At 39.2% G+C, this 144,179-nt stretch overlaps 1 pseudogene across 1 annotated transcript; it reads left to right on the plus strand.

Moving 5' to 3' along the window:
- Positions 1-3,188: 3,188 nt before the first annotated feature.
- LOC144251375 (methylglutaconyl-CoA hydratase, mitochondrial-like) lies at positions 3,189-119,090 on the plus strand (annotated as a pseudogene). The gene is made up of 9 exons (XR_013342676.1): positions 3,189-3,252; positions 3,364-3,448; positions 31,669-31,755; positions 54,931-55,023; positions 56,605-56,661; positions 111,140-111,327; positions 114,012-114,062; positions 115,378-115,425; positions 118,910-119,090. The product of XR_013342676.1 is annotated as a methylglutaconyl-CoA hydratase, mitochondrial-like (transcript).
- Positions 119,091-144,179: the final 25,089 nt, after the last annotated feature.

Below are 144,179 nucleotides of genomic sequence, written 5' to 3' on the forward strand. Positions count from 1 at the left end.
GAACATTTAACTTAGTTAACTCAACTTTAGTTCAGAAAATTGGTGAAACTTATTATAAAAGGACATTATTTTCCCATATATTGTCAGAGATATGATATTCAGTATTGAATGATAGTCCAGGGATTCTCAGTTAACGTATTTTTAGGAGGCTCCCTTTATTGTCCTGCTATAAAGTATATAGATAATGCAAGCTCCTTAAAACATACTTTTAAAAAAATTTCTAAATATAGTATGGAACAAAGGGGACATAAATTATGGTAAAAACATCAATTTCATAATGTAAGTTCAAAAACTGCTGGAATTAACTATGGTAGAAGCATTTTGATAGAATTTTTAATAATGATATCAGCAGTATCTAGCAAAGTTTATGATAAAACATTAGTAACTTAATGCACCAAAAATGTTTGTGCTAGAAGGAGAGATAGTAATTAGGTACTTGTGCTGTAAGTTTTAAGTGTGTCATATCATTTGGTCCTTGCACCATGTCTCTCCATGGCATTTGGAATTATTTGTATCTTAATGAAGAAACTGAGGGTCAAAGTGGTTAAGTAACTTGCCCAAAGTCAGATAGCTAGTAAGTGATAGACTGGGATCTGAGCCCCAGCTCAGAGTCTGCATTCTTAACTTCTGCCCCTGGAGTTCGTACCTCAAAAGACATTTCAGCTTCCCTTTAATTCAAAACCGAACTCAGGAGTTTTACCCCCCTCCAGATCTCACATTGGTCATTTTTAATTGATTTGTTTTATTAAATGTCATTTCCTTCTGTCCATTTGCTGAAGCCAGGAATCCCAACACTTCTCTTCAGTTCAGTTAATCCTTAGTCCAGTCATCAGTGACTCATTTTAAATTGTACCTTGAATAGCTCATGAATCCTTTCAGTTCCCTTTATTTCTACCACTGTCAGCCTCAGCCAAACCTGACATCTCCTGACTGGACTACAGAGTGTGCCTTGAGCTTCTATCCTGTGCACTTCTGGCTGATCCCCTTTCTCGTTTTGTGTGTGTGTAGGTGTGTGTATATATGCTCCAGAGGTTACTCCTTGTTCTTAGGATAAAGGCCAGATTTTTAGCAGGACTTGAAGGGACATTGAGTCCCTCATTGAAGACATTGAGTCTTGTACTCTCTTCTCCATTCTCCTCTCTGTGGACTGTTACTGGTTTGTGCTTTTTCCTGTGGGGAAAAATGGGACCAGGACTGATTTATGCCTTCTCCTGTGTTTCCTCTGCCTGGAATTCAGCCGTCTTCCGGCCTTCCCAACTTAATGCATTCTTCTCAGCTCACCTCAAATAGTGGGTAAGCTTTTCTTAGCCATCTCCCTTTGTCCCCAGATCATATCAGTTCTGGCTATAAGTTACTATATAGCATATCTATAGTAACACTTGTATACAACATTTTGATTAAATAGTCTGCTGATTATTAATATTTATCTTTCCCTCCTAGACTCTAGTTCCTTGAGGACTGAGTACCAAAATGCATACTCAATATAGTTTAACGAACACATCTCCTTCACAGTTAGCTACTAAACTGAAGCTTGAATGGTGAACCATACTCATTGAAGTGTGGAGTTTGATTGCTCCTTACTGGCTAAAGGTTCTTAACCTCTTCAAGTCTTTCCTTATCTGTTAACTGAGAATAAAAGTAGTGCCTACCTTTTGGATTGTGAGGATTATGTGAATTAGCAGGGATAAGGCACTGGAGCAGTGCATACTAATGTGCTCAGTTAGTGGAGCCGTTGTCATTCCTGTTGAGACCTATTCAGGGTCACGCAGTGTTTAACGTACAGCCTGTTGTAGATATCAGTTCTCATGTTTTTCTCCATCAACTGAGATCATTTGGAATTCTTAAAACAATGGCTTTGCAGTTTCTTGAACAGACATGTGTACATTTCATTGTCTTCATTTTACTCAGTTAAAACTAAGGACCGTATTCAGCCCAGTAGAAGGGCTGACATATAGTGCAAGTTTGTGCTTACCCAAGAGACAAGAAGGCTGAGTACAGGTTGCATAGAATTTTGATTATCCATTTATGGTCTTTGAATTCATGTAGTTTGAAATAAATTATTAAAAAATTTTAAGGAGAGATGAATTCTATGCGTAAGAATTGCTTTTAGAAAATTGATCTGCTGCAGTTGGAGTGGGGGACTGTATTTAGGTGATAGTCTTTGATAGAATTAGGAGAGTTAGGAGGGAGATATCCATTTTTATAAGATGATGATCTTTGTTTTATATAGATTGAATTGAATTGCTCATAGTTTTTTAAAATAGAAATACCCTCAGGTTTAGTGTGTGGGACAGAAGTCATGAGAAAAGCCTGGGGTTGAAATAAAGAGAATTATAACAAAAAACATTAGTGAGCTGTTAACTGGTATATCAGCAGAAAAAAACAGATCAGGTAATTTTTATATGTGACAAGGTTTTGTTAGCTGTTATTTCTGTGTACTGTATGCTTGAAATGATGAAGCCACATTTTAAGTACTGTCTTATAATCCAATTGTTCACTAATAAGTGACCTTCTCTAGTGTGTCTGATTTAGTGATTTAAAATTTAGTAAAATGTTACATTTTATTTTGATGATGCTTACAGAGATAAATTGAAGGGTCATGAAGTTCTTCCCTAAAAGTAATGAACATTAAGCTCTAGTTTGATTTTATAAGTTCTTTAACTATCATAGTTTTTAAAAAAACTGTTTATCTTATATAATGATGAGATACAAGATAAACAGTTTTTTTAAAACTATGGTAGTTATACAAAATACATGTATGAACATGTGAATTTGGTATCAACATATATAATCAGAGATATGATAAATTATGGTATAATGGTGTATTAAGAATTGTAATGTAAAAATAAATTTTAAAAGGCATAATTTGATGACTATGCTAATTAGCTTAACAAGGGCAAGCATTTCACCATGTATACACATATCAAAACATCTGGTTGTATATTTTAAATATATATCACTTTATTTGTAAATTATACCTCAATAAATCCAGAAAATAAAAAAAAACCTGTTTATATTATAAAGGAAACTAAATATGAAAATAAAGATGAATAAAGTCTTGCAGGAACCTTAAGGAGATGGTAGGTTTGTTAAGTCCCAAGGTAGCTAGGTGTACTAGAGTCTGTGTTCTCTGAAAATCTCACTAACTCAAGTGTTATGCTTTCCCCCCCCTTCCCTTAACCAGGAATTGTGGTGCTTGGAATAAACAGAGCTTATGGCAAAAATTCACTTAGTAAAAATCTTATAAAAATGGTGAGTGTAAAGATTAAACTGTTTGCTTCTAATTTTAAGATATAGTATTGATATCAATCTGAAAATGATCTTTTTTTCTTTTTCTTTCCTGTTCTTCCTATTTTGGTTTAGTTATCAAAAGCTGTGGATGCCTTAAAATCTGATAAGAAAGTTTGGACTATAATCAGGAGTGAAGTTCCAGGGATATTCTGTGCTGGTATGTAAATGACTTTTATTGTGAAATTATATTTAAGGATTAGTGTGTCCTCAGTAGTGGCCCATTTTTCATTCAAATGTTCTGTGGTTTGGTTTAAACTTCTTTACTGGCAGCAACTCAGTCTGTTTTTCATGAGAAAAATAACATGTTTACTCTGTCAGCATTAGAATCTTTTGCAACATGTGGGTTTGGTAAATTCTGTATTTACCAAAAAAATATTTTGAGTCATTAAAATTTGCTTGTGGTGCATACATAAATCATATTTATGAAACATCAATTGGGAAGGAAAAATTAGGTGTCCAACAAAACATTATGCCCTGTATGTTAGTTGTTCAGAAGATGCGCAAATTGACTGGCAGTTGCTGCCTCATCTCAGAGTGCCAAGTATAGATAATTTGCTTTGAAAATGGGTGTTTATGGTAGTATCCAGGTGGGGGCTGGACATGTCTGTGCTATCTGCGGTAGCAAAAGATAACTAATTCACATATACATTTTTGTGTTTGTGTTGCATTTCTCAAAGCTAAACATCAAGTTATTTTGCATTTTCCCTATGTCCTAGTATTTCTAAGCCAAGATATTAAATGAATCTGTTTCAACAAGTGAAAAATGTGTGTGATCAAAATAAAAAGCTCATAACATGCAGCATCATTATTATTAATTTATTTATTTACTAATAATCAAATAGAGACAGAAGTTGATTGAAGCATAAAACTATTTTATTTCAACAAAAATATAAATAGGGTAATTTCCTTGAAGTAATCATACATTAAGTCATTGCAGTGTTTTATTCATTGAACAAATTTTTATTGAGTGCTTAGAATTCTATATTTGGAACAGTTCTTATAACATGAGGGTATATTTGTAGACAGATGTTTTTAGAGGTGCCTAATTATGGCCTGTATTCTTTAGTTACTCAGTCTTTTTAGGTTTTAATCTATGGCTTCCACTGTAAAACATAGAATTTTAAAGTATTAAGAAATATTCATTCCAAAAGTTTTGGCTGTGGTAAGGTTTTATTGTTTTCTTATAATGTAATGTAGCATACCTAAAAAAGGATTGCTTTAACTCCATTTGGGTCATTGAAGAACATAGAATCACTGTCCTCAGATGCTTGGGTGATGATGTTAGGCATTCAGGCTTCTGTTTTCACATTTGTCAAAGTTAGTGCTATCTGCCTAGTAGGGTTGGTGGAGACTATGATGTGACAGTGTAGAGAAAGCACAGTGCACTATATTTGTCCCTTCCTACCCTTAGGGGATTGGTTTCAGGACTCCCTGAACCTTCGCCCTCAATTCCCTTCATGCTCCCAATTTCCATGAGTACACAGATCAGCAGGTGCTCAAGTCCCTTATGTAAAATGGTGTGGTGTTTGCATAACCTACCCACATCTTTCCATATACTTTAAATCATCTCTGTATTACTTATGTTACCCTGCTGCAACCAGTGTGGCCAAACTAGCAGTTCCGGCAAGGGGCAATGGGAGATTAGAAAAATAAAGACTCAAATACGCAGATTTTTGAAGATAACAGCTGGGATTGGGTGGAGCACTGCTCTCTGAAGGAGAAGCAGGTCTAAAGAATCATGCTAGCAATCTTTATTATATATGGCTCATTCAGATTCAAGATATTCTTTGCAAACATTATTCTTTGTATTCATGAAAGTTAGCAACATTATGCATCTTATTCCTCAGTTACATTCTACATTTGCAATGTGCAACTTTAGGAGGTTTGTGTGTCCCTCAAGAAAGTACATTGTCTAAAGTTACTGTTAATGCAGGCAGGTTCAGGAGCAGCAGAGCTGGTGAAACATTGTGGTTGTCCCAGGAACTGGATGCCTGTGATCAAGGTCTAGACTGATAAGAATCTTGCACAGAGCTTCCTCATGGAATGCATTACCATAGCAACTAGGCATCTTGCACCTTTGCAGATTAACTTTCCTAGGCACTAAGCATGCCACAGCCATGAAGACATCAGGGACCCCAATTTCAGACACTGCTCTCCCATCTACTTGTCACTGCTCTTCACAATGCCGAATACAATGTAAATGCTATGTAAATAGTTGTAATACTATATTGCTTAAGGAATAATAACAAGGATACAAGTCTGTACATGTTCAGTACTTATGAATCCCCCCGCCCCCCCCCCCCGTGCAAGTATTTTCTGTCTGTGATTGGTTGAATCTGAGGATGAAATTAATGGATACAGAGAGCCAACTGTATCCAATAAGTGATAGCTGTATGTTTCTTATAAAGGTTTTACATTTATTTTCAATTCTTTTTCTTGAGCAGTGTGAGGAATTTAGACCAAGAGAATTAGGATTCTTATATGTGTAACTTTTAGGACAGGGTTAACATGGTTTTGAGGTAAAAGGCTCTCATACCATGACTGGTGGCTGTGAGGTTCTTTTGGGGCTGCAGGGTAGCTTATTAGAAAGTTGTAGTGTTAGGATTTTTAATGCGGCCTCAAATAAAAGGTATAGTGTTAAGTTTTAAGGCAGGCTCAAATATATGAATATACATGAATCTCTGAGGAGTAATGGTGATACTGTGAGGGAAGAACAGCACCTAAAAAAATAAAAATAAGTGTTGTTGGATATAGTGGTGCACCCCTGTAATCCTAGCATCTTGGGAGGCTGAGGCAGTGGATGCATGTTCAAAGCCAGCCTCACCAATTTATTGAGACCCTGTCTCAAAGTAAAACATAAAAAAAGGATGGGGATCTAGCTTAGTGGTTAAATGCCCCTGGGTTCAACCCCTGGTACCAAAAGGAAGAAGAAGAAAAAAAAATAGAAGTGTTAACATTCATCTAACTGTTCTCTTTCTGTTGGTAATAGATTTGTAATTATCACACTGTAATTACTGGTAGAATTTAAAAATTTTTTAAATCTATTTCTTGGTCTTGGTAACTCATTTGTTCTTCATGTCTACATTAGTAATATTGCTTGAAAAAGGCTTAATACTTCAGTACAGTTTGAAACTGTTAGAGGTTGCCCTTTCCCCCCAAAGGGCACATTAAATAATGTACCAGATGCTGTTTATCAGTTGAGTAAGAGCTTTTGAGTACCATCCCATCTACTATCTTTGCTTTATGTACTTTTAAATTTTTACATGATCAGGGTCATCTTTCATATTTTAACTTATGACATTTGTTACTATATTCTGCCCCAAATCAGTGTTTGATTTGTAGAAAAATTGGGCCAAGTCATTTATTTTAGTTAGTGTATCTAATTGGACCATTCGATCAGATTTCTCTGAAAGGTTTTCTTCTCTTACATGTACTTTAAATAGGTAGGCCACTGGGGTCTGTCTGTATATATTTGGGTGCATGAAATATAATTCCTGTTAAATAAAGTCTCTTTACCATTAAAAGAGTATTTAAACTCATCATAGCCTATATTTGTCATAAATATCTTAATTTTAATCAGGCTGCATTTATTTGTTATTGTTGAAGAATTCAATCTTTCACGTCATAAAATCTGTAATTTCTTTTCTGAAGTAGCAGTAATAGTCTCTTGACTGCAACATCCTCAGAAACTGTATATTCATTTATTGGTTATTCTTGTGGAAGAAGAATAACCTTCCCTGTCCCCACAAAGTCACTCATTTTCCCTCTTCCCTCTTGGCTTTCACAAAGATTTCTGTATACATCAGCATTCCAGTGGTACCTTGTTCATTTCTAAAAACCTAAAGTGTGTGAAGTAGTTGTGCCTCACATTTCTTTTTTTAGTATTGGGGATTGAACTCAGGGGGTGCTTAGCCACTGAGCCACACTGCTAGCCCTTTCTTGTATTTTATTTAGAGACAGGGTCTCACTGAGTTGCTTAGGGCCTCGGTAAGTTTCTGAGGCTGGCTTTGAACTTGGCATCCTCCCATCTCAGCCTCCTGAGCCTCTGGGATTACAGGTGTGCGCCACTGCACCCGGGTTGCCTCACATTTCTTGAGCATATGAGCTGCTCTCATTCTTTGAGAATCATCTTTTGTCTCCTCAGAACCTAACACCTAATCCTTTAAATAAAGAATTGATTTGCTGATGCTGTTGTAGTGTTGTTGGGATGAGTTTTAAGTAGCTTCTTTCAGTAGTCACAGACCACTTTTCTTTTCACTGATAGTGTTTTGATTTCTGACTAGATTCATTTCCCTATATCCTTTTCCTAAAATGGTAGGAAAATAGATAAGATTCCTGCATTGTATTGGAGGTTGGATCACATGATTTCTAATTTCCATTTAATTTAATTCTAATTTCCATTTATTTATAATTGATAACTATATTTCACTTACATTTTTAATTTTTAATCAAATTTTACATTAAAAACCATTAGATCAAAATGTATAGAAAATTATATTGAGAAATCTCCATTATTTCCCTAAGAATAATAATTTAATAATTTTTATCCTTTAGTATTTTATTGTGTTAATATATATGTCTATGGATGAATATAGACATGCACTTATCAGAATGTTAAGCAACTCTTTAAAGCAATACATATAAAGGCTATGTATGATGGTGTGGAAAACACCTAAGAGTAGACAGTTGTATACAGAATGTTATGCCCATTGTTACTCTAATTGTGTGAAATGTCTATAAATAAAATCATGATTTAGGGTGGTATTTCATTTTCTTGAAACGTTTCTGAAATGATAAATTATATTAACAAATTATGTTAGGCAACTACATATAAAGTAATAACTTCAAAAAAATTATAAAGTATGTTCATCTATTTTTCTGTTTTGGTAACTTAAATTGTAACATCAGCTGAGTTCCAGAATTATTATTAAAAATTTGAGAGGCAGAATTTTAGACTGAAAAGAGATGTCAAAGAACAATTCTGATCCTTTCAAGTTGTAGAATTTCAGTTTGTAGAATCTCTGTGAGGTGAAGGCCCTGATTAAAGACCCTTAGCTTAGTTACTTCTCTTGATTCCAAAGGCAGGGCAAGCACTCTGCTGCAGAGTCATCCCCCTTGGCCCTGCCTGTCAGTTTCCTTTATGTGTTTTCAATCTAAAATAAAAGAAGTATGAAGTCTTCTTTTTAAAGAAATTTTTGCAATTAAAATTTTACGCACTTACCTATCTTAGTGGCCCTGTGGCTTGGGAATCACTTTTGTATACCTTCTTGCAGATTAGAAGACTGCTTCTGGGTTCATGGCCTGCCTTTACTTCTCTCAGATATTGAGAAATAGCATTTTGATAGTCAACCTTGAAGCATTGGCTACATAATGATGAGAGATTGACTTGAATGTGTGCTGCTGCCCCTGTATGTTGTAGAGATTATTTATTTCTTCACTTTAAAAAAGTTTACTTTATTTTTTATGTACACAAAAGATAAAATAATTGTCACTTTGAAATGTTTAGACGCTCAAAATTTTAATGCATTTTACCTATAATGAAATTAGAGGAGAATTCTTTTGCTTATGCTATTGCCTTAGATGGAAACTGTAATCACAGTCATCTGTTTATTTTTGTTCAACTCTTCTAATACTTCCTATCAGAGTGCATGTGCATTGTTTTTACCATAACATTTAAAATGAAATTTTATGAGAAATTACTGAGATTGAGAGTTTTTTTGTTTGCAATTCCTCAAATAGCTGATAAATAATTCTTGGTAATTGATTACTGTATTTAGAACTCTAAATTGAGTGTTTCACTGAATTATATCAGTGTGGGCTTTTTTTTTCCCCTTTCAAATAAAGTAAAGGTCGTTTTGCTTCTGCTTTTGAATTCTAGTAAATTGTGTTATGACTAAAGACTTCTCACTAAAATTGTCAACATGTATTATTGAATACTTGTGCATTGTTTAAATGAATACAGATGTCATGACAGGAATAGTTATGTAGGAGCCTGTGATCTGTTAAATATTGTTTCAGGTTCTTAATTATTATATATTTGCCTAGTAGTCACTTTGAGAGCAAGTAATGTAAAAGGGACATACACCATGAATATATGTTAGTTCAGTATGTCAGCATAGAGTTTTTATTGTTGTATATGATTAAAAATTATTGAGATATAACTTACTTGCAATGAAATTTACCATTTTTAAGGGTATTAATGAGTCTTGACCAATGTTTGAACCAAGATTACACTCATTATAAAGATCATGTTCATAACTTTAAAAGCTTTCAGTCCCTTTCCCTTACTCTGAACTCTTATTAAAATCTAGGTCTTTGTGCTGCTGCTGTACTTTCGTCTTTTCTAGAATTTCTTATAAATGAATTCATATTCTAGGTGGTCTTTTGTGTTTGGCCTCTTTCACTTAGTGTAATAATGCTTTGAACTTCACCCATGTTTTATGTTTCAGCAGTTTCATTTATTTGCTGAGTGTGCTTTTTATTTCCTTGCTGAATATTTATTTTATATGCTGAGTAGTCCATTGTATGAGGTGCTTTTTTTTTTCTTCTGTTCACCAGTTGATAGTTGTTGATAGTTTCCATTTTTTTTTGGCTTTTGTCTTCATTACTTCTGTGTTAGCTTTTATTTACTATAACAAAATACTTGAGTTATCTTAAAAAGAGGAAAAAAGGTTATTTTGACCCATAGTTTTGCAGGTTCCAGTCCATGATCTATTAGCCCCATTGATTTGGGTAGCATATCATGGAGAGAGTGTGTGGAGGAGCAAAACCACGCATATCAGGAGCCAGAGAGCCAAGGAAAAGGAGAGAAAGGTCCAAGGTTCCTTTCTAGAGCAGGCCTCAGTTGGATTAGGGACCTCCCAAAGCCTCTACCTCTCAAACTTTGTCCTACCATCTACCAATATTGCTACCCTGGGGACCATTCTTTAACACATGGACCTTGGGGGAGCTTTCAGTATTCAAACTGTTCCAGCTTCCGTGACCATTCGTGTACAAATCTTTTTGTGATTGTGTGTTTTTATTTCTCTTGGGTAAATAGGAGTGGACTGACTCAGTTTTATCTTAACTGTGTGTTTAATTTTGTAGGAAAGTGGCAACTGTGAACAATGCCCTGGGTTTGATCCCTAACACCAAAAACCCAAACAAAACCCAAGAAACTTCTAGCTCTTTTCTATATAATTTTGCATTTTCATCAGCAGTGTATTAGAGGTCTAGGAGTTCCACATGTATTCCCACACTTTATATTATCAGTCTTTTTAATTGTGAGCCTCCTAATAGATATGTAGTCAGATGTCACTGTGGATCCAATTTGCATTTATCTAATGATGTGAATTTTGAGCATCTTTTCTTGTACCTGTTTGTCATCTGCATATATTTTTTTGTGATTTGTGTGTTCAGGTCTTTATTGCATCTTCTAGAATTGTAAGGGTTATTTATATTATTCTTGGCACAGGTCTTTTATAGAATGTGTGCAGATTTTTCTTCCTGCTGATTGGCTTGCCCTTTTCTTTATAGTTTAAGAACAAAGATTTTTCATTTGGAGACTTTCTTATCAATTCTTTTTCTTTATGATTGATAACTTTCTTATGAATTAAGTAATGTTAGTCTATCTCAAACTCAGAAAAATTTTCTCTGTGTTCTCTTCTAGTACTTCCGTAGGTTTTGTATTTTACATTGAAAATGTGATGTATTATAAGTTGATTTTTGCATATATCATGAGATAGAGATTGAGATATGATAGTATGATTAAAAAATGTATTAGGGACCTTCCAAAGCCTCTACCTCTCAAACTTTGTCCTAGCATCATAGCAAAGAGTCCTAAAAGCCCTGAAAATTTTCTGAATGGTGAGAAGGCCTTCTCTTTGATAGAGATGATATAAGGTATGGCCGCCAGCTGGCTTCAGGATGGAAATTTCTAGTTAGGAAAACAATTGTGGGATCAGAGGGTTAGAAATTCTAGCATCCTTGCTCTCAACCACTGGGTTATAACGAGGGGCCAGAGATTTGAGTTCAGTCACCAGTGACCAATGATCTAATTAGTCAGGCCTGTGTAAGAAACCTATGTTAAAAACAGTGGGATTCAGAGAGCTTCCAAGTCGGGAAACACATTGATGTGCTGGAGAAGTCGGGGGAGTGCTGCATCCCTTGCCCTATGAATCTGTTTCTTTATAATACAGCTATAAAAGCAAGAAAAGGGTTTTCCTGAATTCTAAGAGTTATAGTGAATTAATGAATCTGAGGAGGGGCTTATGGAAACCCCCAATTGATTTCCATAAGTTAGTCAGAAGTATCAGTTGCCCTTGGGATTTGTGGTTGTTATCTGAAGTGAGGACAGTTTGGTACACCTGAGCCCTTAGCTTCTGGGGTTTGTACTAACTTTGGGAGTTAGTATTAGAATTTAATTGGATTGTTGTATACCCAGTTGGTATTGGAGATTTGGGATAGACGACCCCCCCCAAATTTGGTATTAGAAATTAGTATTAGAAAAAATAATATTGTTGGTGAAAGCTCAGTCCTTGTCCCTGATGCCAATCCAAAAACATGGACACAGTTTTGAAAAAAAAGGAGAAAGAAGGTTTATTGCTTTGTTATCAGAGGAGAAACACAAGGTACTCCTGTCCCAAAGGCTGCAGTTCTCCCCATCAGCAGGAACAGGGGGCGTTTAAAGAGGTGACTCAAAGGCTACATTCCACAGGTTCTGTCTAGATGTCTAGAGTCGTAATTCACTTGTTAATTTGGGAGGTAGTCATTTCTGGGATCTTTTGGTGCCATCCCCAAAGCCTGGATGACTTTGTTCCTATGGTGGGTGTCTACTGCGGATAGATAACTCTGCCCAGGATGGGAAGAAAGGTAATCCTGTTTCCCTTGATTTTAGGGATGGAGAGAGAGATTAGGAAGGAGCAGGGAGAGAGGAAGAGAAAGAAACATGTCCATTTAAAAAATAAATTGTAGTATTAGAGCAGCAAGGTGTATATTCAAAGCATAAAGTGGACACTGTTGCAGTATCATGATTGGTGTCTGGCATGGAGTTTGCTAGATGGACTCACAGAAGTCAGAAGAGTGCCCTACTTAGCTTGTTACCATTTCTAGTTTATCCACTGGCTAAAAGTAAGGAAGAACTAAATATTGTCTGTAAAAAAGTAAATAATAATGGATCACCTCATTGTCCTATTCAGTCCCCAGGAATACAGTGTACAGGAGGCAGAATCCAAGGCTCCCAGAGCTGCTGTGTCTGAATCCAGGAGCTTGTGAACATGTGACCTTACATGCTAAAGGGGACTTGGCAGAGAGGAGTTTTCTTGATTTACCCAAAGGGCCCAGTGTAAAATCAAGGGTCCACATGAGAGGAGACAGAAGGAATCTGAGGAGAAATGATGGGAGAAGCAGAAATTATAGGGAGGCAAAGAAAGGGCTCTGGGCCAAGGAATACAGACAGCCTGGAGAAGCCCAAGAGGCAGAGACGCGAGTCCGGAGCTTCTGGGAGGAAGGCAGCCACGCCAGCCCATTTCAGACTTCTGCCTAGAGCTGCCAAGTCGCCCCTCTGAGTCTGTGGTTGTGGTCCAGCAGCGGGGGAAAATGATGCCAAGTGTGCGAGGTGTCTTCTACTGCGGCTGTCACCTTCTTCCCAGGCTCCCGCTGCTTGCTGTCTCCTCCTGTCCACTTCCCTTATTACTCTGTTCCAACCAGAGCTCATTCTCCTCCTGGGCTCATTGCTCTGTGTTCCCTCTGCTTGGAAAAGCCTCTGCTCAAATGTCATAGAAAGTGGTTCTCATCACTTTTGCTGAAGCAGACCTCCCTGCTTCCCCCACTTCTGTCGTGTTTTTCTGTATTTAGAACTTCATCTTTGAACTTTTCAGTTCCTCAATTTATTTTTCACGGTTTATTATCACTATTATTTTCACTACTTATTTATAACCTTCACCCATAGTTAGGCTTCTTCCCTGCCTTCAGGGGAAGGCCTATTGCCAGAACAGTGCGTGGACCATAGAAGGTAGTTTAGCAAGTAGTTCACAGGACGGCTGTGTTAACAGTTTTGAATGGTGAGGAGTAACATTGGCAAAGTGTCATGATTAAATAAAATGAGCTTTGTTACACAGGACATGTGTAGGTGGCTTGTGTGGTTAAGAAGAATGACTTGTTCTTGAAATAGTGTCAGAGTCTCACAGATGGGAGATTATAACCAGGGTACCAGTAAAAGCTGACCCCTCTCTTCCCCTCATGAATTTGAAGTGGGGGACTGGTGTGGATTAAAGTATCAGTTTAATTACTTACTGTTAAAACGATTTGGAAATGTGATTTAGACACAGGTCCAAATGGATTCTCAGTTCTTTCACTGCCTCCAATAACAGAGATGCTTTGGAAGAGCAGAGTTGCTTGGGGGTGAGCAGAGAATAGGCTGCTCTAGAAGGTGGACAGGTGATCAGAAGACCTGAGCTATTTTCCCTTAGTCCCCTCACTCCAAGGAGGGTCTTGGGGCAACGAGGAGCAAGAGGGTCTTCCGAGAAGCAGGCTGAGCCAGCTCTTGAGCTGGGTCAGGATTGGGAGAGCTCCAGCTAGAAAAGCAGAGTTAAACAACTTAGAAAAAAGTGAGCTTTTTATTAGTCGATTCTTGGCAGTTGATCTTGAGCAGCGGCATTTGCTTTCTTAGGGGTTTCTCTGGGAAGTGGCATTATTCTGGCTATCAGCAAACATTTTTCAGTCATAGGCCAGATATTTTAGGCTTTTGGCCACCTTACAAACTTCATCACATATTCCTTATTTTACTTTTAAAACCCTTTAGAAAAGTGAAGACCATTCTTGAGGGCTGTATTAGTAGTCCATTTTGTGTTATTGTAACAAAACACTTGGGTCAGGATACTTTATAAAGAAAAGATTTATTTTGGCTAACAGTTCCGGAGGTGCAGGGTCTAGGAGCCTCTTTCGATGATGGTCTTCTTGCTAACAGCGTGCTGAGGTAGTGCAGAGCATCTCATGGCAAGAGGCAGGGAGTATGTGTGTGTATGTATCTTCTGGTCTTTCTCCATCTTCATGTAAAATTATCGGATTCATTAATTGGCTGCACCCTGATGACCTTATCTAATCCTATTCACATCCCAGAGGTCCAGTCTCTGAACCTTAAGTTAGATTAAATTTTCACTCTTTTCATACCTCACGCTTGGGTAAGACTGGACTGTCTCGGCTGCTGTTTACTGACCCATGGTCCTGACTCATTTTCTCTCCTCTTTGCTTAAACCAGTCCATTCCCTGGAACCTGGCCCCTCTGCAGCTGCAGGAGCCAGGGTGAGAGACATTGGGCAGAGGGAAGAAGCCAGAGAGGCCTGGCTGTGGAGGTGTTATGTCTTGGCCTGTAGTAAAAGTGTTCACTGATCTGCAAACAGCTGGACTACTCATAGTTCAAGAAATATTTTGTTGAGTGACAGCTCATGTGGATGAATGTTAGATTGGAAAGTGAGTACCAATTAGAATGATCTTGAGGTTTATGGTTTCCAAAACCGCCCTGAGGAGAATTTCCATGTGAGTAACTTTGGACTTTTGGGGACAAAATAAGATTGAGATAGATGAAGGTAGTCAGTATTTTTATATTCTCCGTAAAAGTAAAGGCAACATGGTTATTAAATGCCAATCTAGAACTGGGGTTGTGGCTCAGTGGTAGAGTGCTCGCCTCACACACATGAGATCCTGGGTACAATCCTCAGCACCACATAAAAATAAATAAAGAAAATAAAGATATTCTGCCCATGTATAACTGAAAAATATATTTTTTAAAAATGCCAATCTAATTTACTCACGTTAAAAGCAATCCTTTTATGTGTTTGGAGGAGATGGTCCAGTGCCATTACTCCATCTCAGTTCAAGTTGCAGGTGTCTGGTTTTGTTTAGTGGGGAATGGGGTTTGAGGAATCAAGGTCTAGGTGCTCCATGTGCTCATTATTGTTTCATTGTCTTTGCTACTAGGCCCTTTCCTGAGACAGAGCTAAGAAATAGATAAATTCTATATTATATACATACACATGTATTTAAATCAATTCTTTATTTATACATTGAAAACCATGAGTTCATATGACACCTGTGTTTCTAGTTCAACACCGCAGAGTTCGCATCTTCTCTTCTCCCGTTCCTTATTTGTATTGCGAGCTCAGTCCTGTCATACTCAGAAGTAGTTTCAGAATTGCTGATCCAAACCACTCTGACAAACAAATTGCTGATCCAAAACCCTCTAACCAGAGCTTATTATTTATTTATTTAGACTGAGAGTATATGATCTGTAATCATAGGTGATACTAGCAGTATTGTTTTGAAAGTTACTTATGTTATTTCTCCTTCATTGTAGTTGTTTTATTTATTGAAATTAAAGTTAGGTGTATGTACTCTTGTTAATTTTATTTTCAATACATAAAATATTAACTTTTGTTTCAAAAGTCAAAACTAGTTAGAGATAAGAGAAGTATCTTGCTCTTTCCAATCCCTTTCCTCTAGTTCTCATCCTTAAGGGAGTTAATGGATGTCATTAGTTTCTAGATTATACTTCATATGCTTCCTTTTGCAAAATTAAGGATATATCCACTTCTTAACCTACTTACATTCTTTCTTACATAAGTTGCAGTGTGTGTGTATATGTGTTTTGTAGTTAGCAGTACCTCCTGGGCATCATTTCATATTCATAGAAATGTGATGATACCTAGGTGTGTATGAGTGGTTATTGAGGCATTTTCAAGATGGAGAGGTTACCACAGTTTGCATGTGTATGGAATTGATCCTGTCCTTGTGGAGAGGGAGAACTGATGTCACTTTTAGTAGAGAAGCTTTGCAGTATGCCAGTGAGGCTGGGGTGCTGGACAGAGTGGGAGGTTTTGGTTTGGTTGGTAAAAGGATACTTTATTTTAAGGAAAAAAAATGAAGTCCTGTTTATTAGAGTCTTAAATTCTGATAGAATTCGATGACAGTGTTCTTTTACCAACTGTGGAGGTACTATAAAAAATTTACTTGATAATTTTTAAAGATTCAAGTTTTATATTGAATGGGAGTTAAATGTGACTTCGGATCCTAGATGAGGAGGTGTGTGTTAATTTAGTGCTCGAGAAGCTGTGAGGGTAGTCATGTCTTACCAAGAAGGCAATGCTCTTTGACATCACTTGGTTCCTCCTAGTCCAAATTTTATCCCGAAATTTCCTGTAATAATTGAGACTAATAACAGTCTCTACCAATCAAGACCCGTTTATTGAGAAGAGATAAGAATTGAAGCAGAACCAATTTATCATTCATAAATCATCATCTAGGAGATGGTGAGTTCTCATTGTCATAACAGAAAAAATGATCAAAATTGACTTAAACTGTAAGGCTGTTAGGATTGCCTGAATCCAGAGAGTCTGATTTTTTCTGTAATTCCTTTGTCTTTCCTCTGTATTTGAGCTTTATCCTCAGCTTGATAGCCTGAAGCTTCTGCAGTTCTGGGCTTTACATCCACATATGACCTTGTTGATGGGAAGAGAATACTTCCAATCTGAAACCTGTAGCTCTCAGGCAGATCTTGGTCTGACTGCTTAGGAGAATGGACTATCCTGATTAGCTCAAGTCAACTGGGGCCCACCCCTAGGGGTGGGGGGTAGGTTAATTTTTCCAATATGTGGATGAGGAAATAATGAGGGCAGACGCCAGAACAAAAATAAGGCAACATTAGGAAACATAATAAGAGGCATAGATGCTAAGTTGAAGGTCATATTCAATAGATGGTTAGTATTTACGGATTTTAAAAATTTCTGCTCTCACCTGTTTTCATTGGGGCCCAATTAACAAGAAAACATGTATTTCATTCATTTTTTATTTTTTTTGAAGTGCCTTCTACATGTCAGGTACAGTTCTAGGATCTGGGGATGTAGCCATAAATAAGTCAGAAATAACCTCTGCTTTTGTGGAGCCTCCAAAGGCAATGGGAAGGACCTCATGGTTTTGCTAAGAGGATGTGTACAATAGTATTCCTAAATCTTCTGTGGTGTCTGCATGAACATTTACATTATGTAGCTTGTAACTTACATATAGGAAGGCAAATGTGTGTACAAAGGGGATGGGAAAGAAATAGATGGCACAGAAATAAAAACTAATCATTGGCTTGATTATTCTGACTTTATAAATCTAACAGTGAAAATATTTTGAAGTCAGGGATCAAAGTCTTCCACTTTCTTCTCAACAAAATTGAGCCATCATCATTTCAAAAGCACTGCATTTCTACATTGCAAGTGCAAGATAAACCAAGAGTAAATATATATCTATTAGAGATACATTTGAAATATATATATTGAAATATTTATAAAGTCAGTCTTTATAAACCTGTGTATTCCAGGTTCATGCATGAGTTAAACAGTTTGATTCAAATGACTCATCCCTTTATGTGTGTTTGGGTATATTTGTGAGCATATACGCGTATATTTGCATATGTGTATGTATATGTAGGGTGTATGAATATATATTTACATGCATATACCAGGAAGATGTATAATAAAATACAGTTTTGCTGTGTTTAATTTTTTGTTATGTTTACTAATAATTTTCACCTTCTTTTTACTTTTCCTTACATTATTTGTAAAATGAGTAAATATTAAACAAAATCAAGAGTCCATTGGCCCCTTCTTCTAGAGTGTTGGCTATTTTGCCTAGTCTGCTGAGGGTTAATGTTAGGCACGTATATGGTTCATTTTTCGTAGTGGTTGATGACAAGGAATTCTTTTCAAGTACACATGGAATATTTATGAAATTAACTGTCTGCTAGGCCATGAAACAAACATCCACAGATTTCAAAGAACTGCAATCATTGGAGCACATTCTGTCACCCTAGGCAGTTATAGTATAACTCATTTAAAAAAAGATAATTAAGTACAGTCTCTTACATTGGGAAATTTTAAGATAACTTGGAAATAACTTGCAGCTCGGCAAAGGAATCTAAATGGAAATTAGAAAATATTTAGAACCAGTTGCCTACAGAAACACTTTAAAAGTTGTGGAATACAGTTACAGGTGTGATACACTGTGTTTTAGGAAAGAAGAAAGGCTTACATGAATAAACTAAGCATCCAATTTCAGTGACAGAAATAACTACAGAATAAACTCAAAATAGTGTAGAAGGAAGTGAAGTGAGTCTAAACTAATGACATGGAAAACACAAATTCAGTAATCAGGAGAATAAAGTCTATCTGATTCTTTGAAAAGACAAATAGACATTTGGCAAGATTAATCATGGGTGAGGGAACAAATACAAAATAGGTAAGATAATATTGAGAACAAAATTATTCTAGTAAATATTCAGGATTTTAGGTGGGATGTATAAATTACTAGAAAATAAAACTTGCCCCAAACTGACTTACTAGAAAATTTTAGTAATCCCAGAACAGTATGCTGTGGTTAAACATCTTTCCACACAAAAAGCACCTGGCTTTGAGAACTGTTTTAGTCAGCTTTTCATTGGTCTGATCAAAAGACCTGATAAGAACAACTTAGAGGAGGTGAAGTTTCTTTTGGCTCACGGTTTCAGAGCTTATGTCCATGGTTGACCGACTCCATGTCTCTGAGCCTCAAGTGAAGCAGAATATGGTGGAAGCACGTGGCAGAGGAAAGCAGTTCTGAGCTGAGCTTGGCATCGAGGAAGTGCGGAGAGAGAACTCAACTCACCGGGGACAAACTATAAATCCCAGTTTGTGCTCCCAGTAGCCTACTTCCTTCAGCTGCAACCTATCTGTCTACCGTTGCCACAGTGAATTCATATCAGTGTATTAATACAACTCATAGTCTAATTATTTCACTTCTGAACGTTCTCACACATGAACTTTTGGGGGACATCTCATTTCTAAACCATAACGGTGTTACCCAAATGTTCACGGAAGAGATTGCACTTTTTTATACATAGAGAAGAAGAGGATACTTTCCCAGCTCATTTTATGAGACCAGGAAAGCCCTGATACAATCACCTCTTAGGAGCAGCACAGGAAAGGAAAACAACATACTACTTTCCTGATCTTAGGTGGGCTCATCCTGGGATACACAGAGCATATGCTCTATCTAGTGCTCTATCTAGTTGGAAATTTAGCTGTGTGAAAGTCATTGGTCATCTTATCTTGATCTTTGGTTTGAATGGAGGGAATAAAAACCCTTGTGGAGTGGGCTCAGGAAAGACCAGGGTGCTCGAATTAGTACCAGATGTATACAAACACTGGAATGATTGAGAAGTGATTACTTCACTCACAGCACCATAAGGCTCACAAACTTGGGAGCAGTTTCATCTTTTGCTACTGTGGAAAATGTAGCTAATTTCTCATCCACTAGGTTGGCCCAGTTTAATAAGTCAGGATTCAAGAGAAACAGAACCAATAGGATATAAAATGAGATTTATTATGAGGAATTGCTCATCCAATTATGCAGATGGAGAAGTTCCAAAATCTACACCTGCAAGCTGGAGACCTTGGAAAGCCAGGGGTATAGTTAGTCCAAGTCTAAATGCCTGAGAACCAGGGGAGCCAACAATGTAAATTCCAGTCCAAAGGCAGAAAAAGATGAAATGAGTTCAAGCAATAAAGCAGGGGGAAAGAGGGCTGAATTCCTTCTTCCTCTTCCTTTTCAGGCCCTCAATAGATTAGATGATGTTCAACCACATTGGGAGCACGGTTTTTCAAACCCCAAATTGAAATGCTCATCTCATCCTGAAATGCCCTCCTAGATGCACCCTTTGATCTGCTTAATCATGTTAACACATGAAGGTAACCATCACAGTAAGTATGGCAGGGCCACGTACTGGAGATCAGGTGGAGCAGTGCACTGCTGGTGGCAGTGTGCAGAGAAGACCACTTTGGAAAACAATTTGGTATTAGTGGCATCATTATCCATGGGTATATGAAGTAATGGGAAGAGAGGAGATGGTAATTAATTCCAATGCATTATTGGTAGATGTTTACACTCAGCATTTAATAGCAGTTTCACAATATATTTATGCTTTAGTCAACTCTGTGCTAATAATGCTTGTAATGAAAGTTGAGTCTGGAAAAAACTGCCACTTTATAGTTACAGGAAATTGAATAAAAACTAATTCAGTTATATACATATGTGGATGCAAGAAACTGACAAGGCTAACAAACGATTTTAAGATATCGACACTGGTTATATGAGGAAAAAAGTTACAGGAAAGTTGCTGTGGTTTGAATATGATTTATTCTAAACATAACATTGAAATTTGATTGTGGTGATTTTGGGATTTGGTCTTTAAGAAATGATTAAGTCAATAAGAGATTATACTATTTTGTTTTTTTCAGTATTGGGGCTTGGACCCAGGGTGCTGAGAGAGTCTCTCTAAGTTGTCCATGCAGCCTTGAACTTGGTACCCTTCTACTTAAGCCTTGAGAGTAACAGTGTCCACCCTGTGCTTGGTTAAATTATGCCTTTCTTTTAGGACTGGGTTAATTCTTGTGGTAGTAACCCAGGGCTCAGTTAACTGCCTTGAGAGTAGGTTTTTATACACTGAAGCTTCTCCTCTTGTGTTCTCTTCCCTGACTCTCCCCTTGCTTTTCCCCTTCCCTACATGAGTTGAAATAGCATGAAGCCCTTGATAGTGCCATGGTCTTGGACTTCCTAGTTTTCTCTATTTCTTTCTTCCCTATTTTTTATTTCTTAATATTTGATAAGGATATTTGCCTGCTTGTTTTGTCAATTACTAAGAGAGTCTGTTAGAAATCTACTGTGATAGTGATTTGTCACTTTTTATTTCAGGTTCTATAAGTCTTTGATTTATGTATATTGGGGGCTGTCTTTTGTCTATTGCTAATTTAGAATTTTTATGACTTTTAGTAGATAATCTTACTTATTACTATATAGTGACCCTCTAGCTTGAGTTATGTTTCTAACCTTAGATTTACTTTTTCAAAATTAGGATATCTTTACAGGTTTCCATTTGGTTAGTGTTTGCATATTTTTTTTTATCCCTTTACCTTAGCCATTATGCACCCTTGCATTTTAAGCTACAGCTCTTAAAAATAGTGGACCTATGGTGAAAAATTATGTGTGTGTGTGTAAATGTCTTTATTTCATTATCATTTTTTTCTTTTTAAAAATTCTAATTAGTTATACATGACAGAATCCATTTTGACACATCATATATAAATGAAGTATCACTTCTCGTTCTTCTGGTTGTACATGATGTCAAGTTATACAGGTCGTGTAATCAACTCTGCACATAGGGTGATAATGTCCAATTCATTCATTCCCCTCGGCCTAATCCAAAGTACCTCTCTTCTTCCCTACCCCAACCCCTTATTGTGGATTAGCATCTGCATATCAGAGAAAACATTTAGCCTTTGGTTCTTTGGGATTGGCTTATTTTGCTTCACATGATATTCTCCAACTCCACCCATTTACCTGAAAATGCCATAATTTCATTCTTATTTAAGGCTGAGTAATATATCACTGTATGTGTATGTATGTGTGTGTATATATATATATATATATATATATATATATATATATATATCACAATTTTTTATTCCATTCATCTGTTGAAGGGCACCTAGGTTGGTTCTTTAGTTTAGCTAATGTAAATTGAGCTGGTAGAAACGTCAGTGTGGTTGTGTCACTGTCGTATGCTGATTTTAAGTCCTTTGTGTATAACAAGGAGTGGGATAACTGGGTAAAGTGGTGGTGGTTCCACTCCCAGTTTCCCAAGGATTCTTCATACTGCTTTCTAGATTGGCTGCACCAATTTGCAGTCCCTCTAGCAATGTTCCAGAGTGTGCCTCCCCCTCCCCGATCCTAGCCAACACTTACTGTTGCTTGTATTCCTGATAATTACCATTCTGACTGGAGATGAAACCTTAGAGCAGTTTTGATTTTCATTTCTATAATTACTAGAGATTGATTTTTTAAAAATATATTTGTCCATCAATTGTGTATCTTCTGTGAAGGGTCTGTTCACTTCATTAGCCCATTTATTGATTGGGTTGTTTGCTTTTTTGGTGTTGAGTTTTTTGAATTATTTTCTCTTAAACATTTTTTTTAGATGTTAATGGACCTTTATTTTATTCATTTATTTGTATGCTGTGCTGAGAATTGAATCCATTGCCTCAAACATGCTAAGCAAGTGCTCTACCACTGAGCCACAATTCCAGCCTGCAAGCTCTTTATATATGCTGGAGATTGGTAAAGATTTTCTCCTATTATGTAGGCTATCTCTTCACGTTATGTTTCCTTTGCTGTGAAGAAGCTGTTTAGTTTGATTCCATCCTGTTTATTGATTCTTGATTTTACTTCTTGTGCTTTAGGAGTCCTGTTAAGGAACCTGGTTCCTAAGCCGACATGGTAGAGATTTGGGCCTTTTCTTCTGTTAGACACAGGGTCTGTGTTTTAGTGTCTAAGTCTTTGATAAACTTTGAGTTGCTTTTGTGCAGGGTGAGAGATAGGGGTTTAATTTATTTTGCTACATGTGAATTTCCAGTTTTTCCAGCACCATTTGTTGAAAAAGCTATCTTTTCTACCATGTCTGTTTTTTGGTGCCTTTCACTATTGGTATTTTGTTTTGGTACTAGGGATTGAACTTGGGCACTGAGCCACATCCCCAGCCTTATTTTTGTGTTTTATTTAGAGACGGGGTCTCACTGAGTTGCTTAGCACCTTGCTTTTGCTGAGGTTGGCTTTGAACTCACAGTCCTCCTGTCTCAGCCTCCAGAGCTGCTGGGATTACAGGTTTGCTACCACCATGCTGGCAAACTATCATTTTTGAAGGATGTTTGCTTAGTTGAGAAGCCTAATTTTAATATTTCTTCTTATCCAAAGAAGAATCATTTCCAGATCCTCACTGGAGGCCTGAAGCTGTGGATAGTATTGAACCCTGTGTATACTGTTTTTTTCCATATTGAAACCTCTCACTTTTTTCACTTAAATGTAGCCCTCATAGCTTACACCTTCTCTTTGGAACATTTCAGTTGCTAGCATCACAACTTTTATACTTTGGGACCATTATGAAGTAAAATAAGGGTTATTTAAACACAAGCACTGCGATACCAAGACAGTTGATCTGATGATGGAGATGGCTACTGAGTGACTAACAGGCATACAGTGTGGATATGATGGACAAAGGGATGATTCACATTCTGGGTGAGGTGAAGTAGGATGATGTGAGATTTCGTCTTGGTACTCAAAATAGTGTGCAATTTAAAATGGAGAAAGTATTTTCTTTTTTCTCTGATTTTGTTCAAGTTGGATTGAGGCCAACTGCATGTAACTAAAAGTATAGAAAGCAGTTGTGGGAAAGAGAAACTACTATATTCTCTTTACCCATGTTAAAAATGCCATCCATTTTCCATTAAGAAGTCAGCAGTCTTATTCTTTTTAAAGATATTTGTCTTTTTTTCTTTGTAAGCTTCTGCGATTTTCTTTTTTCTTTGTCTTTCGGCATTTATTCTTGGTGTGCTTTCTTCCCCCATTTCCCATTCTTTATCGATGTGTTATAATTATATCTAATAGTGTCATTTGTTGTTACATATTTGCAAATGTACATGATATAAAACGTAGTTTGGTCAGTATCCTTCTCCAGTATTTCCTCTTTCCCTGTCCTTCTCCCTCCCCAGTCCCTTTCATATACTTTACTGATCTCTTATTTTCATGAGACTGGCACCCTCCTTCTTTTTCCTTCTTTTTTTTTTTATTGTGTCTAAGTTCCATATATGATCTCCATATGACTTTTGCCTTTCTGAGTTTGGCTTATTTCACTTAACATAATATTTTTAAGTTACATCTGTTTTCCTGTAAATGATATAATTTCATTCTTTATGGATGAATAGAACTCTGTTGTGATGTATATGCCACATTTATTTTGTCCATTCAAACATTGATGGACATTAGGCTGGTTCGATTATTTGGCTATTGTGAATTGTGCTTCTATCAACATTGGTATGCATGCATTATTATAGTATGATGACTTTAGTTGTTTGGGACAGATACCAAGGACTGTTATAGCTGGGTCATGTGGTAGTTCCATTTTTAGTCTTCTCAAGAACCTCCATACTGATTTCCATAGTGATTGTACTAATTTACAGTCCCATTTATAATGTAAAAATGTTCCTTTCTTGCCCAAATCCTTTCCAGCATTTATTATTGCTTATGTTCTGGATGGCTGACATTCTAACTGGAGTGAGATGAAATCTCAGTGTAGTTTTGATTTGCATATCCCTAATTGCCAAAGATGTTGAACATTTTCTCATTTATTTGTTGGCCATTTGTATTTCCTCTTTTTGAGAAGTATCTGTTTAGTTCATTTGCCCAATAATTGATTGGGTTACTTCTTTTTCTGGTGGTAAAGTTTTTGAGTTCTTTACACATTTTGGATGTTAATCTTTTAGCAGAATAGCTGGCAAAGATTTCCTCCTGTTCTGTAGCCTCCCAGTTCATGCTCTGAATTATTTCCTTTGCTATGCAGAAGCTTTTTAATTTGATTCTATCTCATTATTAATCCTTGGAATTATTTCCTGAGCTGTAGGAATCCTGTTGAGGAAGTCATTGCTTGTACCTGTATGTAGGGACTGTTGATCTTATGTCTTATTCTAGGAATTGTGAAGTTATCTGTTTTAACATCTATGTCTTTGATCCATTTTAAGTTGACTTTTGTGCAGGATTAGAGATAGGGATCTAGTCTTATTCTTCCTAGTATGGATAACCAGTTTCCACATCAACATTTGTTAAAACTGCTGTCTTTTCTCCAACATATTTTTTCATGCCTTTGTCAATAATTGGTTGAATAATTGGTTGACTGTATCTATATGGATTTTTCTCTGTGTCTTCTACTTTGTCCCATTGGTCAGCGTGTCTGTTTTTATGCCAGTACCATGCATATACCTCTGTAGTGTAATTTGATGTCAGGTATTGTGATGCTTCCAGTATAGTTTTCTTAGAATTACTTTGGCTATTTTGTCTTTCAATAAATTTTAGTAGTTTTTGTCCCTAGTTCTGTAAAGAAAGTCACTGGTGTTTTGATGGGGATTGCATTGAATCTCTATATTGCTTTGGGTAATATGGCCTTTTATCAATATTAATCTGCCTACCCACAAACATGGGAGTTCTTTTCATGGTTTACTATCTTCTTCAATTTCTTTCTTCAGTATTCTAAAATTTTCAGTGTAGAGGTCTTTCTCCTTCTTGCTTAGATTATTCCTAGATATTTATTTATTTTTTTTAGGTTATTGTGAATGGAATTGTTTTCCTAATTTCTTTTTTAGCTAATTGTTGTATAGGAAAGCTGTTACTTGTTTTTCTGTGTTGATTTTGTATCCTGCTACTTTGCTGCATTTGTTTATTAATCTGGAAGTCTTCTGGTGGAACCTTTCAGATCTCCTAAGATTAGGATCATATTATGTGTAAACAGTGATAATTTGACTTATTTCTTTCTCATTTGTATTTCTTTTATTTCTGTCTCTTGTCTCATTGCTTTGGCTAGAACTTCTGGTACTATATTGAATAAGAATGGTAAGAGTGGAGATCCTTGTCTCATTCTAGATTTTAGAGGAAGAAGAGCTTTCAGTTTTAACCTGTTCACTGTGGTGCTGGATTTGAGATTATTGTATGTAGTCTTATGATGTTGAGGTAAGTTCCTTCTATCCTGAGTTTTTTTTTTTCAGTGTTTTCATCATGAATGGGTGCTGAATTTTGTCAAAGGCTTTTTTTACATCTTTTGAAAATGACTGTGATTTTTGTCCTTAATTTTATTCATGTGGTAAATTATATCTATTCATTTGCATATGTTAAGCCTTACATCTCTGGAATGAAACCATCTTGGTTATGATGTGTAATCTTCTTAATGTGTTGTTAAATATGATTTGCTAATACATTTTTAATGATTTTTACATCTGTGCTCATAAGGGATATTAGTCTATAGTTTTCCTTGCTTGATTTGTTCTTATCTGGTTTTGATACAAAAACTGGCTTCTTTGAATGAAATTGGAAATGTTTCACTCTGTTTCATGGAATAATTTGAGGACCATTATCATTAGTTCTCTGAAGGTCTGGTAGAATATAGTGGAGATCCATTTGGCTCTGGGCTTTTTATCTATTGGAAATCTTTTAATTTCTGCTTCTGTTTCATTGATTGTTTTTGGTCTGTTTAGGTTTTCTATATCTTCCTGGTTCCATTTAGGCAGGTCATTTGTGTCTAGAAATGTATCCATTTCTTTTAGGTTTTCCAATTTATTGGCATATAAGTTTTCAAAGTAGTCTTTTATGATTCTTTAGATTTCTCTGATACCCGTGGTGATTTCTCCTTTTTCATCTCTAATTTTATTAATTTGTCTCTTCTCACTTTTTCTTTGGATCAGTTTGGCTAAGAGTTTATCTATTTTGCTTGTCTCTTTAAATAACTCTATTGATCCCATGCTTTTTAAGAAATTCAGCATATCATTGATTCTTTCTTGATTTTAATTATTTCCATTCTTCCACTGATTTTGGAATTCTTTTGTTCTTTTTTTCCCCCCTGTGGTCTTGAGGAACATCATTAGGTTGTCTATTTAAGGATCTTTTGGATTCTCTCATGCAGGTACTCACGGGAATAAACTTTCCTCTTAGACTTGCCTTTGTAGTGTCCCAGAGGTTTTGGTATGTTCTATCACTGATCTCATTTCTTTCTAACAATTTTTAATAGTCTCCCCTGACTTTTATCACCTATTCATCATTTAGAAGTGTATTGTTCAATCTCTGTGCATGTGTTTAAATAGTTTCGGTGCCTTGTGTGTGTGTGTGTGTGTGTGTGTGTGTGTGTGTGTGTTGATTTCTAACTTTATTCCATTATGATCAGATGAGATGCAAGGAATTATATATATATATATATATATATATATATATATATATATATAGAGAGAGAGAGAGAGAGAGAGAGAGAGAGAGTATTTATTTGCTTAGAGTTGCTTTGTAACCTAAAATGTGATCTGTTTTGGAGATTTCATGAGTAGCTGAGAAGAAGTGAATACTGCCATTATTGGATGCATTATTCTATATATGTCTATTCATTTGATTTATAATTTTTAGTCTGATGAGTCTTTACTGAGCTTGTCTGGATGACCTATCTGTTGGTGGGAGAAGTGTGTTGAAATTACCTGGTATTATTGTAGTGGAGTCTCTGAATCCTTGAGTTGTATCTGTTTTATGTAATTATGTGCATAAATATTTACTATCATTAGACTTTGTTGGATTGTTCCCTTTACCAGTATGAAGTGACCTTATTTGTCTCTTCTGATTAATTTTGGCTTGGAGTCTGCTTTGTCAGATATAAAAGTAGCTATTCCTGCTTGTTTTCAGGCTTCATTCGTAATATATGTATGTCTGCCTATAAGGTGAGTCTTGCAAAGAACATGTAATTGGATCTTGTTGTTTCAGCCATTCTGCCACCCTATGCCTCCTAATTGAAAAGTTGAGACCATTTATCTTCATTGTTATTATATAGAAAGGTTTATTAATTCCTGCCATTTTGATTTATTTTTGATGTTTAATTTGGTCATGTTTCTAATTTGCTTAGATTTTTTCAAGTGAGATTTGACTATTTGAGTGCTTTGGGGTCTGTTTTTTATTTCTTTTGTTTGTAGTATGTAAGAATTTTCTGTAGTGGTGGCTTAGTAGTCATGGATTCTTTTAATTTTGCTTAACTACTTCATCTTCAACTCTGAAGGATAGCTCTGCAGGATGTAGTAATCATGGTTGATGGTTATTTTATTTCACATTCATTCCACACTCTCCTTGATTTTAGAATTTGCTGAAAAATTAGAATAACTATGATTGACTTTCCTCTAAATGTGACATTTTCCTCTGAGGCTTTCAATATATTTTTTTATAGTTTTTTATTCGTAGATGAACACAATACCTTTATTTTATTTGTTTTTATTTTTTGATGTGGTGCCAGAGATTGAACCCAGTGCCTCACACATGCTAGGCAACCACTGTACCACTGAGCCCCAGCCCCAGCCCCAGCCCCAAGGCTTTCAATATTTTATTTTTGCTCAGTATGTTAGTCATTTTAATTATAATGTGTCTTGGAGAAATTATTTTTGTGTGGGGCTGTACTGGTGATTGACCTCAGGGCACTTGACCACTAAGCCAAATCCCTAGCTCTATTTTTTTGTGTTTTATTTAGAGACAGGGTCTCTCTGAGTTGCTTAGCACCTCACCATTGCAGAGACTGGCTTTGAACTCACAATCTTTTTGCCTCAGCCTACTGTATCCTCCTTGGGCTGCATAATAAATTTTTGGTTAGCAGGCATCAGCATCATTGTACATTTCCATCAGAGCTCTTGGGTGACCATGTACATTGTCAGTGAGTAGGAATCTTTTTTGTTTTTAATCCTGAGCAATAGTTCTTAACAGTAGACTGGGTTTAATGATGTTGTAGACAGATGTGTTGTCATTCAGACTTTGTTGTTCTATTTATAAAGCACAGGCAGAGATTTAATATAATTCTTCAAGGGCCCTAGGAGTTTTGAAGTGATCAAAAGTGAGCATTGGATTCGACCACCAATTGCATTATTCCCTAACAAGAGAGTCAGCCTGTCCTTTGAATCTTTGAAATCAGAAAATGACTTTACTTTTCTATGAAAATCCTAGATGGCCTCTTCTTCCAGGAGAAGGGTGTTTCATCTGTGTTTGCAGACCTGCTGGCAGTGTAGCCACCTTTCTGAGGGGTCAGAGCTGGATCTTCTGGGTAACTTGCAGCAGCTTCTCCATCAACACTGGCTGCCTCACCTTCATGCTGTGGAGATGTCTTCTTTCCTTAAACCTTATGAACCATTCTGGGCTAGTTTCAGACTTTTCTTCCAGAGCTTCCTCACCCCTCAGCTTTCAGTGGATTGAAGAGAGATAGGGCCTTGCTCTGGATTAGGATTAAGGATTGTTGTAGCTGGCTTGATTTTTTTTTTCCCCATCCAGACAACTAGAACTTTATCTATGTCAGTAATGAGGCTCTTTGACTTTCATATCGTTTGTTTATTCATTGGAGTAGTACTGTGACTTTCCTTTAAGAATTTTCTCTTTGCATCCACAACTTTTGTCCAAGAGACCTAACTTCTGTTTTTTCTTAGTTTTCAACATACCTTCCTAAGCTGTGCTTCAATGTAATCAATGTGTGTATGATTCGTATTTTCATTTGAATGCTCAGAGGGCATGTTGTGTCCCAGTTAAGTTGCTTGTCTTATAAAAGCTTGTTTTGTGGTGACCCAATAATAACATCAGAAATCACTGATCACAGATCAGCTTAACAGATATAAGTACTGAGAAGGTTCAAAATGTGATAATTACCAAAAGGTGGCACAGAGACACATAGTGAGCATATGCATTTGAGAAAATGGCACTGATAAGACTTTTTGGCACAAGTTGTTACAAACCTTCAGTTTGGAAAAAGTGTGTTGTTTATTAAATAAAACAGTGAAACAATTAAATAAGACTGTATGTAAATATATATGAATACGTAAAAACAAATACATGTATATTTTTTCCTATTTATTCATACTGTGGATCTTAGGAACCTCAGTATATGATTTTTTTTAATTGAGAACTTTCACCTTTCACTTAAAGGGAGTACTTTATGGCTTTTCTGTGGCATATCTGAATTGTCAGCATCACTTCTCTTATAGTTTGTGGCCATTGTTAAGTAAAATAGGGGCTACTTGAACATTAACAGCTTGTCTGTAACAGTTAATCTCAAAACTGAGCCCCTAAGTGACTAATATTGTGTTGTGTATACAGTGAGGTTACTCTGCGAAAAGGGAATGTGTTAGAACCAGAGTTAGGTCTTCATGTCTGGGGTGAGATGGAACAGGACAAAGCAAGGTTTCATCATACAACTCAAGTAGTGCATAATTTAAAACTTAGGAATTCTTGTTTATTTCTGGAATTTTCTACTTAATATTTTTGGACTGTCATGACTGTGGGTAACAAACAGTGCAAAATGAAAGTGTGGATTAGGAGCTATGCACCTGCCCAGTACTGGGATTGCTGGGCCTTGATACTTGTTTTGAGGAACCTCCCTGTACTTCTCCATGATGTCTGTACTAATTTGCATTCTTATTCATAGAGCTCAAGAATTCCCTTTTCTTCATTTGCTATCATTTATTTTTGATAATAGCCATTTTAACTGGTGTGAGGTGATACAAAATTATAATTTTGTATTTTCCCTGATGATTAGTGATACTGAAAATTTTTTCATATACTTGTTGACATTTTATACATCTTTTCATGAGAAGTTTTTGTTAACATCCTTTGCCATTTTTTTAGTCAGATTATTTATTCTTTCGCTATTGTTTGCGTCTCTATATATTTTGCACATTAACCCCTTACCGGTTATATAGTTTACACATATTTTTGCCCATTTTGCAGGTTGTCTCTTTACTCTTTTGATTATTTTCTTTGTTATGTAGAAGCTGTTGGTCTGAAGTAATTCCATTTGTCTATTTTTCCTTTAGGTAATATTCTTGTTTTAAAAACTTAGTAAGTGGTTATTATCCTGTGTATCTTTCTGTAAATACATGTTTTATTTAGTGGATTTATCTGTATTTATACTCTTAATTCTTTTCTTTCTTGTGTGTGTGTGTGTGTGTGTGTGTGTGTGTGACTTTGTTGAATAACTGTTGCCTAATTTTATTTTTTCTTTTTGATGTATATTTAGAATACTTACAGTTCTTTGCTGTTCTGCATATGCTCTGTTGAATGCTATCTTGAGTATTTTTTGTTACATGATAGAGATTTTCTGTACACCTGAGAACTGATGGACTGTATGATATGTGATTTGTTAGCCCCAGTTCTCACTCCCCTGGGAAGTGGGTGAGTTCACGTGCCCCAGCTCTAGCCATACTTGATATCATGTGTGGTCATAATTAATTTATTATGGATTAAAAAGAGAGTAGATAGCCACATGTATGCCTTGTATACTCCCTCATTTATGAGTCTAAGGTGGTGGTGGGAAGGTAGAATGAATGTGAGAACAAAGATGCTGGCACCACTCTGTAGTCATTTATGCTTATATGACTGTGTTTATTTGTGTTTTTAGTGAATAATTACGTTCAAATTTCTTAGTTTTCCTTTCTACTAGAATAACTGCTGGTATCATCCAAACACGGTCTCTTACTTTAAGAAAGTGAAGGGGTCCTGAAGCTAGAAAGCTTGAAAAGTGTTGCTTTAAACATGTAATAGCTGTACAAAAAACCAATATTTTATTCTTGTAGAGAGTGGTCATCGGGAAGGAAAACAAAGGTAATTTAGTTCCTTTAATAGATGAAAAAATTAGTTGACTTTTAAAGTTTTGTATTAATTTTAAATAAATTTTCAATTCTTTGCCTTAAAATTTGTTTAAAACAAGATTATATTTGTAAATAAAATACTTTGCAGGTGCTGATCTTAAAGAAAGAGCCAAAATGCATGCCAGTGAAGTTGGACCTTTTGTCTCCAAAATAAGAGCGGTGATTAATGACATAGGTAAGCATAATTAAATTCTCCTTTTAGCATGCCAAAGATGATCTTCAATGTCAGACATAAATAGTTGCATATTGTCTTTATGTATAAACTTTGGTCATATATTATTACTCATGGCTAATAACTGGCTAATTTATTTGTTATATTCATAATTGCCAAAAATTGGAAATAAATGATTGAACAGACACACAAACTATATATCCATACTAACACAGCATCCTTAGCAGTTGAAACGAACAAACTGATATGCGCAACAACATGGATGACTGTCAGACATTATGTTGAGCAAAATGAGCTAGATACAAAAGATTGCATACAATATGACTATATGCATAAGAAATTCAAAGGCTTGTGAAACATTTTACTGTTAAATCAAAATGCTGGTTATATCTAAGGGAATTGGTTACTGACTGAGAAAGAAATGAGCAAAATCAGTTCTAAAAAAATCTGATTAGTGCATTATAGTTATGCATAATGGTGAGGTTCATTTTGACATATTCATATATGTCATGTTTAATTTAAAAAATTATGTGAAATATTTTATAATTACAGATACCTCGTATGTATATCTTTTAAATAACTGCCTACACAAAAAATTTATGGATTTGTATTTTTTGTTTTTTATATAAATATGGTCATACTATTTCCTTAGAATTATAGTACATGTAGCAGTGTACTTTATTGTTATCAATTTTTAATTTTACTATTACATATTAATGTAGTCTTAGCTAAGATTTTAAATCATTTCTTCATTTAATGAACATTGTAGGTTTTAAAATTTTTTTCACTGTTTTTGTTATTTATACTCAATCAGTGAATGACCTTTAATGTGGGGACAAGTGCATCAAGTACTCCATACATGGCATATTTTAAGGGCATTGGAGTGGCAGGCCACTCTTCTCGTGCTGGGCATGTGAGTGGCAGACCGCTTAGTCACTACGTGCATCTCTGGGTGTGAAACTGTGTTTCGGTCCCTATGCTTGTTCCACAGCCTGCTCTTCAATTGGTTGCTGCAAGGACAGTTAGCAAAAATTGTATTGGTGGCTGCCTGTCATCTGCTTAGCTACTGTCTGAGTATATATGCATGGTAACTGCGCAAGAAAATCAGACCTGCTTCCTGCTTGGTCTCTGGAGGTCTTGATCAGGGACTTCGTAGCCACTCTCTCCTCTACCCTGTTCTGTGTACCTCCTCGCTAGACAAGAGAGAGCTTTTACATAAGAGACATTTTTGCATAGACATAGAGTCTTAAACATGAAGTTGCTATTCCAAGTATCATTTGTTCATTTTTTATTTTGTAAGTCCTATCAAATTGTATCCCACAAATATAATAATTTATTTATTACAAATTTATTGGTACATAATTATATATAATAGTAGGATTCATTATGCCATATTCTTACATATGCATGATTTGATCAGTCTCATCCTCCCTAATCTTCCCTTCTGTTCCACTCCTCCCGCTCCCTTCTCTTTGTCAAGAGAAAAGGTCAGCTAAACATATTAACTTGAAATTTTTCAACTAAGACATGCTTTCCCCCTCTGTAAGTTGTCTTTTCACATCCTTCATCCTTTTGTAGGATTATTAATAAATATTTATTTTAAAGACTTTTCAGGACATGTTGCTGGGGATCAAACTGGGTCCTCTGGTGTGACAGGCAAGTGTGCTACCACTGAGTTATAACTCAAGCCCTAAAAGAATTTTGTCTGTTAATCTTTTGTTCAGTGTGTTACAGATAATGTCTTTTAATGCACCACCCTAATTTGAGTTTATTAGCTTTAAATTTAAAACTTTTAGTATGTTGACAATACAAGGTTCCCATCTTTATTCTTTTTCCTTCAAGATTTTCTTTGTTGATTCTCATACTTTAGTTCTTCCAGATGTATTTAGTACTTAATTTTTTTTAAAGCAAAGCAAAGAGGGAAAAAATACTCCGTTGGGTCTTTGATTGGAATGCCACAAAACTTGGACATTTTTATGATACTAAAACCTTTTCAAACATGGTATGCATGGCTCCTGTTTTGGAGCTTCATTCATTTGGGGTGGTGCTCTCATTCATTTTTAAATGACTTCAAGGAAGTTTAATGGTTTTTTTCACATTGGTCTTGTTCTTCTCCCCCCCACCCCTAGTATTTATTTCTAGTTATTTTTTTAAGCATTTATGCCTTTAAATGTGATCTTCCTCCTACTTTTATAGCAATCTTATTATCATAGGTCCGTCCATAGGACAGTTACTGAATTTTTATGTAGTTATTTTATATCAGTCCAGCTTAGTAATAACTTGCATTATTGTTCTTCCTTAATTTGTATTTTCCACATGAAGTGTTCATTGCCTTATCAATCATTATCAATGAATAAAGCATTTTTATCTTTTATTTTCCCACATTTTTATTAGTGCCTTATAATTATACGTAATAGTGAGAGTCATTGTTACATATTTGTACATGCACATGATCCCAATAATTAAATCTTACATATTTTAATACATATATATTTTCACATTGGCTAAGACCCTTTAAAATATTCATTTGTTGCAACCTTATCTGTTTTAATTTTGGTGAGATTGTTAATGTTTTTTAGTTGAGGAAAAAATGTCAAAATTTGCTAAATGCTTTTAAAATGTCAGTTAGTATTTATTAGAATATAGCTCAATTAGCCTGTAATATACAGAGTAAAATCTTAATAATTGACTTACCAGGGCTACGCTGTCCTGGTATGACTAGAATAAGCCCTACCTGATCATTGTGATTAGGGGTGGAAGTGGTTTTTAATATGGATTCAATTTTGAATATTTCTGGTGTAATTACAAATGAGATTGTTTTAATTTTGTTTTTTTGGTTACTCTTTTCTGGTTTGTTAAAGTTTATTTTGTTCATAGAGCATGGTAAAGCTTTCCATCTTTTCCTGTGTGGTGTAGAGAAGTACTTTCTTACTTAACTGGCTGGTGGAATTTGTTTCCTCTTGGGGCCCAATGTGGTTTTGTTAGTGTCGTTACTCTCTACCCCTTTTTTTTGGCTAAAATTTAAAGTTTTTTGTGTTGATTTGCATAGTGGTCATGGACTTAATTGCCTCTTCCTCCTGATCTGTGTCCTGTGCTGGTTTGGTCTTAGGCCCCTGCTTCTCTTTCCAGCTTAAACCTCAGGTTCAGATTCTCCTGAGACAGATAATGAATTTAGTTTAATGTCAATCAGAGAGCTCAGTCTTGGAAGTAAAATTTCATGTTCCCTGTAACTTTTTAAGTATTGGGTTTTAAATTAAGACTGGTCTCATTGTTTGTTTAAGTCACCCTAATGTTTTTTCCAGAATCTCCATTTATGGTTTCTGAACTTGGAACTCATCTTTGCAGCAGCATTTTTCTTTTCTGTGATATAATATAGCTTTTTTCCTCTACATCTTGATCTAGTCTCCTTTTATTCTCCAAGAGCTCCTCAGTATTTCTTAATAATAATTCATTATTGCCACATTTTGGTAGATTTAAAAATTTTAAGGCATCTGTTGTGATGTTCAGTGAGATTTTGAAAGGCATGTAGAAACTTAAGTATCTTGCTCTAACCTACTTTTTTGATACTGGGAATTGAATCTAGGGGCTCTTAACTACTGAGACATATCCCTAGGGATGCCCCCCTACCTTTTTTCCCCCTAGCCCCTTTTATATTTTATTTAGAGTCTCACTAAGTTTCTTAGGGCCTTACTAAGTTGCTGAGTCTGGCTTTGAACTTGTGATCCTTCTGCCCCAGCCTCTTGAGCCACTGGGATTACAGGAAAGTGGCCACTGTGCCCAGCCTAATATGTGAAAACTAGAGGCAGGTGAACTTTCTTAAAAGAAGTAATACGATAGGCTCTGCAGGCAATGTGATCTCTGTTGCAGCTACTCAACTTTGACATTACAGTGTAAAAGGAGACTCAGACCATCTTTGAACATTTGTATAAGCAAATGTACATGGCTCTTTTTGCAGTAAAGTTTTATGCATACTGAAGTTTTAATTTCATAAAATTTTCATGTGTCATGAAATAGTATTTAAATTTTTTGTTAGCTATTTAAAATATAAAAAGCATTTTTAGCTCATAGTGTGTACTAAAATGAAATTAAGCACTGACCACCCTCCCTTTTTAAATCTCAGTTTTCTTCTTTTTTTTTTTTTTAAGGGAGAGGGAGAGGGAGGGAGGGAGGGAGGGAGAGAGAGAGAGAGAGAGAGAGAGAGAGAGAGAGAGAGAGAACTGTTTAATATTTATTTTTTAGTTTTTGGTGGATACAACATCTTTATTTTATTTTTATGTGGTGCTGAGGATGGAACCCAGTGCCCTGCACATGCCAGGCGAGCGCGCTACCGCTTAAGCCACATCCCCAGCCCAAATCTCAGTTTTCTTCTAATTTCTTTATTTTTCCTCATTTGAAATTAATTCTACCTTCCATTATTTTAATTTGTTTAGTTTTAAAATTGACCGGTTTCCAGTTCTAACTTGGACAGCTTGCTTCATGGTTAGCTCAGGAAATTTTCATTGTTATTTGGAGACTTAAGGGTTTTAAGTCCTTTATATTCTGTGGTAGGGAGCTTAAGATATTACACTTAGGGATTTGCATTCTTGGTAAGATTTAGGAACCAGAATGGAGCATAAAACTTGCTAATGAGTAGAGGGATAGAAGGAGTAGGAAGAAAAAACAAAACCACAAGTTCCTATAGTCTTAAAAAATGGAAGGACAGGGCTGGGGATATAGTTCAGTTGGTAGAATGTTTGCCTACCATGACAAGGACCTGGGTTCAATCCCCAGTGAAACCAAAAAACAAAAACAAAAAAATAGAGAAGAAAGAAGCATACAAATTAAGAACAAACTAAGTAAGATGCTGTTGAAATATGGCTAATGGTTAATGGTTACCATTAATATCAGTCAGTTAAACTTGCTATTAAAGTTAAAATCCCCAGTTATGTGTTGTTAATAATGGCAACATCTTGTGTAGCTATTTTTTTAATTAATATTTATTTTTTAGTATTTGGTGGACACAACATCTTTGTATGTGGTGCTGAGGATCGAACCCGGGACACACGCATGCCAGGCGATCGCGCTACAGCTTGAGCCACATCCCCAGCCCCAGTGTGTAGCTATTTTTGTACCAGAAGATTGCTAACCAAAAGAAAGGGATAGGTTAAAAAAAAAAAAAAAAAAAAAAAAAAAAAAAAAAAAAACAAGTCATTATTAATGAGTTACTATATATGATAAAAGGTTATTTTTCAGGAAGCATAACCCTAAGCCTGTGTATATACAGATAAAATGATATGGAAAAATTGACTAATTTATTATCATCAGTGAAATTATAATCATTGTGGATAATTTTAACTCATCTCCTTCAATTTATCATGAGGTTAAAACCACAAAGTTAATAAAGATAATGATTTAAACATGGTTGCCAAGTTTGGTTTAATGAACTCTTAACCCCAGATCAGAGAAAGCTATTGTTCTCATGAATACAAAAAATGTGTTATCCGGCCCCCAAAGTTTGTTAAATTTCAGAAAATTGATACACAGAGACCACATTTGCTGTTCACAATATAGGTAAGTTAGAAACAAAATATGCCAACATAGAAAACCAAATATTTGTCAATTTAAAAGAAACTATTAATTAGCTCATGAGCCAGAGGAGGAACTGTAGAGGGGGAAAAAGAATTCTAAGCATAAATCATTAGGCCGAGCATGGTGATGCATCCTGTAATCCCATTGACTCTGGAGGCAGAGGCAAGAGGGATGCAAGTTTGAGGATAGCTGTAGCATCTTAGTGATACTGTGTCTCAAAATAAAAATAAAAAAGAACTGCGGTATAGTTCAGTGGCAAAGGATTCTGGGTTAAATCCCCACTACTGAGAGAAAAAAAGAAGGGGAAGAAGAGGATTGATTGTTGTATATTCAATACATGAGATTTGGCCAAAGAGTTACTTGAGGGGAAATTCACAATCTTGAATTCATATGTTAGTAAGAGAAAAATCAGTGACAATAAATAATTAAGCTTTACCTTAAAAAGTTATTTTTGAAAAGTTGTAAACCCAAGAAAGTTCAGGGAACTTTCAGAGGCAAGAAGACAGATAAAATAGAGAAGAACAAATTCTCAGCCAAGCCCTTTCAAGGGAGTACAGTGCATTTAATAATACATACAGTGCAAATGAAAAAAGACAAGATTATAGACACTGTAGAGACTGTGAAGATAAAAAGAAAATGTCTTGAGAAAATTGTGCCAGTAAACATGAAATTTTGGTTTCAGTGGGTTGGGAATATAGCTCAGTTGGCAGAGTGTTTACCTAGCATGCACAAGTCTCTGGGTTCAACCAGCACCAGAAAACCAAACCAAAACAGAACAAAAGCAAACAACAACAACAACAACAACAACAACAACAACAAAAGAAGAAATCTTGGGCTAGAATAGTTTTAAATGTTGAAGATGTACATTTCAGGCATTTTGCTGAACTTGCAAATAACAGATCATTACAATCTTATATAAATGATTCTACAGTCAAGTCTAGTGAGAATTTACTTCTAAACTCATCTTTTCACATCCGTATCATCATTTTATACCTGTGTACCCTTTATACCTAAGTATAAAATAAACAGTGGGAGAAAGGAATATGAGGAACTCATCTATATGAGTATAGATGAAATCTAGCTGGTTGTCAAAAAAGACCAAGGAATGTAAGGGTGGTTTCTATTTGAAAGAATTAATTTTTATTTATGATATTTAGCAATTAAGATAAAGCATAGATTGAGAAAAAGCATTTGAGAAATATCAACAGGTATTCATGAAAAAAAGCTCACAGTTAATTAGAAATAGAAGGAAACTCATTAGCCCTGTGAAAAGCATCTGTGAAATGTTAGAGGCCATTTTCTAAAATCAGTAATGAGGTAGCAGACCACTCCCATCACCATCTCTGTCCAGTTCTGTTCTGAAGTCCTGTCTGTATAGAAAGGTAAGTAAAGACTGAAAAAGAAGAAGTGACACTGTCCTGAGTCCTCTACATCAAAAAGCTAAAAGGATCAACTGGATACAGTGGGACACACCTGCATTCTCCTTACTCAGGAAGCTTTGGCAGGAGGATTGTAAGTTTGAGGCCAGCCTAGGAGACTTAGTGAGACCCTGCCTCAAAATTTAGTTTTAAAAAAAGAACTAGAAATGTGAGGTTCTGGGTTCAATCTTTGACTTCGCAAAAACAAAAAAACCCTGCAAATTCTCAGCATTGATTTAGTGAGGAACATGAGCAAAAAGCAACCCCAAATAGCCAACTACTTCTGCTAAAGTAGGAGGAAATGAGGAGGTCTTATCTTATTAGTACTCAAGACTTATTTTAATGACATAGAAATAAAGGTGACACATTATTTGCATTGTGATAGACAGGTGGCCCACTGGGGTGGAACACTGTCTGATTGAAGCTGAGGCCCTGGGGAACAAATTTGGGATCTGTGCAGGTAAAAGAAGATGAGAGGCACAGTTGGGGAACAAATTTGGGATCTGTGCAGGTAAAAGAAGATGAGAGGCACAGTTGGGATTATTCAGAGGCAGCGGCCACCCCCAGCCTGAGTCTTTGCATAGGCCTTTATTATATGCAGGCCAAACAAAGAAGACACAGCGCCAGCAGGTTACATCTGCATGCTCATGAGCAGATGTTTGTGACCTTGGGTCCATATTGCTGAATGGAGGTGTTATGACCTGGACTGTATACTAAAACATAGCTGGTCAGAAATCTCAGTAAAGAAGCCTAACTGTGTAGCCATCTTGGATCTGACCCACAAATATAGAACTCCAAAACAGATCCACCCAAGTAGGGAAACTTAGATATGACAGAGGTAGCGATGTGGATTGCTAGGGAATGGCAGACTTATTAAGTAATTAATGGCAAAGTTATTAAATAAATAATTAATTATGAAAAAACCACATAAAAGGAAACATTGATAAATTCTACCAAATTAAACTTAAGAAACCTGTTCTTCAAAAATTACTGTACATAAAATAGAGTCACAAACTGGGAGAAAATACTTAAAGCAGGTGCTAAAGGATTTGTGCATATACATTTGCACAGAGGAATGGACACTCAATGAGACCACAGCCTTTTGGTCAGTACGAGGGCACCACAGAAAAGGACTTCACACTAGAGCAGGAGAAGGAGGTGAACCTGGAACGATGGTTAGCCTCATTAGTAATTGTGGAAATGCAAAGAAAGACCACAGTGGAAGGCTGTTCTGTCCGTAGCATTATCCAGAAATGTTTAAACTTGGTACTGCTAAGAGCTCGTGAGGAAGCAGATCACCAGGAAGAACATTTGACACACTTCCAAAGGGAGATAAATTGGTCAAGTTGCTTAGGGAACCAGGTTGATATTGCCTTACATATTAGAATGTCCACATTTCATGAAACTTTGTAGTTTACTTTTTAGGGGGCATTTACCTAGAGGGGTGACTTTAAGCCTTTTTGCTAACACCACAGTGAGAAAGAAATCTACAGTTTGGCCCCTTGAACACATAGTGCTGGGTGAGTATCAAAACTCATGTTCTTTTCTTTGTGTACTACAGTTGATGCTACCCTATGCTATTTTTTTAAAGCCTAATTTTGATCTACTAATGAAGGCTTGGTATTTGGATTTGAAAATACATTGGTCTATAGACATTTTTGTATATGTGTCCTAGGGACGCTTACATTGTTAAAAGCAGAAAGATGACACCATCCAAATCTCGATGACTGGAGAATGGGTGAATGTTTTTTGTATATTTATACAATTAGATACTAGTCAGCATTGCATATAAATGACTAATATACCCTGTAAGAGTATGGATGAATATTTGAAGCAATATGATTTTTTTTATAAACAGCATGGAAAATTAAACAGTTTATAGTTTGTGGATGTGTAAATGAAATCACACTTGTACATAAGAAAAATTCGGAAAAGATGAACACGGGTTTGGCAAGTGTTGGTTTCCTTTGGGTTTGGGAAGGCAGGTGAAGAGAGCAAATGGACAAAAAAGTATTAGCTCTGACCTTGATGTACTTGGAGTATTAATTATATGGGAGTTGTTGTTGTTATGCTTCATTATGTGTATGTGAATATATTCTTCATATGTGCCAAGTTAGATCAAACAATTTTTTAAGATTCATATATATTGAGTCCTGAAGACATTTCTTATTTATTGAATAGTTTTATTTTTCTTTTTTCTTATATTTTTCTTATTTTCAAGGAAAGCCAAAATTCCACATTTTCAAAAATATTTTCTAGTTTTAAGGCTTTTCAAGGGAGAGAAAAAAATGCATTTTCAAGCTTAATAAAGCAGACTAACAGACCAGACATTGCAGGAAGAACATTTGATACACTTCTTATTTCTTTGTCCTTATTTCACTAATTCTTCTCATATTATTTGTTCATTTTCTGAGAGAAGAGCTTGCTAGATTAATTTTTTCCTTGAAGAAAAGGTGGCTTGGCTGGTGGATGGTCATGAATTTGGTGGCAGAAGATCCTGCCTATTCTTATGGGGCTCCTTCATATTCAGACCCAGTGGTTAAGTACCCTGAGTATGTGTTGCTGGGGCCTGCCCACTCTGCCTCAAGGTGGGTGTTAAAATTTCAGGCTGTGAAGCTATAATTTTATTTTGCAATTGTAGTATTAGTTATGGGACAAGTCAGGGTTTATCCTGCCTTTTGGACATCACTTCCCCATCTTGTCCTATGAAGTTTACATTCCCACAACTGGAGACTCTCTCTGTGGGTCTGAGGGGCAAATAGCCATTGTAATTTCCTGTGCTCTTCTTGTTTTTAGTGAAAGTTTCTGAGGAAGTTAAAGTTGCTGAACTTACGTGAAAACTAGTTTATTAAAATACAGATCAGAAAGAAGTTCCTTATTTTCACTTACATTTTTTATGTTAGTTTTCCTAACTTCTTAGAAAGTCTGTTCTTTCTAAACAGTAACTCCAAAATCCTAGAAAAAAATTCATTTATTTTGTTTTTAAAAAGAAAAGTGATGTGGCTTTTTTGACATGCTTCATTCAGAGGAAATGGAGAGTTATCAGATTCCTAAGACATTGATTATTGTTACAAGTCTCTTCCCCTCTTCAAGTATGAAGCATCTCTGTTGAAAGTAACAAATCCATTATTTTGAAGTATTAGGCATCAGCAAGGAAACACAGACATAGAATGATTAGAGTCTACAAACATTGTAGTTTCCAGGGCTTCCTGGTGTACACCTTCCTTGCAGGTTTTCCTGGTTGTGGCAGGATGTGCATCACAATGGGGACCAAAATTAGGCAGATTAGCAGTATAGAGTATCGAGTCTACATGTTACTTGTGTGTCCACTGATGGCCATTCTTATGCATTTACTTCTTTATTGTGGCACTCTAATCTGTGTTAGGCATGTACCCTCTATCACTGAGCTACATCCTGGTCCTCCTCCTTATCTTTAGCAAGGATTTAGATTAGTTGATAGTTCATGCAGAGCTAAGAAACATGTTTGAAATTCTGTCTTAGATACAAAAATCTGAGGAGTTGGGCCCAATTCTCTCTTTTTGAGGCCTTCAACAATTAGTACTTAGTAATGAAGATATATTTAAAATAGTTTTTCACTCAAATATTACATTGTAGATTCTAATGTGAGGTAAAATGTTGTTTTTCTGAGTGATCTTGCACAGTAATCCTTCAAAATGTCAGAAATTTCCAGCTTCCTATTCCTTTCTCTGATGAAATAAAATTGCAGAAACTTTCATTTAGCTTTGTAAATGTAGGCTGAATTTGCTTTGAAATGCAGATAATTACCTTAAAAGGGGCAGATTTTGAATCCTCTACCTAACTAAAGTCTTTTTTCTAAAGATTTTGGTGAAAGGTTTTATAAAAAGAAATAATTTTTGAAAATTTTGTATTCTCTGGTTATATTTTCTTCATGTGATTGAAATTCTACAATTCATGTACTTTTTTTTTCCTATCAGAAAAAGTTGTATTTCTTTGTCAAATACAAAAAAGATATTTTTGTGCAATAGATTAAAAAATCTGTATGAAAAATCTGATGTAAATTTTATGGGATAAATCTCAAGAAGTGCTTTTCATTTTATTTTTGTTATTGTGTTTTTGAATTTTAGAATTGGGACATATTTGAAGTTTAGAATTGAAAGGCTTAAAGTAGCATGAAGTAAGTCACTAACAACTTAAAACAAATTTACCTTAGTGTAGTAGATGCACACACATATCAAACTTATCTGGGCTGCCCTTGGCAGAGATTTTTTACTGGAATCACACTCTACTTATGCCTTAGCCTAGCTGTGTTTGTGCAAGAAAAATTTCTTTAAGGTTTTGTTATCTATATGATCTTTCCTCCTACTATATTTATATTAAGCTTGTAGTTACATTATATCTCACAATATAATGGGACTCTCAGGATGTCAAAAGATCCCCTGGGCTTAACATTTTTCATGAACATGTAAGATGTTTATTTTCTTGTAGAAAAATTGCATTTTACACATTATTAAACTGAACTCCTCTGAATTGTTTTGTTATAAGTTTACAGAGGCATACTGGTTGAACAGAATCTCTTCATATGGATTCTAATCTTCTGCCATCTGGTACTTTCCATATCTCCTCCCTGTTGTAAGAAATAAGTGGACTTCAGTTTTTGCAACCCTGCCTGGTAACTAGCATGGTAACAGGTACATGGTAGGCAGACCCAAATACAAGGGCAAATGGGCTGGGATCCAGCTGGGGCAGACATGGGAGCCAAAGGGTAATTCTTTCTTCCTGTCTTCCTATTGGACTTTCTCCTGGAGTTTCTTTCAGTTTGCCTTTAACTAATATTCTAAGAATCATGCTGAAACTTGCCTGCATCTTAATTTCTCTTTCTACCCCCGCTCCCTTTTAATCCTGTTATGTGAACGAGGATGATAGAATGAACATGCATGAAGCAGTTCTTGGATAGGGTCTGTTGTTGGAAATTGGGACAAACTTCTCCTTATCTAGATAGGGGTAGCAGGTGTAACTTAAGAGTTAAAGTTTACATCCAAGTGGAGATTTTAGACAAGTAGTCAGATTTGAGAGGCACATTTGGGAGTCATCAGAATGTTGATGCTATGCAGAACTGTGGCCCTGGTTAAGGCACTCTGGGGACTACTGTAGAAAGAGGAGAACCAGAAAGATAGTCCCACCAGAGTATGGAGGGAGGAAGAATCCATTTATTTGAAAGAAAATGTTTTAAGGGGAGTCAAATCAAATGCCCCTGAAAGGTCAAACTAGATGACTGGTAAGACTTGCTGCTAGATTTTGCATCATTGTTTTCAGTGACATTAACAGGCATTTAATTTTTTTATTTTTATTTTTTTGTAGAAAGTTGTTAGGAGTTTGGGACAGCTGCTTTCTTACCTGGGAAATTATAAACGAGCTGCATTTCTTGGGCAGTTTTGGGAGTGTACTCCCCTCTCCCTGACACTGTAGTCTGATTATTGTTTTTTTGTTTGTTTGTTTGTTCTAGGTCCTATTAAGAAAAAACAAAAATCCTAGTTATTTTTAAAATATCTTGTTATAGATGAATATTTCCCATGAAGTATTTAAGTATTATATAAATACAATTATTTGATAAGTTTTCTCTAAAAGATATGTATGTACATTTCTATGAAGTATAATATCTGATTTATTGTGGCTTAGAAATAATAGTTTCTGACATAAGATCCAGTATTTCAGCATGAATAAGGCATGAATAATTTTTGACTGAAGTTTCAAGTATTGTATTTGTCACTTAACACATTTAGTAGTTGTAATCACTTTAATTATATAAAAAGTTACTAGGAAATATACTTGTAAAGTATAAATCTACTTAAAAATTTTCCTACTTATTAGCATTTAGAGGTTTATGAGTAGTGAATACTGAAGAGTGTGCACAAATTTGAGGTATATCCCTTTTAAACTGTTCATTTGATTTAGTGTATCTAACACTAAACAGAAGATATAGAGATGACTGATTTTTTTTTAAGATTTTGGTGATTATCACCATTTTATATAAGTCATAAGTTTTTTCAGGCATTTCACTTTTATTTCACTTTATCTGAAATAAAGTATAGCTTATTCTGAAAATAACTAGTACCACAGTAACTGTTGTCATATCATTTGGGAGGTTGTATTTTATATTTATATATATTATATTTTCTTTCTCTAAGTGATTGACTTTTATTTTGCGTATATTTTATTAAGAATTACTTAATTTTAGAGATTGCAAAATTGACCCATCTGTGAGATAGACAGTATATTTATATTTACTGTGAATTTTGCATTTGTTTGAGGGTCAAGAAAAAGTTTTAAAATATTAAGTAATGTAGTTAAATTATGTGCAGTACAGCATATGTTTTACTTCTTCATTTTCCTAATTTGAAGTAAAGACTGGAAATGCAAAGTGCTGAATTATGGTGTTTGAAAGATTGGTTAATAGAACACGCCAGCTAATTGCCTTGATTTGTTTTCCACATAGTGAGTTACAGATCTCGATTTTAGTTTTCTTTATCCTCTTGCCAAGAATGTTGGAAAATGAAAGCAAGTGTCTAGAAGTCAATTATTTTCTGAGTTGTTAACATCTCTGCCTTGTTGAATCATAGCTAAGTTTACATTTAAACTTGACAATTTATGATTTATGACAGTCCTTCCTTGTTTGCAATTTACTCACGTTGTGACTTTTGCCAGTTTGGGGAAAAATTGTACTTTTTAAGTAGGAGCAATGGGGCTTAAGCAAGCTGTGTTGTTCCAGAATATTACTCTAGAATTGGACAAGACCAAAAAAGGAATTCACTAATTATTTTTGGTTCTTTTTCCTTTTCTCCCCTTCCTCCCTCCCTCCCTCCCTCTCTCTCTCTCCCTCTCTTCCTTCCCCTCTCTCCGTGCCCACCCTCTCCTTCCCTCCCTGCCCCCCCTCCTTCTCTTTTTCTTTTTTTAGGTATTGGATATGGAACCCAGGGATGCCCTATCATTGAGCTACTTCCCTAACCTTGTATTTTTATTTTGAGACAGGGTCTTGTCAGGTTGCCCAGGCTGACCTTGAACTTGAATCCTTTTCCTGTCTCACCCTCCTTAGTAGCTGGAGTTTCAGGCACACATCATCATGCCCAGCCTTTTTTCTGTTGATAGTTTTTAATTCCTTAGGAATATTTGAATGTATGTTTATTATAAACATTTAAACTCTTCATTGCCGTTTCCTGCATCTTTCTCTTACACATAAGTAATCATTGCTAATGTGTGCATTTTTAGACCTTTCCTTGACTTTTGCATGAAATGTGTATATATCAGTAGATAGGAAGTTCTCTTTTCCCTCCTGTTACCCTTGTAAGTATTGGGAGTTGTTTTCTCCGTACTTGTGTTAACCTTCCTGTCATTATGATTTTCTGTACTTTATGATTTTGCTTACTTTACCTTTTGAAAATTATTTTAATTATGTTCTATATTTTCTGTTTATGGGTTTTATTTCAATAACGTGAAAGAGTTGTATTTTTGTACTACCTTATCTTTATTTTATGAATTATACTTGATCCATTGTTTTGTTTAGAAAGTTCTCTTGACTTCCTACTCCAAGTGATGACAAAATAAGTATATTTCTGTTTTTAAATTTTTTTCCTCCTTTCTTTCTCCTATTATTTTTTCTTAGCTTTTAAAATAATTTTTAACTGACACATACCTCTGTTACGTGATTTATCCGTCTGAAATTACATCTTTCCATCAACCCTTATTTACAAAAGATTATGAAATCACTATACTTTTCTTTTGTTGGCATTAGAATTTTCTTATCAAGTAGGTCAATTAATTTTTAAAAATATTTATTTAGATATTGACATGCCATGAATTATACATTGACTTATTAAAAACATATATCCATTCTCTGCAGAAATTTTATCACCCTTTGTAATCCCTTTCTCTTGCTCCTCTCTACCTTTATCCACGTGTCCCCAGCTGTCTAATAGAATTTGCTTTGTCTCTATCAATTAATTTCCATATTTTAAGATTTTATAAAAATGGAAGATAGAGTTCATTTCTGTATGTCTTTTTCACTAGCAGAGAGTTTTTGTTGTTGTTGTTAAATTCATTGATTTTGTAGCATGTCGATAGTTTCTTTACTGAGTAGTGTTTCATGGTACAGATAGACATTTGGGTCGTGACCAATTCTGGGCTGTTATATAGACATTTGTGCCTAAGTGTTCATCATCTTTATATTTATGAGTCATACCCCAAGAATTAGGGCGCTTCTGGCTTCCTCCTGTTATTGGTGCTAATCTGAGTGAAGACAGTATGTTATCCTGTGGGATTATGAGACTGTTCAGGTTCTCTGCATAGTCACCCAGAGCTCCTTAAATTTTAATCCACTTATAAGTCACCTGAGGGTCTTGTTAAAATGCAGATCATGGTTCAGCAGGTCTGAAGTGGGACTGAGTTCTACATTTCTAAGAAGTGTACAGGAGTTGCCAGTGCCACTCTTTGGGTAGCAAGGGAAAATATAACTCAAGAGGTACTGAAGCAGAAGTTTGTGCATATGTATTTTTTTCTGGCTAGGTCAAAGTTAACTACGTACAGTGTTTTTATTTATATATATATATATATATATATATATATATATATATGTGTGTGTGTGTGTGTGTGTGTGTGTGTGTGTGTATGTATGTATGTATATGTATATATTTTATCACGAAATAGATATAACTACATTTGCCATGTCAAGAAACATTTTAAAAAATGCTAGGAGTTGGAACCACAGGTAAAGTTATTATATTACTCAGTTACATTACTGAATAATAACTGTCAAGATAAGTGGAAATGTGTGGTGACTTAACCCCACCCTGGCCTCTCATCTCTGCATTTACCCCAGAGAGGCTTTACTTTGGGGGAATTTTGGTAGGGGGGAGATGCTCTGGCCTTGACCTTTCCTACTCTGGAGGCCTATACTGGGACACTGACACAGTTCTCTTTTGGGGATACCCAGAGAAAACTCAAGGCAGAACTCTTTATAAGTCAGCTGACTGGTGCTTTGTATCCAGTTTCCCGTGTTCCCCAGTTGGACCCGGTGAACAGAGATTTTGATCTTAGTACCTACAGAGCCAGTGTACTGGTCACTTCCCACAGCCTCAGCATTTCCCTGTTCTCAGGGCAGAGATCCTTAGAGGAGGGCGGAAAGATGGAATATGATGTGGATGCTTTTCAGGGGCTCTGGGTCTGGGCGGTGAGAGGTAGTGACAGGCAGTAATGGGGAAGAGCTGCACTATCTGTGCTCAAATTTTAGTGATGCCAGGCGAGTAACAGCAGCTCCCCTGTGCCTTGGTGGCCTCATCTGCAAATTGAAGGTCTTTGTTCTTACATCATAAAGCTGATGAGAGGTTTAAATAAACTAAACTTTATTTGTAAAGTTTTTAGGACAGTGGCCACAATATAGTAGGCACTTTATATGTATTTGGTAGATTAAAAGGTACATACATAGAAAAGAAGGGGAAAATAGGCGGGTTAGTGATAGGCTTAGAGAAATTAAGCAATATTTCTCATGTCTCACAGTTGTCTCAGTGACAGATTGACCTGAAATTCAGCATCTGAACTCCCCACTCATGGCTGCATTCTGCTGCTTGTTGCCTGGCATTTATGTTGATGACCCAGTGACTGAGTTTAGACTTTGACAGTTTCCTCATTTGTTAGCAACGTAAAGTGAGCATGAGCTTATAGTACCATCCTAACCACTGCTGAACTCTCATCCAGGACTCCATCTTTGATGTTCCAGCTTGGGTATTGTCAGTAATAAAGCAGTGGATCTCATTGTAGCTTCATTATCAACACTCACTTACAGGAAAGAATGGGTTCTTTTCAATAGCTGAATTGTTTTTTTAAAAATTATAGGAAATTACCATTTATGTCATATTGCGTGGTTTTATAAACATTGTATCAGGTTTTTCTAAATATGCTGAGGGAAACAGGGTGCAGTGGCACAGGCCTGTAATCCCAGTGGCTCAGGAAGCCGAGGCAGGAGGATGGCGAGTTCAAAGCCAGCCTCAGCAAAAGTGAGACACTATGTAACTCAGTGAGACCCTTCTAAATAAAATACAAAATAGGGCTGGGGAATGTGTCTTAGTGGTTGAGTGCCTATTAGTTCAATCCCTTGTACCAAACTAAACCAAACCAAACCAAACAAAAAACCCCCAAATCACCAAACAAACAACAACAACAACAAAAACACAAAGATGCTGAGGAAATAATGTCTTTTTCGTGGTATTATATTAATGTATTGCTTTTTCCAACTCTACTTTTATAAACTTTAGATACAGCTATGCTATTACGAATTAAGGAAGATACCTTTTGCCTTAATCACTCTGCGTAAAATCTGAAGTACTGTGGCCAGGTCCTCATCTTGTTCCTGTACCTGATCATCATATCCTGCAGCAATAGCAGGATAGAGGCTGGCCCCATGCCATTTTGCCCTTGTTCCTCTGGTTTTTATTAAAGGCAGGAGTAATTATTTTATCATACTATTACTAGGAATATTTCTCCAATTTTCTTAGTAAAAAAGTAAGTTTATTTTCTTTTTCTGTGTGTATCAATACAGCCTGGAGATTCTATGTTGAGCCAGTATATACAATGTATGTAGAAGGGAATGCTGTTCTTTAGCAATTTGTTATTAACATAATGGTACCCTCTTGTAAGGAATAGCTTACCTCTTGTAAGCTGCTGTTCAGCTGTTTTTCATCACAACAGTTTGTTGAGTTTTTCCACTTTATTTGGATTTTAACCTAGTGCTAGAACAGCAGTGTTATAAATACTCTTCCTTTTGGCTTTTGCTCTAAGGTCCGTGGCACCTGGGATGTCTCCCTCTTGTAACCCCTGTCTCCTGCCTGCTGGCCCTAGCCCTCGCCTCTGGTGTGCATGTCAGTACCCAGGCTGCTTCTTTGGCAGTGACCCTGGTGTGAGCCTGTAGGAGAACTGAGGTACAACCAGCCCGCAAACTTTGCTCAGGGATTTGTGTTGTGTTGTTTTTCTGATTTCCTTAAAACTTGATTGGAATGGGAGAATGCACTTTAAACTAGAGATAAAGTTTTAGCTGAACTTAAAGGATAATTAATAATTTATTATGGTTTTTAGTTGTTTTTATTTTATTTCTATCTGTGAAAGATTTCACTATTTGGAGTTTCCACATAATTTATGGGCATTCCCGTTGAAATACTTGGATTTCTCTGTTTTACACAACAACGCTAGTCTTCAGGCAAAACCCAAATTTAAAAATCACATGACTGACACTGTCATTTCTCCTTAATCAGATTGTTTGTGTTTTTATAGAGCCTTGTAAAGAAGCTACATCATTTATTATATCTCCTTAAGGGTTGAAAGTAGACACATGGTTTCCCGTGTTTTTGCCCTGCTCTCATTCTGGTTGCCCTTGGGGATGCTGGCCTGGAGGCTGCTGAAGGGTACCAGAGGCCTGCCTTACTGCTCTTTAAATAGCTACACTCTGTAATTGTGCGCTTTAATTATATTTTTAGGAGAATTTCAAAGCATTATTATCTTCTATGTCATACCTGGCTCATTTCCTGATACTGCACTCAAAATAGTGTCTGATGCTGATGGTTGGATAACGCATTGAGTCATCATTGCATCCTGTTGCTGTGGGAATAGCTTGTGCCCACTGGATTTCAGTTCCTGTTTCATTCCGTTGTACTCATGTACAACTGCCATTATGATATTCCTTCAGATCTTTAAACTGATAATCTGCCTTTCTAAAGGTGGGTTTTATTGTTTCCCCTGTGTTTACTCACAGGTAGAAGAAATATAAGATGTAAAAACAGGCATATCAGATAACTGTGAAAGTGGCATTCCCTTTGAGATGATGCATATTTTCCTGAAAAACAGGACAAATGTCTTGGGCTGGGGTGGGGGGAACAAGAATTATATATAGTTTTAAATTTATCAAGATGTGAAATAGCTAATATGGAATAATAAGTAAGCTATTTTACCTAAATAATTTTTGAGTAGGAAAATTTTATAGACAGCTTTCCACAATGCTAAAATATTAATTTTGAAAATCTCAAGTAGTTAACCTTTTCAGTGATTTGAAGATGCTGTGATTCCTCCTCCTCTCCTTGTTCTTCCTCTTTCTTTTTCTTATTACCTTTCTGGTTCCCTCCCTTCCTTTGTCCTTTCCTCCCTTCTGTTCTATCAGCCCTTTTTATTTTTTATTTTGAGATAAGACCTTGCTAAGTCTCCCAGGCTGGCATCCAACCTGCGACCTCATGCCCCACTCAGCCTCTGGAGTTACTGGCATTATAGTCTCTCTCATACCACGCCTCCACCCCCACCTTTTTCTGGTACAAGGACCCCAAATTTCTTGTCATTTTGCATTATATATTTCTTATAAATCATAATGTTAATTTTTTTATCCTTCATGAGAAACTTAGTTTCTCAAATTGTAAACTATCAAATTTAAAAATAATTTTTATTAATTCCAAAAGTATTAAATATTGGGGAAAAGGTTATATTCTCTAACATCAGAATCAAGAGCACCTGATCAGGAGCTGATTGATTTGAGCCCCTACCAGATCAGCCCCTTCACATTTTGTTTACTTCTCATGTCCAGAGGCTGAGTGATCAGCTTGACCTTCAGCTCCTCTCCCCTCCCTAAAGATTTGAGGGGCTGGGGCTGAAAGTTCCAGCCATCTAATCCTGGCTTGGTCTTTTCTGTGATCAGCTCTCATGCTGAAGCTTTTCATCAGTTATCTGGCTGGCATACAAAGTATAGTCTTATCACTCCAAAGATTCCAATGGTTCTAGGAGCAGTGTGTTTAGAAACAGGTAGGGTGACCAGATGCATATTCATTCCAGTGTCACTTTTCCAGAAGCTTCTTCATGAGTTCCTTCCCGACTTACCAGTGCATGGCATTCCATGCTTCAGAGAGAGAGCATTCATTCTCTACTGAGACACTCTCCAGCTTAGGAACACTTTGGGGTTTTTTATTTCTGAAGCTCCCTGTGACTGCATAAGTTCATATTGTTTTTTAAGGTATTAAAAACAAAAGAATTAACAATTATAGAAAAGGAGATAAAATACCAAGTTTAAAGTAGTGGATGGGGAACAGGCAGTGAAAAACTTGGAGGTATATCCCAGTTTAAGAATGTTATTGAGTAGCCTTGATTTGACATCAGGTCTTTGTTTCAGATTGGCAGTGCAGTAGGGGATGGTTTGACAGAGAAGGGTGCCCAGAGTATCATGGAAACAAAGGGAGGGATATTTGAGTAGTGCTTTGAAAGACATGTAAGAACGTAAGGACTAGCTCGGTATTCTAGATGGAGGTGCAACTCTTGCATAGGTGTGGATTCTTGAATGGGTGTAACTTCTAGAGGTGCTTCTGTTAGCTTGGGGTTGGAACACAGAGTATCTGTCTGAGGCTGGAGAAAAGATGAATAGGTAGACAATAGGTGCCTCTTGTTTACTTCATTTTATCTCAGAGATGGAATCAATAATTGTATAATTTTAGACAGGGGAAAAGCCCTGTAGAAATGTGGAATATGCATCAGAGGGTTAGGTAAAGAAATTCATTTTGAGGCTTCCTATTGGTGAGGAATGATGATACCCAAAACTCTAACAGAATGGGAGGGGACCTTGAAGATTAGCAAGCTGTTAGAAGACTCAAGACAGCTGGGCATATGGGCATTGAAAAGGAATCCAGGATGGCTTCTTGGATGACTTGGTGAGTGGGTCTGCTCCTAACTATGAGTTAGAATCTAGAAGTGCTGAAGAGTTGTCGTGGACATGAAAAAGTGTTTAAGTGGAGATGTCCAGTAGGCAGGTGGCTATACAGACATAGTATAGAAAGAAATTTGAGTTTGAGGTAGAGGAATGTGGACTTCTTGGCATTACAGATAATAAAAACTGGGTGGGAATGAGAACTCATGAGTAAAGCTTATACTAAAAAGGTACAAGACTGAGAATTAACCAGGAAGGATGTGGGACCCAGCAGGCAAATGGAAAAGGTAATTCAAGGAGACAGTAATCAGGATTACTCTGATCTTAAAGGCTATATGTTTAATGGGGACTGAAGATTGTACACTGGTTGTGGGACCTGCAGCAAACATCTTGGTGGCTTGGAGTGTATGGGTATGGGTGACATGGACTTATTCTACTCTGCCCAGAAACTAGTTTGTAAAGGGAGATGAGCCCAAGGTAGGGCCTCAGGAAAGGTTTTGATGGGAGGGACATGAGATTGGAGAGGTTGAAGATTGAGGGAACTACAAATAGATAAGCTCTGTAACCAGGTTCTTAGGAAGGAGGAAGTGTCATGAGCAAGTGACAAAGTCATTCTATTTCATTTGTTGGAGCTTAAGATGACTTTGGGGAACCATTGAGATTAAGTTGCCATTTAATCACTTTATTGATTTTTTTCTTTTAAAGTTAAAATTCACTAGATAGTGTTTGTACATTAAACTCATTTCCTGATTGTCAACACTGATAAATCTTTCTTTCCCCTGCTAAGTGTGCTAGAAAAGAACATTAGGTGTCTTCCCTGTGCAAAAGCCCTATGCATCTCTGCTCTTGCTAGAGTGTTCTGTCTTGGGTGGCAGCTGCACATGTGTGCTCTTTCTCTGCCTTTTCAGACTTTAGTCTCAGAGTAAGACTGGAAAATTTCTTGATGTGCGAATGGGTGAGATTCAGCATACTTCAAGTTTGGGGATTTTTTTTTTTTTTTTTTTTTTGTATTGTGGATTGATCATTGAGCATCGGCACATGATAGGCAAGTGCTCTAACTGCTCAGCTGCATCCCCAGTCCACAAATTCATGTTTTTGTTTTTGTTTTTGGTACTGAGGCTTGAACTCAGGGGCGCTTGAGCACTGATCCATGTCCCCAGCCCTAATTTGTATTTTATTTAGAGACAGGGTCTCACTGAATTGCTTAGTGCCTTGCTTTTGCTGAGGCTGGCTTTGAACTTGCGATCCTCCTTTCTCAGCCCCCTGAGCCGCTGGGATTACAGGCATGCACCACTGCACTGGGCAAATTCATATGTTTCTAAAGAAATAAAATGATTTGCCTCTCTTGGGGAATTTCATCTGTTAGCATACTAATGAAAGAGAGAGGTTTTAGGGACTAATGCCTCCCCACCTTATTTTGTGGTCCAGTGGTTAAACCCAGGGCTTTGCACATGTTGGTCAAGCATTCTACCACTGTGCTACATGGGATGGCATCTTTTAAAAACCTGTATTCTCTTTATATAATAAGATTAGCCAGCCTAACTTCATATTCCCATAGTCAGAATTAAAACTAATAGAAATTTTTCTGTTTTACAGAGTAATCAATGAATATAACCAGTCATTTTTTGACAAGTTACAGAAGTAAAATGTCCCCCACTCCCAGCACTGGGGATAGAAGCCAGGGGCACTGTGCCATGAGCTATATCTATATCCTCAGCTCTTTTTTATTTTTTATCTCGATAAGGGGTCGCACTAAGTTACCAGGCTGGCCTTGAAATTGTGATCCTCTTGCCTCAGCTCCCGAGTTGTTGGGATTATAGGCATATGCCACTATGCCTAGCCAAATCTGTATATTGTAACTTACAAAAATCTCTATACAATAATATTCTTTCTCTAGACTCCAGAAGTGTGGTTTAGAGTTCTGTGAATGGTGGCTTTTTCCCAGTCATGCCTCTGGGCAAGCTTCCAAAGTCTCCTCCCCAGGAGGTGTGAGTTTGGGTGGAGCCCATTGAGCACCTGTCACTAAATGGTGGAGCTGCCACAGCAACTGGTTGGGCTTTTTCTTTCTTGTACGGCATATATCATTTCTTTAAATGAGGTTGTCATTCTTAGCCTCCAAGTAGCCCTTAAATGATCATGAATTTGAGTTATGCGTGTCATTTCACCTTGAAATTTTTATGAACCAAACAACTTGTAAAACACTATACTATAAAAAGTCATAGAACTATTAATTTGACCAAAAGCATTTATGAAAAATTCATTAATGTAGGAAGGTTTAAAGATGATTATTGTATATTCAAGTGGTGGAACACTATGCAATCATTAGATAAAAGTTTTTGAAGAATAATGATGGAGATGTAAATGGTTTGCTAAAGGTAAAATGGATATAGAGTCTATATACAATATCCCATTTAAAAATGTATTCACAAAAAATGGAATTACATAGTGAGATAATGAACTAATTGAAGAAGCATGACCTTTGTCATCCTGTTTCAGCTAATCTTCCAGTGCCAACGATTGCAGCAATAGATGGCCTTGCGCTAGGTGGTGGTCTTGAATTGGCTCTGGCCTGTGATATACGAGTAGCAGGTAGGTGGGAATTGATCCTATTAAAAATGTAATGTTCAAAAATGGATTTTGTATTTACTTTTGAGTTAATTCCAGTATTTTGTTCTGGTCCTGTTTTTGAGTGAGACATTTTAAAAGTCACCTGTTGGGCCTCATGGTGCATTTAGAACCCCACTGAAGAAAGGGATCTTCTGTTGTCTCTTGCTGTTTTATGGCAGTAGGAAGAGATGTTAGGTCAGACAGATGTGAGTTTGAACAGTAGGTCTTGTCCTTTTCAGATGAGTTTCCCCCCCCCCTAAATGGGGGAAACCACTGTGGGAGTGCTTAGACCAAGTACTTAATAACTCTTAAGTGCAGTAATAATAACATAATCCCTTTGCAATTCATTCTATTCCTAAGTGGTTTTCTGAGTATGTAGAGATGGTTATGAAAATAATGAAGACAATTAGTGTTGACCAGTTACTGAGTGCTGCCCAGGTGCCTGGTACACACTTGACATATATTTAGTCACTCAGTGTGCCTAGCAACCCTGCAAGCACAGTGCTTTGGTGCAGGAAGACGCTGGGAACAGAAAGAGGGGAAGTAACAAGGCCAAAGGGGTGACTGAACTGGAATCACAGGCCACAGTTCTATTACCCCCCTGGAGTAAGTTTGCATACCAATCTTCTGTGTTGATGTTTCTGGACAATGTCTTCCAGAGGGTTTCAGCTCTACCTGTTCCATGGGCTCTGGGACTGATCAGACAGCAGACAGCAGGCATTATTCTTCCCTTGGCTCCCATTGTCACCTGATATGGCTGCATATTAAAAGTAGAGTCAGTATAATTCATTTAAATAATTTGGATTGTGTCTTGAGACTAGTGGTTGCTTGTCCTTATGTATGTTTTCTTTCTTTCTACTTTAAGTCCCTATATATTCTTTTAATGATGAAATCAGTTATTGTTTTATGGTGCTAGAGATCAGTTTGCTTTTCAATTGACAAGCTAAGGTATCTGGAATCCATTTTGAAAGAATGCAGGCTCTTGTAATGAGGATGTGAAAAATAGTCTAAGTACATTTGAATATGCACATTAAGAAATGATGAAGATGTTGTAAGGTACTTGTGAAAACAAACATAAAAAAAGGAATGCTTCCCAACTGTCAAACAGTAAAACTATTTGTTGAAAGTAACTAGAGACATGGTCTTGAGAAGTTGCCATATCTGATATATTAAGCTGTTTGATCTAGAGGACAATTCAGGCAGCTAAAGAATTTGTGCTTGTTAGACACAGTCCCTCTCCTGATCCTGAATAATTACTGAGATCCAAGCCTTCAAGTAGTATTAGCTCTAATAATATAGTTACAGTTCTTGTCTTTTACCATCAAAAACGAATTCACTGCCAAGCAGTTTTTAACAGAAAATGTTGTGTTACTCTCCTTATATATAAGTAATTTAGAGTATTTTCTTGTTTCTCTAAGTATCTTTTGAAGTGATTAAAAAAAAAGTGACACCAGTTAAATTAGTAAACAGTGTTCTAATGTATCTTAGTTTACTAACTCTTTCAAGTTGTGGTTTTTTAATGCTATGATGTGTATGTTTCTTAATTTTCTTTTTTCTTTGTAGCTTCCTCTGCAAAAATGGGCCTGGTTGAAACAAAGTTGGCAATTATTCCTGGTGGAGGTATGAATTGTTCACTCCTGTCTCTCAGTATTCTTACTGTGTTCCCAGTTACAGTGTCTAAGGCAAAATTCTGTTCATGGAAAAGGCAAAGGAGACTACTGTATTGTTGGCTCTTTTAGTGAAATCCCTATTCAAAATATGCTCCTTTTTAGCTGCAGATGGTGGTCATATACTGGATATTACTTTCTTTTTGTGCTGTTTTCTTTGCTTTTCTATGTTATTTTAAGTTTTCAATTATTGTACAGTCTACATTGATATCACTGCTTGGATCTCTTTTGTTAAAGGACTACCTGGCAGTTTGAAACTTTTTTTTTTTTTTAGTATTTTTTGGATGTCGATGGGCCTTTATTTAGTTCATTTATTTATATGTGGTGCTGAGAATTGAACCCAGTGCCTCACACATGTTAGGCAAGTGCTCTACCACTGAGCCATAACCCCAGCTCCAGTTTTGAAACTTTTATTCATGCATCTAAATGTGTGTGCCCTAACTGAGAGCTTCCTGCACACAGTCAGACCCTGAGTAGAAGAGGAGAGATGGCTTCTCTGTTGGTCATCTTTGTATCACTGAGGTAGACATGTAGGAGGAGGACAGGTTTACCTTGGCTCATGGTTTTGGAAGTTTCAGTCCATGGTTGGTTCCATTGCTTTTGGACCTGTGGTGAGAAATTACATGGCAGCTGGAAGGCAAAGAGGGAAAAAGGGGCCTAAGTTCCAAAACCACCTTTAATGGCATGCCCACAGTGACCCCCGCTTCCTCCTACCAGGCCCCACCAGCCAAGAAAACAAAGCTGGGGCCAGGTCTTGAATACATGGGCCTTTAGGGAACATTTCAGATCCAAGTGAGCATCTTCCCAGGCTTTGGGCCATATTTTTTGTTTTTGTACAGCAGGACAAAGGTTGGGGTTAGTGGGTAGCCTGAATTTGGAGCTGAAGAGGTTTTGTTTCTTCTGTTCCCATGAAGAACATAGATGAGCTGCTGCTTTTGTGAGTGTCATATAAGAAAGCACCGTTTCAACATTGACAGTGAAATTTTGCATCATTTATAAGTCTGAATTTTTTGCTATTGTGATTTAGAGAATTTGGAGATATTCCCATTTCATGATGTCCTGCTTTGAAACAGTTGTCTTCACTTAAGGATGTGTATGGTATAGTAACCTTCCTTGGTAACTTTCACATGTAAATGACAGCTTATCAGTGTTATGGATGAAATAACTGTACCCTGTAAAAATTAAATACAGTGTTGAACATGACAGATGTCTGCAGATGAATAGGTTTAAATTGTATGTTTAAAGAGTATGTGTCCTGGCTAGGGTAAAGAATTAAAACATAAGGTAGGTAGAAATTTAGACTTAAGTTATAGTGAAATTGAAGACTACTCAGTTCATGCATGAGAGTATTCTATTTTGGTCATCCACAAAAATGCTATTTTTTAAGCCCAAAGCATTTAATATCTATCTGTTCTACCATGCCTACCTTGTCCATAGTAACTAATGAAAACACTAGAGAAGGGTTTGTAAGAGAATGAATCTATTTGAAAAAAATTACCAGATAACTAATTGTGAAATAAAATGAAATGGAGAAAAAGTGTGACATTGCACATCTTGGAATTTCTTTTAAGAAATAAACATTTAGGGGTAATTAGGATATAACTAATCCTAGAAACATAGTGGCTTGCATGGTGCATCCTCGTTCCTTCCCACAAGCTATGGCAATCTAGGAGCCTATAAATGTGACCTTATTTGGAAAGAGGATCATTAAAGATGTAATTAAAGGGTCTCAAAATGAGCATATCCTGTATTATCTGATAGACTCTAAGGTTCAATGAGAAAGTATCCTTACAAGAAAGAAAAGAAACAGGCAGAAGAGAAGATCATGTGAAGACAGGGGAATAATGCACGCATAAGCCAGGCAATGCCAAGGATAGTCTGCAGCCACCAAAGTGTGGGGGAGGGCACCATGGTACAGTTTCTCCTTCAGAGTCTCCAGAAGGATCCAGCCTCACGGAGACCTTGATTTTGGATTTCTGCCCTCCAAAACTGAGAGAATAAATTTCTGTTGTTAATATGTGGTATTTTTTGTTACAGCACTCTTTGGAAACTGATACTGTCACTTTTCAATGATATTAAAGTAATATGTTTAGACCAGGGTTAGTAAGTGGAAGAGATTGGGGATGGGAGGAAACTGAACTTGATAATTTGAGTACTTACCATGCCTTGAAGATGAAGTGTTTTGTATTAAAACAACCAAAAGTTAAAACACTTCTATAATGAAAAAAATGGATTGTACTTCAGAAATGAGGGTGAGCTTTATTGGCTTCCTTCCTTCTGTTGTGAATGCCTCATGAGTGAGTGGCAATGTACTATGCCTTGTGAGTTCTAGAAATCAGAATTTCTCCCAGTGTACTTAAGTTCTTCAGCATTCTTTTCAAGTGGACCCATTAATTAGAATACTTTTTTTTTGGTAGATTTGAATGAATTTGTTCTTATGTTTTCTCATGAATGGGATTATTTTTCTAATTTTTATTAAATAAATGTTATCATAAAAATTATAGTGCTTTAATATTTTCCCATTTATCTATAATAGCTGGTTCTGGCTGGGCACAATGGCACATGTCTGTTATCCCAGTGACTCGGGAGGCTGAGGTAGGAGGATTGTGAGTTCAGAGCCAGCCTCTGCAATGGGAGGCACTAAGCAACTCAGTGAGTCTCTGTCTCTAAATAAAATACAAAAAAGGGCTGGGTATGTGGCCCAGTGGTCGAGTGCCCCTGAGTTCAATTCCTGGTACCGTGCCCTGCCCCGCGCCCCCCCCCCCACCGCTGAAATAGCTGATTCTCTTTTTCTTTTTTTAAAAATTTATTTATTTTAATTATATATATATATGTGTGTGTGTGTGTGTGTGTGTGTGTGTATTATATGACAGTAGAATGCATTTTGATTCATTGTACTGTTATAGTTAAAGCTTCATCACAGGGTTTCAAAAACTGACTTCCAGACCACTCATGTATAATCGAATCAAGCCTTTATTGAAGCACACTGGTGGCGGCTGACCAGAACATAAAGCTGTTCCCCTGATCAGCCCTGCACAATTGCAAGGGCACTCCTTATAAGCCTGAAAACCGCAAAAGGGATGTTCAGGGGGTCTAGCCAATGCAAGCAAGCCAGGTTACAAAAGCGGGACAGTGCAGTCAAGCGGAGGGAAGCCTAACCAATCACAGTTAGTTCAGTCACCCCAGTTACAGAAACAGAGCCCCGTTACCCTAGTTACAGAAACAATACCCCATTAGATAGTTTTGTGTTCTTAAAGGTTTCTTTTCTTTTTTTTATTATTAGTTGTTCAAAACATTACAAACCTCTTGACATATCATATTTCATACATTTGATTCAAGCAGATTATGAACTCTCATTTTTACCCTGTAAACAGATTGCAGATTCACATCGATTCCACATCCACTTTTGTACACACTGCCATACTAGTGTCTATTGTATTCTGCTGCCCTTCCTATCCTCTACTATCCCCCCTCCCCTCCCCTCCCCTCCCCTCCCCTCCCCTCCACTCCCATCTTCTCTGTCTACCCCATCTAAAGGTTTCTATAGCAAAAGGAAAAGAACATCTTGCTCCAGTCATGACTCTTCTACTTGGCATGGTTGTTTTACAGGATGAAGTCATAAAACAAAATGGAGTCACATTTGCTCCTACTATCACATTCCCCACTGGTTTTAGTAGGTTTGATGTCAATCTTGCACATCATTAGGCATCAGTTGTTGTTTTGGTTTTTTTTTCCCCATCTTTATGTGTCTAAGGGATTGTACTGAGCTCGTAAGACCATAACTTCGACCTCACCTATATTCTTGTGTATATGGTTTAGGAGGTTTTTTTTTAGAGGCAGGGTCCTACAGTAATACCAATCAGGAGAAGGACTAAGGACCCAACTATGGCTGAAATGATGGTAGTCAACTAAGGGGACCATGAGAATAGGTTTTAGAACCAATTGCCTGAAGTTTCTAGTGTTTTCTCTCTTATCTTTAACCTGTTTCTCACAAGCACCAAACTGTCCTTTATTATCCCAGAATGGTTTGCAGAGAAACAAGTTTCTCCTGGAGCCATACAAAGTCCTCCTTGTTTCATAAAGAGACCATCTAGACCTCATCTGTTCTGTAAGACTATTTTTGTCAGAGAGTCTAGTGAAACCTCTAGTTTGGAGATTGACCTTTCTAGTTTTCCTAAATCTATATCTATTTGACAGCTGAGGGACTTCCCAAACCAGCCAGGAGGGGAACTAAAATGGGGGCAGCCAGTCTATGTTGATAAATCAGTGGGGCCTGGCCTTTTAATAAGTTCAGGTGTTTTTTTCCCTTTACTCCATCAAAATAGTGGGTTACATAGTTCAGAGTTATTGACAGGTTGGAGATTTAGGCAAGGAGTTCAAAGTGGGACCTGGGAAGCACAATTTTTGGTGAATGGGAAGTTGTCCCACTTATAAGTTGGGTTGTGGAAGCGAGTGTCTCTTTATGGAAGATCACCCAGGGTGATCTTGGGAGCAGTTTCCCAGGTACATCTTCCTGAGCTAGACATATTGGCAAACATCTGTGTTGACCATAATTTTTTTCTCTAATATTAGGGACCTCCTACTGCTGTAAGGGAAAAGGGCGATGACCGTTCTTGCTACTTCCAGCTGAAAAGGGGCAATGTGCAGTGGATGAGCAGTTTGGAGTCCCATTTTAGAAACTGAATGGGTCAAGAAGTCCATGGTAAAAATCTGGCTCAGGAGCAACAGGATGTAAAGTCACCTGGGGTAGGCACTTCTATGAGAGAAACAAAAAGACATGAGTGCTGAAGTAAGGTTAATACAAAATAGCAGTTGTAGCATCTGGAACCTGTCCATGAATATCTTGAAAATGACAGAAATTAATAATTGTTTACCAGGAGGCAGAAGACCTGAGAAATTGTCCCCATAACAAGGCCTAACAAAGCCCAATAAGGCACTTTTTTTTTAACGTTGTCAGAATTATCAGGAATGTAGACACAATATTTAGTTAAATTATTGTTAATGTCATCTGATTTTTGTAAAAATACCTTTTTGGCATAACCTCTGTGTTCAGTAAAGATCCTTTGTTACTTAGGATTAGATAATTATATTAATAAACACTGATTATATCTTCCTGTGTAGGAGGTTAGGAAGATCTGTAGGCCTTAAACTGACTAAAAACTTCTGGCAATGTTTATTGGTAGTTATCAGGCATTTTTGCCTAAGAATTTCTCTTCTGTTGTCTCCAGTCTTTCTTATTTTGGGGGATGCTAACACTAGTGTACATTTTAAGTTACATTAAAATAACTGTTGTTTGTTTTTAAATGTCCAGGAATGGCTGTGCTTTGGTTTTAACTGTTTTACTAGGTGTTTAAGACCAAGCTGGTCAAACTGACCTTGTTCCTATCTATTGGTAAGAGTCAGCTGAGTTTCCTTGGAGGACATTTTTTGGGGAACTTGTGAGCCCCACTTTTGCTCTGTTAGTGTCATCTGCATTAGGATGGGTCAAGGTCTTGCTGACCAGATGGCTTCCCTTGGAAGCATCAGGCATGTCTCCTTTTTAAATGACCCTCCTGGTTTGCAGCATGGACACTCATTGGCTTTCTGTTCTTCAGAGGTCTCATTAATCTCCCTTATTGAGAGGTTGTGTGGTCCAGAGTTGCAAAGCTTTTCCCCTGTCCTGGGTTCAGGCTGACTTAGAGGGCAAGAGTCAAATATTGGTTTCTTTGGCCCCTTTATTTTAAACTTAATATTTAAATTTGGCCTTAAACATCCAGCAAGTTAGTTTTACCCGTTTTAAAGTAAGAATGCTGGGCTTTAACTTTTACAGTTAATTTTTACATAACACAATATCCTTATTTTATTTATTAATTTATGTAATGCTGAAGATCTGCCTGAAGGAGAAGATGAAACCTTAGCATCTACTGTATGATCCAATCATTCTACGCCAACAAGGCAGCTTGCAGACCTAGAGACTCCATTAGATTTTGGCTATAAAAACTCTCTTTTGCCAGGTCCTCCTCTCTTGCTCTCTCCTTTTTCTCTCACTTTCCCTGTTTCTCATTCTCCCTCTCACTTTTTCTTTCCTTTCTCTCTTTCCTTCTCTCTCTCTCTCTCTCTCTCTCTCTCTCTCTCTCTCTTTTGTGTTAATCAGACACTGTCACAGTAAAGGTCTCTTGGTTGCTCTAAGTGTAGTGGTCACATTTTTTTTTTTAGTTATAATGAAAATACAAAGTGAAATTAACAATAGTGAAAATATATTTAGCTTGTATATAATTTTGAGCCTTGGCTGAGTTATACATTATATTTTTTATTTGAGATCACAGTAATTTTTCCAATAAAGTTAATTTTTGAATATAACTTTAAATTAACTGAAACGTGGCCTACTTTGACATGCTGTAAGGTGGGAGGCAGAGCCTTATCTCAGGTAAGGCAGGGTTCTTCACAATCTTAGGTAAAATGTTTTAATTTTAAAGTTGATCTTTGTCTCTCTTTTTAGATATAATTTTATAAAATTTACATATATTGTTTTCTGACTCTGTATGAATTTTAGTAGTACAATATGACATACATCTGAAACATTAATTAAGGAAAGGCTGAGAGCCCTTAACATTTTTTTCCAGGTGGAAAAGTGGCAAAATGTTTTAAATTATTAATCTTTAAAAAATTAGGCTCTCTTACTTTTTAAAATATCTTTAAATTTTTGTATCTTATTGTAAAAGTAACATAAGATTTGGTTACAAAACATCAAATGATATAAATAAATCTCCAATAAAATTTATTATCTTTATAAGTTTAAATTACCATTACAGACAATTTTAGTTTGGAGAATAGCAGCTTGATAAAATGTTTCTTTAAACCTTTTTTACCTTAAAGACTTGTATACCTGAAAGATATGAACATATTTACCACATTTTTATTGATGTTTTTATATTAACCAAGGTTAGCTTTTCAAGGAAAATCTTGACTCTGTAATGTAGGACAATACTTTAAAATAACAGTTGCTGTTTAGCCACAGATGTACAAACCTTAATTTCTCCAAGATTACTTGTTCTAGGGGATAAAACTTAACAGACACAATGTAACTAATATTTTTAGAAGTTTTTATTATTTTAACATATAAATATATCAGTACATTATTATTTGTCTTTAGGGAACAACCTTGAATAGTTTTAACTATGTTACATATATAACCAACTTAGTTACATATAAACCTTTTAATATTTGTCTTTTATTTATAGACCTTTATATTACTTAATTAGACCCTTTTATTGTTTACTTACATGTATTATAATTATATTTTATCACATGAAGACTTTTTACCTGGAAACCTTTTTTATTAAATATATTTTTATATTTAGAACTTTTTAATAATTTTTAATCCATTGATCCTTTTTTGTTTGTACCTTGAAATAAACCTTATAAATTTTTGAATTTAGATAAATTAATCTATTTTAATAAGATGAAATATTTGTTATTTACAGTACTTTAATTGAAATACAGTTGAAACCTCTTGACTCCTTTTATGTAGAATTATACCTGTTGGGACTTTGTAATTTACAGTAACCTTGTTTTTATAATAACACAAGATAATTTTAAATTTCCTTTTTAGTTTACCAATTTATGAAAACGCCAACATTGTTTAAATATTTTACCTTCTGGAATTTAAGGAGTTAAGAGTACTTGATATTATATTTAACAGTCAGCATTTTAACTTTGTAAACCAATTAGATGTCTCTAGCAAACACATCCATGATTCATTTCATATAGGTTTAGATGTAATTTATGTATCTTTTTTAAAAAACAAGGTATCAGACAAGTGCATTAAATAGTATTAGTAATCTTTTTTGTTGTTGAATAAAAATCCTAGAGATGATGTATATCAAACACTTTATAGACATTAACATTTTAACAGCTGTTTAACCATCTAGAAACAAAACTGTGCATTAGTAACTTTAAAGACATTTTATCTATTTTCCCAATTTGAATTGACCCTTTTAAATCATATTAACCAAAAGTATTTGGATCCATTTTTTAAAAAATTTTAATCTATGAGCTCATATGTCAATTTTTTGTACCAAATATATAGACGTGGCAATACATAGAGTCAGACAGTACACGGGTGCACCCACACAAAGCAAACAGACACACAAAAGCCTTGTAGCTTATTTTTTTAAAACCTATTTGATTGAGAGTTAACCCTTGTAAATTGGCCTTAGAATAAAGCAGAGTGTAATAAGAAAAACATATTAACCTATGCATATTGGATCAAAATTATGAGTTTAACAAATATAGAATTTTAAAAGTTTTCTGACCTTTTTCCTGAGGTTGTCCTGTTCATGAAAGCTGAAAAGAGTTGAGGGAACATAGACCAATGCCTGGTACCACCAAAAAAAATTTAGTATGCTGATTTTAGTTCCTTTGAATAAATACCAAGGAGTTAGGTAGGTGGGTTTAATGGTAGTTCTATTCCTAGTCTTTTGAGGAATCTTCATACTTCTTTCCAAAGTGCTTATGTAGTCCCACCAACAATGTATGAGAAACACCTTTATCCCCACGTTCTTGCCAGCATTTTTTTATTATTTGTATTTTTTATGATTGTCATTGTAATTGGAGTGAGATGAAATCTTTTTTTGGTGGGACAGGGGTACCAGAATTGAACTCAGGGGCACTTGACCATTGAGCCATATCCCCAGCCCTATTTTATATTTGATTTAGAGACAGGATCTCTCTGAGTTGTTTAGTACATAGCTCTTACTGGGGCTGGCTTTGAACCCACCATCCTCCTGCTTTAGCCTCCCCACCTGCTGGGATTACAGGTATACATGTGCCCCGTGCCTGGCGCTTGAAATCTTAACATAGTTTTGATTTGCATTTCCCTGATATTTAGGGATATCGAATATTTTTTCATATCTTTGTTAACCATTTTTATTTCTTCTTTTTTAAAAATATATTTTATTTAGAGACAGGATCTCACTGAGTTGCTTAGGGCCTCACTGATTTGCTTAGGCTGGCTTTGAATTCATCCTCCTGCCTAAGCCTCCTGAGCCACTGGGATTACAGGTGTACACCACCATGCCCAACTCTTATTTCTTCTTTTGAGACATGTGTTTAGTTCTTTTGCCCATTTATTCAATGGGTTATTTGTTTTTTTTTTGGTTTTAGACTTTTTGAGTCCTTTATATATCCTGGATTAATTGATCCCCTGTCTGGAGTAGCTGGCAGATTTTTCTCTCACTCTGTAAGCTCTCTTGTCTTCATGCTCAATTATTTCCTTTGCCTTGCAGAATGTTTTTAATTTGATGCCGTCCCACTTGTGATTCTTGGTTTTATTATTTGAGATTTAGGAATCCTACTAAGGAATTTAGGTACTGGTGCCATTATGTCAGAGTGTTGAACCTATGTTTTCTTCTAGCATATGTTAAAATTTTTGGTCTAAGTACTGTTTTGACCCACTTTGAGTTGAGTTTTGTGCAAGGCAAAAAGGATTCTTCTTTGTATGGATATCCAGTTTTCCTAGCACTATTTGTTAGAAAGACTTGAGTATCAGATGACTGTCCTTGTTTGGGTTTGTCTCTGTGTATTCTATTCTGTTCTATTCTATTCTATTCTATTCTATTCTATTCTATTCTATTCTATTCTATTCTATTTCGTCTTCATGTCTGTTTTGATGCCAATAACATGCATTTTTGTTACTGTAGTTCTATAGTATAATTTGAGATCAAGTATTGTGATGACTCTAGCATTACTCTTGCTCAGTATTTCATTGGTTTTGAGGGTCTGTTTTTTTTTCTTCTTAAATGAACTTTTAAGAACTTTCTTTCCTAGTTCTGTGAAGAATGTCATGTTTTGATGGGGATTGCATTAAATCTACATATTGCTTTTTGTAGTATGGCCATTTATAGAAAATATTAATTCTGCCTGTCCAAGAATATGGGAGGTCTTCCATTTTCTTTTTCAGTTTCTTTCTTTAGTGTTCTGTAGTTTTCATTATAGGGGTCTTTTACCTCCTTGATTAGATTTATTCTTAAATATTTTATTTTTTGAGGTTTATTTTTTGAATGGGATAGTTTTCCTGATTTCTGTCTCAGTTGGCTCATTATTTGAGTATAGGAAAGCTGTTGATTTAATTTAACTTCTTTCCTATTTATAATCCCATTAATTTCCTTTTTGCCTGATTGTCCTAGTTAGGGTTTCAAGGAACTAAATTGAATTGGAGTGGTGAGAGTGCACATCCTTGCCTTGTTCTTGATTTTAGAAGAAATGCTTTTGGTTTTTATTTATTCGGTATTATTCTGGATTGGATTTGTCATAGATAGCCTTTATAATTTTATGGTAAGTTTCTTTTGTTCATAGTTTCTCCAGCATTTTTAGCATGAAAAAGTACTGGATTTTGCCAAAGACTTTTTTCTGCATCTATTGAGATGATTGTATGATTCTTGCCCTTAGTTCTATTTATATGGTGAATTACATGTATTGATTTGGATATGTTGAACCAAACTTGCATTCCACAGTGAAACTCATTGGATCATGGTGTACTACTATCTTCCTAATGTATTTTTGAGTGAGGTTTGCTAATATTTAAATTAGGGATTTTTGCATCTGTTTTCTTCAGGGGTATTGGTCTTTAATTGTTTATCTAGACATTGGTTAGGGTCTTCCAAAATTGGGCTGGAGATGTGGCTCAGTGGTCGAGTGCCCTTGAGTTCAGTTCCAGATACTGATGCCCCCCTACCCCCCAAAAAAGTTTTGTATTTCTTTAGTTTGCATTTCAATGTCTTCTACTACGCCAGTGATTCTTAGATTTGGCCTCCAAATGTTATCCCTGATTTCTTTAATATTCAGTACATGGTCTCTAAACATCTTTCTTTATTGTCAGTTTTATTTTCAATATTATATACTTTGTTTTCAGGGCCTAAGAGTCTGTCTTCTCTGTGGTCTAATCTGTTGGGGATGTTTCCAGTTGAATTTTAATTTGATTTACTGACTCTTTTATTTCCAAGATTTGTGTTTTGTTTTTCAGAGTCTCTCTTTATTGAAGTGATCTTTCACTTCCTGTATTTTCTCTCTAAGCTCATTTCTTTCATCTTTTAGTTCATTGAACACTTTAATTATGAACTTTCTAAATTCTTCATACAATGTTTCCTCACTGTGGTGTCAGGAGATCATTGATTGAAGTGTTACGGGCTGTTTAATGTGGTTTGTTTTCTTGTTTTTTCATATTGTTTGTATGTCTCCCCATCTACTTGGGTGGTTATCTCTTCTATTTCTAGGCGCGGATTTTTTTTTTTTTTTAAAGAGAGAGTGAGAGAGGGGGGAGAGAGAGAGAGAGAGAGAATTTTTAATATTTATTTTTTAGTTCTCGGCGGACACAACATCTTTGTTGGTATGTGGTGCTGAGGATTGAACCCGGGCCACACGCATGCCAGACGAGCGTGCTACCGCTTGAGCCACATCCCCAGCCCTAGGCGCGGAATTTTTGAGTGTGCTTCTTTCTCTTAAGTGTCCCAGGATGAGTGAATATCCAAGTATTGATATACCCACTCAGTATGTATCTTCTGTGCCCACTATCAGCACCACTTTGAAAAAAGATACTAAACCTTATTAACTACAACCACTTCCAAGCAAAGCCATATACCAATAAACCTTAAGGCGGAGGTGGGGAATTAAAACTTACTGAACCATAGTTCCTCTAATCCAATTAAAATTGTTGTGATGTTCTTGAATAGGTTGAACAGTTATTAAAGCAACAAATTGCTTAATTAGTAATTAAATTAAATTCATTATTATGGTAATAAAATTACTATTACAGACATGGAGTAGTGCTTGAAAGAGGAAGAAGAGAAAATGTGGGCAAAGAAAAAATAGAAAAACTACAATAAGAAAAAGAAAACAAAATAGGAGGAGATTGCGACAGTTGCAGGCAGTACTGGAGGGAATGGAGGGAGTAAGAGGAGCAGTTATAAACTTGAGCTAGGAAAAGAAAGAATGATTCCAGTAAATGCTTTAAAAACTGATAAGAAATACAATCAATTGGGTCAAGGGCAACAGTATGAATAATTAGGGAAACTCTATGAATTCAATATGTAAAGTAATATCTCTAAGATCAAAATTGGTATTAGAGTTGCTTTTGATATTCCCTGCCAAAGTGGGAGTTACTTATTCATGTCTTCCTGATTTGGATTTTATCAGAATTTGGAACCTTTACAAGATTCCCACCACTCCACAGCTTTACTTCTAAGTTTCCCACGGTGTGGAGGTTTTGATCATACCAGCCCTCCTCTGATATAGTTGGAGGAACCCCCCTCCTGTCTTTGGTGTGTGCAGGTACCTACTGGTTTTCTGTTGGCTTGGAGGAGATGATCTCTAATTGTCTGTAACTTAACATCTAGGTTACTCCCTGTTAGGGGATTCAGTTTTGCATGCCCTTCTGAAGAAAAACTTTGGGTATCCAGGGCTGTCATAGCTAATGTGTGTTCCCCCACATACATTTCAGAATGTGTGGGGTATAGTGGTCTAAGGTAGAGAACTGTATTCTGGTTGATGTGCTGGATGGCTTGTCAGGGGGTGTAGGACTTCTGCCTTCTCTAGCATGCAAGTTGCAGGTCAGTGGGCTTATATCTGGGTGCACGGTATGTTGGCTCGTGTCTGTGGGTGCTCCTCTGTGAATCTCTTTGTGAGGGTTGGGTTGATGTTCTCTGCTGGCTGCTTGGGCTTATCCTCAGAAAATGCCTGTTGTGGGTCTATGCTTCTCTTTGGTCAGCTGTTCTTTCACTGCTTATTTCTGGGCTGTTGTGGAGTCGAGGGTTTCTGCCTAGATATCCCCTCTGCTACCACCTTAATTTTGACAAGTAAAAATTGTATACAATACACTATATTTATATAAACACACACTGATATATGCTAATTTTGCCACACCATATGCTGTAGTGTGCATGTATGTAATGAGAATAATTAGAATCTCTCTTGGCAATTTTTATGGATGCAATATATTATTTCAACTGTAATTACTACAGAGTACAATGGATCTCTTGGATCTGTTCTCCTATCTAACTGAACTTTTTAAACTTTAGCCACCATCTCCACATTTCCCCCACCTGAGTTCTAATTTCTTTTGAGTTTAGCAGATTATCTCATAAAGTTTGCACATTCTGAATTTCACTCAGTATTTCCTCATAGTTAGGTTTAAGTGAAAATGTTTTCTGGAGGCTACCAAATGGGTGATGCTCTATGTTGTATTGGTATTTTATTATATAGCACTAAATATTAGGTTCTACCACTTCTGGTGATGATAACTTTGGTCACTTGATTAAGGTAGTGAATAACTGTGGGTATAATTTTAGCATTCTCTTAGAAACCTTACACACACACACACACACACACACACACACACACACACAGTATAGCACACTCAGGTTTCATGGAACCAAAAAAAGAGCCTCCGCCAGTTTTGTCTCATTTTCTGCTCCCCAGGGGGAAGGGCTGGGGACATCACTGTGCGTCATTGTTTGCTGTTTAGCAGTAAGGCAGTCTCTTGGCATCTTTTCCAGGAACTCTATTTTAAGGTGTGTCTATGAAGTAATGATGGATTTTTAAATCCTGTGTGTGTTGTCCTGAACACAGTAGTCATTTTGGAAAGGGTTGTTTATAACCTTTGTTGAAATTCTCTTAGAATTTACATCAGAATCTGAGCTTATCTTTTGAATATCCTCAGCTATGACTCATCTTCATCCTGTGAGGGTGAATTTGATTTTCATAAATAGCAAAAGATCTTTCTGTGCCAAATCTGATGAAGAAGGTCATACTGTTTCAGGAAGAAGAAAAATATAACAACAAAAATAAGGCTAATTTTCATAAGAGGCTTGAGAACGTCACACATTTCACCAGTGTTATGAACAATGGACAGCATTGTTGGACCTTGTGTAGTGCTTCCTGAGGTGACTTCCTTAAAATCTAGCACTCATTCGCCTTTCTGAAGTCTTTGGTGTTTTGATCAATATACCTCAAACATAAGCATACACACTGCAAAGCCTCATTTCTTTGTATGTTAAATTGCAATTCAGTGACCACCTCCTTATATTTAATGAGGGTGTTTGGGTAGTAATTGTTGACTTTCCACTTTGTTAGTGGCTGTGGAGGAAAGATATGTAGAACTCAACCATTGCCCCTTGGAATTGACTTTCTGAAACCTAGTAGGAGAGTTTGAACATGCATACAGTATCTTAACTGCCCTATTCAATAAAGTCTGTAATCAAACAATTTAAAACTGTGTATCTTGAGTTTAGAGAAAATAGTGTGAGTTCTGTCTGGCATCATGAAACAAGAATCTGTAAGTCTCAGTTGGCCAAGCCTACAAGGTAGTTCTCTGGCCACCCTTCTGACCTCAGTCCTGCAATTGCTCCCCTTGTTCACACACCGTGTTCCAAACATATTATTCACTTAGCAAACATTTGTTGAGCCCTGCAGTGGTGTAGACATTGGAGAGGTAGCTGTGAACAAACAAGATCCTGCCACTGTGCACCTACCTGCTAGCACAGGAACAGTAGGCACAGCAGATGGCAGGTTGTGTTTTATGGCCGAGGTGCAAAGTTCTGTAGAACAAGAGAGGGGAGGGCAGCTGACGGTGGTGGAGGCATACACCGTAAAACAAGGGTTCAGGGGATGCCTCACTGGGAAGGTAATATGGGAGTTAAGATAAATGCCTTCAACAAATTAATCATACGGATCTTGGCAAAAGCATTGCTACAGAGATAAAACCCAGTCCAAAGGGCTTAGGTGGGAGAGTGTGCTGTGAGTATTCACTGCATCCCCACAGCCATGGTAGGGAGGCAGAGGAGGAGTGTAGTGTTGGTGCTGTCAAAGAAGCAGTGGGGAGGAGGGAAAGATCATAGCGGTGTTTGTTACAGTACTGTCCCTTTAACCTCAGTGTGAAGGGGATGCACGTGGATTGTCAACAGAAGTGCAACATGCTCTTTAAAGTTTTAAAGCTTCATTGTGATCACTGTGCTAAAAGGGGGCAATAACAGGGCAGGTTAGAAGGAGGACGCCTGTTCCTGCTAGAATCTGTGTGTGATGTGGGCTGGGAACGGCTTGTTCTTGTGAACATAGGGATGTCATTGGACTCTGGGTGTCCCTCAAAGTTGGAGTAAAGTGAGTGTCTTGACAGATTGGATGGGAGCATAAACAAAAGAGAGATGCAGGAATGGCTCCAGGGATTCCGACTGCAGGAACTGAAAAGGAAGTTTCCTTCTACCAAGACACAGAAAGTCAGATTTGGAAGATTGTTTCACATGTTCTTGGTTAAAACTCACCATTGAATATCTAAGTGTAGTATTAGTCAAGCAGACCGTTATACCAATGCCAGTCTGGGCTGAAAATAAAAATGTGGGATTCATTTAGCATTTACTGACCTGGTCCAAAGGCATGCTGAAACTTACAAATGGACTTTGGTACAGAAAAACTCTCTTTAATTCAGGCTTGATGCATGGGGAAATACTTTCCTTAGAAGGTTCGCAGTTGCTGTGAGGAACCAAAACACCAAAAATTCCAAGGGAAGGCAACCATCTTCTTTAATCCAAAGAGCTGTGATCTCAAGAGGGTGAGACAGGTACCCATTGCTTTTTCTTTGTGGGTTTTCTTTCCACCCCTTGACCTTTGGCATTGGCATAGTCATTAGAAGTCCAAGACAAAGTAATGTAAATATAGCCACAGTGTTCTGGCCAGAGGGCCCCCAAAGCAGGGCATCCCAGAGCACTGCACATCACCAGAGAGATGATGAATAGAAAAGTCAGCAAAAATAAGTCTACAGCGTTGTTTTGTGAACCCCTGGACATTCACTCCTGAGCTGTGCCCATGTCTCTGCTAGTAGATGAGGCACTTTAAAGACTGCACCAGAAGTCAGGCCACTGCACACTCATGTATTATTAGTGAAAGGGTAGATCTGTTGATCTGTCCCTCTTCCCCACAGCAGAATCTAGAAGTAGATCCATAGGAGCGTGGTCAGTTGATATTTGACAGGTACAGAGGGGCTTCAGGGGAGCAATTATGATATTAGAAAAATTGGGCAGCTACATGCAGAAGAATAATAAAAAGGAATCTTGATTTAAACATCAAACTTGTCCAAACACCAGCTCAAAATAGATCATAAATGTAATACTATACAATTTTTCAATCTTTGTGGAGTCACGGATTGACTCTTGTTCCCCAGTGTGTGAGACCAAGGGATGTGGTCTATTAGTCGGAACTCAGTATTACTGAATGAATGTATTTCTTCCCCTGAAGATGGCAGTGAACTTCAGAGTGGGTCTATAAAATACACTGCAGCATTAATATCATAGGAATAAGTTATTTAACTGCCAGTTTTCTTTGTAAAAAGTAGCTTTATTATTTTATATGTCCAAATTATATAATAAAATAATTGATGATTTTGATTCAGTTGCTTTTTATAATCTCAAATTGATGTGTCTGTTATTGTCATTTTAATTTTTTCTTGTTTTTAATAACTAGCATGTTGTGTTTTTAAAAAGAAGAATATTCATTTTTTGAGGTGCATGTTACTTTCCTTTTGGCCAACTGTGATTAAGATAGCTTTATTTGCATTTTAATAGTCTGTAATGTTTGTTTTATGTATCATGCTAAATAGATGGTCTCAAGAATCACTTGAAGCACTGTAGAAAGCAGATGTCAAAAACCTGTCCTTGGTGGGCCTCGTGGTGCATGCTTGTAATCCCAGTGGCTCAGGAGGCTGAGGCAGGAGAATCGTGAGTATCAAGCCAGTCTTAGCAACTTAGCGAGGCCCTAAGCAACTTAGCAAGACCCTGTCATGAAATTAAAAATAAAAAGGTCTGGGAATATTAAGTGCCCCTGGGTTCAATCCCCAGTACCAAACAAACAAACCAACAAATAAAACTACCCTTGTCTCAGAGTAAGTAAATAAAATATGTGGAAAGTTAATGAAAGACAGTAAATTAGTTTTCCCTGTAAATTAGGAAGTGTGGAAGTTCATTTCTCTCATCCTTTAAAAATAAAATTGAATTCCCTTTTCCCACATCATCCATTTGGTGACTGATGTTTTAACTCTGTAGTGCCTGTAATGTGAGAAGGGGCGTGAGCTGTTCAGTCCTAGAGGCATGTTTTGGTGTGTGCCCATGGGTGTTTCATCTGAGAACTTCTGTGCCTGGCCTCCTGATGACAGGAACTCTCATTTGGAAATTAAGAGTCCTTTTCTTTCACTTATAGAAATCACACGCACCTATCGGCTTAGCTTTTCCCCACCTGTGAAGCACAGTAGGCACTCACCACGGGACCTTCCCAGTGAGGTGCTCTGGGCTGGAGTCAAATCGTATGTCTTTAAGCAGATTATTTTTCCCTTTCCCACTGCTGCTTTTGTAAAACGAAGCTAATAATAATGCTCATAGAGTCGTGAGAACTGACTAGGACAGACGTGTAAACTGCCTGTAACAGTAGCTGGCACATTGTAAAGATTAGCACTTGTTAGTTCCTAATTGGTGCTAGCTGTAATTTTTCTTCTTTTCAAATGCCTTTAACAAATTATAAAGCTTTCCTGTGTACTTGTAAAGCTTTAAGGAGGTATGGTTTACATACAATTAACCACATGTTTTAGCATACAATTTGGTACTAAATGTTTTGATATATACACATGACACTATGTCTTTTGACATATATACATCCATGAAATCATAGCCACAGTCAAAATAAAGAACATATCCACTCCCCCCCGCCCCCGCTGAAATTTTGTTATGAAACCACCAAACTACTTCTTGGAACAATACATTAGTTTTCATTTTCTAGAATTTTGTGTGATTATCATACATTGTGTGATCTTTTATTTGCCTGACTTCTTTCTCTTGAAATACTAATTTCTTCCCATTGCTGAATGGTATTGCATCTTACGGGTATGCCACAGTCTGTCTCCTCACGCATGGATAGGCATCTAGCTTATTTTCAGTTTTGGCTGTTATGAATAGAGCTGCTGGGAACAGGATATGTACAAGCCTTCGTAGGGATGTATGCTTTCAGTTACTAAGGGCCAGTGCCTAGGACCGAAATGGTTCTGCGTGGTCGGTGCGTGTTTGTACTTTTAATATACTACCAATCTGGACGTACATGCTGTGTTGGTGTTGGCAGCATGTGAGGATCTCGCTGGCAGCAAGGGAAGTCGGAGTTTCTTCACACATCCCTGCGGTTGCTGGGTGAGGTCAGTCTTTTTGATTTTAGTCTTTCTCACCGGAGGAGGGTATCTCACTGTGGTTGTAATTTGCATTTCGTTAATGTCTGATGGTATTGAGCTTCCTTTCTGTCATCTGTATTTCTTCTCTGGTGACATAGCTATTCAGATGTTTAACTTGTTTATTGGGTTGTTTCAATTTTGAGTTTTGAGTTTCCTTATTTTGAGCATTATAAATACAAGTCCTTTATTCAGTATATGCTTCATAAATGTTTTATTTCCATCTGTGACTTTATTCTCTTAACTATGTCTTTCAAACACCAAAAGATGTTAATTTTGACAGAGTCTAGTTTATCAGTTTGTTCTTTCACACATTATGTTTTTGGTGTGATTTCTCAGAAATTCTTGCCTAAAGTCACAAATATTTTTCTCCTGTTTTTTTTTTTAGAACTTTTCTTGATTTGATTTAAACTTATATCTCTGATCCACTTTTATTCAGTTTTTGTATATGGTGTGAGGTATGGGTTAATATTCTTTGTGCATAAAGACAGTGCTTGTTCCAGCATCATTTGTTGTACCTTTGTTTAAAAAAATGAAGTGTTTTTATAGGTGTGGTTTATAGCTGGACAGTACTGTGTTGAGTACTATAGCATTATAATCTTGAAATCAGGTAGTATTAGTTTTTCTACTTATTTGTCAAAGTTGTTTTATCTAATCTGGATCCTTCGTGTTTCTGTATGAATTTTGGAACCAGCATGTCAATTTCTACAAAATCCTGCTGGAATTTTGATTGCGGTTACATTCAGTCTTTGGATCAGTTTGTGGAGACTTGATATCTTCCTGACTTTTTAGAACCACAGTGTCTATTTTTGTTAGATCTTCTCAGCATTTTTTAATGTTCAGTTCTTGTCTGGCAGAATGTTCTGTAAATACAAATTAAGTTGTTTGACAGCGTTATTCAGATTTTCTATGCCTTTCCTGGTTTTCTTTCCACTTATTCTGACAATTGTTGAGAGATCAGAATTTGAATTTCCAACTGTAATTGTAAACTCTTCACCTTTCTCTTTGTAGTTCTGTTGTATTTGCCATATGTATTTTGAAGTTCTGTTAAGAGCACATTTAGTTTGCTCACATCTCTTGGTGAATTGACCTTTGTATTATTTTTAAAATCATCTTTTTTCCCCCTTAGTAATGTTCTTTGCTTTGAAAATCGGTGTCTGATATTCATATGGCTTCTGCAGTGTACGTTTGACTAGGATGGCCGGATGCAGCCCTTTCTAGTTCATTTCTGGGCTCTCCTCCCTATATTCTTAGTCTGTGTGTGTTTGTTAGTCAGCATACTGGTGAGCCTTGTTTTTTAATCCTATCTCACAACCACTGCCTTTTATTTGGGAGATTCAAGTCATTTAAGTTTAATTTAATTATTCACATTGTTGTTTAAATTTCTCATTTTCTTATTTTTTTCTATTCCATCTGTTTTTGTTCCTGTTTTCTTTTTGCTATCATTTGGATTAATCAAATATTTTTATGATGCTGTGTTATCTTCATTGGTTTTTATACTATACATTTTTATTTTGCTATTTTTTATTGTTTTAGGGTATTTACTGTACATCTTTAATTATGGCAGTCTGCCATCAAGTGATAAACCATTTCATATGATAGTAAGTATTTCGTTTTTTTCTCTGACCTTTATGTTACTGTTTTTTTGCATTTGACTTACATGTATACTGCACCGTTATACCTTTGTTTGCATAGTTAATTATTCTTGAGAGATTTAAGTAATTAGGAAAAGTCTTATATTTTTACCTACATAATTATTGCCAGGTCTTTTTATTTCTCTGTGTAGACCTTATTTCCCTCTGTTAACTTCTTTTCGGAAGTGTATGTTTTCTGGTGATAAACTTAGTGTTCTTTCTTTTTTTTTTTTTTTTTTTTGATACTGGGGATTGAATCTGGGTGCTTCACCACTGAGCTGTATCCTAGCCCTTTTTACATTTTTATTTTGAGAGAAAGTCTCATTACTTTGCCCAGGCTGGCCTTGAACTTGTAATAAGGGCACATAGGTAGTTAAAAATATTTAATCTTAGATATTAATTGTACCCTTCTGCCATGTAGGATTTTTGTTAGTTTAGAGAAATACTGTGGTGTTGGGGAAGTGGTCCTGGCAGCGTGATCTTAATTGCCCGGAGGGCACACAGGTGGGTGCCCCTGCAGGCAGTTCTTGACACTTTGTATTAACTGAAGGGACATTGGGCCATTTGCTGTTGGAGATGACCTGTCTCTTATTTTTAGAATTATGTTTATTTCTCCTGCCATCCTCTTAATTCAGACTCGTGTTACCTGCCTCCTGAGCCAGTCTCACATTTGTAATTGGACTCTGGGATTCTGTGTTCTCCTCAGTACGTTTATGTCCATGTGATCTCCAGGTTGACTTTACTCCAAAACCTTCAGTGATTCTCATTGCTCACCAAAGAAAGCGTGAACCCATCCTGGCTCTGACAATTTCATTTCCCTTCCCTTTGCACATCCTGTCCGGTGTCTGTGCCCTCCAGACCCCCTGCTGTCGTCAGGAAACCCCTCCTGCCCCCATGCTCCCTCCTCAGGGAGTATTTTCTGTGGCTTCCTTCTACAGCATCATTTGTGTCTCTTTTACAGTGCTTCATCTTTAGCCTCAAATAAAAAAAAATCCGGCAAATTCTGGGAATCAGCACAATTTGGGGCACACCATCCAGAGATGACCTCCTTCACACACGGTGCAGCCTTGCAGAAATAGTCTGGCCGTTCAAGACAGTCCACATTTACTTTGTTAATGTTCTTTTTGCTAATTTGTTTATGGATGGATCTTTATGCCAGAAAGTACATTAGTTTTATTTCCATTTTAATTAGTTAGAAATGTAATTATTTTCCCTCTTTACTTAGCTTGCTTACTTGACTTCTTATGTTAATTTATTCCAATATATTTATAGTTTGCTTGAATGATGCTATATTTCACATCATTAAAATACAATTTGTATGCAGAAGAATTACTTGTCTTAACACTTTACTCTGAGGTATACAAAGATTATCCACTATATGGTGATATATTTAGATAATTTTGATGCACTATTTCAAAAAAGAGATTCTGAGTGTTAATTCACAAGGAACCAGATGAGGTGCTAGGCACACTGCCTCAGTGAGCAGCTTGCAAAACTCCTTCTAGTTGCAGTCTTCCTTGGCTCTTCAGAGACCAGGATTTGGGATCACAGAAGGACCACACATCTGTAAAAGCCAGCTCCTTACTATGCTGGCTGAGATTTGGTTCAGAATGAAGGAGAGAGGCTCTTGTTCCGAGCAGGGAGGCCTGCTGAGGTGTGCGCACAGGATAGCATTGGGCCCGTGAAAAATACTGCGAATTGGTCTGTTCTTAAAGTTTTTCTTTTTTTGTTTGATTGATTTTTACAATACTGGTGATTGAACCCAGGGTCTCATGTAAGCTAGGCAAGCCCCCTACCACTAAGCTGTGCCCTCAGCCCTTAGAAGTTTTATTTTAAAGACAGGATTTCACTGAGTTGCCCATACTGGCCTTAAACTTGCCATCCTTCCGTCTCTCCAGGAATGTGTTGCAAACCTAATGCAAAGGAAGATTTCTTTTATATTCTTGGTTTTTAGGACATAGGTCAAAATTTACTGATAAAGATGAGTATCTGAGATAAGAATACCTGATAATTTCCAATGTTCTAGTTATTTTTTCATTTCATATTACACAATATAGAAAGCCCCCAAATTTTTGCATCCAACTAAACATGAAAATGTTAACTGCCAAATTAATTTTGCCTAATTTCCCTTGAGTTGGAACTCACTTAGTATTTGTAGTCTGATGTTCAAACTTGTTTTTCATTTTGTATTTATAAAAGATTTTTGTAGAAATTATTTCAAGCAATGAAAGCATCTTGTTTGAGGAATTGTGTGATGAATTATTAAGAGTTAATGACCTGCTGGGCGCAGTGGCTCATGCCTATAGTCACAGCAGCTTGGAAGGCTGAGGCAGGAGGATCATGAGTTCAAAGCCAGCCTCAGCAACTTAGCAAAGACCAAAGCAACTAGTGAGACCCTGTCTCTAAATAGAAAGTAAAAAGGGTTGGAGGTGTAGCTCAGTGGGTCAGCACCCCTGAACTCAGTTTCTGGTACCAAAAACACAAAAACAAGCCAACAAATCCACAAAGAGTAAATGGCTGTATTGTCATTTTTAAAACTAAAAATGTTATACATACAGTGGACTTAAAAGGTAGAAATAAGAAGAAAAAAAAGTCACTAGTAGTAACTGATATAGAAGCAGAAAGTTTGCCTATTCTCATTAAATATATGTCTGCACCGAATGAAATTACAGCCTAGTAGTCAGAATGTGAAAATCAAGATTTTGGCACATCCATATTAAAAGGTTGGTGTTAATGGCTTCATTTCTTTTCATGGGATTTTATGATGTTTTTATTCTAATTTCGTCAAGACATGTTATATTCATCCCCTGTGATATCTTAACGTTAATACTGTGCTACTTCAGCTGATATTCTGGGTTTTTGTTTGAAATATCTTACTGCATTGGTCATCCAAGTATCCCTGCCTATTTGATCTTAGCCCTATGAAGTTAGTACCTGCAAAGACAGCCACCTGGACTCTGTTGTCCTTGCAGAGACAGAAGAGGTAGCATGGTGATATATGTGCATGTTAAGCCTGCCGCTGGGTCCTGGGTCCCCGGTCCCCATCTGTGCCATGGGGTTTGTGGCCTCACCTCAAAGGCTTGTTGTGGGAATTAGAACAGGGCTGGCACGTAATAAGCTGCAGATTCATGTTCTCTGCTTGCTGTTTTAGGTTTTTTTTTCTCCCCCAAGGTACCATTATTTGCTTGATCATATGTAAAAGTCTTAAAAAATGACTTCTGCTTTTTCTTCCTATATATAAAGAGAAAAGGTAGAAAAGAGAGATTGGTTGTTAGATCGAAGGATTTCCTCAGCAGCTTTTGTAGTTCAATTAGACATAAAAGAACCACTTAACAATAGAATGTTGAAGGAACTAGATCAGAAGAAAATTATCTAATACTGTACCACATTAAATTACAGTCATTCTTCAGCACCTGTAAGGGATTGATTCTAGGATCCTCTTCCCTCTGTGGGTACCAGAACCTAAGGAGGCTCTTACATAAACTGGTGTATCTGAACATAAACTACACACATCCTCCCTTAGATTTTAAATCATCTCTAGATTACTTATAGTACTTAAGGCAATCTAAATTCTATGTGAATGATTGTTATACTGTCTTGTTTAGAGAATAAGGATAAATCAAGAAAAAGTCTGCGCATGTTCAGTAGAGATGCAGTGTTTGTTTGTTTTTCCCGTCACTCAGTCTGTGGATAGTTGAATCTGTGGGTGTAGACAGTGACAACTGTATATAATGACAGCACGTAGAGAGGGCAGGGTGAATCATTCTTTGCTTTTTTGTCAGTATAAAAATTGACCCAGAGATTTGTTGAATGGAGTGTACAAGGGCCATGGTATTATCAGGGAAGAAAGAGATTGTTCAGAATCAAAGGAGTCAATGAGAATTTCCTCTGTCCTGGCGTACACTCCACATTTGGCTCCCTTCTGCTTTTTCTTTTACAGGCTCTTTGGGAGCTTATATCAGTGGAAACCACAGCTTCTGGCTTTTATAATGAATCCTTGATCAGCTATGATTGACTTGTATTTACCATTCTCCAGTGGCTCCTCTCAGAAACCCAGCTCCTTTGTAAGTAGAACAGACCCCACATGAGTCGCTCTCCTATGAGTGTCACACTTGGAAACAGCACAGGCATCCATTTCGCCCTGGTGGTCTCTGCTTTGTAGAAGACCTGGGAGAGGAGGCAGGCTTCTTTACTGGAGAAGGAGTGGTTTCTTAGTAGGGAGAGGAGCTTGTTCTTTTCCTATCTTGATGAGAGCCTGGCACTTGGAGTGTGTCCCTGCACCCCGGATGTGGGAGGCGCTTGGTGTTGTGGGGGCTCAGAGCACTGTGCCTGGGGGATGGGCAGGAGGAGGACACGGGAGCTTCACCGAGCATTCACAATGGCAAGTCATTCTGCCTTCCTCACTTCATAAAGGGTGGGACCTGAGCGTCAGTCAGGCAGAGAGGGTCCTACCTGTGGTGACCCACAACCCCAGTGCCCTCTCTGTCTGTGGACTCCTGCCCTTTCCCTGTAGAGAGGGAAGTTGCCCTGTGTTCCTGAGTGATCTCTGATCTGGCCCTGGCTTGTCTGCACAGCAGCCCGGGTTGTGTGGAGAGCTCTGGGACAGGGAGCGCATTCCTTTCTGCTGAAGGAAACAAAGAGCGCTCGTGTATTGGGTTGGCACAGATGACTCTCCATATCTCACCAAAAGATGGAAGATATCAGTGATTCATTAGATAGTGGAAACTTGAAGTTTTCTTCTATTTAATGAATTTTAAAACCAGGGTGCTGTTTTTCAGAGAGAAGAAAATATAATATTTCCTCAGCATTTTTTTTTTTTTTAGAAAAGCTTTTAGTTAGCTGCTTTAGCATTCGAGTAAGAAGGCTATTCAGATACCAACTTGCCACAGATATTTAGCACTGACAAAAATACTCCCTTCTGATTTAGGATCACTTAGTTACTAGCAAAAAATCTAGGTTAAGCTGCTGACTGGCAGCTCCCTCGGTAAACTGGTGGCTTACCTGTGGATGTGGAAACCGCAGGACCCAAGCTCTGTCCTGACTTATCTCACACAGCACCTGCGGTGGCCAAGGGCCCTGTGACACACCATACCCACATACTGTGTTTGCTGACTGATATAGTAGCTGTGGGACTCGGCACAGAATGGTCTGATTTGACTGTGACATTAAAACAAATTTCCAGAGAAGTGAAAAAATATCTGTATCCAGCAGCAAAGCAGATGGATACATCCTGAGGAGTGGGTGAGGCAAGATGCATGTGAGGAAGGGTCCCTTTGAGCTGGAGTGGCCACATAGCTGGGAGCTCCTGTCTCCAGTCCTGCCCTGGAGTAGCAGGAGAGGTGGCCCCTTGACAACAACGTGTGTCTGTGCCCTTCCATATTGGGCAATTTTAAAATTTATTTTTTCTTTCTAAAAGAAGAGGTTAGTAGAGAATATACTTTTAAGAAACCCCTAAATTTTTGAAAAGTCTTTTTAAATTTGTTTAAAATTAAACCGAGGTTGATAAACACATTTTGAACATGGAGCTGAAGTGTGCTTTTATTTGTGATATTTATAAGCATGAGCAAAGATGTTGAGAATATCTGAGCATTAAGTAGCATTTTAATATCTCTATTACATTGCTGATCTCATGTTACTAGTACATACACATACAAAAAAAAAATCTGAAGAAACAGCTGTGTAGTTAGCTGAGAGGACAGCCACAGGGGTTGGGTTACAGGAAAAGGAGCTTGACAAGATGAGCTGTAAGGTGCTCTTGCTTAGTTGTGTCAGAGCCCCTGTGGCTCTAGCATTCCCAGAGCTGCCGCCTGCTGAACTCTAGGTCCGCATTCAGAAATAACGGATTCTATGCTTATTACTGTTTTCTGTTTAGTCACTTACATGGGGCTCTGTACTGCAGACATAGAAGCTTCATCACACTGTTGTTCATGAGCAAAACATGTCATTGTGCTCGCCAGTTAATAATAACCTGTATGTGTATATAACTGAATTTGAGTGTGGAACAGTGAGGACAAAAACTAGTATTATAAAGTCAAAGATGCTAAAAGCATGCGACTTACCTTCCAGGTATTTAAACTTCTTTTTCCTACCTAGAGCCATATATACAACCTAGACTTCCTTTCCGCTCCCATCTTTTGCAGGCTTCCTTTGTATCATGTGTTTTGACCCTCAGCATTCTTGGGTAGTTTTATTTTTATTTTCCCTTTGTTATATTTCTGATAATTGTAGGCATTTTTTGGAAGAGAAACTAGTACCTCATTTTGAGATATTTTGTACCAGAAAGACAAAATAATAACTACTTAAAAATAAGGCTTGATGCAAAGGCAGTTCACTGAGGAAAGAATAGGCCTTTCATCTATTGGTCATCCATATGCAAAAGAATGAAACTTCGATTCATATCACTAGCCATAGGTAAAAATTAACAAAAATAGATTGAAGACTTAAATATAAAAAAAATAGAAACTCGTACAACAAAGGAAAAAATCCTTCTAATCTCAAGTTAGAAATCTAAGATCTGTTCTATAAGACACCAAAATCATGATCCATACAAGAACAAAATGTATACACAGCTAGTCCTCTGATTCTGAGAGTTCCATATCCACACATTAAACCAACTTCAGATTGAAAGTATTTGGAAAATATTGATTCTTATTCTGAACATGTGCAGATGTTTTTCTTGCCAAAAATATTATAGCATAACAACTATCTTTACAAATATTTACATTGTATTGGTTAATAAGTAATGTGGAGATGATTTGTAAGTATATCAGAGTATATGCTTAGGTTATATGCAAATACCATGCTCTTTTACATTAAGAACGTATCTGTGGGTACCAAAATCTGTGGGTCCTGGAACCAATTCCTTAGGACATAGAGGGACAACTGTATGGAGGGCTTTATCTAAATTAAGAATGTCTGTTTTCAAAAGTCGGTGTGAGGAGATTGAAAAGACAGGCCCCAGATTGGAAGAAATGTGTACATCATATATCTTACTTGTGTCTAAAATATTGTAAAGAACTCTCCAATCTCCATATTGAGAAAAGAAAACAACCTAGTTAAAAAATACTCAATAGATTTGAGCAGATTTCCCTAGAGAAGACTTAAAGATGGCAAATAAATAGATTAAAAAAAAAAAGATATTGAGCAGCATTGGTTGTTAGGAAAATACAAGTTGAAACCACCATGAGACACTACTAAACATCTATTAGAATGTCTAACGTTAAAAAGGCTTCATTGTTGGCAGTGAAGCATGCATCTGGAACTTTCATACACTGCACATAAAATATAAATGGTACAACCTAGGAATTAGTTGGCATTTTCTTAAAAAGTTAAACATACACCTACCATATGAGCCATATGGTAAGCATATGGTAAGATATGATAGCAGTTTTGTATTTGTAACATTTATTTTTACAGGCGCTTAGAAGTCTTCCTTGTTTTTTCTTCTCCATTGTGTAGATGTTCTGTAGTCTATTCAACCTGTTCACTACGGTGGACCTTTGACTTGTTTTCCTTCTTTTGTTATTAAAATAATGTCATAATGGAAATCCTTTTGCATATGTCACTTCACATTTTTACCAGTCCCTCTGTGAGTAGATTTCTAGGAGTGAAAAAGCCATGTATTTCAAGGGTGGGTACTCCAGGGTATCACCAGACATCCCCTCCTAGGAGATAACACATTGCCTTCATAGCAGACCATCCAACCTTGGAATATTTCCTGGTCAGACTGATGAGCTGTGTAAATTGCATTTCTCTTAATTAGCAGAGTTGGTGGTTTTCATGTTTAAGGGTCATGTGAATTTTTAATTGTCTCTTTGTAGTATTTTCTCCTTTTCCTTTTTTAGTGAACTAGTGCCAGTTTTTAGGAGTTTGTTATATTAAGAATTAATTCTTTTATCTTTTTTCCAGTTGTAAATATTTTTCTTCTTGTTTACCATTCTGTTTTGGCTTTGCTTAGAGTTTTTCCTTTTTATATTCTTTTGCTTTATAAGCGTTTTGAGTTCTTTTTTGTTTGTTTGTTTGTTTTTGGCACCAGGGATTGAACTCAGGGTCTCTTTAATATTGAGCTGCATCCCCATCCCCATCTTTTTTATTTTGAGACAGGGTCTTGGTAAGTTACTTAGGACCTTGCTAAGATTCTGAGGCTGGCCTTGAACCTGCAATCCTCCTGCCCAAGCCTCTTGAGTTTCTGTAATTGCAGGCCTGTGCCACTATTCCCAGCTACAAGTTTGTTTGTTTGTTTTTTAATGAATAGGAATTTGTTACTCTCTTTGAGGACCTACAGGCAGGTGTGGATCTGCTGGGCGACTCATATGCCTGTTTGTTGGCCAGTGTGGCTGGTGCACAGTAGACTCTAGGGACAGCCAAGCATCTCCCATTTAGCCCACATTCCTTCTTTTCTCCTGCAGGCTGGTTCAGGCTTGTGCTCAGCACAGGGGCAAAAGCATCTACCCTTCAGGTGGACACCAGATACTGCTGATGATGCCCTGCTTTCTGCATCCAGAACCTGACTTAGGCCAGAGGCTGGTGCAAGCTCCTTGTGCTGTCAGTCAGCTCCACCCCTATGGCACACGGTTATTTTTAAACAGCAGCTTTTTGCTTATTTTTTTGTAATTTTTTTCTTTGCATTTTTTTTTCCTTTTTCTTCTGCCCTTCTTCCTTCCTCAGATCTCAGGCACACAGAATTAAGTGTTCCCAGCTTTTTTCCTCCTCTTTTTTTCCTTCATCTTCCTTACAATCCAGTATTTCACAGAACTGGTGTATTACCTAGCTATTTCGAAGGTGCAGGTCTTCCTGAAAGTGTTGTTTGCATCTATCCTTGAACTTGAAAAGAAGAAGAGAGTAGCTCAAAGTTGCGTGTCATTCATTCAAAGCCACCCGTGTTTCTTGCCTCACAGTGTGTATGCTGTGGAGGCAGGTCAGGGAGGCAGCGTCCCGGGGCCCCGAGCTCTCGTGGGTTACCAGCACAGGACCCAGCAGCCTGCAGCCTGCCAGGGCAGCAGCTGCCAGCTCTTGTTTTACCCAGATGTGCCTAACTGAAAGATCTCTTTTACACCATTCTTGGTTTTATACAAACTGCTGTTTTTGTCATTCCCTGCTTTGAGAGAATACTTTTCAGGATTACTTGAGACACATAAGTTAAAAATAAAAAACAGAGAAAAATAGCAATTTTCTATGCAGTATTTCCCCTCTCCAAACAGATGCCTTTTTCAACCTCAAGTGTCTCATGTATCTCAGTGTCATGACAGATCACTTGCCAAAGTCAAAATAATAAGACTCAGAAATTCAATGTTTATGAAATCAGTTCACTTGAATGTGAATGTGTGATGGTGCTGCCAGATAGGTGGGCAGAGATCACTCTTGAGGTGCTGATTTGTATCATGATGCTTTTGCCTGTCGGGTTTCCTGTGAAACGCTAAGGAACAGTGATGTGGCTTTTTGCTGGAAAGGTGGGGGCTGTGATTAGGGCCATGGAAAGCCACCAGTAGGAGGAGCTGAGACAACAGTGCCGAGATAGTAGCTGGGGACTTGGGTCCTGGAAGACACAACAGGATTCATTTGAAACTGAAGAAGGGATTCCCCTCCCTTTGAGCCAGTGGCATCAGAGGTGAGGAAGAGGCAGGAGAAGACATGGAAAGGATTGTAAGCTGTGTAAGAGCAAGATAGTTGGGCCAAGGTGGGGGGTGGAGAGACGCCTGCTGCATGGAGGTGTGTTGGGCTGAGGGAGGAGCCAGGGTGCACACCTGAGACTGGGAAAACCTGAGGAGCCTCGGAGTGAGAGTCAGCTGCCCACCAGGCCGCTCCTGAACCCAGGAGCACCGCTGGGTGGAGTTGGTGATTTTCTGCAGCAGCATTGTGCTGCCCACAGGTACCACCAGAGGAGATAACAGGGCAGTGCAGTGTATGGGTGGGAATTTGCCAGAGTTCACAGTGAAAGGTGATGGAGAGCAAGGGAGGGGAAGGCACCGTTTGTCGTTTTGTTTTTATTCTTTGCAGTACTAAGGGCAGAACCCATAACACTATATCCCCAGCCCTTTTTATTTTTTGAGACGGCATCTTGCTAAGTTGCACAGGCTGGTTTTAAACTTGTGATCCTCCAGCTTCAGGCTTCCAAGGGGCTGGGATTGCAGTTTGCATCACATGTCCTGCTAAGGGTGGAAAGGTTTAAGACCAAGGAGGAGGACTAAGTCAATAGCTTTTCTAAACTTCAACAGTGATTCTGTTGAGAAAGAAATTAGGAAATCATTCCTTTCATAATAACCTCAGAAAAAATGTTGAGGAATTAACCTTGCTGTGGCGCTCTCATCTCTCTCCGAGGCACAGCCATTAATTAAGGAGATACCATACGAGAGGTCATGGGGGATGAATAAAAGAGTCTAACAGACACACAGGGAGAGAAAACGGTCGGGCCGGCTGGGCACTGCTCTCTGCTAGAGATGTAGTGACCCTAAACCAGCTCAGCACATTTATTATATAAGTTTCGTAAAAAGCTTATCTGTGGGAAAATAGGCTATCTGAAGGATTCTCTCATCTCTGGGACTTGGTGCCTGAGCTCCAGGACTCAACTGCTGCCTCCTCAGTGCCTTTGCATGTAACTTGCGCAGGCCAGCATCACCATAACAACTGGGCTGGTTCCCCGCACAGCACAGCCATGATTCAAGCCACTCTCCACATAACCTACCCAAGAGGGTAAAGATCTCCAAAAGGAAAATTATAGAGCACTGAAGAAAAAAACGAAGAGGGCCCCATAAGACGGGAAAGACCGCCCCATGTCCTTAGGTAGGCAGAATTGATATTGTCAGAAGGGCCATACTACCAAATGCAGTATACACAGTCAGTGCAGTCCCCATCAAAATGCCAATGATGTTCTTCCCAGAACTAGAGAAAGCAGCCCTTAAATCAGGAGCTCTTCACTTCACCCGCATGGAGTCTTTTGTTGAGGATGCTCTGTAATGTAGGCTTTCTAGTTGAGAATTCTTTTCATTTTTGTTTATCATGGAAGGTTTTTATCATTTCTCTTTGGTGCCACTGAATTTCATCTTCAAATCTGAAACTTAATTTTGCTGGATATAAAATTCTTGGTTGGCATCCATTTTCTTTCAGAGCTTGAAATATATTATTTCAGGACCTCCTAGCTGTGAGGGTCTGGGCTGAGATCTGAATTGGTTTCCCCCTCTATGTAATTTGATTTTGTTTCCCCTCTCACAGCCTTTAAGATTTTATCTTTATTCTTTGTGTTAGTCATTCTCATTGTAATGTGTCTTTGTGTGGGTCTGCTGTAATTTTGTACATTTGGGGTTCTATAAGCCTCTTGTATTTGATTTACAATGTTGTTTGGTTTACAATGTTGAGGTATGTTCCTACTGTCCCTAGTTTTTCTAGTGTTTTGAACATGAAGTTGTGCTTTATTTTGTCAAATGCTTTTTATGCATCTATTGAGATGATCATGTGATTCCTGTTTTGATCTATTAATATGATGAATTTCGTTTATTGATTTTCGTATCCTTATGAGGGATCCCCAACTAGAACAGTTGTGACAGTATACTGTATTGTAATGGAAGTTACATGAGTGTGATCTTTCTGTCACAGGACAGGTAGTGTGTGTGTGTGTGTGTGTGTGTGTGTGTGTGTATACATATATATAAAACGTGCATACCCTAGACAAAGAGATGCTTCACACCCTGGGCAGGACAGAATGGGATGGCATGAGATTTCACAAGACACTCCGAAAAGCAGTTTTGAAATCGTGAAGTAATTATTTCTGAAATTTTCCATTAATATTTTTGGATTTCAGTTGATCATGGATAACTGAAACCCCAGAAAGCAAAACTAAGGATAAGCTGGGTATCATGGCACATGCCTGTAATTTCAGTGGCTTGAGAGGCTGAGGTAGGAGGATCACCAGTTCAAAGCCAGCCCCAGCAAGTGAGGCACTAACCAATTGAGTAAGACCCTGTCTCTAAATAAAATAGGGCCGGGGATGTGGCTCAGTGGTTGAGTGCCCCTGAGTTCAGTCCCCAGTAACTGAATCTAAAAAGGCAACAGGTGTGGGTGTATATATTCTTGTTATATTTTGTGAATTTTTTTTTTGCTGGCATAGATAAAGATTTTAATTTTTTTGTGGTATGATTTATTTTTATTTTGGGTTAAAGTGGGAAGGAAGGTTATTTGTCATGTTTTTCTTTCTTTTTTTTGAGATATGGTTTAGAGTTCTGAAAATCTGACTAGATATCAGATACATTTCATTACAAAAATAATTTGTTTCCAGTAACTTAGAGTTGCTTCATCTTGCTTGGCCATGCTTTGCGGAAAGGCTCCTTCACTTTCCTACTATCAAACAGTTATTATCAAAATTTTCTTGTACTGGCATTTAACAAAATGAAATACTTGGTTGTTTTCTCTCAGAGAGAAATAATTTTAATTAGTCTGTTCACAGTAGTTTTAGTCACTGTGCAGTATCATGCGTGTTTTAATTTGTTCATTTTGCTGTTTGTTTTCTGTTTAAAGTTTTTTGTTTGTTTGTTGGTCTGTTTAATTAGACTTCTCCACGCAGGCAGATCCCAAGCAGGAAATCTCAGAAAGTGTTTGGTGGGAGCATGGCACATGGTCGTGTCACCTCTGCCTAGGTTTTGTGATTTGTGATCAGTGCCAGGTCTAACCTTCTCCTGCAGTGCCAGCCCTCAGGACTATGGGAGAGGGTGGAGGTGGGCTCAAGGCAGAGAGTGGGGTGAGGAACAGGAGGCGACCAGCATGTGCCCTGGAGAGGAGGCCCAGGTGTCAGCGTCTGTCTGTCTGGCAGGCCTGTGGTGCCATCCATTTCTCTTCAATGCCACTTATTTAGTGGGAGCTGAATCGTGCAATTTTATCTTGAAGGTTTCTGCCATTGTCATTGCCTTTGATATCAGAGGTGGGTCGTGATTTATTGTCTCTTTTGCTCTACTTATCAGTTATAGTCTTCTCCCCCTCCAGGACTTGTCCCCTCAAAGGGGAGCTTCATATGTAAGGAGCTGTGCGGCTCTGGTCCCTTCTAGTAGATGTGGCTTGCCTTTAGGAAAACAGGCGAGCTGCAGAACCAGGCAGTCCCATGGGTGGGTTGGTTCCCTCACCTCTCTGAGTCACTTGGTTTTCTCATTTGTCAAATGAGGATAACAGTGGCTTCCGAATTCTTGGAGATATTATAAGAAATGATGTGTTAAATTACATAGTACATAATCATTTCTCAATAAATGACCATTATCTATCTATTCATAATGCACTTGCTCTGCCAGAATCATTAAATTTTCATATTGTGACCTTCTTTTGATAAGGAACGTTAAAAGTATTCATGCCTTCATCTGCCTGCATTGTTTGTTTACATTTTTTTTTATCAGGAACCTTTTCCTATGCTATAACATCTGAAAAACTGTGAGAATATATAAATGTTTTGTGTTTATAGCAGAGAGAAGACATCTAGATACTAAGGATTTTCCACTGTATCTTGAACCCTTTATTATAATCCTCATTTAATGAAAACCTCAAGATCCCTTTTCCCCCTCCTCAAAAAATGCTGGGCATTGAGCAGGGGCCTGTGTGTGTTAGGCAAGCACTGTGTCTTTGAGCCTATACCCCCCAGTGTCCCCAGGGTTCAACTCTTATGAAATACAGTGTGACAGAATTCATTGTACAACTGCTTTGTTATATTTTAGAAAGGAAAGAATAACCATTGATGTATGGTTGTCACTTTCCTTTACTTTTTATGGGTAGTGGGCAAGTATTGTGTGTTTTCCATGTGATGGAAATACAAAGAAGTCTAAAAAGCAGTGACTTCCATATTATTCTTTTTTCTTTTCTTCCTTTAGTATTTTTTTGAAAATAAGTGGTTAACATATTCTCTTCATCTCCTCCTTGAGTTTGAAAGAATGGAGATGATTTTGAACTTTTGGGAAATACCCTTGGAATGTTCTCTTGGGAAAACATTCCTTTGGGGTAAATGAGAGATGTTAGTAGAAGAGATGCCCCTTATAGTGTGTGTTGCTCAATCAGCCATTGTTCTTGCAGTAGCAGCCCCTCAAGTGATGACCTGGTGTTCACAAACCCAGAGTCGTCCACATGGCAGTGGGGGCTGGATGTGTTGACTCCGAAGTCATGGGATGTCATCTCTTGGGTTGTGAGAAGACTCTGGCTTCCCTCTTGTACCTGGTCTCTTGGATTGCTCGATTTGCACATACTGTATCAAGAGGCAGACCTATGACCTGGCTCACTGGGGCAGGACAAGAAGGGAAAGACCCTGGAAGCAGAGGGCTGGGGTTCCCTGAGAGACTCGGAGCCAGAAGAACCAGCCAGACTCTTTGTGGATTCCTGACCTGCAGAATCCATGAAAGAAGTAAATGTTTATTGTTTTAAACCACTGAATTTTGGAGTAATTTGCATTGCACCATATATGACTAATCTTATTCTTATCATGTCATTGTTAAGCATGATGAAACCATATCTTCTGAAGAAGTTTGTAAAGACTAGATGGTTTTTATTCTTTATCATCTTCATGATTGCGTGATTGGTTTTCAGCATTTAAGATATTTTCTTTAAAAATGCAAAGTAGTGTAAACAACTCATAAAGACAGATAACATCCGCAGATACCAAAGTATTAAATTTGATTTCTCATATCTGTAGTCAGATGATTTATCTTGTAAGTATGAAATGCATTTCTAACAAAATCACCCTATCAAAATAATCAAGTGTTTTCTTTCAGACTGTCGTATGTATTTAATATTTATTTAACCCCACAATTATATCCATATTATACATACATAATACCTATTATATAACACCACAAAAGGTAGTCATCTCAAAAAGAAATATCCAGCTTAGTCATAATTTTGTGATGTACTTATAGATCCTAATGACGTTAAATCAATCATATATGAATAATGTAACATAATTTGTAATATTTTTAAAAAATTATTAAAATGAAAAAATGCAAAAATACATGTGTAGGAGACATGGTTGCAGAGGCACTTTTATGACCCAGTGTACTCAGTGTGGGAGGAGGGTTGTGTGGAAGGCTCTTAGGAAGATCTTGGCTTTGGTCAAGTTTACTGATTCCACTTTTCTTGTAAGATGATCATTTGGTGTCTAGATGTTCTCCTTTGTGTGACAAAAGTCGCCTACATTGTAGAACACCTCTCTGCCTCTAAATATCTGCTGGCTCTTTTCCCCTTGTACTAAGCAGAATCCTTACCCAGACAAAAGAATTGTGGGGATGTGGAAAACTTTCATCTTGGATGCATCATGGAAACACTGGGCACATGGAAATGAACTGTCGGTCCTGTCCAAGCCTTGCCTTTTCAGGAGAAGCCAACATTGCCACCAGCAGGGAAGTCATGAGAGCCTGAGAGGTTACCAGACTCTCAGGGCAGGAGACTCTGCACCTGTGCTGTTCAGTCCTGTGCCAAGAGGCTGTTTAAGTTTAAATTAATTGAAATGAATTGAAATTAAAGCTTGGATCACACATGTCACATTTCAGGTGCTCATTGCCACATATGCCTAGTGACTTCCACATCAAGCAGGATAGACAGAGTCCTTTCTCTGGAAGCCTTCACTTGACTGTTAAACTGAGCCATTCCTTCTGTTGCTTCATTTAAGGTGGAAGTTGTAAGTGAGTTGACTGGTCTGGATTCAGCCACTTGCCTGCCCACTGGCTGTACTGAAGTCTGAGAGAGGGTTGGTCAGGAGCAGCCTCCAGAAGACCCTTGACGCTACCAGGGGAGCACTTGAGTTCTCCGCCTCCTGATTGCTGTGTGGTGGAGGGGCAGGCAGTGCTGGTGGTACATCCGGGTGGACCAAAAGGGATAGATGCACACCCTACAGTCTTTAAAATAGTTTTAAAGGTAAAAGTTGGTTCATCATGTATATAACAGCAAATGGACAGTTTTTCAAAAGTTAAAAAAAGACAACCTTGCCCGTGGGGATAGCATGGTCGCCTTGCTTTCAAAAAGCCCCAGATTTGATCCCCAGCACTTGGGGGTGGGGGGTATAACAGTGTTTCATTAAATGTTTGTTGTAAAAATGTACATATATCATTTAAATATTAAAGATAGTCTGTAATAAATAAAATTAACACTTGAATGAGGTAATGGTTCAAAGGGCTTTTGGTAAATAAGTATTGTAACTAAAAAGCTATATCAAAAAGGTTTTAAATCTTTTTGCCAGACTGCTTAACTTGCTCTGGAAAAAAAAAATGTTGATGTCCACCTTGCCTTCCCCTGCCTTGATTCTTAAAAAAAAATTCTTTAAAGTTTTTCCTAAATGCTACTTTAGCATAAGCCTTATAGATGAAGCTCAGACTGCTGAATTTTCAGGTAGTTTCTACACAGTGTGGCCACTTAGGGTTTTCTCCTCACGTATTCCAATCCCATCTGATCCAATTCAAGTCTTTCTTCTCTTCTTCTCCCTCCCCTGCCTGCCGGCCTGCTCCCCTGCTCTCTCTGTTTCATTGCTTTACAACATACTAAAAGTCTGAGGGAGTAGCAAGTATTGCAACACTTGAAACTATGGTCTCAAATTAAAGGTTAGATATTTTTAGGGTTTTTGTATAATCACGACAGTGTCTTATAAGACTGGAAAACATGCCTTGTTAGCTCGCATAGCTCACTCCTCTTTGACCCTGATGCTTTCATGGTAAAAGTGAGAGGAACTCGGTTTTCTGAGCACTGAGCCCTGACCTACCCAGAAGGCTCTTTGCTAAAGTGCTCTGACAGAGTCCCACCGGAGTCGGTCGCAAAGGGCATCCGACTCCAAAGCTGGCATCTTACTCAGGTTTTCTCCACAGTTCAAGGAAAAAATAACCTCAACTGGAGCTTCCTATTTGTTTATGAGAGGCGATTCGTAAGTAATTCAAAAGTGATATTTACTTATAGAAGTCAGAGGTCCCTTCTAATCATATCAGTAAGCACCCTTAATGCAGTGTCTGTACCTTTCAGCTTGAAATAGTTGTTATAAGTGTTCCCCTTTGTTATTAGTGCCTCTTTTCCCATGAAGTCAAAAGGGAAGGGAAAAGGTGATGAATAAAAAAAGAAACAAGTGCAGCACATTCCGCCTTTGAATTTACCAAAACATACTTTATCATCCTAAATTGTGTTCCCTTACTTACGTATTTTTATTGTGAAAAGTAAAGCTTATTTTAAATCATTTTAATGTGTAAATTCAACAAAGGGGAAGCAGTATCTGGATCTGGTATTGTTTTACACTTCTTGTTGAGGCTTTGGTCTGGGGGGAGTGCTGAAGTCTTAGATTGCTGCTAGCTTTCCCGTGGCATTGGAGGTCTGCATGCCCAGGAGGCAGCAGGGAATACAGAAGGTGTTCTGTGTTCTGTGAAACTTTGTCTTTCTTGCCCTCTCTGGCAAAAGCTTGCTGTGGTAAAGCCTATGCAGATAGATATTGCTACTTAAAAATGTTTGTTTCGAGTAGTATAATCTCAGGTGACCATTAGGTAGGGAAAACTTTTTTAATGCCCTCTCAAGATATTTGATTAACTCCTGAAAAATTATTAACAGTTCTATGCCATTTCAAGTATATTTTCATTCTTCCAAACAATACACTAGTGTGGAAGCATTTGTTATATGATTAGATTAGTTCTGCCATTTGTGACAGTGCTTGCTAGTTGCCTACCCATTTTCATTTTCCTTGAGTAATACAGCCCCAGCTGAATTCTCAGTGCTGTGGCAAACAGTCAGCAAGGAGACTACATTTGCAACCCCTCACAGCTACCTGTGGACAAGTTCTAGACGGTGAGATAGATGGAAGTAGATGTTGGCTGGGGCTTAGTCAGTGGAGCACTCTCCTGCCCTTATCCCTTTTTTTCATTCTTGGTACTTGATTACAGACTTAATAGCAGGACTTCAGCAGCCTTTTTGTATCATGAGCTAGCAGGGAGGTTAGAGGGTGCAGTGTGAGAAGAGAAAAGAAGAAACATTGAGCTCAGAAACCTATTTTCTGACTTCATAGAGTAGCCACACATGATCTCTGTGTAGCCTTACAGAAAACTGATCCCCAAATTTTGATTTGCAAAGTCCAAGTTTCAATAAAGTAGTTAAAGCAAAGTAGTGAAATTGTAGATCTTGCTAAAGAGACTGGATTTAGTGATATGGACAGCAAAGGAGCTGAAGACCGGGTGACATCACGTGGTGAAGTGCTAACTACCCAGAAGCTTGTTCCCTGTGTTCATCCTCGTGCTCATCATTGTGGGAAATAGAAGCTTTGAAATTCAGTATTAAACCTAAGAGAATATGCAGAAAGTGCCATGGAATTGCAGCTATTGTAAGCAATCTGGATTGCCATTAAGCAGAAGTGTTATATTTTAAAATACAGCTCCACTGAAAGGAACCAGGGTCTGGGGAGGAAATGGCCAACAGGAGCTTGATACATTGTGCACTACCATAACAGGAAATTATCAGAGACTATTTGAGTCTTGTCAGAAAGACTTAAGAGCCAACCTGAGTAATTTACCACTGGCTGAAGGTGGGGTGGGTTAAGTTTCAGGGAAGGCAATGGCTTGGGATTGCCATGTATCAAATAGGTTAAAATCCTTAAGCTAATGATGCTCAGCAGTTAAAAACTGGTCACCTTTGGAGGATGGTAGGGAGACACCCTTTAATTTTGAAAAGTAGAAAATAAAGGAAAACAGCTTTTCAAAGACTAATTACAAACCCATCTTTGGTATATCACAAACAAAAGAAATAGATACCCATTTAGAGTATTTTCTTTTTCTTTTTCTTTTTTTTTTTACCTTGTCTATGGTTCAGAGTTGTCTACTTTGAGAATCTTAGTACCAAAGAAAGAATTTGCTTTGAGTTTGAATAGTTAGTACATAATTGACAGTTCTGTTCACCCTGCACTGCATGTAGCTGCTTCCTGTTACCCCAGCTCCAGGGAGCAGCAGGGACTCCCATCTCCCTCCCTCCTTGTACACTGAGGCTTTTGTTTGTTTGTTTTTTCCATTTAATAAGTGATCAGTTTAGAAATTCTGTGTTTATTGTGCTTAGAATTACTGGCATTCATCACTTATCTTTAATACAACTTTTCGTTTATTTTAATTATATTATCTGTTTAGTGCCACATAAAAGGAAACAGTTTGTGCCTGATACTTTTGTTTTCTCTGCACACACATACTCCCTGATGAATTCATTTAAGTATTAAATATTTAGGTAATTGATGTTTAAAATGCTAAATACTCTGCAGGAATCATGGTAGACTATTATGTAGTAGTTTAATGTAGTATCTGAATTTGGTATTGTTTTATACTTCTTGTTTATACTTTTGCCCAACTATTTTTTCAGTATTTGGGAAGATTGATTGGAACTTTTGGATAGGCTAAGAATACAATATTATTTTTCTCATTTAGAATGATAGGTTCTCAATATCCATACCTATCCAAATAGTTTATAATTGGTAGGTCTGAAAATATACACACAAAAATTACTCTAGGAAATGGGAAAAGCACTTTCTGTACGTTATTTCACAAGATCTACAGAAGCGGGTTCCAGCAATCTGTGGTTGTACTCACAAAGGTCTCTTCCTCCTTCCTGTTTTAGCTCAGTCCCTCCATGACTTTGATTTCAGTCACAGCTGCTCCATTCAGAAGCTAGATTTTCTGCCTCACGCTGTCGTACCCACCTCATTGGATCATCAGGCCCATGGATACTCACCCTCTCAGTCATCTCTCCTTTCTTACAAATCCAGCTTAAGATTCCATGGTACTTTGAGATCATTATTTCCTTGTGAAGGACCTTAGCTAGCTTCCCACCAATTTTGTAGGGAAATTAGAGGGTTTAAATTGGTTAATACCCATGAAGCACTCAGGATAGTTTATGCATAATTATTACATAGCATCTGCTCAATAAATGTCAACTTCTGCTCTCACCCACCCCCCACTCTTTTGTACTTATCTAAGTAAAGTTTTAGCTTATTTGCTTAGGCTGGGCTGACCCCAAATACCTAGCAATTGCTGGGGGTGGGGGAGATAAAATTAGTTAATTCATCCTCTGATAACGTATCTCAAATGTCATTTTGCCCTGCATTTCTGCCATATTTTCCTAGTAAGTCTAACTTTCCCACTTTCTAAGAAATGTGTTCAGATCTTTCCTCATTTCATCTATGCTTCAGATGTTCTTGGGTTCACATAACAGGAAACACCTTGAAATATCACAAAAGTCGCAAAGTGGGGCACCTTCATGGTTGGTGAGTTTAGCAGCATAGTGACGTCTTTCTGGTGTGCCATCTTCAGTGTGACACTTTGCTCTTGTAAGCTGCTGTCATGGTCACCATGTGGCTGGCTACCATAGCTCAAAACATCTCATGTAGATATGACAGCATTCTGGATGAGGGCCTGGTTATTCCTGTGTTCTTTATTTCAGTGGAAACCCAGTTTGCTGAACGACCCCTGCAGACTTACCTGCACTGGCGGACCAGTGTGGCGAAGGGTGCTGGGGAAGGAGGCCTATGAAGCCCGTTTGCCCCCTACCGAGTAGCGCATCCTCTCTGTTGCTGCCACTTTACTCCTGCCTCACTGAGCACTTCTCACGGTCCTGCTGACCTCTCTGCTTTTCTCTCTCCACTGTCTACCTGGTGGTCTGGTCCAGGCCCCTTGCTTTGAATGCCCTTTGTATGACACTGTTCATTAAGAAACATTAGCTAATCCACATCCAGTCCCACACTTTACCACTCCATTTACGTGTGTCGAAGACATCTTAACCTAATTTGATCAGCATACACCTCCTTTTTCTCTGTTTTTCCAATGTCAGTAATGTGGGACGCTCTCACACTTGAACCAAATATCTTGGCTTTAGATTTTGACTTTCCTTTCTCCCTGCATTCTTAACTATTTCAAAAAGCACTTATCCCAAGCCCCTCTGCATCAACCTCCCTGAACTGCCCAGTCTCAGCCCAAGCCACCATATTGCACCCTCCTATTCAGCACTTTGCTTTGATCTGCCCCCATAATGTGTTCTCTCTCAAGCTTACAATGACTCTTTTTAAAATGCAAATTGAATTATGTCACTTACTACCCCAAACCCTTTACCGCCCTTGTATCACTTTGCTAAAGTAAAATAAACTTTTGCCCAACATATCTAAGCTCACTTCCCACCACTTCCTCACCCATTCCTGTGAGCCTCTTTTAAATATTCCATGTTCAGCCTCACCCTCAGGCCTTCACACCAGCTGAGGTAACACTGACATTCTTTATGATCTTTCTATGGCTGCCTGGTTGTCATTCAGAATCAGCCTCTTTTTCCAACAGGCCTTCTTAGCTGATCCAGTCTAAATCAGCCAGCCAGTGTATTATCCCAGAACTTGGCCCTACATGAAATGGTATCTGTGATACTTCTCACAGTCTCCTGTTCTTTTGTTCATGTGCTTGTTTTTTGCCCTTTTCCTTCCTTTGCTGCCTATAGGGTGATAAGTTCCATAAGATTAGTGATGGTCTATCTCATTTACTACTATGTGTTCAGCACCTAGGACAGTACCTGGCAGGTGTTAAGTTACTCAACCAGAAAGTTGTTGATTGAACAAATCGCTTTTATTTGCAAAATATAAAACGGATAAGCTCCTATTCAACTTCATCTATTTGTAAGTTAAAGAGGAACTACTAACCATGTTATTGCATCATTCATGGTTTTAGAGAGCAAGCAATAGAAATTCTTTGGCTATCATAAATGAACAGAACATTTATTATAAGGCTTCTGGAATTGATAGGTGAATGGAGAAGTCACCTTGGAGTCGCTAGTGGAACCCAGGAGCCTTGGAAGTAGATAACATGCACATCACTGTCCTTGCATTGCCTGAGAGTTGGGAAGTCACCACTCTGCAGAGTCACCCACACAGACTGTCAGTTCTGGGAAGTAATACCCACCTGGCCAGACCTGGCTTAGGTGCCTACACAGCTGTGCCAGAGGAGTGTCTGACTCTCTTGCCTTCATTTAAGGAAGTCTCTGCTAACTGAACTGTGCTCAGTGGAGGGAGAGGGGCCTGGAGTCTCCACAAGAAAGACCAAGATTTTATCAGGGGATAGCTGCCAAAATATAGCCAATGTTCAGAACATTCAGGTAACTCATTTTAAAGTTTCTCTCCGAGCTTGTTGATGTCCTGCCACCAAGTGAACACACCTACCTCCTTCATCCTCTGGGCTAATATGACCGTAACTTCCTCAGACTCAAATCTGCATTAGAAAATGACAGTTCCCCACCTTTAGTCAGGAACTGCTCCCAGGTGTTCCGAGCCTTCTTATCCACATCAGAGTAAACCCCAGGTCCTCATGGGCCCACAAGACCCTTAGGATTTTTCTTTGAACCTCAGCCATACTAGCTTCCCTGTGGCCCACAGGATCTGTGCACCACATGCGTCTCCTGGAGACATATTACCTAGACCCAAGCGGGACACCCTTCTTCCTCCTGGTGTGGTTCCCCGGTTGCCTGCTCAGAGCCCTCCCTGCTGCACAGACTGTGTGCACCCCACTCTAGTCACTCTCCTCTTATTGTCTGGTGGCACGTGTGTGCTAACTGTGGGGCCCTCAAGGCGGTGCAGGGCTCCAGGGCAGGAGCTGCCTTCCCACAGCTGTATATGTTTCCCTGTATCCAGAACAGGCTCCTCCACACTGAAGCTTCAGTGTGCATGGCTTGTTAAATGAATGGACAAAGGTGTTGTTTTCTTTGAAATTAGTTCCAAAAGAGGGTTCCAAAATCGTTGTGAATAACAGGGATACAGTATTTGAGGTAACAATGAGTAACAATGATTGTGACTTCTCATTTGGCCATATAAATTCTGCTTCTTCATTTTGAAAGAATCCTCTCCTACCTCGTGTTTTTTGGCAGTGGATTGGGAGTGTTCTTATGTCTTCAGCTGATTTGGGGGGCCCTTAGACATGCAGAGACACAGGTCTTGCCCTAGACTGTGTGTTGACAGAGCCAAGGCAGGAGCCTTCGATGCATCTGGCATTTCAGAGTGTCCACAAGTCAGAAGAGGGAGGATTAGTTGCCAAGATTCTTCTGTTCTTCACAAGAGTGATGCTGGTTTAGAGCTCAGTCTCTGCTGCCAGTCAGGACATGTGTGAGTTACATACACACATGAAGGCCTTTGGGAGATGATGAAGGGACTCTGAAACAGTTGCTTTTTTGTGAGAGAAGAACATGCTATAAATTCACTAACCCTAGAAATATTTGAGATGGTTGTAATTGTTTATATTTGTTTTTATTAAGAGAGAATTTTTTAATATTTATTTTTTTAGTTTTCAGTGGACACAACATCTTTATTTTTATGTGGTGTTGAGGATAGAACCCAGCGCCCTGTGCATGCCAGGCGAGCGTGCTACCACTTGAACCACATCCCCAGCCCTTATATTTGTTTTTTAATGTGGAAAATGATTTTGTGTATTTATGGGGTGCAGTGTGATATTATTATCTGTGTATACATTGTAGAAGGACTCAGTGAAGCTAATTAACAAATCCATTTCCTCACTAACTTTTTTCTTACTGTTGTGATAATGTTAAAAATTGGTCGTTCACAAATTTTGAAGTAGACAATTTATTATCCCTGTAGTCACCATGAGGTGCTTGCTTTTTTAGCAGAAACCACGTGAGCTCCTTGGAGCTCTCAGGTCAGGTTCATGTTGCTCCTTTGGTTCAGGAGTACCATGGAGTTGCCTGCAGGAATTTCCTGGGAGCATGTTACCTGGCAGATGTCGTGATTCCCGAGTATGTGGTTGCAGCCAGGCAGCCTCAGAGCAGGGCTCTGTGTGAATGTTGCTGGGATGGACAGTGGATGAATTAGTGTGTCAAGACTGCTGTCAGATTGGGACGATTTTAATTCCATTGGAGGCAGACTGACTTGTACTCCATTGGTTAATTTCCTCAGTCACCCGCTGTATTAAGAAATGACACTTTAGGGATCCTGAACTTAACGTGCCTAAGGCTGTATGATCTTGGGAAGCTACAACGGCATAAGAAAGTCTGAGGACAGAAATATGACACACTGTCTTCATTTTTACCCTTATTAGAATTTAATATTCATAATTAATAATGGGTGAGTGGAAATAATTTTTCTCTGTATTCTTCTTTGTCTTTAGAAATTATGCTCCAGTGTGTCATGCACAGTGGCACATGCCTATATTCCTAGCGGCTCAGGAGGCTGAGTCAGGAGGATTGTGAGTTCAAAGCCAGCCTCAGCAAAAGTGAGGCACTAAGCAACTCAGTGAGACCCTGTCTCTAAATAAAATACAAAATAAGTTGGGGTGTGGCTCAGTGGTTGAGTGCCCTGAGTTCAGTACCTGGCAAACCCCCTGCCCAAAAAAAAAAAAAAAGAAATTATGCTCCAGTGTTTTTGTCCCCACCAAGGTGGCACATCTTGTCTTTCAACTTAGGATACATTGCTTCACTGAACCTTGACTCCTTTATTTAACAGGAGTGTTGAGTTTCATTTAATTTCATAATGGAAAATAGTTTCCAAACTAGAACAGAATATTGGCATGAATTCTTTTTTTCTATTTAGGATATCTCTTCTTGAGATTATTTGTAAAAAATCTGAGCTTTCATATCAGTCACATTTAGTTTTTTGTGTGACACTGAACTGTAACTTCCATTTGTAAAGCTTTCTGCTCATACTGTCATTATTAATTGAGAAAGGTGAACTAAACAGATCATATCGGTTTTATAAAGTTTGAAATCACAGTTTTAAATGCCTGAGGGTATTAAGGAGCATTCACCTTCAGTTCCATAAATGTAAAAATATAATTCAGGCCATCAGTCTTTTGCTTCTGGAAACTGATCCCAGTGAAGGAAAGTAGGGCAGAAAATCTTTCACCCAGCAAGTTTTGTACAGGTAAAATTTCAGTAGAAATGGGTGATTCAAATCTTGTATTTGTATTGTTATTTAAGGAAACCCCTTTAAACAAATGGTTTCTGGAGTACTTTATACAATGTACAAAGTAGATCAAAGACCTTAATGTAAAAGTTAGAATTGTAAGACTCTAGAAGGAAACACAGGCAGAGACCTTTTTGATACTGGATTTGGCAATAATTTCTGGGCTGTTAACACCAAAAGCACAACCAAAGAAAAACTAGGTAAATGGGACTTCATCAAAAGTATCAAAGACTTTTATGTCTCAGACACTGTCAGCAGAGTAACAGGCAACCATGGAATGTGAGAAAAGATTTGCAAATCCTATATCTGATAGATTATTAATGTTCAGAATATATAAAGGATTCCTACAACTCAGCAAACAAAACTCAACACAAAAGTGGACAAATAACTTTAAATATTTCTTCAGAGAAGATATACAGATGATCAGTAAGCACATGAAAAGATGTTCGACATCACTTTCAATGAGGCACTACTTGACACACGTTAGGATGGCTATTATCAGAATATATGGAAAGCAGCAGCAGAGTGAGTTGGCAGCTGAGGAAGATCCTTCAGTGATTGTCTCCCTCCAGACACTTCAATCTCAGCAGCTGTTTGCTCATCAGACAATCTTCACAGGAGCCCGAGGAAGCCAGGTGAGAGAGCACACTGCCCCACTGTAGTATAATAGTAAGCAAAGATATATTTTAAAAGGCAGGAATGAAAGAGTTGCCAGCATTGCCCCTCCCTCAACTCCTGGCAACATGGAGATTCCTCCAGAGCTGGAGGTGGGGAGAGGAATTAAGCCCAGGTCTTAGATGTGAAGTGGGTTCCAGGCCTGTTCCAGTGAAACCCAGTGATGGGCAAAGCCTCACACTCCCTGCCCTGAACTCTGCTTGTGGACTGAGTTCCTGCTAGCCAGGGATTCACTCCCTCCACCACCCCTTCCCTTAGGCAGCAGAGATGGGAACAAGGTGTCACCTCCTGGAGAGCAGGATATGCAAACTAGCACAGGCCTGCCTTGGAGCTCAGTGGTAGGGCTGTGTTAGTGAGACCCAGGACTGAGCATAAACCAGAGGTCCCCCAGACCAGAGCTCACAGACCTCTAGACCTGCCCCAGCATCAAGCAAGAGATGTGCATGCTGCTAGGACAGACACAAGTTTTTCCCTGCATCATTGCCATCTTTGAAGTGGGGTAGGGACCCACTTCTACTCATAACTGTGTAGATCCCTACAGTTGTGAAAATCAGTTGCAACTTAGCATTAGCCTTTGTAGCTAAGAATATGTCTGTCCCACCCCTTTCCCAACTTTGGGCAGCATAGCTATATTCAGACCAGTGCTTACAGGTGAAACTGTAGACCTGCCCCATAGTCAGGCAGAGATCAGCTCCCTTATGGGACAGACTTGTGTTTCAGCCTGCATTGCCAACAGCTGTGGCATGGGCCTCAACACACTGAGCCTATAGGACCTTGTGGAACAACCCAGCTTAGAGCCAGTTTGGGTAGCCAAGGAACTGCCTTCATCCGTGTTTCCCCACCCTTGGGCAGCCTAGCATGGAGCAAAAAGTCCATTCAGAGAGGATAGGACAGAATAGTAAGTTTGACCAGTCTGGTCAAACCTAATGCTATGTAGATACTAATGACCCCCCACCCCCAGGCCTCTGGAACTGCTTAGGTTGACCTGTGGTCCCAGTCTATCAGACTTCTATTCCAGCCAACATCGCCTGAAGCTAGTTGCTGCAGTCTTGAGCCATGAGTCTACCTTAGTGGTTGTGTTGGTCAGCTTTTCATTTTTGTGATCAGAATACCTGAGAAAAACAACCTAGAAGAGGAAAGTTGGTTTTGTTGTTGTATTTGTTTAATTCACAATTTCAGAGGTCTCAGTCCATGGTTGGCCAACTACATTGCAGAAACATAGTTATAAGGCTTGACAGGGGGAAGGTACTCAGCTCATGATGGCTTGGAAAGAGGCGGGGGAGGGAGGGAGAGGGAGAACAAACGAGAACACACACAGACATGTAAGGGAGGAAGGGAGGCAGCAGGCAGACATAGAGTCCCCAAGGTCATACCCTTAGTAACCTACTTCCTTCAGCATGCCCCATCTGCCTACAGTTACCACCCAATAGTCCATTTAAATTATTAATTCATCAGATGGATTCATCCCCTGATGAGGTTACAGCCTTCCATATTCAATCATTTTACCTCTGAACCTTGCTGTGTTATCTAACACTTGAGCCTTGGGGAAGCATTCCAGATCCCAATCTTGGCAGGTAAGCAGCCCATAACAGTGTGAACCTTGATTCTACCTAATGCTTCATAGTAGGGTATGGACTCAGGGTGTGACACCTCATTGTAGGGTTTGAGGCCTTGGGTGTAACATGGGAGCCTGGAGCTACATCCTCTAAAGTGATTCTTTGCAGAATCAGGTGGAATTCCACAGTTCCTGACCACTAGCCAGTAACTGTGGGTGATGAATTTGGGCCTACCCAGAGCCCAGGGAGAGGCTTGCAGAGAAAAACTACCCCCTTTAGATACTCACCAATTCATGAAGAATAGTACACTGTATATTTGGGATAAATCCAGGATTGGATCACCCTCTAGTGCAGAGACAGTGACAGTACACCAACAGCCAACTCTAAGTGAACCTGAACTCGGGATGCCATCTAGTGCTGAAATGGTGAAAGTGATTTCAGTCTTAGAGGAAATAAGCAGCCTGCTTGAATTTCTGGAAAGACAAATAAAGCCAGGTTATAAAAACCTAAACCTTCAATTAGATATTAGATCTGAATACCTAATTTTTCAATACCCAGAAGACATCACTAACAAGCATCAAGAACTTTCACCATGGCCTTGCCTAAGGGTCAAAATAAGGCTCAAAAATTAACCAGATCATAAACAGCATGGGTGAACTCGGATGGAGGACTTAAAGTAGTTATCCAAAGGAATTTCAACCTCAGAGAACACAAAGAAGTGATTAAAAGTGATCTTTAACTGAGAAACTTGCAGAGAGATGGGAACAGTTTTTTGAAAAATCAAATAATTCCTTGAGCTGAAAAATATACTGACAAAATTAAAAACACAATAGAAGGCATCTTTAGCAAAGATCAAACAGGAGAGAGAATGAGTGAGCTCAAAGTCAGGCTATTTGAAAATACATAGTCGGACATAGAATAGGGGAGAAAAAACCCCAAACCAACAACCCAGGTCCCAGGTAGGAACAACCAGAAGGGGACCTCAGGGTTCACTCCTGGACATCTACTCACACGTTAGAAGCAGAGAAGTCCCAGAACGAAAAAAAGATGAAGTACACTTAAAAGGGCACACATATAAAAGAGGAAGGAGAATCCATCTCAGATGATGCACAAGTCCAAGACCTCTGAAAATACAAGGAAACAGGCAAACAAACCTCCCCCTAAGATTCACAGTTCCCCATAAGCTCACAGATATGGAAGTGGATGAAATTAAATTACAGAGGAAGATTATTAAAAACTGATTTATATTAAAATCTTCAGTGAACTAAAAGCAGATCTAAGTAATGAATGAAGAGAGCAAACACAGGAGATTTAAGGCCATTTCAGTAAAAAAGCAGAGCTATTGAAAAGGAACCAATTAGAAGTCCTAGAAATGAAAGACACAATAAATCAAAAGTTCCCTAGAAAGCATCACTAACAGATTAGATTGTACTATATTTTCATTTTATTTCTTTATGTTGTATTGTCAGCATTTCAAAATAGCTTGTTAAAACCAAAGGATGTTTTTAGCCTTATAGTAACTATAATACAACAATATTTAATAGTTGAGCCAGAACTAATATAAATCACTTAGCCATAAAGGGAGACTGTAAAAAAGGAGAAAATAAGAAAGAAACTCAATTAAATTAGAAAAAAATTCACAAAATAGCTGTGATAAGACATTATCTAGTGATGATTATCTTAAGTGTAAATGAATTAAATTCCCCAATTAAAAGACATAGAGCAACTAATGGATAAAACAAAAAAACCCAAATATATGTTGCCTATTGGAAACTCATTTCACAGGTAAAGACATATATAGAAGGGATAGAATACCATTCAGATAGAATCCAAAAGAAAGCAGGAGTAGCCAGATTTTATATCCCCCCCCCAAAAAAAAAGAACCAGTAAAAAGTGGTATATTCTCAACAGCGTATAAAATTCTCCAAGACAAATCATAGGATAGGCCCCCAAAACAAGACTGAAAAAGTTCTTAAAATCGAAATTATATTGGGTGTCTTTCCTGACAGCAGTTCAATAACAATGGAAATCAGTCAGTAACAAGAAAAACTTTGGAAACTATTCATACATAAGAATTAATTCCCTCTTGGCCAACCAGTGGAGTAAAGCAGAAATCAGGAGATTTAAACATTTCTTCAAACACGCAGATGGAAACCCAACGTACCAAAACCTGTGGGATAGAGCAAAGCCAGTACTAAAGGGAAGCTGGCAGCCATCAGTGCCAGCATCAAGAAAAACGGAGATCTCAAAACAGCCCATCACTTCATCACAAGAAACTGAAAACAGATCAAGACAAGCCCAGAATTGGTGTAAGGTAGGAAGTCACAAAGACCAGAGCAAAAATAAACGAAATGGAGACTAAAATAAAATTTGTAGATTAATGAAGTAAAGACCTATTCTTCAGAAATATAGATAAAATTGATACACCTTTAGACTATGAAAAAGAAGACTCAAATCAGAAATGAAAATGTAAACATCGTAACTGATACCACAGAAATATTAAAGCTTTATGAATAGTTGTATGCCAACAAAAAATCAGTCATTTTTTGGTACCTCAGTAGCAAAGTGTCTGAACTAGAAATCAAGGAAGAAATGGAGAAATTCCTGGACACATACACCTTACAAAGGTTGAGTCCTGAGTAGAAAACCTGAAGAGACCAGTAGTGAGTAATGAGGTGGAACCAGTAATTTAAAACAAAGTCTCCTGGTAAAGAAAAAGCCCAGGAACTGGTGGCTTCACACTGGGTTCTATCAGATATCTAAATAAGAATAATATTGATTCTTAGTAAATTGTTCCCAAAAATTTGAAGAGGAAGGAATTTTTGGAAAGTCATTCTACAAGGCCCACATTATCCTGACACCAAAACCAAACAAGGACACAACAAAAAAGGAAAGCTCTACACCATTATCCTAGATGAACAAATAGGCAGAAGTCCTCAAAAAAATACTACTGAGCTCAGTCCAGCAACAGTCACCAAGGTCATTCACCATAACGGAGTTGGGTTCATGTGAGGGAGCAAGCATGGCTCACATCTGCAGCATATCAGTAGGGTAAAAGACAAAGCTGTGATCATCTCAGTGGATGCAGAAAGATGCCAAAAAGGCATCTGATAAAATTTAACATCCTCTCATGATGAAAACTCTGAACAGCTAACCTAATACTGACGGGGGAATAACCGAAAGCTTTTTCCCAAAGTTCTAGAACAAGGTAAGAGACTTGCAATACTTTTATTTAGCATAGTACTCTAAGTCCTAGCCAGATCAGTCAGGCAACAGAAAGAAATAAAGGGCATATAAGTTGGAAAGAAGAAATCCAATATTCACTGTGTGCAGATGACATGATCTCCAAAGACTCTAGACTGTTACAACTAATAATTAATTCAGCAGCATTTCGTGATACAAAATCAACGTGTAAAAATCAGTCATTTTTTGGTACCTCACTAGCAAAGTGTCTGAACTAGAAATCAAGGAAGCGTTCTCATTTATAACAAATGCCTCACAATAGATGTAACCACAAAAAAATAGTCAAAGCCATTTTGAGCAAAAGAACAAAGTAGGAGGCATCCCACTTTATCTGACTTCAGAATATACTAAAAAACTGTAGTAATCAAAACAGCATGTTAAAACAGACACACGGAGCAATGGAACAGGACAGGCCAAAAGTAAACCCACACATCGCAGCTAACTGGTTTTCAGCAAAAAATGTTCAGAACATGCATTGGAAACAGGACAGTCTTTTTAGTAAATGGTGCTGGGAAGATTGGATATCCACATGCAGAAGAATGAAACTGTCTCTTACCAGTTACAACAGTCAACTTAAAATAGATTAAAGACTTCAGTGTGAAACCTGAAATTGTAATTACTAGAAGAAAATATAGGGGAGTTGCCTCAGGACTTTGGAATTGCCAAGACTCCTAGAATCAGGAGACATAAGCAAAAGTGGAAAAATGGGCTTATATCAAATTAAAAGCCTGATGTTCAGCAAAAGAAGCAATCAGAATCAAGAGACAGCCTACAGCATGGAAGACCATATTTGCAAGTTGTTATTTCCTATAAGGGGTTAATATACAGACTATATAAGAAACAAAAAAATAGCAAAACAAAAATGAAAAACAAATAATGAAGTTATTTAAATCAATAATAGACCCAAGAAAACATTTCTCAAAAGAAGACCTGCAAATGGCCAATAGGTGTATGAAGAAATGCCCAACTTCACTAATCTGAAAAGTGTGAATCCAAAGCACAGTGAGATACCACCTCCAGTAAGAATGACTGTTCTCAAAAAGACAAAGGTAAGTGCTGGTTTACTTGTGTTCACATAATGATCTGCATTTCTTTCCATGTTGCCATAAATGACATGTTGAAAAAGGCAGCCTTGCATACTGTTGGTGAAAAGGAATATAGAAAAACACTACGGAGGTTCTTCAAAAGATAGGAACTGTCATATGATCTAGCAGTTCCACCTCTGGGCATATATCTGCAAAAAATGAAATCAGTATGATGATGAGATGTCTGCACTCTCATGTTTATTGTGGCAGTATTCATAGTATCCAAGAAATGGAAACATCCTAAACTCACGAATGGATAAAGAAGAAATGGCACATGCATACCACTGAATATGGGTCATCCCTCCCCCACCAAAAAAGAATGAAATCCTGCCATTCATGACAACATGGAAAGAAATGCAGATCATTATATGAACTCAAGTAAACCAGGCACAGAAAGACAAGCACTGCATGATCTCACTCACATGTAAAAATCCAAAACCATCAGTCTATGATAGAGATTGAGAGTAGAGAGGTGGATACTGAAAGCTGAGAACACAAGAGGAAGGAGAAAGATGGGGAAAGGTTGGTCAGTTGGATAGGAGCCCAAAGTTCCATTGTGCTGTTGAAGGGTGGTTATAGAGAATAGTTATGTACTGTTCATTTCAAAAAGCTAAAGGAAAGGAATCTGAATGTTGAATGAGACAGATGTGGTTAACCTGATTCAAGTATCATGACCTGTATACATGTATGGAAATATCACATGGGATCCCATAAATATATACAATATCTATGTTTTTATATTTTGGTTAAAATGATTTTAAATTGTAAAACTCTACTATATTGGTGGGAGCAACCCAAACAAAATGCATATGGCATGTTATTCAACCTTAAAAAAGAAGGAAAATCCTGACATGCTACAACACTGATGAACCTTAAGGACATTGTGCTGAGTGAAATTATCCAGTCACAAAAGACAAATATTGTGTGAATCCATTCATATGACAGAGAAGGCTCGAGATGTCACCTGGAAAGGCCAAGTCTGGGTGCGTGCTGGCTTGTGAGCCAGCGTGATGTTCTGAGTCAGAATGCTCCCTCGGCACCAGGCCCTCCCCTGCCCGCCCCAGCTCCTACACACTGTTGTGTGGTGCATCTGCCTTGTGGAGCGGAGCAGCAAGCTGCATGCTGCTCATCTGGAGGGGGTGGTTTTTCATGTTAGTTTCCATCTACGTAACTGCCACTTTCAAGTCTTTGCAAAATTCTAATTCCTGGAGAATGATCATATGAGAGGAATGATATGATGAATGGGTATAAGGTTTGTGGACTTTCAAAATGTTAAGGTTCAATTGGGTAAAGTGTAACATTAACAGGGAGGGTTGCATTTGTTAATTTTGATCAGTCTGCATTCAACTTTCTCAGAACCCAGGAGTAATCATTTTTAAACATGCTCATTATGACTATCATCAAAATTATGAATATCTTAATAAGTAAATGTAGTTATCTGGGTTATTTGTTTATATCTGTGTTCTAACCAGCTGCTGTTGAAAATACCATAGGTAACTGTCTTTACCTTGCAGGTTGCTCATTAGTTCCCAGACCTGTCTTTGCTGTGCTGAGCAGTATCACTCTTTACTACTTAAAACTGGCAATGCTGTGTTCTTTATATACATATTTTCTGCTACATTTTATACAAGTACTATCTCTTAGCTGCCTGAGCAATTTAAACACTCAATAATAACTGCATTTTACAGAAGCATCACTCATTTGTATATGAAAACAGTCTATAGAAAATGTCAATCCTGTACTGGTTTATTGAGGTTGTTTTTTTTTATTACTTATATTTCATTATTCTTATTGTGGTTTAAGAACAGCATCTTAAGTTCTATACTGTTAATTGTATATTATTGAACATGTAAGAATATACTTCATTATTGAAGACAAATATGCCTTTTAAGTTCTTTCTGAAGACTGGCTTATAGGGCGTGGTGGAGACTGAGGCAGACTAGAGAGCATTACACCAAAAAGGGGTGGCACAGTTGACTTGCAAGTAGAAATTGTTTTTTTGGATAAAATCATGCATCCAGTTTTGAGTGTTGGTAACTATTGTGGGGGGAAAAAGCTTAAATTTTGTAGGCCAGATAAAACCAAGTGAGCTTGCCTAGACAGTGGGCCATCCAGTTATCTCCTCCTCTAAACCTGGCAGTCACCTGCTCCTCTGCCTCTTGGCCACATGAGCCCTGGGCAGCTCAGCAGCCATTTTAAGGGTAAGTCATAGACAAATCCTAATGTTGTGGCTGTTCATATTCTTAACAGTAGAAATGGAAGCTATGTCTGCATTACCTGTTTTTGTCCAACCTTCTGTTTAATGAGATCTTGGCCTGTTCACTAGGAGCCATTCTAGGGAATAGGCAGACGGATGGAATGAATTAGCCAGTTTTCATCAAAGCAGGCCTCTTCTGCTGCAGAACTCCTCTCCTCAGTTTACCCTGAATCATGCCACTTCATTCCTTGGAGTTGAGGAGGTATTCAATTCATAAAGTCCAAAGTAGCTACATGGCAAAGTCAAATCTGGAGGCCTGGTTCTGACCCCACCGCGCAGTGGATTTCCTGACAGCTGAGAGGTAGGGATGCCTGGGTGAGAGAGCATCTCCAAAAGAGGAGGAGCCAGCAGGGCAAAGCTGCACTTCATCAGTGGTTATCTGTTTTTACTTTTACTAAATTAAAATGACTTTATAATTCATTCACCATACAGAATTCTTTAAAAGTATGAGGGTTGAATTCCTAAGAATTTGGTAAGCTGAAAGGTAATTGCCAGTCTTGTCAGGACTCTGCTCTCTAGGCTGTGCACCCCTGGACAGTATTGCTTGTCCCCTCTTGTTCTGCTTGTGGTTAGGACATGGTGGTTACTATGGATTGGAGTCAGGAGTACACCAGCAGTATTTGAGGTACCAAAGTCACTTGCTGATGATGTAAAATACTCAAGTTCTTTGGTAGTGGTATTAATTGAGTAAACTCAGAAATTGGGCTGTGTTTTGAAGTGCACTGTGTTTCCAGTGCCTAATTTTGACTTATAAACTTCTGGCCCTGGCTTATTTGTGTAATAACTGACTGAACAGATGAAGCACTGAAGTGCTAAAATGAAAAGGTGTCTAATGACCGCCTGCCTTTCTTCTCCTAACCCTTCAGGGGGAACTCAGCGGTTACCAAGGGCCATCGGGATGTCTCTGGCCAAGGAGCTCATCTTCTCTGCACGAGTGCTTGACTGACAAGAAGCCAAAGCCGTGGGCTTGAACAGCCACGTCCTGGAGCAGAACCAGGAGGGGGACGCGGCCTACAGAAAGGCCCTGGACCTGGCCAGGGAGTTTCTACCTCAGGTACTTCTGACTCTAGGGTTCCTCTGCTTCTCCATGTAGGTGATCCCATAGCACAAAGACTAAAACAGCTTTCCAGTTTAACATTTCTTGTTTGACAGATAGGAAGTTAAGATCCTTCAGAATTAAAACCAGAACTTGAAGATCATCCGAGGGTGATGTTGTGACCACACTTTAATTTCACTTTCATGTTTCATATGAACAGCGTTTGGCCCCTGTGACACCATTCAGTTGTGTACGTGTAGAGAAAGCACATTTGACCAAACGTTAAAGTGTCTCTCCTAATAAGTAAGGAAACTGATCTAACTGGGCTTTCACTGTGATGGCTTTGTTTGGGTGACCTGCTTGAGAAGCTGCAGTTTAAAGTATTGTGTGTCTTTCTTTTTCTGATGATTCGGGTATTGCTTCATGGCTTTACTGTATGCTGTATGATCCTCACAAGTACATGAAAAAATCTGGATCACATGTGCAGTTGTTGGACTGTACATGGAAACACTAAGAACCGGGCATTGATGGCTTCTTTTTAAGGGATTTTTTTTTCTGTCAGCAGGTGTATGTTTTCAAATGTTCCTTTGGTCTGAAATCACAGATTAAAGGATTTAAACTTAAGAGGAAGAGTCTCCTTTTGCTGTGTAAGTGATTAGTCAGAATCTCTTTGTCCGTCATGGAGCTTGAACTTTAATAGCTCCCATAACCAGCCATTTCTGGAGTCAAAATAAGTTCCTCTCTGTATTTGGTTTACTTACCTCAAACAGGATTTATAATCCAAAGGATCAAGGCCATTGATCCTTTAGAAATGTCATGAAGGCTTTCACAGAAGTGCACATGCCCCCACACTTGCCCAGAGTTCCCCTTTCCAGAAGGCTTTCGTCACTCAGCACGTGATAACCTCTTGGTCCTGCCCCACTCTGCTACGCTCATCCCCAGAGCTGTCACACAGGGCCACACTTCAGGTGTTGATGGTCCCTCTTAATCAGCTTGTAGCCTATCAGCCGTCTCAGGAAAGAGCTCTTCTCTAACTTAGTCCCTGTGTGAGGTGACACGGAGCCTTTTACTCAGTAGAGGCCAGGTGCTTGTTAAATTGATGGAGAGAGAGCAAATAAAAAGATTTTACTGCTGTTAAAAAGAGACTTTCATTATAATCTTGGTATTTCCCCCAAATATTAGGGAATTATCTGCCTAAAGACAGATTAAAGGTAAAGTGTCAGGGAAAGTAATCGTTTAAATATTGGTTTAATGACTTTCCTTGGCTTGAAATCTTATGACCAAGGTATATTTGAATTGAAATCGAGGGGTGTATCCAGGTTCTGATTATTCATGGCACTGCACGACCTGATACGTGGCTCTGTGCTCCGGAGCTCCGTGGAGGAGGCTCTTGAACGCCTTAGTTTCCAGCTTGCTTTTTCTCCTGTGAGCCTCCTTGCAATTAATGCCATTCACTGTCCACATCCACCTGCCTGAGCAGGGGTGGCACCCTCTGCCTCCCTCTCTGCCTCAGCGGATCTGGCAGTGAGCTGCCTTTATTCCTGCGGAAGCCAGAGTTCCCTTACCACCTCAGGCAGGCTTCTTTACCTTTCCTCAGAAGGACACTCCTCTGAGAACTTCAGTGGTTAAAAGTAGATTTTCTCCAAGTTAAACAAATGTAGAAGGGGATATTGAATGACTGTGATGTGAAAACCATGTATATAATTTACCAAACAAGTTTGAATGCAGTGATCTTTATTGTATTTGTTACATTGTTATTGAATGATCACTCTCCAAATAATGAAAAAGCTTCTATAATTAGTATTTCTGGAGAATTTAGATGGGTCAAATTGATATTAGAAACCCCTGGAAAAGAATAAATGGCAATTTTTATGCATTTATCCATTCACTCCTTAGAGTTCTTTTGTTGCACCTGTTTTTTGGAGCCTACTTTGCATTTTTAATTCAGAAGACCATTCAATTCAAAATAAGCTACAAATTCACATTTATTACCTGTAAATAAATTAGAATATTTTAGAAATTCAAAATGAAATTGAAGAACTGAATTCCATCTGGGGAGTACGCTTTTCATAGGATAGTTTGGTAAGAGTTTGGCCTCCAGAAAACACAAGTCATGGTGTCCTTCTCACAGAAGGTGCCCACCAGCTCCTTCCAGTGTGACCCAGGCACACCCGTGCAGGTGAGAGTCCTGCTCAGAGCATGTGTGTGTGTGTTCACCCACCGTCACCACAGTTAGTTATCCGTGCTAAGGGAGAAGAGATACACACGTCGAAAGGGCATTGTATTGACCCTATCCTTACTGGCAGCAGGCTGGTTGCCAGCCCTAATTTCAGTCATAACTGCTAGTTAGTGTGATATTAAGCCAAAGACTTCCTTTTTCTTTCCCCTACTTACCGTCTAGGGAGAATATGGAAGAACACTAAGCCTTCAGCTAGACGTCACTGCCTGTTGCCTTCAGGGATCTAAAGTTTGCTGTAACAGAATACTGTGGCCTCTAAATAAGTTGCTGATGCAACACAGTTGTTATAGTTGCTGTTTAATTAAGACCTTGCAAAGCTCAGAAAAGAAATTTTCCATCTAGTAGCTCATAACTGTTGTTGGCCATGCCATGTATCTATCAATGGAAATTCCTGAATTTTACTTAAGGTGTACAACATAATTTGCATAAATAGTAAGTAAAATTTGTTTAATTTGAATTTTAGGGACCTGTTACAATGAGAGTGGCAAAACTAGCAATTAATCAAGGGATGGAGGTAAGTTCCTTAATGCTCAAGTTTGTTGTTAGAATGAATAGTGAAGATTAATCTAAATGAACATGTTTAGACTTTTAGAGGGTTCTTTTTTTGTTTTCGTGTTTTGGTTCTAAGGATTGAACCCAGAGACACTCAACCACTGAGCTATGCCTTAGCCCTTTTGTATTTTTACTTTGAGACAGGGTCTTGCTAAATTGACCAGCCTGGCCTTGAACTTGTGATCCTCATGCCTCAGCCTCTCTGGGATTACAGGCGTGCGCCATTGCACCCAACTCTGACATTATTGTTTAATATTCCAAAATATAGCTGTTTGAACGCTATTATTACTGAAAGATTCTAAGGTTCCTTTAGGCTACATCATTGATTTCATTTTGCTGTGATTATTGTTGAGTTCGTATTATAATCACAGAATTCAGAATTTCACCGATGCTGTGCAACTTATGATATGTCAGTTATTTTTGCCATTGCATTAATTAGATTCACTGACTAGTATTTCATAGAAAACCAAAGGAAAAAGACATTCCGTATACTCTGAGCATCAGTATCACATTATGAAAAACATTCCCAGCTCTAAGCTCTCTTCCACGTTTGACTTGTCAATGTGTCTTCTGTAGGGTGTGCTGGGCATGCCCCAGGGACATGACTCCAGAGTGGGGTCCCTGAGCTGTGGGGAGTGGGCGGGGAGGAGTAGTGCAGGCACTCATGTACTTCAGACTTTCAATGACAGATGATATTGTAGTTTGGCTAACATGCAGGAATTTTGCAAAAAGGTGTTTCTTCCTTGTAGGCACAGGAGGCACTATATCTTCTTTGGCTTTATGTCAGTAAAAAAAGATGGAATTTTTAATAATTTGCAGTAAATGCAGCTTCACAAATTTGCAGGTATTTGATTGGATTACCCCAGGGCTTTCATGATGGTGACAATACTAAAAGCAAACACCTTACATAGCCCTTACCGTGTGACAGGCTTTCTTGTATCTATTAGGTGCTTTATGAAAGCTTCACTTAGATTGACTCATTTAATCCTTACAGTATGCCACCCCCAACCCAATTTGGTGAGTACTATGATTAGCCCCTTGAAGCATGGAGAGGTTCAGTAACTTTTCTAAGTTATACAGCTCCCAAGTGGTAGTGTCAGGATTTGAACCTAGGAAGCCTGGTCTCAGGTCTCTCATAGTGGCCATATACTGATTGGTGGCACTATATCAAAAGATTCTGTTTTGGGGGGATAGGGTTATTTAATTTGAATTTAAATTGACTATACCATATTTTGCAAAGTTACTTCTATTGAAATGAATTATGTTTTTATCCTCAGGTTGACTTAGTAACAGGATTAGCCATAGAAGAAGCATGTTATGCTCAGGTATGTAATATAATCACAAATTCAGTAAGGATGCACCCTTCCCAATTATTTACTTCTGGGTATTTCAAATGAAGAATATATCACTCAGTAAGATTTCCTTTATTCTCATTTCAAAATCACACAAATGGGTTGAAGTTAGTTGTTTCTATTCTTTGACTATTACCAAGTTCTACTACTGCTTCTGCTGAACAGACTTGAAGACTCTGCATAATTCAGAAAACCCATACAGTAACCAGTTAGTGCTGCTCAGGCTGTGGCCGTCTCAGGAGGCTTGCCCTGTCTCCTGTGCATGTGGCCTTTGCCTCTCACTGTAGTCCAGAGAGGCAGCAGATGGCCCTGGGCTTGTGCCTCCCATGCAGCAGTGGTGTGGAAGACTCATGAGCTTTTCTGAAGTCTGAGCCTTCTTTCCTGCCCACTGACAGTTCACTGATGAAATTATAGGGTTCTTTTTTATATACAGGTTAGTAGTTCTGTCCAAGAAGGAAATGTTTTTATTTCTTTCTTTTCCCTAAGAGAGATAACTTTAAGGGCATCTAAAAAGCAATAGCATTTTGTTCTACCTTTCCTGAGAGTTGGGCACTACATCAGATCCTATTAAAGCATGGTAGAGTTATTAATAGGAGCAGTATCTAGAGTGTTGCTCTGTGTCTGGTCTGAATATATAAATTAGCTGTCATTGGTGAGTAATTCCCGGGAGTGAAGTAAATCCTCAGTCTCATATATACATGTATATGTGTATGTACGTGTGTATAAAGCATATTTGACCATATAAGAAGAAATACCACTTTCATAATCTCTTCCAGAAAATAGATGCAAACGATACACTGCTGACTTGTTCAGTGAGGGCAGAGTTGCCCTGATACCTAAATCAGAGGAAGACATAGCACGAAAGGAGAAGGATCCACAAATGTCTCTCATATGAGTATGGCCAAAACAAATGAAAAGTTCCTTAATGATAGTAAATTGAAAAAAGAATTCTACTCTAACCAAATGGGATTTATTCATATATACAAATCTTGTTCAACATAAGAAAAAAATCAGTGTCATCCATCATGTCAGTAGACTAAAGAAGGAATTTATATGATTATTATGAATTAGATGCTCAAAAAGCATTTGACAGAATTCACTACCCATTTATGATAAAAACTCTCAGCAAACTATGAGCAGAGTGAAACTTTTTCAACTTGGTAAGAACATCTACAGAATGCTGACATCCTACTTAATGATCAAGAACAAGGCAAGCATGACCCCCCCATTGTGCCTTTTCAGCATCTTATTGGGGGTCTTAGCCAATGCAGAAAAAGAAGAAAAAGAATAAAAGATGTACATATTGAGAAGTAAAAAATAAAGCTTCACAGATGACATGATTGTCTAAGTGGGAAATCCTCAAAAATTATCTAAACAAGTTCCTCATAAGCAGTTAACAACAAAATATCCCACAATACAAAGTTAATATCCAAAAATCAATTGTTTCCTTATATAGCAGCGGAAGAATTGGAATTCAAAATTTAAAATGCAACACCATTTACATCAGCACTCAAAAAGTGAAGAGCTTAGGTACAAATCTAACAAAATAACATACAAGAGGTATAGGAATAAAACCAAAAACCCTGCTGAAAGAGACTAAGATCCAAATAAATAGAAGAACAAGCCATGTTCATAGTTAGGAAGATTCAGTTGTTGTCAAAATGTTAGTTCTTCCCAATTTAATCTATACGTTTAACACAATCCCAATAAAATTCCCAGCAAATTATGTTATGAATCTTGACAAAGTGTTCTAGTTCATTTGTGAAGTCCAAACATGCAAAATAACCAGGACAGAATTGCCAAAGAACAAAGCCGGAAGACTGCATTCCCTGAATTCAAGACATTGTGGTAATGGTGACAGAACCAACAGGGAGACAAGGAACAGAATTGAGACCCACGAATGTAGCCAATTGACGGTTTGACAGAGGAGCAAAAGCAGTTCAGTAGAGAGGAATTCTTGAAGACAAATGGTCCAGAAACATCTGTATGTTCACAGGACAAGAACAGGTCTAGACAGTGACCTTGCACTTCTCACAAAATGAATTGGAACCCTCGACATAAAATGAGAAACTCTCACACTTGCAGAAGATAATTTAATTTTATGCTCTATGGGTTTGGCAATGACTTTTTAGTTACAACACCAAAAAGCACAGTCCATGAAAGAAAAAAAAAATTGACATTGCCTTTATTAAAAACCTTCTCAGTAAAAGATACTGCTAAAGAATGGGAGATCCAGACTGGGAGGAAAATCTTTCAAACACATGATAAAGGATGTATCCAAAATATACAAAGAACTGTTAAGACTCAAGAATATAAACAACTCAATTAAAAAATGAACAGAAAAGCTGAATAGATACCTGTCCAAGGTAGATAAAGATATGACAAAAAATCGGAGAAATGATGCCAGTTTCTGAGAATGGCAGGTTGGACAATGAGATGCCAGCACAGCCTGTTAGAATGGCTCAGATCTAAACACCGAGGGCACCAGGTGTTCGTGAGGATGGAGAGCTGCAGAAGCGCTCGGTCATTGCTGCCGAGGGTGTAAATGATTCGGAGACTCTGGGAGACCATTGGGCAGGTTTTTGTAGGGCAGACATACTCTCACTGTATGATCCAGCAGTCATGCTGTTGGTTATTTATCCAAATAATTTGAAAACTTACGTCCACACGAAACTCTGCACACCAAGCTTTATTCATAATTGCCAAAACACAGGAGCAGTCGAGATGTAAGTCTTCAGTAGGAGAATGGATAGACAAGTACATCTAGCCGTGGAATATTAGACAGCAGTAAAAAGACAGGAGCTATCAAACAGTAAGACGGTATATAGAGACCTTTAATGCATATAGCCAAGTGAAAGAATCCCATCTACAAAAGCTTCTCTGTTATTCCAATTCCATGACAAGGCAAAGCTGTAGAGGTAGTTTTGAGTGACAGAGGTCAAAGCTGAATAGGCACAGCACAGAGGATGTTTATAGCATTGAAACTTCTGTATAATACTGTCGTGGAGAGTATCTGACATTGTATTTGTTAAAACCCTTACAGCAGGCAACACGAGTGAACCTCAATGGAAATGGATCATAGTTAATAGTAATAACGTACCAGGATTGATTCATCACATGTGACAAGTTTAACACACTAATGTCAATAGCAGGAATCTGGGGCACAGCTTTAGGGGAGTATAGGGGCTCTGCCTTCTGGGTTTTTTTTGTTGTTGTTGTTGGTAAACCTAAGCTGCTGTGAAAAGTAATCTTTTAATTTTTTTAGTCCATTTGAAATAGGAAAAAAAAACTTATTTGAAGTAATGAAAATCAATTTGGTCACACAATTAGAATTGTTCAAATAACTAGTAGATTTCAAAATTTTAGAATGAACTTCTGACTAGTTTTCTTAGATCCTGTTTGATAAAATTTTACTGTTGTGTTTTCATTTTGGTATAAATATATATTTTTTTCTTAGACCATTCCAACAAAAGACAGACTTGAAGGTCTTCTGGCTTTTAAAGAGAAAAGGCCCCCACGATATAAAGGAGAATAGAAGAAACAGAAGTTCTAACGATACCATGTGATCAATGTACTTCTGGAAGTATCTTTCAGATCCACTCTGATGCCTCAGCACATGGAATCTCAATGACCAAAGGGAAGAGCAAGTTGCTCGTGTGTTATGCATCTGGAATGGACCCATATGTATACTTCATGCCAATGTGTATCATGTTAAATTCATTCAGATTTATAAAGCAAGTAGCATATATCATCAAAAAACAGGTTAAAATTTAGGTATATGTTTTTAAATATTTCCTGCATATAAGGCTTTCCGTTCTTAATTTTTTAATGTGAATAATTTATATATTGCACATTCTAGGAAATAATATTGATTGTATGTCTACTGTGCTGCATTAAGAAAATAAAATTACTTCTGTATACCCCAAAAAATGTGAAATTATACCAAATAAAGTTTCTAAGTGGTTATGCACATAGGAACAGACACATGCATACATCTCAACCTGAAAAAATGAATTGATAGATAGTCTGAGTGAAAACTACCTAATATAAATAAAATTAGTGAAAAGAAAACGTGGGAATTATTCTTACCCCATCCTCTTTCACTTGAATAAATCATTGTGTGTTGGACTTTAGAAGAAACTCTTCCGTACTGATTCCATCAGGCAGCCTCCTGACATTTGGCCAGGAACACACTACTGTCCTCCACCCTCTTCCTCTCTCCCTCTGCTTTCTCTCCTCTCTCTGATCTCTGCCTCTCTGCCCTCCTCCTCTCCTCTCTCTGCTCTCTTCCTCTCTGCCCTCCTCCTCTCCTCTCTCTGCTCTCTGCCTCTCTGACCTCCTCCTCTCCTCTCTGCTCTCTTCTTCTCTGCCCTCCTCCTCTCCTCTCTCTGCTCTCTGCCTCTCTGCCCTCCTCCTCTCCTCTCTCCGCTCTCTGCCTCTCCTTTTCTCCTTTTCTTCCCCTTCAGGCAGCCCCCCAGTAAAATCTCTTGGTTAAAAAAAAAATCAGTGCCATCAGAGTCGAGGCCCAAGAGCTTGTGAAGCCCACAGGAAGCTTGATGCCATTGTGCTGTTAAGACCACCTCCCACCAGAGAAGCCTGGTCCTCTGGTGAATAAAGGAAGAGGAAAAACGGTGCCCCCAGGATGGACCACAGAAATGGCTTGGGTGAGGTGGAGACTCTCCTCTGCTTCCTGGCCCTAGCAGTCTGTATTTGGGTTTTGTAAGGGAAGGAGCTGCACACACCAGCCCTGTCCACTTCCCTGTAGCAGGGCAAGTGGGGTAAAGCCTTCATAAAAGGAGAGAGAGGCCCAGGCCTGTCGAGTGGCTAGCACCAGGCCTGGGAAAGCAGCGTAGATGGGAGGTCTGCGGGAAGCTGTGGACTGGTGTCCACTGCAGAAAGGGACGGATGTGTTACGTTGCTGTCTGGTCACCAGGCTTCCTTGTGAAGAGGTTCTCGGTCCGAGCCTGGGCATGCCAGACATGGGACGGAAGCCTTTGCTGCATCTGTCAGCCAGGAACGGAGCAGCAGGCCCCAGTGTGCCTTCCCAGTGCCTCCCACACCTGCCTGCCTCCCAGAGAGGTGTCCCTTCATGTTCTCTTCCCAGGGACGTCATTGCTGTCAGAAGGCAGGCAGACTTCATTCTTAAAATTCTGAAACTTTTAGTGTTCAATTTGGGAAATTCAACTCTCAGTCTCCATTCTGAAATTCTTCAAGTGGTGGAGGTGGACCGCTGTCTTCGCTGACATGTGTGTGCCAGGTGAGGGCCACTTCCTTGTCACTTGAGGTGCTGAGAGTGCAGGTTTCAGATGATAGCTCTGTTGATCGGAGTAAATATAGAAAGAGCTTATTAAAATTCATGTTCGGCCCTCTGGTGACTGTATCTGGTGGCATGCATGCTTGTCTACTGATCAAACTTGCTGAGCTTGTTTCACGCGTGATAATTTGCACATAAAGTGGTAGCGCTTGTTCTCAGGGTGCTTTAAAGGTTTCAGGGCCATTTGGTCTTGTCTGTGACTTGCTAAAATGCCACTTGTATTTTAACTGAGCAGGAAATAATTATGTTAATGGGAAAAGGCTTATTAAGAGTGTGCTGAGTGACTTGTCTCTCCAGCTTGGACTCCTAGGCCAGGCTGCTAGTGCTGACTGAGCACCGTTTAACTTCCTAACAAGTTCTGAGGAAGTCACTCTCTGGAGTATAGATGAAAGCCGAGTCCTGGAGTGAAATCAGCAAGATAAAAGTGTCTGTCCAGTCCTCTGCCTGAGTGTTCACCTATCTTGATTTTCTTCTCACGGAACTGAGGATTGGTTCTGGGCCAAGAGGTTATGAGGGGCTGTGCTGCCTGGGGGGGGGGGGGCAGCTGCTTGTCCTCCCGCACAGAGTGTCTGTGTTTCTCTGAACCATGTCAACTCTGACGCATGCTAGAAATGCAGTGGACTTATCCGTGTGACTAGATTACGTTGAAGAACGCTCAGAAGAGGAGGAAGATTGGTCAGGCACAATTATAATTCAGGGGATGAAAAACCCAATAAAGAGGAAACACATTTTCCTTTAGCTCTGAACGTGAGATCTCAGGGTTCTGAAATAGTTTAGCACTGGCTAATTTATCACCTACCCAAGACAGTAGAAGAAAACTCCAACTTCTGAGGCTAGAGAAGAGTTCTAATGATGGCCAGAGTTTGATTTTCTTTGATTCATTTCTGTAACTTAAAAGATCACATCAAGTTTGTATTCTCTTTAATAATGTGGTTTTCCCATCAGTCAAATCCCACCCCCTTTAGCTAACAAAAACTTGGCTTGTCACAATGTCACTTTTCTATCAGCACTTAGGAGAGTGCTTTGTATGTGGGCCATAGTAGTGGAGTGTCAATTCCTGAACGCAGTATTTACAGAAAATGAATATTTCATGTGGGCTTGTCCCTAGCTGGGTGTTGACCGCTTTCCTCACTTGACCTTAACTTCCACTCATGGTGATAGGCTCCACGTTTGGGGTCCAAAGATCCTGGCAGGCAGACGTGTTTAAACAATCAGACTGTCCTAGTTAAATGTTAACTGGTAGGCATGCCACTATCTATTGAGCCTTATCAGAATAGCAAAGATTATTTTTCTCATAGTATATTAAAGAGTAACTACACATGACATACATGTGTCACAAAAGAAAAGTGACAACATTTTAAAGTTACTTAGTTGCTAGTATTTTGATAAAAATCACTGTTCTGCATACATGAGGCAAGACACGGATTGTGATTTGGGCTAATTTGGGAGGTGGGGAGGTGGTGGATTTAAACCTCCACTCAAAAATATCTGTGTGTCTCAGGCCCTAAAACTCCCTGTTTCAAATGCCTTTGAATTTTTACCATCCTTGACTTTGGGAACCTCCAACATTTCAGCTGCCCGCCGTGAAGCATAGCGGCTAATCCTCAGACAACTTGTTGGACGGTGCTTGTTTTTCAAAATAATTCTCAGGCAAGAGAGCTGGGTGCCTGATGGGAAAAATGAAGAACCCCAAGAATAGACATCTACCCCCCATGATCAGGACCAGCCCTGGGACACTCGTCCATGCAACGCATGCTCAGGAGGCTTGGAAGAAAGATGTCCACTCTGTGAGTGGACTGTTCCCTGGGGACTTGAGCTCATAGTGACCTGCATGTCACTTCTTTTTTAAGTTCTAATAAAACAGTATTGGGCAAGGAATGTAGCTCTGTGGTAGAGCACTTGCTTAGCATCGTGAAGACCTGGATTTCATCCCCAGCTCCACACACACACAAAGTGGCATTATGTAATATGTCTTGAGGGGACATTTTGACAAGAGCCCTGAACACACCCCGTGAGTAAGATGAGCAAATAAGGCTGGATGTTGTCATCACACTAACACCTGCATTGGCAGGTACTGTCTCAGTCTCCATGACCCCTGAGAAGCATCTGCACTGCAGTTCCTCCTGTGACAGGGAGGGGACCAGAGCATTGAGGTCACACTTGACTCCAGTCCCAGACAGACTGACACTAGAGCTAATTACATTTTTCACTGCTGAGCTTGAAAACAGTCAAATAGCCAAAGATGGCGACAGGTATGTTTGTACTAACCTAGAGAGACTAGTGTCCTTTACCCAGGATTTTCAACAATCGCCTCGTGACTTGGAGAGCTAAGGGATGGTGTGCCTTACCATATCATCTGATGACAGGCAGGCAGGGTGGCACCTGGAGCTGGCACCCCTCAGCAACTCCTTTAATACCAGGTGCTATATATACATTTTCGCACCTGCTATCCACCAGCACCTTAGGAAGTGGTTTGCCAGTTTCTAGTTTAAGAAACTGAGGCAGAGTGCATGCTGGGCCTTCTGTGCTCAGGGTCCCAGTGTGTCACGATGACATAAGTCCACAGAGCAGTCTTGGTCGATGTGAACACTGCGTCAGAACTACAAGGGTGCTGGTGGTAGTATTTGATGACCTTGCATCTCACCGTGCCCCACAACTCACTACTAGAGTGTATGTATCATGCATGGCTTGATAGCAAAACTTCTCATAGAGGAGGTGAGCTGAGCTCCACGTGGGTCTAACCCATCCCAGCCATCTGGAGGGAAGGTTGACAAGTGTGTCTTGCTGTTCTGCCCTGGTCCGACTCACCTGGAGTCTTGTATTTAGTTCTTAACATCACAATTCCTGGTGGTTATACATTCATTTTCTGTTTTCCAGAAGGTTCACAGGAACTCTTTGGCTATGTTTCAGCTTCTCCCAAACCAGCAATGAGACCATGGGCAAAGTGTCTTTCCTTGTAAAGGAATTTATTAGTTATTCGTGATCATTGCAGAGAGACAGGGTTGTATTGGGTGTGGTCTATATAAAAACGCCATCTAATTTGTAAAGGTCTCACACAGATGAGCTCATGATACTTCATTTGTTTCCTGTTTCAGAAGAGACCTGTTGGGACAAGGAGGTGGGTTTCGTAGCCAGAGCCTTTTGGAGACATGTCTGAGAACCAGAGTCACTCACCCTGGAAGAGACGTCTAGAGAAACATGGTGTCCGCCATCAGTGGAGCTGAAATCGATTCCCAGTTGGAATCTGAGATCTTCACAGGTGCCACGGGGCAGGAGGATAAGACTCTGTCTCTCCTCCACTGCTCTGCAGTTGTCCAGAGACACAAGATGAGGATTAAAGGTGTAGGAGAAGCTAATCAAGACATTGGTGGGTCCCTGCCTCTGGAATGTGAGAGCAGAAAGTGGGCTGTGGGGTGGGGCAGAGCTGTGGGAGCTGGTGGGGTGGAGCCCAAGGACAGCTCTTCTGCAGGGGAGTGTTAGCCTGCTGTCAGCATGGGGCAGGCTCCATAGAGGTTGGACAGATGGCCTTTACTACAGGTGTTGGTCAGGGGTCCCAGGCAGAGAAAACAGGTACATGCCAAGATGGACCAGTTAGCTAGCTACCTTGGCCCTTGGGATATCCAGTTTTAGAAATTTTAGTTTCTTCAAAAAAAAAAAAAAAAAACAAAACCAAACCATCATTCTTGAGCATCGTACTTATAATACCACTTTCAGGGACCAGGGTGGTTGGCTTGCCCTGGGAAAAGATGCCATTTTTCTCGTCACCCTGTTGGGCTTCACGTGGTCGTCTTACCTCCTCTGATAGAGAGGCCATGATGGAGGGACCCCGCCCCTGAGGTGAGTCCTGGCCAGGCAGAGAGCAGGGCAGAGTCCTGCCTGAGCCTGTGTTCCACTCTGGGATCTATCTGCCAAGGTGCCTTTCAGCGGCATTCGAAAATGACTGACGTGTCAGATGCCCTCTGAAAGCAGCTTGGTGACCCATGGCACAGAACCAGGACCTGAGCTCTTTGAGAGCCAAATCACAATGTCATCGAGTTGCCGCTCAGGATGACATACTTTTCTCAATGATGTTCACACAAAGGAGAGGGTTTCAGAGAAATCTGAAAATTGGCAAGTGCCCTCTCTCGACCTTTTCAAAAATAGTCTGAGTCACTTTCGCTTTCAGCCTCTGAACGGTGTTGAATGAACCTTTTGTGCAGTTTACAGAAAGTGAGGAAGTGTTTGGCAATCGAGATAAATCCAACCTCTGAGCAGCCTCTCCCGTGTTGAGTAACATTTCTTTTGAGTTGTCTATTAATACTTTTCCTAAAGCACGTTTCTTATGAAGCCTAGAACTTGCTTGCTTTAAAAATATAAGTAAAAGATATGTGTGACATGTCATAAGAGGCAGGAAATGACAGCGACAAGCTAGAAAGAAATTCTCATTACTGAAGAGGTGTGATTGGTCTGTCTGTTCTTCATACATTGGTGGCTCTGTGGCTGCTGTCTCAACACCAGCAGGCACGTGACGCTGAGAACTTCCTTCCTTTGCATCTGGATTTCATGGGACTTATAGTATAACTAACGGTGGTTAATCCACTCCTCTAATGACCGGTGGAGGGTGTTTAACCAGGCCCCTCCAGGGCACTGGTGCTCCTGAGACCAGGAATGGTGTGTGATCTTGCAGTGTACCTGGCTCAGAAACGATGGGTGACCTTGCACCTGCAGCCCTCTGTGCTCAGTTTAGTCCCTTGACTTCAGAGTCCCTAGTCCCACAGAGGCTTCAGGTGAGTTTAAGAGCCAGTAATTGCATGTGTAGTTATGAAAATGTGTGTTGGGTTTCCTGGAAAACACGACAGAAGTTTTGATTGTGTCCAGTTTCCTGAAGGCATAAGCTCATCTTCAAATTAGGCTTCAGGTACCAGGAAAAAGAGCCAGGTCTTGGCCCTGGTCCAACCCTGACACTCTGGCTGTGTGCCCTCCAGCAGACACCAAGTGGAGACCACATCTGTAAGACACACCTCATCTCGTCTATTCATCAAACCTGAGAGCAGAGATTGCCAAACTTGCTGGCACCTGGGACAGGTACCCTCAGTATGCACTCTTGCAACCCTATGGTCAGTGTTGAGGAAAAGCCAACTTAGTGATTTTTTTTTTTTTTTTTTGTATTGGCGATTGAACTCGGGGCACTTGACCGCTGAGCCACATCCCCAGTCCTATTTTGTATTTTATTTAGAGACAGGATCTCACTGTGTTGCTTAGCACCTTGTTTTTGCTGAGGCTGGCTTTGAACTCAGGGTCCTCCTGTCTCAGCCTCCCCAGCCGCTGGGATGACAGGCATGCACCACTAAGCTCGGCTTGTTGATTATTTTTTTAATAGATCTAACTCACAGGTCATAAAAATCAGTCTTCACAGTGTAAAATTCGGTGGTTTTTAAAGTATATTCAGAGTTTTCCAACTATGACCACTCTCTAACTCTACAATATGTTTACTGCTCCCCAAACAAGCTCTACCCATTCCAGTTCCCCTCAATTGCCACTGCCCCGGTGGCTGGCAACCGCTAGTCTACTGTCTGTCTATGGATTGGCCTACTCTAGACATTCTGTATAAACAGAATGATGTAATAGATACCCTTTGTGTCTGGCTTTTTTAACTGAGCAAAATATTTTCAAGTTTTATCCTTGGCCTTTTACAGCTGAAAATGTATCAGACCTTTTACAGCTGAAAATATTCTCTGATACGCCCCATTTAGTTTATCCCGTTACCGGTGGTTAAACATTCAGGCTGTTTGTGCTTTGGGAATATGATAGACAGTACCATGAACATGTGTGTACAGATGTGTGTGTGTGGATCTCGTTCTCATTTCTTTGGGTATATCCTCAAGCAGAATTCCTGAAACATGACAACTTTATGTTTAACTTTCAGAGGAACTGCAAACTGACTAGCTACACCATTTTACACCCCCAATCTGCAACATCTGAGGGTTCCAGTTTCTCCCCATCTTTGCCAACACTTGTTATTGACCTTATTTTTTATGGTAGCCATCCTAGTGGACATGTAATAGAATCTTACTGTGATTTGTGATTGAAGTTAGTTCTGTAATGGCTGATGACACTGAACACCTGTTCCTGTGCGTGTTGGTCATTTGCACATCTTTGAAGACTTATCCTTTTAAGCTTTGAGCCCATTTTAACTGGATTGTCAATTGTTACTGACTTTTTTTTTTTTCCTTTTTTGGTACTGGAGTGAGTCCAGGGGTGCTTAACCACTGAGCCACATCTCTAGCCCTTTTCTGTATTTTATTTAGAGACAGGGTCTCAATGAGTTACTTAGGGCCTCGAAAAGTTCCTGAGGCTGGCTTTGAACTTGTGATCCTCCTGCCTCAGCCTCCCAGGCTTCTGGGATTACAGACATGGGCCACCACTCCCTGATTGTGATTAAGTTTTAAGGATTCTTTATGATTCTAAATAAAGTTCATTATCAGCTGTATGATTTGCAAATCTATTCTCTCACTTTGTAGATTCTTTCATGTTCTTGCTGGTGTCCTTTGAAACATAAATGTTTTTACTTTTAGAGTTTATCTATTGTTTCCCTTGTTGCTTAAAACTTTTATGTCATATTTATAATATCATTGCCTAATGCAAAGTGATAAAAGATTTATGTTTTTGTCCAAGAGTTTTATAGCTTTAGTTTTCATTTTGTTGTTGTTGTGTATGGACACAATACCTTTATTTTATTGGATTTTTTACGTGGTGCTGAGAATCGAACCCAGTGCCTTGCACATGCTAAGCGAGTGCTTTACCACTGAGCCACAACCTCAGCCCATAGCTTTAATTTTTGCACTTAGGTTTCTGATCAGTTTTAGGTTAATTGAACTGTCTTATCTTATTTGTCAATTTATGTGTCCACACCACAAGGGAGGGGCATCTAGGATTTTGAAATGAAAGGTGTGGAGGAGGATGGGCCTCTTAACAATATCTTCTAACCTTTGCAGTTTCTTGTTTATGTCCTCAACTTATTTTTGTTTCATAATTTCTGAGTATTTTATTCTGATGATGCTGTTGTAAGTGGAATTGTTTCCTTAATTTCATTTTTGAATCGTTCATTGCTAGTTCACAGAATTACAATTGATTTTTATATCTTGATATAAAGTAGGATTATTTTGCTCTGAACTCATAATAAATAATCTTTTTAGTGGCTTCCTTACAATTTTCTACCTACAAAATCAAGTTACCTGATAAGTAATAACCATATCAACAAATGAACTATATTTCCAGTTCATTGAGTTTTTTTATCATAAATGGGTATTGGATTTTTGCAAGAAAAAAATAAAATTCTACATCTGATGAGATGATCATGTGGTACTTTTTAATGTCGTTGATATGGTTACTACATTGGTTGGTTTTCAGATATTAAACCAACCTTGGTTTATTATTCCTGGGTAAATCCCTTGGTCATGATGAGAACTTTATTTTATTATTGTTGTAGGACCCTAGCATTGTGTTCAGGATTTTTGGATCTATGTTCATAAGGAACAAATAGTATTTTTGTGATATCTTTGACTGGTTTGGGTATTAGAATAATATTGGCCTCATAGAATAATAATAATTTTGGAAGTGTTTGGAAGGATTTGAGTAGGATGGGTGCTAGTTCTACTTTAAACAGTTGGTAGAATTCATCAGTGAAACCAATCTGGACCTTGTCTTTTTCTTTGTTGTAAATATTTTGATTATTAACTCAGTCCCTTTACTTGTTATAGCTCTTTACAGATTTTCTATTTCCTCGAGTCAGTTTCAATAGTTTAGCCTTTTAGGAATCTTTCTATTTCACAAAGTTTATCTAATTTGTTCACATATAACAGTTGTTCTTTATACTCCTTTTTAGTTAATATCTTTTACACTCTATTTTATTTTTAAATCCTAACCCTTTCATTCCTGATTTTAGCATGTTAGCCTGTTTTTCCTCTCTCGTTTGGTCTGGTTTATCAATTTATTTATCCACTGTAATCTTTATTATAACTATCCTTTAGCTTGTTGTGTTACTTTGCTCTTATTTTAGTTTCTTAAAATAATGTTTAAAGAGTGCTAGGTTCTTGATTTATAATTTTCCATTTTATATATGGTCATTTGCAGTTATGTATTTCCTGTAAGCGTTAATTTAGTAGCAGCCCATAAATTGTGGTGTGTTCCTTGTAGAACAGAGTTGAGATAGCAGGCCTGAACTAGTGTTCATGGACAGACTGATTGCAAGGTTGGCCCTTGGCTGGCATTTGGGAACTTAGGAACTGGTAAGGGTTATGCCGAACTGTTTGGACGAACAACAGGGTTTATACTAAACACTTGCCAACCATTTAGAAATGTAGAAATTGGGTATTTTCCAGGAATATTGTGCCTGTATGGCTAGACTCCAGCAAAACCCTGGGCTCTCAGTCTCTCATGAAATGCTGACAACACTCAATACATGTTGTTATAATTCCTCACTGGGGGGTTAAATGCCTTCTGTGGGACTCCACCAGGAGAAGACACTTGGAAACAGTTGGAGTCCCCTGGTCTTTGTCCCTGAACCGTTCCCCTTTGCTGTGTGTGGGGGGGATCCTTCTGCGACAGTGAAGCAGAGCTGTGAATGGGACTCAGCTGAGCTTTAGGAATCCTCCTGGTGAATGGCCAAACCTGAGGGTGGTCCTGAGGACCGCTAACACACAACACACGTGGGTTCTGTTTTCATTTATCTCAAAATATTTTCAGAATATTTTAAAATTTCCCTTGTGTTTTTTTCTTTGACCTCTTTTTTTGTTTTTCTAGGATTGTGTTTTTTTTTAATTTACATACTTATGAATCTCCACCTTCCCTTTTTGTGTTGATTTCAGTTTTATCCCATGGCCGAGGGTGAACATACTTTGACTTCAGCCCTTTTTCATTTTATTGAGACTAGTTTTATGGCCTTACATGGTCTGTGCTGGGGAAGATCCCCTGTGCACTTAGGAGGACTGTGTGTCCTGCTGTGTTGGCTGCAGTGTTCTGTAGGTGTCTATTAGGTCTCCTTGGTTTATGGTGTTGTTTCATCCTTTTATTTCCATATTGATCTTCTGTCGGGTGGTTCTATCCATTTTTGAAAATGATTTATCAAAGTCTGCAACTATTACTGTTGAATTGTTCACTGCTATTATCTCTCTTTAATACTGTCAGTTTTTGTTTCATCTCTTTGGTTCTTTGCTCTTAGATAATATGTGTTTTTATAATTATTATGGCATATTGAGGGGTCAACCCTTTCATGACTTAAAAAAAAATGCTTGTCTTTATCTGGTGACCATTTCATCCTAAAGCCTGTTTTGTCTAATGTTAATGTAACCACTTCAGCTCACATCTGGTTATTTTTTGCAAAGCATAATTTTTGTATATTATTTACTTTCACCAACTTGTAACTTGGTATCCAAAGTCTATTTTTTATAAACAACATAATGTTGGGTCATATTTTACTCATTTCACTCTTCTGCCTTTGGATTGAACTGCTTATCCGTTTACATTTAATGTAATTATGCATAAACTAGGACTGATATCCGCCATTTTTTTTTGTTCTCTACATGTCAGGCCTTTTCTTTATTACTCTCTTCTCCTGTGCTGTCTTCTTTGTGTTTAATAGGTATTTTCTTGGGTACCATTTTAATTCCTTAATTCCTGAAGTCACTTTCTTTGTTATTTATTTTTTGACTCAATTATTTCGTGAGTTTTCTGGGAATTGCTACTTTACAAAATCTAGTTTGGATTAATGCTGACTTGACCTCAACAGAATGCAAAATTTTTGCTCCCATGTAGCTTTGTACCTTCCCTCTTCCTCTCTGCTGCCATTGTCATATAGATTAAATCCTCATGCCTTATGAGGCCATCAAGTCAGCTTTATCATTATTGCTTTATGAAGTAATCTTAATTCTTATTTGAGAACAAGAAATAATAAATGCTAACTTTTACATATTTAATTTCCTTTACCAGTGCACTCTGTTTTTCTATGTGAACTTGAGCTACTCTCTTGTGTCTTTATATTTCAACCTGAAGGGAATCCCTTCTGTATTTCCTCTAGGGCAGGTTCATGAATTCTGTTTTGTTTATCTTGGGATTTCTTAGCTTTCCCTTCATTCTCAAGAATAATTTTGCTAGATACAGGGCTCTTGGTTGATGGCCTTTTTCCCCCAGGACTTTGTCATCCCATTGCCTTTTGGTTTACACGGTTTCTTATGAAAAATTGGCGACCAGCATTCTCATTGAGAGTTCCTCGTGCAGAATCTTAACTGATTTCAAGATCTTCTCTTTTGACAATTTAATCACGATATGCACTTTTCTGGCTGCCTTTGAACTGAACCTGTTTCATTGAATCTCTTGGATGTGTAGATTCATGTCTTTTATCAAATTTGGGAACTTTCTGTCCAATATCTTTCAAGTAGTTTTTCTATTCCTTTCTCCAATCTCTCTGAAGCTCCCACCATGCACATGCTAAGGACATCCCACAGGTCTCTGGGGCGGTTCCGTTTCCTTTGATCTCTTTTCTTTCTACCTTTTGGATTTGATTATTTCTATTGATATGACTTTAAGATGATTTATTCTTTCCTCTATCATAAATGTACATTTGAGATCATCTAGTGTTAAAATTTTTGTTGCAATTTTTATTTTTTAAATTTTAGAATTTACCACTGCCATCACTTTCTCTATATTGATACTCCATGTTTGGTCAGATGTAAGTCTTATGCTTTTCTTTAGTTCTTTGGACGTACTTAAAATTGTTAATCTAAAATATTTTCTAGTCAAATTCAACATCCAGGCGTTCTCAAGGATAGTTCCTATTGAGTTTTATTTTCCTTGTATGAATCATACTTTCTTGTTTCTGTTCACGTGTGATATTTGTTTGAGTGATGGACATTTAACGTAATATAATGTGGCTACTCTGGGAACTAGAGCCTCTCACCTCCCAACCCAGGTTTATAGATGCTGTTTGTTCTTGTTGCTATTTGTTTATTAACATTCTGAATTATGTATTATTTGGTGTGTGTGGTCACTAAAGTCTTGGCTTGCTTAGCTTGATGGTTGGCTAGTGATTGATTGAGATTTCCTTAAATGCCCTCAATCAGTAAGTCCCCAGCTAGTGCCAAGGGGCTCTGCATAAGGAGGCATGCTTTTGATGCTTCAGCAGGCAGTTGACACCTCTGCCTTAGCCCTCATGTCCTTTATGTGCAGAGCCTTGAAATTGGCCAGAGGTGAGGACTAAAGCCTTCTTGCATCTTTCCTGAGCTGCACACAACCCTGCACATGCACGTGACCTTCTAGATTCCTAGGAATATATCAGAACTTTTCATAGCACATCTCCTTTCCCAGTTTCTCCTTTTTTAAGATTTCTGGTCAGTTTCTTAGTTGCCTATGCTGTTATCACTGCCAAACAATTACCACTGTTCATTTTCCACAAATACCTTTTAGGGAAAAGTTGCTTACAATAATCCAGGTCCTGAGTCGGGCCAAATAATGACAAGTCCCGTGAATGGGGATTTTCCTCATTACAGAATCTTCAGGGAACTGCCAGGCAGGTCGGGTATTGACAGGTTTCTGGGAATGGGGGTGTCCATCTCTCCCTGTTAGCTGGTGTCTGCATGGCGCTGTGGTTTGAATGTCTCCTCCAAAAGTCATATTGGAATTGAATTGCCATCAGATCAATATGAAGGCCGCAGGAGCCTCACCCTCGTGAGTGGATCAATGCTGTTGGCCTGGGAGTAGGCTGCTTATTGTAAGAGCCAGCTCTCTGTCCCCTTGCTTTCCTCATCATGGGATTCCATGTTATAGGGCTGCAAGAGGGACCACACCAGATGCCAGCACCATGCCCTTAGACTTCCCAGTCCCCAGAACCCAGATAATTATAACTATTCTTTATAAATTACCTAGTTTAGCCGGGTACTGTGGTGCATGCCTATAATCCCAGCATATCAAGAGGCTGAGGCAGGAGGATCACGAGTTCAAAGTCAGCCCCAGCAACTTAGTAAGGCCCTGAGCAACTCTGTGAGACTGTCTCTAAATAAGTTACAAAATAGGGCTGGGGATGTGACTCAGTGGTCGGGTGCCCCTGAGTTCAACCCCAGTACCCACCCACCCACCCCCAAATTACCCAGTCTGTGACATTTATCATTGTAGCAATTAAAAATCAAACTAAAACAGAGGGCCATGATGATTGTGAGGGAGTTATTTTCAAAGATGATGTGGCACTGGAAAGAGGAGACAGAATAGGGCAAGCTAAAATGTCACAAAACTTTCCGTTCTTCCTGATCTTCAGCCATTTTTCTTGAATCAACGCTTCTCGGATTGCTGCAAACATTTGGCTCATTTTCAGGTTCTGAAACTATTAACTGTTTGGGCTATTCCTGATAAAGATGGTGTATGTGCAGGGTGGCTTTCTGACTTTCCATACATCAATGACAACTTTTATTGAATTATTATCTTTGCAGTCTAAAATATTTAAAATGCTTTAGTTCCCATATGAAAAGTTTAGCTGCAGTCAGAGGATAGGATTTAGTGTGCATCATCTTTTAAATATCGACTCTGAGCATAGTCCCAGGAAACAGAAGGGTACTGCTCTGGCAGAGCCCACCCCCAGTCCTAGGGGTGTTTGGTCTGTGATGTGCCCCTTCAGTCCCCAGTGGCTGAGTGAACCGCCATCCACCCAAGCAGATCTGAAAGTGCAACATTCAAGTTAGTAGAAATCAAAAGGTAATTACTGAAATGCCAGCATTGATCAGTGTTTTGTGTTTGGGGAAAACATTTTCCTCCAGGCCATTAAATTCATGCTCCACTCTTGGACATTGAGATAATGATGACAAAACCACGTTCATGAATTTGAACTTGTCAGACCTTGGACAGGATTTCAAGTACAGTAAAAGTGTGTTTTTACTGAATCCAAGAGTCCTTTTCTCAAACCAACAAACAAACAAAAAAGGAAAAGGAAAAATCAGATGAAATTTGATGTTTCATGATTTCTGATATTTATTAAGGAACCAAGTACATTCCGATTGGCTATCGACATGTAAAATCGGCCCTTGGTTAAGTTTCAGAAAATTTTCAGGCTAAAGTGTTAAAAGCAAGCCCTCCACACCATGGCCGCTTTGGAGGTAGAAGAGCCACATGAGTCATCTCACCTCTGGCCACACTGCTACCTTTCCGGCTTCTCCAACACAGGGCCCATTGTTGTTACCAAGTCTAATTGCTAGTCTGCTCCAGTAGAGCAAGAGAGTTTGTGTTGATGTTACAAAAACAGTTTATGCTACACAAGCTCTTTATTCATGTAATAATTACAGCGTATTTGTCATAAGCATTTCGCAAGTGTTCCCTTTGGATAATACTGGCAAGATTAATAGTTTCTCGCTAACACTATTGCTCAAGCACTTCAAACATGATGGCTTGAGATTGCACGTATCATGCCTACGTCTTTGGCTCCCAGCATCTTTGACCTTTTGCTTTTCCGACATATAATCTCACTGTGAGGCTGTGTCTATTGTTTTCTAACACAAATGCCAGGAATGACTTGAGCAAAATATTTGATTTCAGTGTTCGAGGGGTAGTTTTGTAATGTTTGAGAGTAAGATTCCAAGTCAGCCACACACTGCCAGAAGCCAGGGACTTCAAAGAGTCCTCCTTTTGGAACTCTGAAGGAACTGAAATCTCTGTTTCTCTATTACATCCAACTGAATCATTGGCCATACACGAGGGCTGGCAAGAAGCACGCGTCACAGGGTTCCAGTTCTGCCTTAGAAAAGGTCAGCAGGAGGCACCAACCCCGGCCTGCGTTATGCAGCCATGTGCTCGGGTCCCACAACAGTGCTTTGGGGCACATTATGCAATGTTGCACCCTTGATGAATGGCTACTTGCACAAGAAGTTTTTCATTAGCCTGACTGCAAGAGTCCTGGAAATGATTAACTTCGTGACATAACTCTCATCACACAAATATGGAAGGTTCAAGCAGAGCTTCAAAATAAAGTGCTTCAGAAATAATGTGTTTTGGCTTCTTAACGTCTACACTATTAACAGCTGTTTTAGAACCACTGAGTGAGATTCACCTATTGATGATTTTTTTCCCCAAGAGTGGGAGTTCCATCAGAGATGGGTTCTTGTGTGAACACTCTTCTGGTTTTACCTCCATATATTCTAGTTGGCTTTTGAAATCATGAGGTCTGTTTTATTGTGCTCCATCTAATAAGCTCAAGATCAAATAGACAAGGACTTTGATCAAGCAATTTTGGGGAGGCACAAAGATATGACTGGCTTACTCCCATGTACAATGGAAAGTTATAGGGATGATGCGATCGAATCCAGATAACTAAAAATGTCCACGGAAATCCTGCATTTGGGTAGATTTTTTTCGAATCTCATTAAAGGAATGCAATGTACTGTGCTGGATTAGTCCCCTGTGGTTGACTGGCAGAAGCTCAACCAAAGTAGCTTAGGTGAAAGGAAATGTCACTGATTCTCAACCCACCAGAAGGACAGTGTCCAGGGACATTGGAGCCAGGATCTCAGGCTCTAGGGACATCGTCCATCTGCATCACGTGTAGTCTCTGGTTTGTGGCTTTGCTGTCTGGGCCTGTCCCCGTACAGTGGCTTTACTCAATGGCAGCTCCTACATGCCATCAGGAGCTGCTCCTACATACTTCCAGCTCAGTAGCTCCCAGGAGAGAACTCTGATGGCCTAGCCAAGATCCCAGGCCCTCCGGGTGGCCATGGCGGGGCATCATGTTTGGAGAATGGAGGGCTGCTGTCTTGGCCCAGAACATCACAGCTGCCAGAAAGGGCCAACCTTGACCCGATCCACTGGCCTCTCCCTGAGCAGCTGCTGTCCCACGTACAGCCCTAATTGCCAGCACCCTGCTCAATAAGAGCTGACCCAAGGGCTCTGCCCAGCGACTGGGCCCCCCTCTGAGTCCAGATCCTGAGTTCTGGTGTCGATCTGAAGAAAACTACAGCCTCAGTGCACTGTGTGCCCAGTGAGGGAACACACCCATCAACCAATGGGGACGAGCACATTGAGAGCTCCAGGCCACACAGGGTCTCACGCCACAGGAAGGGACTTGGTGGGCAGTGGGGACTCGGACTCGCATGTGTTGACCCGTCCCCAGACAGTCACCTCTGCCCAGCTTCTTGCTGACTACTGTGTCCTGAAGGAATATTGGAGGGAACTTCCTGGCTGGGGTCTTCACCCCCTCGGGGCTCAGGCACCTCCTCATTTTCATTTACGCAGCTTTAGGGGGTCATGGACGATGTCATGGGCAAGAATCAACCTTGAACTCTGGCTCGGCTTCCCTCAGATGTAAGGCAGGGAGGGAGTCCATGGTCTAAGAACCAACAGTGTCAAATTACGTCAGGGGGTCTGGACTGAGTGGTGCTAAGGCCTGAGGCCATCTGCCTCTCCAGGGTGTGCTTCCAGATTCTGCTCTCCCTGGCGACCTGGGCTTCCTGGCATCTGCCAGGGAGCAGTGGGAAGGACGGGGCCTGATCGAGCCAGCTTCAGGGGCAGCTGGACCAGGGGTCTCAGATTCTCTGGGGAACTCTCTGGTTTCCCTCTTCCCTGCCATCTTGCTTCCCAGCAGGAGAGGAGCTCCTGGTTCTCACCTCCCTTCTGGGAAGGACCCACAGCCCCTGGTTGGGGGCAGGTGTGGGAATGGGCAGCCCTCATCCTGGAGCCACGTGGACAAGGCAGGAGATGCCCGCCATGCTTGGCTTTTCATGCCAGCATCTGGCCTCTGGGGTGTGGTCTGGCCTGTCCATGTTCTTGTATATCTTGGTTGAAGGCATTTTTTTGTTCCCCTCTGCTCTCTCTCTTTTTTTTAATACTTATTTTTTAGTTGAAGTTGGACACCATACCTTGCTTTTATGTATTTATTTTTCTGTGGTGCTGAGGATTGAACCCAGGGCCTCACCCAGGCTAGGCAAGTGCTGTACCACTCAGCCACGACCCCAGCCCCCCCCCTCTGCTCTTACAGTGTGACCAGAACCCCCAGGGCATGACTTGTGAACCCCAGAGAAGCACTCTGCTATTTGTCATTGTCTCCATTGCCACCAACAGAGTGAGTAGGCACAGCACAGATGCACCACTACTTTCCCCATGCTGGAGAGACTGTCCAGTTCAACAAAGTGCCGTTCCACACGAAGACCTCCTTTAGCTCAGACTGGTCGTTTGTCACTCAACGTGTTTTTGCAGGGGACAGTCACTGTGCACTTCCTCTCATGTTGGGCTCCTGAAAGTATTTTCAGGTTCTTCCTCAGTAGAGTGGGAACCGTGGTACTCAGGCTTTGGGGGCCATTCTGCAGAGACATCAGGCAGCACAGAGGACTTTTCCCAGATAGTAGCCAGGCTCCTACCTACAACTTCTCATGGTGAGAACTTGGGGTCTTCTTTCTTCTGGACAATTCACTTGACACTGAAGCCACTAGGATGAAATTGCCTGCAGTGTGGCCACAGGCTCTTGTGAGGAAGAAAAACAAAAGATAAAGGAAAAAAAGAAGGAGGAAGTGGGAATTTACCCAACTTCCCCTTCCAAAGCCCTTGACTAGATTCTTTCCTTCTAAGAACAGGCTTTGCAATCACCTGGCTTTCTTGGTACTTCTGATTGCTTTTTGTGGCTGGCAGTTGCAGGCAGGTTGGTGAATGGAGAAGTGGTTGGTAGAGTGACATTCAGACCCTGGCAGCTGGCTTTCTGCCCCCTACCCCCACCCCAGAGAGCTTTCTCAGGGTAAGTGCTTGCAAACCCAGGACTTCTTTGTCCCTGTTTCCTTTCCCACCTATGGGCTTCTTTGAAAGCCCATAAAATGGGCTGGGCACAGTGGCAGATGCCTGTAATCTCAGTGACTCAGGAGTCTGAGGCAGGCGGAGGGGGAGTTCAAAGCCAGTCTCAGCAAAAGTGAGGTGCTAAGTAATTCTGTGAGACCCTGTCTCTAAATAAAATACAAAATAGGGCTGGGGCTGGGGCTCAGTGGTGAAGCACTCCTGGGTTCAACCCCTGGCACCAAAGGTAAAAAACAAACAAACACTAAAACGGTTCAGCACTGACTTTGGAGCCATTCTTGGGGAAGCGGTGCAGCCCAGCAGCGGAGCAAAGATAGCAGGTCCTCGGTGGCCACAGGCTGCCTACGTGCAAGCAGCTCTGAAAGGCCAGGGTGACGAAATGCAGAGCTACTTCCTGGAATGCAGATAAGAAGCTACTTGCTATGCTGAGTTTCAGACGAACTCCACTGTGGCTTATAAAATCCTGTGTCATAATTTCACTTGGGATCATTTCTGGTGCTGCCTTACTCAACAAGCACTCCTTGTTGTATCTGGGGTGTGTGTGTATGAGAGAGATTTCCTTTTGGTCATTGTTTTGGTCCCAAACCCCAAATAGTGCAAGCTAGGAGGCTCCCTTTCTGATCCTCGTTTGGGGGGGGGGGTCTCTCAGCCTCATGGACACAGAGTTCTCCTGGGAAACCACCAGGGTCCCTACATGATGCCTTAAGGGTCCCCAGGAACCCCTTCCAAGTCCTTGTTGGCCGAAGAGGAGGTGTTTATTATCTGGGTGGTAAAGTGTTTAATGCCTGTTCCAGCAATTCAATCTACACTTTTCCTCGCAGAATGCTTTGGACCTGTAAGAGTAAATTGGTATTTAAAGATCCAGGCTATTCAAGAGGGTGGAGTGAGCTAAGTTTAGTGGAAGCTAAAAATAACCTGGAGCTGTGGCAGAGGGTCAGGTCCGAGGGGCAGTGGGACCCCCCCACCTCCATATTTGACACCATCATAGGGAGGTGTCAGGCCCAGATGGAGGAAGGTCACTGAAGTGAGCCCTGGAAGGGTCTATCTTCTCTCTGACCCTTCTCTGCTCTCTGTCTTTGCTGACCAGCCACCCGAGGCAAGTGGCTTTCCTCCACTGTGCCCTTCTGTCTTGGAGCCTGCCGGCCGTGGACTGAAATACACTTTTCCTCCTCCAAGTGGTTTTTCTCAGGGATTCATCACAGTGACAAAAAAAGCTGTCGAATGCCATCACAGAAGCAAAAGTTTTAAACTGTTTCCAAATAATTAAAAACGCCGCCATGCACAAGTCTAGATCCCACATGTATCATATTTAGAGGAAATGAAATTTTAAAAAGGAATACATAAAGGGCATAGTTCTTAGGAAGTGAAATGGAATAGACCCATGACGTTTCGAAGGTTTTGATCCCTGGAGAGAATGACTGTCTTGGTGTGGGCAAGGCAGACTGACCCGTGAGCTGCTTCCTGGGGTCCAGGCCATGCCACATCTCAGCTCACCCGCCTGAGTCCTGGACCAGGGACTGGTACCTGTCTCCAGGGAGGAGTGTGATTCTTATGAGAAAGTCCGGCAATGGAGAGGGGCAGGGGGGTAGGGGGAGCAACACTCATGCTGTGGCTCCAGTGTGGTCTGTGTGTCCCCAGGGTCTGTGTGTGGGAAGGGTAGCCAGTGAGGAGGGGAGACCTTTAGGAGGTGGGCCTAGTGGGAGAGGGCTGGGTCCCTGGAGGCAGCCCCTAGAGAGGGGTTAAGGACCTGAGTGTGTTCTTGAAGAGCAGATTATAAGGTCAAACCTGTCACGTCTTTCTGAATGAGCCCTCAGGTCTGCGTGCCTGCCGTGATGCCATCCACCACGAGGCAATGCAGACGGGGATCCCTCACTCCACCTGCACCCTCCTGTTTAGACTTTCAGCCTTTAAAACAGTCACCTAAATAAACCCAGAAAACATTGAAATATTAAAACACCCAATCTTAGGTATTTTGCTGTAGCAAAACTACTACAGGTGAGTTGAATGCGTTGTCACTATAGGGAGTACGTCAGCCACTTCACGTACTCCATGAGGAGTGTGTGTACCTGTTTCTCTGGGAGCCTGGAATCACAAGGGGGACCTCAGGGCACTTCAGTTATTGCTGTGTCACAAACCGTCCCCCAATTTGATGCTTAAACCACACAATGTTTCCTTCCTGAGGAGGTGGTGGATGAGAATTTGAACAGGGCTCAGCTGGGCAGTTGTTGTCCCTTAGAGTCAGTCGGGGTTGCTCTGTGGCCACATTCAGCCCAGAGCTCACCCTGGCCAGAGTGTCCCAGCCAGCCTCCCTTCCTCCAGGGTGTCCTGCCATGTGGCCTGGATGTCCTTGCAATATGGTGGCTGAGCTTGAATCAAGAGAAGGGAGAAACTCATGGCCTCTGAAGGTTTGGGCTCAAAACACCCAGAGGTTCACCTCTGCCAGGTTCTGTTGGCCGAAGGGCAGAGAGAGCAGGTGCTAGGCTTCAGGGCACGGAATGGGACAGGCGTGGACAAGGCGTAGCTCATGCCTGACGTTTAATAAACATCCCTCACAGGTTGCTGGCACACTGGGTCCCTTTTTGTCATTCGATGTACCCACCCTGTCCCAGGAAGCAGGTACTAGCTCCAGGTGGCCAAGACGAGGAAGGAAGAGCCATGCAGGAAGTGGGCAGTGGGCATGGCCAGACATCAGCAGCCCCTCCCCACACGCATAAGAGGGCCGGAGCCCAGCTGAGAGCGTTGCACAGCCGTTCCTGGCCCCTGATCCCTGGACAGGCAGGCTGAATGGCCTGTGCCGCCTGGTGTGGCCCCGGGTCAGGCAGCCCAGCCTGGGCCCCGTGGTCCCCGGGGCTTTGTCGACTGGAGTCCCGTGGACGTCCTGAGCCTGTCTGGACTACAGAGAAGGCATGGCCCCCGAGTTCAGGGACTTATCATGCAGGTGCCCTGGTGCTCGTGGGCCTCGCCCCTGCTCCTGAGCACCCGAGGCTTCTGCCCTCTGGCCCTTCCCGTGCCCAGATACCTCTCGTTCTGGGCAGAATAGTTACTTTCTCCTCCTGTTGGTTGCCTGAAGACTGATAGAGTCCACGCCACCCTGCCTGGGGAGCCCCTGGGACTTCCCCTCCTTCTTAGGGTTTATTGAGGCACTTCCTGGATAAAGGCCATTCTTCCCTGAGGGCCCTTGGTGGCTACCTGGTGATGTCACACGCCGTTCAACCAGGTGCCTGGGTGGAGGGCATACCCAGGACCCCTCACCCCAGCAGTGGCTCCCTGGAAGAAGCGGATCTGCTTTGGTAGCAGGAACTGAACCCAGGGCACTTAACCACGGCACTACCTCCCTAGTCCTTTTTATTCTTTCTTTATTTCTTTATTTATTTTGGCACCGGGGATTGAACTCAGGGACTCTAGACCCTCAGCTACATCCCCAGCCCTATTTTGTATTTTCTTTAGAGACAGAGTCTCATCGAGTTGCTTAGCGCCTTGCCATTGCTGAGGCTGACTTTGAACTCCATCATCCTCCTGTCTCAGCCTCCCAAGGAGCTGGGATTACAGGCGTGTAAAACCACACCAGGTGTATGGGTATATTTTAAAATTTCCCATTATTGTCATGGTTCAGCCATTGACCGTGACATGGCAAGAGTCATTGATTTCATGAATGAAAACGTGTTTGAATTTCCATCAACTAACACTTTTAAACTTCACAGAAAGTTCAAAGTGCTAGGTTCGGTTCCCAGAGCATGAACGTCCTATCTCTAGCCTGTAACAAAGGAGCCAGGTTCCCTAGGGTGGGAAAATGTGCATCTAGCTGGACATGGTGGCCAGCAGCCACAGTCCCCGCTCCTCGGGCGGCTGAGGCCAGGGCCAGGAGTTCCAGGCCAACCTGGGCTCCAGAGCAAGACCCCGGCTCAAAAGTAAATAGATCAAATAAATACAATTTTTTTCTGTATCTGAGACAAACATTTTAGACTTCTCCAATTATCTGATGAACAATTTGAGACTGAAAGCCTGGACAGGAGGATGTTGTGTTCTAACCTCAGACACCGCGGACTTGCGGGGGAGCGTGAGATTCAAGCAGCTGTCTGCGCCCACTGTACTTGAATTTGGCTGCGATACAAGTAGTAGCACTTTGGCATTCATCGTATATTGTGGGAATCATGCAGAATATGTTTGCATTCTTATTTTAGTAGCAGAAGAGAAAATAGAAATCCAAACGCTGGGTGGGGGATGGGGCCAGGGCACAGGTGAATGGAATTCTCAGAGCTTCGTGCTCCAGGTGGAAAACTGAAGTCAGGAAAGCAGACAGATCTCTCTTTCTTTCCCCCTGATTAATGGCAGGTTGTAACTTCAGGGTGTGGGCTGGGTGTAGGCCTTTTATTTTTTATGTTTGACAGTTCTGCCCCCCCCCCCCCCGGGTTTCGTCACGATCTCAGGTGCGCGCTGTAATCCTGTGAAAGGAACACACCAGATTGTGTAACTCCGTGTTGTCACACGGGCTGCGCCTCTCACGCAGCCCACTCGCACCACCCCATCCAGGAGCAGAAACCCCACAGTGCCATCTCATCCTTGAGGTAATGACCTTAAAGTAAAAGGCACACTCACACAAAAGAGAGTAACCTCCCCTCCACACACACCACCACAGTGTCCCCTCACTTAGAAGGCCTCGTGGCCTGTCCTGCCACCTTTTCTAGTTTGGACACCATCACAGAGCAGAACGGTATGGCACTGGGTTTGGGGCACAGCTGTTTGGCTGCAGAATTCATCTGAGCTGCTTCACTTGGTCTCTCCATGCCTCAGTTTTAGGATCTATGAAATGGATCAACAATGGGAAGCCACTTGACGGGATTGTTACAGGGATTAAAAACCTTGATATATGTAAAGTGCTTAGAACTACCCAGCTGGACCTGTGTCTGTCATCCCAGCTACTCCAGAGGCTGAGGCAGGGAGAATCCCAAGTTCAAGGCCAGCCTGGTCAACTTGGTGAGAACCTGTCTCAAAGTAAAAAGGCTGGGGCTGTTAGCTCAGTGGCAGAAAGCTTGCCTACTATGCTTGAGGCCTGGGTTCAATCCCAGCTCCACAAAACACTCACCTACATACATGAATGTCCACATTGAACTGCTCAGGTGCAGCTCAGTTCTGTTAGTTATCACCATGACCATGACTATTCCTGACTTCTTCCCATGTTTATAAAAGCAGATGCATGTGAACACACATACTCTGACAAGTCCTTGCATATTTACACACACATACGTGCACACATGTGTGCATACAAACACACACACATGCTTGTGACACACACTTTTTTCCTCACAATGGTGTCTGTGATATGATGTCACCACATTCTGCAGAGAGGTCTACCCTTGGGCCTGGGTCTCAGGACATGTCAGGAACATGTCTCCTCAGTCAGTGGCCACACACCTTCCCCTGGGACTACCTGTGTCACCTGCTCTTCATCCGTTGGACATTGATGTTGTTCTGAGGTGTGGCTGCTGCACTCTTTCTGCTGTGGACTGGTGCTGGGTTGGGGATACACAGCCCTAACTCTCTAGGATACCATCGAATTCCTCTCCAGAGTTCATGCCGACTTGCAATCCTGCCGAGGGCACCTCCCTCTCCACAGCCCCGGCCAGGAGTGGAAGTCTACCCATCTGATCACTGAGACAGACTTTCGTTTCAATTTGGGTTTTGGTAATTACCATTTAGTCAAGCCTTCTTGTTTATCTTGCGCAGTGTACAAGCTCCAAACTGCCTTCGCAGTTTGTTTCATAGCTGAATCTCTTTTGTACAAACCAAAAACGTGTGAAGACAACCCACAGAGTACTTAGACCCATGATTTACCAAATTAGCACTCTTAGATAAACAAGAGTTTTTAGCATTGTCATCCTTAATATTGTTCTAAGTTACAATTCTCTTTGGATGCTCAGGATCAAAATCAGGGTCTTTGGCTGCTAGTCAAGGGCTCTAGTGCTGGGCTGTACTCCGAACTCCTCAAATTGTAATATTTTCAGTGTCCATCCAACAAACCAAATAATTAAACATGAACACAATTATTCCAAAACCGTTTACAGAGTACTTATCTGTGTCAGGTTCAAAATGTTTTCAGGCAGTGAACCAAGCTTCCTTCAGGGGAAGCTGAACTCTGGGCCCAATGAGACCAGCCCTGCACCTACACTAGGACTGTCTCTCGTGTCTCTGCTTCTTATACAAGTTGGTGAGGGGCTGGCCCTTATTTTCTCAGTCCCTATTTGAAATATACCAAGAAAGTACTTTGGTGGCTCCTCTTTGGCTGAGACTCTTCCCTCTGAGCCAAGCAGCTGGACAAGGCAGGTGGCAGCTGCCACTGGGACAGGGCATGAACTAGCCATTGCTGGCATGGTTGGGCCAGTACCTGGCAGTTCTGCTGAACAGCATGACAGGATAAGGTTCGTAGGTCCCCAGATCCTCAGGGGACTTCCACTGAAAACAGTCCCAAGCCAGGGGTGTTCACAGCCCCCAGCACTGCCATGGTCATCCAGAGGCTTCCGGCCTGGCCCTGGCAGCTGCCCACACCTGTGCTGCCTGTTGATTTTCTGCCCTGCTGTGTGGCTTCTCTTAGCCTGGCCGAGCTACACCCTTGCAGCGTGACCCTGTCATA

This window comes from Urocitellus parryii, assembly GCF_045843805.1.
Source record: "Urocitellus parryii isolate mUroPar1 chromosome 13 unlocalized genomic scaffold, mUroPar1.hap1 SUPER_13_unloc_14, whole genome shotgun sequence".
Lineage (NCBI taxonomy): Eukaryota > Metazoa > Chordata > Mammalia > Rodentia > Sciuridae > Urocitellus > Urocitellus parryii.